The following is a 144,179-nucleotide window of genomic DNA, read 5'->3' as shown; positions in this document are numbered from 1 at the left end:
TGCATGGCGGTAATGCCTGGGCGCCTTCGGCCGTGCTTGAGGATGTTATTTATTTATTTGGCATGGGGCGGTGTACTTTGAATGTTTCTGTACTTGTCTTGAACTTGTTTTTCCAACTTCCTCAAATGATCTTAGAGACAATGTACAGTGTGTAGAAGGGTCCACTGGTTGATCTTTCCATCTTTGTTAACATAAGTAAGAGGAACCTCCACAGATTTATGACAATAAAGAAGTGGTCCTAGCCCCTGCACCGTCAGAAATAAATTTACATTGTTATTCAGTGATGGTAGTAAAACCTAGCCATCCCCTAGGCTACTGGTTCCCAAAGTGTGGGGAACTACCCCCACCCCACCCGTGGGTACACAAAATTGGGTATTTCTAGGGGGGAATTGGACTTCGACTGAACTATATTTTGAATAAAATAAATATACTAAATCCAATGGAACAGCCTTTTATACTGTTACGAAGATGACCTAAGGGCGAAATGGGAAATAGTTAATATAGTTATTTCTTAGTAAGTGTTGTGCATGTGTCATGTAAACCACGATTTAGGACAGACCAAGGTCGCATGTATGGAAACCACTCTTTATCTATCTTTCCTGTGTGAATCCCTATAGCTTATGCAAGCATACATCCATTATTCTCAATTAGAAAATCCCCAGATAGTTGAGCTGATTGAATTGTTCCGGTGCTTGGTTGGTTACATTCAGGTTTATCTCTCCAGTGCTATCGACATGTGAGATCTCATTGTAGTTATTGTTTTCTGCACATTGATTGGATTCCAAAAACCATCTCTGTTCAAGCTCTCCACCAATATCCACAAACCCTATTTTGTGATGGATGGATCGACAGTTGGATGGATTTCAAAAGCAACAAGATTTGTAACTAATTCAGTAGAAGAACATTGGTGGAACCATTGAACAAAGAGAAATAAAATTTGAATCAATTATATCATGTGACGGTAAAGGCTTTTCAAAGTGGTTCTGGAAAAAAGAATCGATGGAAAAAAGTTTGGTAGGAGTGGGAGGGGGGGGGGGGGGAGGAGGAAGGTGAAGAAGAGAAGGAGAAACCATAGGAAGGAAGGAGATGTATGGAGATGAAAAAAAGAGCAGAACATCAAACAGAATCGAAAACAAGGTTAAACCTGCCATTAGCCAAATCACGGAAAGAAGAAAACGCAGAGGAAAAAGAAGAAGAAGAAGACGAAAAGGAAGACGAAGAAGAAGACGAGGAAGAAGACGAAGAAGAAGAAGACGAAGAAGACGAAGAAGAAGGAAAGGGCAGAACGTGAAGAAGGATAAAGATACGGAAATCAACAGTGGTGATTACTAGTTTGAGGTCATCATTAACTTTTCAAAATATTTTTTCCAAACAATCAATCTGGTGACAGATCATCCATTGTTGATTGGGAGTTGCAACAAGTGGCCATTATCAACTACTGCTACCTCAGAGAAGGCCTGGTCTGTGGAGGTCATGGGTTTGTGCTTACTGTTGAGTAGTCACCATTTAATATCCTCCTGGAGAAAAGAGATGCTTTCTGATGCACATGCATGATGCAAAAGCAAGTCCTTTCCACAAGTCTTCCAAGAAGTTACAATCTCTTGGTTTAATCCTTTGGTTTGGGATGTTGAAAAACCTATGTTCAATCATACGAAGGTTATACTATGTGCTTACTCAAAAAACAGTGAAAAAATTAGGGAAATATGTACAGAGTGAAAAGTCAAAAACAGTACAAGAACTACTCACCAAGAATTGCAGTTTGCCAAGGAGCCCTTTCCAAGCCTCCAGCAAAAGAAAAGGTGCTACGTGTCGGAGATGCATCACAAGGATCCTCATGGACCAAGAAAGGAACGCCAATTCTTCTTTGGCGTTTCTTGCCAAACGGAGGTATTGGAATAGATCCTTTTCGTTCATCTCTACGGCTCTTAAACTTGGATAACAAGTGAAGATGGAGAGAGGTAACATAAGTAGAACAACAGGTAGGTCAAACAACACAATATTTGCAAAGAAACATTACAGAATATAGTTAAAAATGGTTACACCTATGCAATTCAATGACAACTTCATTCTGTTGAGGATTCTGCAATTACCCGTTTGAAGATATTTGCTCCCAACTCAATAGAAAGGTCAGGCACAGCTTGGCGTCGTAGGCTAGTAAGAGATATCCGTGGACATGCTTCGCAATTTAGAAGACTCCCTTCGCCCTGTGGCTGCTCCGTAAGGTCCTGTTGAAAATAAAAAAGTACATACCAACATGTTTGCAAATTATGCATAATAGCAACGGTACCACCCGCCCTACGGGTGGGGCTTCAATCAATATTTACCGATATGAACAGTGATGTGGTTTTTTATTGAAATTCTAAAAATACTGTAGATTTTGATGATTTGCATGTGATATTTAACGGATGTTTACATAAATTGTGTCTCCTAATTGAAGCCCCGCCCTTAGGGCAGGTACTGTTGCTTGTAATATATAATGGCGATACAACAATTTTTACCGCTTTGCTTTGAAGAACGGGAATGAAGGGGGAGGAGCATGTTAATATGTCTGGTTGAAGGCTTTGGGTGGTGAGGGGGCTTGAAGCCAGATTTTAATCTTACAGCCGCCATGTTGGTGCTCGCCGTCATTGCGATGCGAAGCAAAACACTCCTCAGAGCTGTCACATTCACAATCGCTATGTCGTATGTACACCTGATATGTGTTTCCTTCATTGTAAAAACTACCAAGTCAACAGTTAAAAGGATTTTGAGCCAATAGGTGTTACGGCCTTGGCAAGCTCGATGGAGACAGCGATCTGTTAGCTTATACACCGCCCAAATAGCTATGTGGAATTCTCTCATGTAGAGATTAAACTCACGTCGTTTGAACTTTGGCCGAGGTCATTATTTACTTTTAATGATGTTTATATACGAATCAAAAAGAAGATAATTGGTTTTGAGTCATCCTTTCCGCATATCTCGTGGGATTGTGAGTTGGAGAGACGACCGTGATGGCGGGGAGGGGGTTGGCATTCTCTCAAGCAGGAATTCAACCTATGTTCTTATAAAAGGTCTTTGTCCGCCTTTGTCCGGTCACCGAGTCCAATTGGTGCAGCCGATCGGTGCAGCCGTGCAGCGATCGGTGCAGCCGTTTGTGTGGCACCCGGGAAAATGTTATGATGGAGTCCAAACCTCAAAATGCTGGAGGTCAAAGCTGAAATTGGAAAAACAATATAGCCTATTTTACTCAAGGGGACCCCAGGATTACCCACCCAAAATATCGTTGCGATCGGTTCAGCCGTTTTTGCAGTACCTTCAAACGGATGGACAGACAGACGGACGGACATTTGGTGAATTATAGTAAGATACATTAGATCCTAATTATATTAAACATATTATAAAATCCCATCAGCACACACAGCTCTAAACTAGAAATAAAAAGCACAATACCATGGCAAAAGCATGTTACAATCATCAAATCACAAATTCCCAATGTAAATTCTTGCCTTTGATTTTCGTCCATCCGCACCCAAATAGGGCATTGCAGCTACAGAGTGACTACGGGGTCGAGGCCTGGGGGGCAGCAGCCCAGCCTCACCGCGCCCAGCCTTTGCATCTAGGGCTCGTCGAAGACGCTGCAGGCAGTAAGTGAGTGCCCAATATACTCCCTCTTCAGCCCATTGAGGCTGGAAGAGGCAGCGCAAAACTGCCACATCAAAGTATGATGCGGCATTTCCCTTAATGATGGACAGGGGGTTCACATCCTGCTTTCTGCAATAGAAGTAGAGATATGTGAGAAGCATGTTGCCAGAGGATAATAATTTTTGAACCAGGATGAGGCAGGTACAAGAGCTGAAGAACAGAATGTGAGAGTATAACCCACTAACAACGGACAAACAAGTTTGGTGGATGGCAGGTTCACATGTAGATTGAGGGACGAGTGGGCAGATTTAGTGATCATTATGAAATATTGTGATTGGAGGTAATTATGATGAATATGGAAAAGTACATGAGATTTCTTTATTTTTTTAAACTCTGGGTAATTCTGGAAGATTAAATGCAACTAGTAAAATGCCTGTCTAAAATGACGGGTTGGAACAGTTTATTCGATGATGCAACCTTGTGAGGTGTAAAAATTACCTTATGTACTGTCCTAAGAATGATAAGAATAAGTAACATGGATAAGAGGTGTCGAGTTAATCTTTTAATGGCGCATTAAATGTGTGTTTCCCAATAGAGCTGTTCATCTTTTAGGAGTGCTTTAAATGCCCGTTTCCCAATCGGCCCGTTACCAGATTTTGTTTCCGGTTGTGACCACAATGTGGTCATTCTTGTTGTAAGAACAAAATGAGTAATGAGCAGTTTATGATAAGGGTCTGCCTCCAAGTGTCGGCGGGCCCATAAAATACAAAATAAAAATTGGTACAGTATAGCCAAATGGAAAAAGTGCACGACCACCTGAAATAATACATGCCCTCCATAAGTATTGGAACAGTAAGGTCAAATTTGCTATTATTGATATATACTCAAAAAATTTGGATTTGAGATCAAAAGATGAATATGAGGCAAGAGTACAGATAGTCAACTTTTATTTCTTGGTATTTATATGCATATGTGATTTACCATTGTAGAGCAATAGCACTTTTTATGTTCAGTCCCACCTATCTTAGCTACTGTACGTATAAGTATTGGAAAATATTAACTGAAGTAAATCAAAGTAGTTTAATAGCATTTGGTTGCATATCCCTTGCATGAAATAACTATATCGAGCCAATGACCCATTGACATCAAACTCTTGGTATCTTCCTTTGAGATGTTTTGCCTAGCCTTTACTGCAGCCATTTTCAGTTGCTGTTGTTTGTTTTGGGGGGTTTCTGACTTTAGTCTCCTCTTCTGCAAGTGAAATCCATGTTCCATTGGATTTTAAATCATGAGATTGACTTGGCCAGTCTAAAACCTTCCATTTTTTTCTCCTGATGGCCTCCTTGGTTGCATTGGTAGTGTGTTTTGGGTCATCGTTTTGCTGTATGGTGAAGTGCCACCCAATGAGTTTGGAGGCATTTCCTTGCATATAAGCAGACAAAATGCTAAAGAAATTTTGAGAATAAATACGAAATTTCTGTGCACTTCCAAATTTACTCTGCTGCTGCCATCATTAGTTACATCATCAATAAAGGTGAATGAGCCAGTTCCAGAGGCAGCAATGCAAGCCCAAGCCATAACACTACCTCCAGCTTGAGGAGGAAAGTAGGCTTTGGATCATAAGCAGTTCCTTCCTTTCTCCACCACTTTGGTAAAGGATTATCTTGATCTCATCTGTCCATAAAACTTTGTTCCAGAACTCTAATGGCACACCTCTGTATATCTTGGCAAATTCTAACCTGCCCTTTCAATTTTTGGTGTTGATGAGAGGTTTTCATCTTGCGGTGTAGCCTTTGTAATTCTGCTGCCAAAGCCTTCTGCAAACAGTAGATTGTGATACTTGCATTTTATAGAAACCTACGCCATAGTAAACAAACAAAAATGACCGCTCTGTGGTCACAGCCTGCGACACAAAATACATTTTTTTCACCTCTTCTGTCCACTCAACTCCCTTATCATTGCTGTTGAAGGTATTATACAATTCATCTCGAAAGGTATTCACGGTTTGGATCAATATCAATTGCGAGCCTGACAGACAACTGTGTCTGGTTTCAGGCAACTAGTGCATCCACTCTGAACAGGAGCGACAGGAAGGGTTATGTTGTTATCCTCTGTGGAGTATATAGATTACAGTAGATCTAGGCTTGGGCCTTAAGGCTGTCAGAGGTGTATTCAGTTACCAAATTTCCGACCGGTTGCTATCTCCATTGTAATCAGCCTTTTGTTCATAAAAAACCTGTACATAGTCATTTGAGGTACGGGATTTTGTCATTAAGCGCAACTGAATTGGCTTTAAAAATCTGGCAATGGGCTGTTTGGGAAATGCATATTTAATGCGCAAATGGCACCGTTCAAAAATGGCATAATGCTCTATACCAACATGTTTGGAATGAGCAGGTTACGATACAGGACGTAACCTCTTTTCCTGTTCATTCATTCCATTGATGTTTGTCCCACTGTCGGTTATACTATGCTCTTCCATGAGCCTGGCTCCTGTGAAGAAGAAAAAGATCCAAACTTTACAGCAATGATAGCTGATCACATGAGTAACATATTCTCCACTACTATGTTCAGAAAACAGGCTTAAACCTTACTAATAATTTAACACTTGACCCAAAGACAGTGTATAAACAGCAGAGGCCTAAAGAGGCCTCGTGCGTTCGGTTATACCAGGAAACAAGATGACAGCCGTATCATTTTGTCTTGGCAGTATGGTAGGTGGAGTCAAGCGACAGTTGTGGGTGTGGTCCGGCAGCTGTCTGACTAACGGATGCACATTTCAAAAATCGGCCCTCAACAATAACCCCAACAACAGCAATACAATGCTCTTGTAGACCGATGATGTGTCGCAGGTAACAATATATTTGAGAATATGTACGAATACATTGACAAATGGTATGACAATCACACAAGTGATGTCTGCTACATATTTCATGAAAACAATTATCTCAAGATGAATATTCAACAAAGTACCCCAGAAACCCCAACAGCTCCCAGTTTCACTTTGTAATTGTGCCCACCACCTGGTTCTTATGGCGTTTTTGTTTTTTTTATGAAAAAGGCCAACCACACTTGCAAAAATGAAATTGATGTATTTGCTGTCTTTACATACAAATGGGCACAGTGATGGTAAAATAAAATAGGGGTGCCATAATCAAAATAAGATACCGTATCACTGGATCCACATGAGGTCGAGATAGCAGATCACAGCGGCAAAGTGCAGATGTGCTGCCACCTGTGTGATTGACTCCTGGGTTGCAGATCTCACAAGTGACTCGAAACTCTTTCTGTATCCACACAAAAAAAATTGTATTTTTTTTTCTTGCCATATTGAAATTGACGTTTGTGATACAAGTCAAATAAATAGTTAAAATTGACGGGGATGAAAAATGGGCAACTTAAGTCTGCAAACAGAAGTTCTGATGACTAATTTAATCTAGTATCCGAAATGATCAGTTGGAGGCATAAACATTGAGTGAAACTTTTTAATGGATGTTCAGTACCATAAATCACACCAAACGATTCAAATTAAAGGCAGCAGTTTTAGAGAATATATATATATATATATATATATATATATATATATATATATATATATATATATATATATATATATATATATACAGTGTATATATATATATATATATGTATATATATATATATATATATATATATATATACAGTATATATATATATATATATATACTGTATATATATATATATATATATATATATATATATATATATATATATATATATATATATATATATATATATATATATATATATATATACAGTATATATATATATATATATATATATATATATATATATATATATATATATATATATATATATATATATATATATATATATATATATATATATCCCATTGTCTCTTTCTCTCTGCTCTATGTACGGCCACATTTTTTAAATTACAAACTCCACATTTGGGGTACAAATACAACTTTGGGTGGGGTTAGCATAGGCTATGTGGCCACGGCCTCAGGGGGTTGGCGGTAATTCTCTATGTAAATGTGTACCGTATTGGTCGCTCTATTTTTTACGATCTATTTTCCGATATTGCTGTCTGATCTCTCAGTCTTCCGACCCTCTACTCCAAGATCCACATGTTAGACTTCCAAATTCCAGGTTGAATGAATACCTCAACTCCTTTATTGTGGTTGTTCTGTCTTGCTCTTCCCTCCAGGGCTTCAAAAAAACAGTGCTCCACCATATCTTGTCATCCCCAATTCTGACCCATGATCTTAATTACCCCCATTATCTTTACATAACTCATTACCTCACTTACCTTACCTTACATCACTCATTCCATTAATCCTGGTGTTGGCTTAGCGGTTAGGGTGCCGGCTTGGGATCCTAGGATCCTGGGTTCAAATCCCGGTCGATCGCTGAATTAACGCCAGGGGGGTTGACTCAGCCTGTCATCCTTCCGAGGTCGTGCAAATTGAGTACCAGCTTGCTGGGATGAATGATCCCGGTGTGTACCCCGATTTAGAATAGGTACACCGTATCCCTGCACATCGTAAGAGGCGACTATGGGTTGGCGTCAGGAAGGGCATCCGGCCATAAAAACATTGCCTCAAACAGGGAACCATGATTGTCATGGGGCCCGCAAGGCTAACCCCCGCTCTAGCGGGGAAAATGGCCTTAAAACGATCATTCATTCATTCATTCATCCTTACCTAACTCAAACATCTTAGTTGCTAGTTTCAGTGTTTTCTCCCCTCCTCCCTCCTCTTTTCCTGCTCATTTCCTGCTCATCCATTGCATTGATGTTTGACCCACTGTCGGATATACCATGCTCTTCCATGAGCCTGGCTCCTGTGAAGACCAAAAAAATCCAAATTGTGATTTTAAGGCCAAAACACACTTAAATTTACAGTAATGATAGCTGATCACATGAGTTTAGATGATGTATAAAACACAGTGGAGCAGTCAGATGGAAAATCATCACCCTACGTGTCCTCCTCACACTCCCATTAATCTCTCATTCTTCCTCTTGTCCATTTTCCCTTCAATAACTTTCCTCTGTGGTGTTCCATACTTTTATTTTGTTCTGTGTTCTAGTTCTAGTTTCCACAAACATCAACTCTGTATACACAAAAAAACAATCAAATTTCCATTATAACTCACTTCTTTTTCTTCATTGCGGATGTCTTTCCCTGCTCGGCTGGATCCCTGCAATCTTTGAGCTTTGAGGGACAGAGGCAATGTGAGGTCGGCACAATTCAAAACTCATGCAGAGGAAGTAAATTAATATCAAAGAAATAAAGGCTCAGGCAAAGGCCAGTAAAGACATAATTCTTAGTCATATTCAATTTAAAGTTTAAAATTGCACAATGGCTTTATAAAGACAATGTATGATGGTCATGACTATGGTCATGACTCCATTGAGTTCTTGCAATGTGTTATGCATAAATAGCATTACAACAGAACCACCACCCCCAGGTGTTGTACATTTGGCCTGGCCTTGTTTTCCAGGATTTATGCTGAGGAGGCATAAATAAAGATGATGAAAGTGGATGGACAAGTTGTATTCCATAAATAAAACAAATATGGAAGAAATGAATGAGGTGGAAGAAAAGGTCACATAAAACTTTACCTGCTGATTCAACCCAGCCATCTTGTATCCTTTTTATTCCTTTAGCCTCTACATCTTATATATACTGTATATATATATATATATATATTATATATATATATGTCATTGGCATTTAGATTGAAATTCCATTTTCCATGAAATGTTTCACTACTATCTTCCGAATCATGCCTTCTACAAACAGATTAGTCTGCATAGCAATACCTCTCTGCATGAAAGAGCCTGCCAAATATTTGTTATTGTGAGATTGTTTTATGAACAGTAAATATCAGCCAGTCTAAATGCAAATTTAGCAGACAGCAGACTGGGTCGATTTATTACAGTACCAGTAACAGTTGTCCGACTCGATCCAATTGGTGCAGTGAATGCAGGGACATCAGGTTGCAGGTGCTCCCACAGTGGCTGCCAGATGACCATCCCGCCAGCCAGGCGGAATGTGAGGTCAGATTCCTGCCAAAATATATTATTAAATCCACTGGGCCTACAGCCTGCATGACAAAATCATTGCACAACAAGATTTGCACAGCAATAAAAAATATATATAAATTAAAAAAGTAGAGCTACGTTCAAAGCACACTGCCCTTATGCCAAATAAATATATAACATATCCTTCAGTGTACGACATTGTCGGGGCGCCCTCGGCACCGGGCGATGCCGCAGTGCAGCACATGGAGACGGAGTTGGGAAGGAACAGTGTACAATAATTGATTGATTAATTGTGTAATTAAAAGAAGTAAATAGTAATCGTAAAATAATTAATTTCTTAATCAATTCGCTAATAGGATATGCTAAACTACCACTGCTTCATCCAAATCTGTAACTTTTGAGAAAATTAATTAATTACTGAAGTAATCCAAAAAATTTAATAAACAATGGATTAATTGATTTTTCAATGAATCAAAAATACCCTTTATAGCCAAATCACTTGGTCATCGTCGTGTCCAAATATCAGCTTCCTAACTCAAAAGGTGCCCGAGATATTGCCCAGTTGAGAAAGAAAATAAATAAGTGATTAATAAATCAACAGTAATTAAGTAATTAATCAATTAACTGATTAATCAAAAAATAAAATACTGTATTTTTCAAAGCACGTGCTCACTATTGTGCTCAAATTTCAGCTTCCTAGCTCAAAGGATGGCAGAGATATCACACGGAAAAACAAACAAGAAAACAAGAAAACAAACAAACAAACAAACAAGAAAGAAACCGGAGTGAAAACTGAGTACTCCCTTTCAGCGCGCATCATTGCCGGGCCCCATTCGGTGCCCGGCGATGAGGTCATGCAGCGCCTGGAGATGGAATAGGAAAGGAGTGATGTACAACAAGAAAACAAACGGAGTGAAAACTGAGTACTCCCTTTCAGCGCATGTCATCACCGGGCCCCCTTCGGTGCCCGGCGATGACATCATGCTGCGCCTGGGGAGGGAATAGGAAAGGAGCGGTGCACATTAAATAAAAAACAACTAAGACTTACTATATTTTATCATTAACAAATGTTTCACTTTATATCATTGGGTGCAAACAACACCATTAAGGAGAAAATGCAACTTCAGTTACATTCTCACTCTAATCTCTATTGAAGCAAACATGTTTTAACTTTGTATCTCCAAATTGTTTGTCAAATCCACATGACATCAGATAGTGATATTAATAGTGGACAGATTGTTTTAAAAGTCCTTGTACAAGTTTTAACTCTAATAGCTTTGCATGTACGAGATAGAAGCGATCATCGTACACATGATCGAATCAATCGTTAAACCGAAAATGAAAGCATAATCCATCAAGTTTTCACACAATACAGTTGAAATTTAATGGGTTCAACATATCCGCCATCTTTTGTAATACATCGTTCAATTCGATTTTCCAACTCATTGAAAACATTCTCCAGTTGCTGTTGAATGGTTTTCTGAATTGCATTTGTGATCCTAGTGCTAAATTCATCCAACGAATGTGCTTTTGATAAGTAAACAAGTTTTTACATAGCCCTATAAAAAGTAATACATTGAGGACCGTTCAGACGAACAAGGTTGCCAAGCAATTGGTCTGTCTACCGGTCCACTTCTCCAGGAAGACGTCATCAAGAACTGTCACACGTTGGACGCATAGTGACAGGGAGTCTTATAGGAAGAAGGTGCTATCTGAAAGACTCCATCATCGTTGTTCAGGGATAAAGAAAATCTGTAACATTGCAAAATATCTGCATCATTGACTTTTGCTTCTTCAAAAAGGAAATGATCAATAAGATGTGACTTCCTGAGAGCGTACCAGACTGATTTTGGCGAGTCTCTTTCATGTTGCTATACTTCCTGAGATCATACTGTTCCCCAAGTGAGACAATTGTGGCAGTTGAGTCTTTTTGTTACTTGGTCGAGGCTTGAATGACAGCTAACACAAAGAACATATAATAAAGGAAGAGAGAGACCAGTGGGGAAAGAGAGTGAAGCACAACAACAGTAGAGAACAGGGGCATTGGGACATCTGTGGAAGGGAGAGGGCTGGGGCGGAGTACACAGGATAAACAAGATGGACACGACACGGACTGTCAGGAAAGAAAACGGAATTTGAAGGTGGTGGGTTTGGGATGGATTAACGGGGGTAGAAAAGATCAAGGATTTGGATGGAGGAAGATAAGAGATGGTGGTGAACAGCTGATTTGAAGACCTGGAGGGAGGAGTGGGATTGAAGAGAGTGTGGGAGTTTGTTCCAGAGGCAGGAGAAAAGAGGAAGGAAAGAGTGATGGTGAATAGAGAGTCTTGATTTTGGCAGTTTCACCAGAAGAGAGTTACTGACAGATCTTGAGCATCCTGCAGGAATATGTGGGGGACAGAGCACAGAGAGAGCTGGGGGAGCAAGGCCGGAGAGGAGTCGGTAGAAGACAGAAAGACCACCAACCTGCCTGCGGTGAGTGAGTGAAAGGCCCTCAGAATCAGCTTCATCACAGGAGATTCCAATGATTCTGAAAGCTTTGGTTTTTACAGCATGAAGCCGAGCTAGGTGAGAGGCAGGAGCACCAGCCCAGAGGGGAGAGCAGTATTCCATTGAGCTGCGGATGAAAGCCTTGTACGTGGTGAGGAGCTCAGGTGTGCCAAGGAAGGACTTCGCACGACGGAGGATGCCCAGTTGGCGACTGGCTTTGGAGGCCAGCTTGGAAATGTGGTTTTCCCAGGAAAGATCATGGCTGATAGTGAGACCAAAAGATTGAGTGACAGAACTTCTTGGAGAGGATTGTTCAGAAAGTAGATGGGAGGGTTATCCAGACGGTCTTTTCGGAGAGACAAGGGAGATTGTGAGATTTGTCAGGATTGAAAGACATGTTCCACTTGTTTGGCCAGTTTGTGATTTTGTCCAGGTATGCAGAGAGTGAAGAGACTGCTGCCTGCCGATCTGAGGGTTGAGATATGCAATGGCAGAGAGTGGAGTCATCAGCAAAGAGGTAGAGAGGATTTTACAGAGAGTCAGATCATTGATGAAGATTAGAAAAAGCACAGGGCCAAGAACACTGCCTTGGGAAACTCCAGCCTGAACAGAAAGAAGAGATGAGAGGATTCCATTTGGAGCCATACGTTGACTATGACAGGAGACGAAGTCTGCGAGGCATATGTGGAGATTTCCATGGATACCATAAGAGGAGAGTTTGGTGAGCAGGTCAGGGTGCCAGACCGTATCGTAGGCACGAGATATGTCAAGGGAGACAGCTCCAATTTCCTGTTTTACATTGAGGACCTCCATCCATTGTTGAGACAACAGAAGCAGCATGCCCAGAGTAGAGTGGCCTGGTCTGAAACCAAATTGATGATCTGAGATCAAGCCATTAGAGAGAGGAAGGACTTTGCCATTCATGTGGAATGGTGCTTCATTTGTTTTAAATGTTAACTTGTCAGGAAACCCAAGGGAATTGTGGATTTAAAAACAACAATTACATAACATTAGGAAAATGTTTACAAATTATGCTTTCATGCACCATTTGTAGTTTGCTTCAATGATGTGCACAAAGTCATTAAGATTTAAAATTTAAGTACTACAGGCCGAGTTTATGAAAGGTGTTTAGCGAGCATCTTACTAACAGATGCCTAAACCGTAAATCCCTTTCCGCTCCCCCTTCCATCCACACCCAATCCCTTAACAGTACAGACTCGGAAGCAATGTTGGATATGTGACTTGATCATCATAGCAATATGATAGGAAATCAAATAATCAAAGCGTAGTTAACTTGCAAGGTTTGGGTCACCATGCATACAATGTTGGGCTGCCTTACCCTGATTCTGTTGATAAGAGGTGCTAAGAGGTACACGAAAAGCTCCACCGTACTCAACGGAAGTCGGTACTCTTCCCAGACCTTCTCGTCCCTCGTGTTATACTGTGCAGCATCAGGCTGTTCAGAATCAACCCACCCCCCTCCTGGCCCTTGAATCTGACCGGGATCTTGACCTTGCATCGCTCCATCTGTTGGCCGAGCTGTGGCTTCTCCATCAGACATGCTCAGGTGACTCGACAGCCAGTGGCGCGACCGTCCATCAACAATTACTCTGCCGTCAAGGTTGTGCAATGTTGCCCCCAAGCTCTGACTCACAGACCCCAAACTCACAATTCTCGAAGTATGTTCACAACAGTCTTGGGCTGAATCCAAGAGCATCCAGTGGAGTGTGTGAAGTAACTTCGTTTCTGCAACTCCCAGTTTATCCTGATGTCCTGCAATTGTTTGAGAAAAAAAAACAATCAATTGTTGCAATTCATTTTCTCAGTAGTAAAAAGGACAAAAAATGTTCAACTTGTATTTGAGAGGTAATTATATCTATTTGCACTACAATAACAACAACAACAACAACAACAACAGGCATTTTAAGGCCATTTTCCCTGCGAGAGCAGGGGTTAGCCTTGCGGTCCCCATGACAATCTTCTCCATTTTGCCCTATTTTCTACAACTCCCCTTGTTAACCCCCTTGCCCGCATTTCTTCTTCCACCACCTTTCGTCTTTCTCGGTCTTCCCCGTCCTCTACTTCCTTCTACATTCATTTCCATCACTCTTTTCAACCAGTCACTTTCATCCTTCCTCAACACATGACCAAACCAGCTCAACCTGTTTCTCTTCACAGCATCCATCACAGGCTCTATTCCCATCATCTTTCGCAATTCATCATTTGTCTTCCTCTCTCTCAACGATACTCCACACATCCACCGAACCATTCACATTTCCACCCTGTCCAGCCTTCGTTGCTGATCTTCGTTCATTACCCATGTCTCGCTCCCATAAATCATAACACTTCTCACACATGCAGCATACACCTTTCCCTTCAGCTTCAATGACACTCCCCTCCCCGTCAGCACGCCACTCAGTTCCCGAAACTTCTTCCATGCACATCTCACTCGAGCAACCGTTGCCGAGTCTGATCCACCTTCTCCATTCAGCATGTCTCCAAGGTAACAAAATGTTTTCACACCTTCCTGCTTCACACCATCTCCAAGATCCAACTCAACATTTCCTCCATCTGCAGCTCCCTCTGTGCACACCTTACACTTGAATGTAGCTGCCACACTGGTTAATGACCCTCTCAAACCACTACATTTTTGATGAACCCACTCAGCGCACATTGTACATTGAATGGAATTCACTCCGACACCCTTCCTGCACAGAGCACACGGCCACTTCACAGTTCTTTCCACCTCACCACATGCTTTACCACTTGCCATCACCTTCGTTTTTCCGATATTCACCTTCAGACCTTTTGTCTCCATACATTCCTTCCACTTGTTCATCTTCTCCTTCAATCCATCCATACTTTCTGCAATCAACACCAGATCATCTGCATACAACAACTCCCACGGTAAACCCTCCTTTACGTTCTGAGCCAGCACCTCCATCACAGCTACAAATAGTAGTGGACTTAGTACCGACCCTTGATGCACTCCCACCTTCACCTCAAACTCACCACTGTTCCCGTCCTTCGTCCTTACAGCTGTGCGCGCTCTTTTGTACATTGCCATCACTACTCTGATCAAGCATTCCTCCACTCCTAACTTCCTCAATGCCCATGTCACTACTTCATGTAGAACCCTATCGAATGCTTTCTCCAGATCAACAAACCCAAGAAACAACTTCTTCCTCTTCTCCATATACTTCTCCTGCAACTGCCTCACAATAAAAAGCGCATCTGTCGTTCCTCTTCCTGGCATAAATCCAAACTGCATTTCGTCAATCTTCACTTTCTTCCTTATCCTCCTCTCCAACACCCTTTCCAATACCTTCATTCCATGCTCCAAAAACTTTATCGCTCGGTACGAGCCACAGTCCAGAGGGTCACCTTTCCCCTTGTGTAGAGGGACAAGGGTACTCAGTTCCCAATCCACTGGAATGCGGCCTTCTTTCACCACCAGATTGCAGATCTCTGTAATTCTCTTCACACCCCAATTTCCCGCTGCCTTCAACATATCTCCCACAACTCCCGTCGGCCCTCCAGCTTTTCTATTCTTCATTGCTTTTATCGCTTCCTTAACTTCCTTCTCGGTTATCTTCTCTGCCGGTCCTAAAACTGGGTTACTCTCTATGTTGCCATCCCAGTCATTCTCTGCATTCAACAGTATTTCCATATATCTCTTCCATCTTCCTTTAATTCCATCTGGGTCCACAACGATTTGTCCCACTTCATCCTTCAAGCAACTCACCCCCATCACATCACACCTCTCTTTCGCTATCTGCTTTGCAATCCTGAATACCGCTCTCTGACCCTCTTCCGAATCAAAGCGTTCTCCGAACATTTTCCAACATGCCTCCTGTTCCTTTGCCACCTCTTTCTTTGCAGCCTTCTTGGCTGCCTTATAACTTTCATGCTCTGCCTTTTCTGCCCACATACCCTTCGCCTTCTACCACTCCTTGAACTTCTTCCTCTTCTCGTCATTCTTCTTTCCAACTTTATCATCCCACCACCATGTTTCCGAGTGCCTCTGTGATCCTTTTGTCCATCCACATACCTCACCAACGGCTCCCAACCGACTATCTTTCATTGACATCCAACCACTTTCAAGCTCAACCACATCATCCTCAACCATACTCAGCCTCTCTTTTAATGCCTCCCTCACTGTGACCTCTTTCAACCTCCACATCTTCATTCTCGGTTGGTACTTCACCCGCCGAGCTCGACTCGCACCTTTCACCCTCATGTCGCAGACAACCAAGTGGTGCTGTGAAACAGCCTCCTCCCCTGGGATCACCTTTGTGTACCGGAGGTGCCCCCTATCTCGCCTACCCACCAGCAGGTAGTCAACGGTTGTCGTCGACCCACCTGACGTGTATGTAACAAGCTTATTATCCTCTTTCTGGAACTGAGTATTACAAATCAACAAATCAGCTCCATCAGCAAACTCCAAAATCCTTTCACCTTCTCCATTTCTCACACCATATCCGTAACCCCTCCCATCCACTTTCTGAATAATCCTCTCCAAGAAGTTCTGTCACTCAAGCTTTTGGGTCTCACTATCTGCCATGATCTTTCCTGGGAAAACCACATTTCAAATCTGGCCTCCAAAGCCAGTCGCCGACTGGGCATCCTCCGTCGTGCGAAGTCCTTCCTTGGCACACCTGAGCTCCTCACCACATACAAGGCTTTCATCCGCAGCTCAATGGATTACTGCTCTCCCCTCTGGGCTGGTGCTCCTGCCTCACACCTAGCTCGTCTTCACGCTGTTGAAACCAAAGCATTCAGAATCATTGGAATCTCCCCCGATGAAGCTAACTCCAAGGGCCTCTCACTCACTCACCGCAGGCAGGTTGGTGGTCTTTCCGTCTTCTACCGACTCCTCTCTGGCCTTGCCCCCCCAGCTCTCTCTGGGCTCTGTCCCACAAATATTCCTACAGGTCGCACAAGATCTGCCTGCAACCCTCTTATGGTCAAACTGCCAAAATCAAGACTCTCTGCTCACCTTCACTCCTTCATACCTCTTTTCTCCCGCCTCTGGAACAAACTCCCTCACTCTCTTCAATCCCACTCCACCCTCCAGGTCTTTAAAACAGCTGTTCACCACCATCTCTTATCTTCCCCCATCCAAAACCTTGATCTTTTCTACCCCCGCTAATTTCACCCCAGTTCCACTTTTTTGAAATACCAACTTCTGTCCTGGAAGTCCTTGGTGTCCTTGTGTTTTATACTTCTCCCTCCCCTTCCCACGCCTCCTCCCCCCAAGCCCTCTCCCTTCCACACATCTCCCTGCTCTCAAATGTTGTGTTTGTGTGCTTCCCCTTCTCTCCCCATCTTGTTTTCCGCTCCCTCTTTTTATATATTTTGTTTGTCTGGTTGATTTGTTTGTGAAGTAAATGTTAGCTCTTTCACGAGCCTCGATTCAGTGTACAAAAAAAAAAAAAAACCCCCCATGAACTCCCTCGAAACCGTCCATACTCCTTCCCACATGTCCATTTAGGTCTCCTCCTACCACAACAACTTCCTCATCTTTCACGTTTTCCATCAGCTTCTCTATAGCACACCAGAACTTGTCCTTCTCTTCATCGCTCCGACCAACCTGCAGAGCATTTCCCGAGATGATGTTAACCAAGAGCTTTCCAATCATCATTTTCACCATCATCAACCTATCACTCACTCTAGTCACACTCACCACACTGTCTACAAACTCCTCAGAAAACAGGACACCAACACCATTCACGCCCTCCGGGCACCCTTGTCACACAAACTTGTATTTCTGTCCCTGCCTACCCTTCACCATTCTCACACCACTTCCCTTCCATCTCGTCTCCTGCACACAACATATGTCCACTCTTCTTCTGACCAATACTTCCACCACTTCTCCTGATCTCCCTGTCATTGTCCCTAGATTCCATGTCCCAAACCTCAGAAACCGATCTCCACGTCGGGCATCAGACGTTTTGTCGTCATAAATGGAGTGATTTCCACCCTTGCTTCGATCGGGTTCCCCACTTTGAGTGTTGACGAGAGGGAGTGGGGTCGCCCACGGGGTACTTCGGGCTGTACCCTGCCCATATGTAGTCGTAATTGTCATGGTTCTCCTTTTGAGGCAATGTTTTTATGGCCGGATGCCCTTCCTGACGCCAACCCTTTTAGTCGCCTCTTATGACACGCAGGGATACGGTGTACCTATTCTAAACCGGGGTACACACCGGGTACACCGGTGTTGGATGTGTGACGAGGACAAATATATTCAGTTTTGGTGAAGATCTTAAAACGGATGCAGATACAAGAATTTTTTATTTTCTAAGTGATTCTTCACCATTGAGTGATTTACGATATAAAAAAAAACAACAAATGTGGATGAGTGATTACAAAACTAGGGGGATGAGTTGGTTTACTGACAAACACAAGCAATTCGATTTTCGTTCAGGTCCGAATACAGATCCGGCCTATCGCACGATACAAAACGTAAACTGCTCAGCCTGGTGGATGTATGCGTACTACCAAATACCATTCTAGTTTTTAAAGGATCAATGGAAGTTTCTGATAATTAGCAACTAGAAAAAAAAAAATTCTTCCCTGCAATCCTTTAAAAATGGCATAAGAGGTGTACAAAAAAAACCTTGTTTTATTATGTTTAATATCTGTGTAGTCAGTGTGCTACTCTTTCAACAAGAGTACATCATGATGAGTTGGTATGGATAAGGATATTGTGTAGGTTGGATGGGGAGAATTGCAGTTTCCCGCATGTAGCTTCCCTTCTTATTTATTACCCTTTGCTCATGAAGCAAGAAGCAGGGTTAGGCAATCGGGTGCGTGCGTGTGGCGTCCGTGCGTGTCGGCATTTTTGGTTCACGAGTTATCAAACAGTGACCACTATATTCGTCATGGGTGTGTGTCTGTGTGTCTGTGTGTCTGTCTGTCTGTCTGTCCGCAGAATAACTACCCGATGATATCATCCGACCTTGATGAAACTTGGGTGGGAGGTTGATATCATGATCTAGTTGTGTCCTGCCTAGAGTGGGCGTATTGCGGCCATTGTGGGCGGAGCGACGCCCGGAAAAGATGTCTTTTTAGGGGTTAACGAGTTCAAGCTACATCTTCTCCGAGGGAGTTGGTGGAATCTGACAGGGGTTTCGGTATTTGGTTAGGCCAATGTCATGTGTCTAGCCCCACAGAGCTCGCTTTTTCATTTTCGCCCCAAGGTCAAGGTCACAAGGTCACGAAATTTGTAAAAGTCGATTTTGATGGTTTTATTACATTGTTTGCTTCCTGATAGGGTGAAATGTCGTACATTATCTTATATTATCACATACATCATGAAATACACGTTTTCCAACAAATTTCAGAATCTTCGACCTTTGACCTTTGAAGGTCACAAAGGTCAAAGTTTCAAAGTTGTCGGAATCGAACCGAATTTTCGGTATTGTGTAGCTAACTAACCTCATAACTGATTATACATTATTTTCTATCTCATTTCAAGGTCAGTAACCTTCGTTTTGACATTTCTGGGCCTGGCCTGTCCGGGCCTGTTTCAGTTGTAGTCCGTCCTTTGTCATTGAATACCGCTCGCTCGTGAACCATCGTCGTCTCCTGACTTGTTTTATTCATAACTAGCCGAAACCCATGGAACATCCACGGAAGGGAGGATGTGGTGTATGGATAGAGTGTACCATTATGGATGGCATAGGGGAGCGCTCATGGGATCTTCTTCTTCCGTTAAGCTCCAATTTTTTCTCTTTAAGTTAAGTCCAATCAGTCCTCTCTGCTCGAAGTGCTCAGGCCATGCCTTCCCGCTCTCATACTTTTATTGCCGTTCGGTGTAGAAAGGGATTGATATATCGTTCGTCTGTTTCAGCTCGTTATCTTTAAGCTTCCTTATGTCTCGCCACCTGCTGCACCTCTCTGAGTTACGAGGATTTATGCAACGCACCCCGAGTATCGCAACGTCACTCCATTTAACTTTATTAAAATGACGATAAAGACGTTTCCTTATATATCCTAATTTAAAATGTTCAAGGGAATAAAAAGACCATTTGGTTCACACCAACCATGTTCACACCACTCGACTGTCCAATCAGCGGACGGCTCGCTTCGCCTTCGCCCAGCAGACGCCAATACGATGGCGTCGTAAGATGGCGTCGTATCGGCAGTTAATCGGATGCTTTTGGGCCCCAACGTCGGCTAATTCAGATTTTTCGAGTATGGCTGTACGTGATAAACAAAGAGCGCGGTTCGTAGATCGTAAATCCATGAGTGCCATGGGCATCGGGTGACTGGGTGCGGCGTAAAAGGGATAACAAAGTCGAGTCCTTACGCTATTATTATATAGATATGACATTATAGGTCACGCGGTACGGACGCCATCTTGGAAAAACGTTACACCTCTATATCTCCGAAACCGGTTAATGGGAAAAAATTTAAACAAGGCTCTTTGTCAATTACTCCCCATGAAGAATAAGATATGTTAATGATGATGTCATTGGTGCCTTCATTATGACGTCTTAATTCGACAAGTACAACGCTTGATCTGATCAGCATGAAAAAAAAATTCTCTGCAACTGTTAGTCTGATGGACACAACATTTTGACCAGAGGAGCTGCTCCACCTGTAGAATCTTTAAATGATAATTATGACGTCATAGGTTATGTGGGACATGCACCATCTTTGAAAAATCGAAAAGCGTTGCACATCTATACCTCCGAAACCACTCCATAGAAAATGTTTTAACATGTTGGGTTGTCAAGTAATCCCCATGGGGAATGAGATACGTTAATAATGATGTCATCGGTTCCTTCATTATAACGTCATAATTTGACACGTATAACGCTTCATCCCATCAGTATGAATTTTTTTTTTCTCTGCAACTGTTGGTCTGATGGACACGAAATTTTCACCATCGGAACATCTCCTCCTGTAGAATATTTTAATGACAATTATGACATCATAGGTCACGTGGTGCAGGTGCCATCTTGGAAAAACGAAAAAAGTAGTACTTTTATATCTTCAAAACCGCTCCTTGGAAGAAAATTGAAACGTGGCTCATTGTAAAGAACTCCTCAGAGGGAATAAGTATGGTTAATGATGACGTCATTGGTTCCTTAATTATGACGTCATAATTTGACAGGGAAAACGCTTAGCCTGAGCAGTTTGAAATTTCTTCAGCGTGATCTACACAACAATTATATTAGATAATATAAATTTATGATCTCATCGCTCACGTGGTCTGGCAGCCATATTGGATTAACTTCCTCTCTAGTCGTAGTCAACGTGTGGCCCTGAATGGGTTTCTCTCATCTCCTCTTCCTGTTCAGGCTGGAGTTCCCCAAGGCAGTGTTCTGGGCCCTGTGCTTTTTTCTGGTCTTCATTTCTAGCCTGGCGTTGGCTTAGCGGTTAGGGTGCCGGCTTGGGATCCTAGGATCCTGGGTTCGAATCCCGGTCGATCGCTGAATTAACGCCAGGGGGGTTGACTCAGCCTGTCACCCTTCCGAGGTCGGCAAATTGAGTCCCAGCTTGCTGGGATGAATGATCACGGTGTGTACCCCGATTCAGAATAGGCACACTGTATCCCTGCGAATCGTAAGAGCGTGACCAAGGGTTGGCGTCAGGAAGGGCATCCGGCCATAAAAACATTGCCTCAAACAGGGAACCATGATTGTCATGGGGCCCGCAAGGCTAACCCCCGCTCTAGCGGGGAAAAATGGCCTTAAAACGATCATTCATAATTATTCATTCATTCATCAATGATCTCTCTGACTCTCTTGAAAATCCTCTCCATCTCTTTGCTGATGACTCTACTCTCTGTCGCTCCATTCCTCATCCCTCAGATCGGCAGTCTGCAGCCTCCTCACTCTCTGCAGTCCTGGACAAAATCACAGACTGGGCAAACAAGTGGAACATGTCTTTCAATCCTGACAAATCTCACACTCTTACGATGTCTCTCCGAAAAGACCGACTGGACAACCCTCTCATCCACTTTCTGAATAATCCTCTCCAAGAAGTTCTGTCACTCAAGCTTTTGGGTCTCACTATCTGCCATGATCTTTCCTGGGAAAACCACATTTCAAATCTGGCCTCCAAAGCCATTCGCCGACTGGGCATCCTCCGTCGTGCGAAGTCCTTCCTTGGCACACCTGAGCTCCTCATCACATACAAGGCTTTCATCCGCAGCTCAATGGAATACTGCTCTCCCCTCTGGGCTGGTGCTCCTGGCTCACACCTAGCTCGTCTTCACGCTGTTGAAACCAAAGCATTCAGAATCATTGGAATCTCCCACGATTAAGCTAACTCCAAGGGGCTTTCACTCACTCACTGCAGGCAGGTTGGTGGTCTTTCCGTCTTCTACCGACTACTCTCTGGCCTTGCCCCCCCAGCTCTCTCTGGGCTCTGTCCCCCAAATATTCCTACAGGTCGCACAAGATCTGCCTACAACCCTCTTATGGTTAAACTGCCAAAATCAAGACTCTCTGCTCACCTTCACTCCTTCATTCCTCTTTTCTCCCGCCTCTGGAACAAACTCCCTCACTCTCTTCAATCCCACTCCACCCTCCAGGTCTTTAAAACAGCTGTTCACCACCATCTCTTATCTTCCCCCATCCAAAACCTTGATCTTTTCTACCCCCGCTAATTTCACCCCAAATCCACTTTTTTGAAATACCAACTTCTGTCCTGGAAGTCCTTGGTGTCCTTGTGTTTTATACCTCCCCCCCCCCCCCCCCTTCCTACGCCTCCTCCCCCCAAGCCCTCTCCCTCCCACACATCTCCCTGCTCTCAAATGTTGTGTTTGTGTGCTTCCCCTTCTCTCCCCATCTTGTCTTCCGCTCCCTCTTTTTATATATTTTGTTTGTCTGTTTGATTTGTTTGTGAAATAAATGTTAGCTCTTTCACGAGCCTCGATTCCGTATACCAAAAAAAAAAAAAAAAAACCTTCAAAAACAGAAGAGTTGGCTCACAAGTTGACGGTGCAGGGTAAATATTATATGAATACCATCTCGTTGAATGTGAAGCAAAGATCTAAAAATGAAGTTTCAATTTGGTATTGTGGAACAATAATATTTGCATACCCACGAGTGAACTTTTCAACACTCCTTACCCCTTGAACTTTTCTCCATCCATGAGCCGTAAATTCTGTACTTGAACCAAAAGTGATGTGACGTATTGTTGAGTGCACTGTAATTCAGTTGGAATGAAGACCTTACCGAGCCTGTTGCGGTTGGAAAGCAGAGTTGCCGTGCAGTGCAGCACATGTGGAAGTGATGTCTGTATTAGTTGCCATCGCGTAACATTCTGAATGGCTTCACATAAAGCTGGAGACAATCCCTGCAGCTTGTTCTCCACGAGGACTCGCTCAAACGACTGTCAAAATGATAAACATCATCGTCAACATCAGTTTTCAACATCGCATCAGCATCGTCAACAAGTTCAAGGTTATCACATCCTATGTATAAAGTCATGATTTAAGGATATATTTAAATCTGCATCACCAATAACATTATCAAAATAATCCCATCCATCAACATTTAATGTCATAATTGTGATCACATCTTCCATTTTAAAATCAACCTGATATTTTTGAGGGCAACTCATGCACGCATTATTACTGCCATCTCTTTGATGGCCACAATTATTGTCACCTTCTTGTGGGGTCAGTCAGGTAAAGTTTTGGGTTTGGTCGAGTTGGGCAGGCCTGACATTTGACTGGAAGTGGCAGGAATCTGGATTTTGACCAGGATGCTGATCATAACTCGTCAACACGTTGTGCAAGACACCATGTGATGTAATGCTCAATCAATCAATGCTAGCAGACAGCACACCCAGCTTCATATAAGGGACAGCACATAATGCCTGCGAAGCACCAATCCAACAGTTATTTTTTGATCCAAGATGAATGCTCACTGAACAGCAAGCATTGTAAAGGAGGGAAGAAAGCGATAAGGAAGTGAAAACACAGAAGGCCTAAGACTCATGAGCACATGGCCTAGCCAAGAACTAGACTAACACAAGCTCTACATCAAATACAACAGAATCAAGTAAAATGTACAAGAAGATAGGACCGACAACAGTTAGACAAGGCAGTGCTGGTGCAGTAAACTTGGCTTCCGGAGAGGATCTCTTCGAGCTAAGAAAACTATCTGCACTTACGAATAAACAGGACCCAGAATTCCAAGTTTATAGTTGGGTTGGGAATCGACAACAGACTGGAAAGCAAAAAGGTAAGTGTGCTACCTCTGCTCCATCCTGTCAGACAAAAATTCATATTCATAGAGGTTTGTAATGAAACAACAGTGTGAATTAAGCAATGGCATAAACAAGTTGGAAAGTTTTATTGCTAGAAAGCATGTGAAAATGCAAAGCCCATCCGCGTCAGTTTGTATTCAGTCGTCTTCGTCTCCTTCTTTTTCTGTATGTTCAAAATAACGATATCAGTTTTCAAAAAATACAAAATGAAAATTCATGATTTTAGGTGATGCTGACATTTGACCTTTTGACCAGATTATTAATTTTCCTTCTTTGTATCTTACTATAATTCACCAAATGTCCGTCCGTCCGTCTGTCTGTCTGTCTGTCTGTCTGTCCATTCGAAGGTACCGCAAAAACGGCTGAACCGATCGCAATGATATTTTGGGTGGGTAATCCGAGGACCCCCTGGAGTAAAATAGGCCATATTGTTTTTCCAAGTTTTCCAATTTTTCCAAACACGATGGAATAATATTTACCGATATGAACAGTGATGTGGCTTTTGTTGAAATTCTACAAATACTGTTTATTCTACGTACCAGGAGAGAGTAGATCGACTCCTGATGAACTCTTCCGAAAGACCGATCCGATAAGGGCGATCGTGCCCCCTTCGCCGATAGGCGGCGTTCTTGCGTCCGCTATTACTGGGAGGCGTCCCGATCCAAACTTAACTCCAGCTGGCTGCGCCAGCACAACTATCATCGCGATCGTACATGAAAAGTGTCCGTGATAATCATTCTCAAGTGTTTCTCTATTCGTGTGGAGCGGTCGTGGACACCTGGCACCTGAAGGCACACGATACAAACCCCGTTTTCGGCGATATCGCCGGACGCCGAAGGCGCACGGCCATGCCATCCTGAAGGCACCTGGCACCTGGGGGTACCCGGTTTCCACTTCCACCTGCACCAAACCTATTTTGTTAGCAACTGCGTACCCTATGCTATGCCAGGCCGAGCCCCCTTCAGCCTTAGCCTCGAGTTTCTCGACCACTACGATAACGACTCCTCTGACCTACCCGACTAGGTGCCCGTCCCTTCATCGACTCCTCCATACGGCCAGGTCTTGGCGGCCGTACCACAGCCGCCCCGCATGGATTCTTCCCTCAGAGTCCACCTCCGCCCGGGCCGGCCACCTCTGGCAACTACGGTTGGGGCCCGTGTGGCCGCTGCCGAGCCCCAAGTTCCTAGATCACTAGGGTCGCGACTTGTCTGGCAGACCCGACTGGGCCTCCGTCCCTTCGCGCGGGCCGCCTCACCGGCTCCTTATCGCTTCATCGACTCTTCCATATGGCCAGGTCACGGCGGGTGTATCACTGCCGCCCCGCATGGATTCTTCTCTCAGAGTCCACCTCCGTGCAGGCCACCACACCGGCTCCTCACCGGTCGTTTACCTCGGTGGACCGGTCGTATCGTCCACGATTCCATCTTTTCCAATGAATCTAACAAACAAATATATTTTGTATCGATATTCTTTCGGCAAAGTGAACTGAGACCGGTAACTGCATGTAATCTGAACGCTGGAGAGCAAGCCGAATGAAGCGGACGCCTCCCAACTATGGCGGCGTCTATAGAAGGCGCCCGCCCATTGAACCCTCCGTCGGATCGATCTATATAAACGTGCGGCTCCCAAGTAACATGGAAGCGTGTGCAAAGCGACTGAGAAACTGGTTTAGCGGCCGCTTCCGTGTTACAGATTCGGCGCGCACCCTTCACACATAAACGTGCGACTGAGAAAGGCGTGTAGCGGCCACTTCCGTTTTGCAGAATTCAATCTTTTTTCAAAATTGGCGCCATGTACTGTCTACATTTTGATGATTTGCGTGTGATATGATTTAACGGATGTTAAAAATAAATTTAAAATAAAATTTAAAATAAAATATAATAAAAAGAGGACAGACTCAAAATAAAAAAGCCTTCAATTTCTGATATTTTGCCTTTTCATTTGGGCATCCCAATTGAAGCCCCGCCTACAGGGCGGGTACCATTGCTAGTAATCATAATAAAGGTTTGGTGTAAATTTGATGACAATAGCTCAAATGGCAAGAAAAGGTTATGACCTGGACACGTGTGCACACGTGCACACACACACACACACACACACACACACACACACACACACACACACACACACACACACACACACACACACACACACACACACACAGAAGTGATTACAATACCCTGTCTCCTGCTTTGCAGGGGACGAGCTAATAAAGGTTAAAGGTTGCCTAGATGTAATGGTTTGTTGCATTTCGCATCACTCTGCTGCTCCAGGAAGGTATTTAAGATCTCAGAACATTTGGCCCGCATAGTCATTGATTAAGGCCACTCTGCAGTTGAAAATTTGTCAGATTGGGTCTTTTTGAATAAATTTTTCAATGTTGGCTGCAGCTTTGCATTTTTTGTAACTTTTGGGCTGGCATCGGAGCCTAGGTATGCCAACTCACCTGTGAGTCATATAGCCTGGGTTAAAATCATGGCCCATCTATATACGATCACCCTGGTGGTTTGTATGCATGGTGATGCGTCAGTGTGTGTGTGTGTGTGTGTGTGTGTGTGTGTGTGTGTGTGTGACTGTGTGTGTGTGTGTGTGTGTGTGTGTGTGTGTGTGTGTGTGTGTGTGTGTGTGCCGTCAATCAGGACATGAAGCAGGAGGAACAGGAGGAACCATTGACCAATGTTTCCTCTTGCGCTCTCAACGTTGGGAATATCGAGGTTCTGCCAAAATGAAAGCTTGTAGGAAATATAGATTGTGCTCAGAAATGCAAAGCAAGAGTTTAAAGACCTTTCCCATGTCCTTTTCTCAAGTCTGCATAGGGTAATGTGCTCCATATGGACTCTTCACTTATTATTGAAAATTCTCAGTGTTGCAATTAATTAAAATAATCTTACCACACGTGAGAGCTTTCACTTTATGTGACTTTTTGGTATGCAACAGCTGACTAGTGCCCTTCATTTTGATCACGAGCAGCATGATCTATGTGTAATTCACATGCCGCCTTTTAATTCAATTTGAGGCCTCAATTTATTCTTCAATTTACAACTTGCTGTTTATCTCAAGATATTATTTTTTTAATGTAGAGCCAGCTCACCTGTGGGCCATCTGAATAGACTTGTTTCTCGCTGCTTGACTGGCATCAATATGGAGTGCCCCAACACCGCTTGCCCAACTCCTACCCCTCTACCATCCAGTTAGCTGGCTGCATTTCCTTGAAAGGTTAGAGGAACCAGAAACCCCTTCACTGTTCAGGCTCCAGGAACCATGTGCCACAATGGCTAACTGCCAAATAACCAGAAATAAATAATTAGGTGAAAACAGCCATTGCAGTTGCTTCCATGTGTTTGCGAAGCGTAAAAAATCCCATTCCTTTGAAAGAGTAGTCTGTGGTTGTCAGTATACAAACCTAGTATAAAAGCCCCGGTATCAATCAATTTTACTGCCTTGTCTCATTATACCACGTCCACAATGTAAATGCCTTTAAAAATGAAATCGATAACCGTTACAATAAGCATGTAGGACCAAATTAATGGAAGATTTCATTTCCCTTGATTACATAAGTCTCTTCCGTGATAAGCCGGGTGTGCAATCTGCCAGCATTCTATGGTGGATGTCAAATATGCTTCAGGTTTCGAGCTAGCTACGGTGACTGTGGCATTGACTGCATTATACCCCCTGGATGGGTTTCTTAGTCATTGTGTGGTAATGTGGTTTCAAATCAAGGTAAGGGGTGGGGCAACGTCTGCCACGTGTGAATGACAAACCACCTCAAAATCCCACAGTCTACAAGATCAGCAGCAACACAGACAAGCTGAACCGACTACATGCAGAATAAACATTACCCAAGAGACGATAAGGAGATGTCATGAGACAATGACACCTGGTCATGTTTTAAATTAGGACAAATGGGCTGACAAGGAGGATAGGGTTTCAGAAAAAAAAGAGACAATTCAGCATACCACACATGAGGCCTCGTACTGCTTCCCCAACTTCGGCCGGATAAAGGCACTGAAAAACAAAAGTGGAAGCAACAAATAAAATTTCTACTTTGTACTTTGAGTAAATCATTCTCTTTGGTGCAATGAACAGATTGAAAGTGCGTGGCGAATTGAGGGAATGTAGATAATTAAGCAGGAGGGAAGAAGAGAGAAGCCAGGGTAGTAGAATTTGAGAGACAGGTAAAATGACAATGTTGATTTAGGGAGGATATAGGAGTAAGGGGTAGGAAAGTAAGGGGAATTTTTTCATTAAATCGAGGAGAGGTTGAAGCAACAACAACAACAACAACAACAACAGGCGTTTTAAGGCCATTTTCCCTGCTAGAGCGGGGGTTAGCCTTGCGGTCCCCATGACAATCTTCTCCATTTTGCCCTATTTTCTGCATCTCTCCTTGTTAACCCCCTTGCCCGCATTTCTTCTTCCACCATCTTAAGCCAAGTCTTTCCCGGTCTTCCCCGTCTTCTACTTCCTTCTACATTCATTTCCATCACTCTTCTCAACCAGTCACTTTCATCCTTCCTCAACACATGACCAAACCATCTCAACCTGTTCCTCTTCACAGCATCAATCACAGGCTCTATTCCCATCATCTTTCGCAATTCATCATTTGTCTTCTTCTCTCTCAACGATACTCAGCACATCCACCAAACCATTTGCAATTTCCACCCTTTCCAGCCTTCGTTGCTGGTTCCGCCAAATAACACATTCATGACCCAAGTCTCGCTCCCATAAATCATAACACTTCTCACACATGCAGCATACACCTTTCCCTTCAGCTTCAACGACACTCCCCTCCTCATCAGCACGCCACTCAGTTCCCGAAACTTCTTCCATGCACATCTCACTCCAGCAACTGTTGCCGAGTCTGATCCACCTTCTCCATTCAGCATGTCTCCGAGGTAGCAAAATGTTTTCACACCTTCCAGCTTCACGCCGTCTCCAAGATCCAACTCAACATTTCCTCCATCTGCAGCTCCCTCTGTGCACACCTTACATTTGAATGTAGCTGCCACACTGGTTAATGACCCTCTCAGACTACTACATTTTTGATGAACCCACTCAGCGCACATTGTACATTGAATGGAGTTCACTCCGACACCCTTCCTGCACACAGCACGTGGCCACTTCCCAGTTCTTTCCACCTCACCACATGCTTTACCACTTGCCATCACCTTCGTCTTTCCTATATTCACCTTCAGACCTTTTGTCTCCATACATTCCTTCCACTTGTTCATCTTTTCCTTCAGTCCATCCATACTTTCCACAATCAACACCAGATCATCTGCACACAACAACTCCCACGGTAAACCCTCCTTTACGTTCTGAGCCAGCACCTCCATCACAGCTACAAATACTAGTGGACTTAGTACCGACCCTGATGCACTCCCACCTTCACCTCAAACTCACCACTGTTCCCGTCCTTCATCCTTACAGCTGTGCGCGCTCTTTTGTACATTGCCATCACTACTCTGATCAACCATTCCTCCACTTCTAACTTCCTCAATGCCCATGTCAATACTTCGCGTGGAACCCTATCGAATGCTTTCTCCAGATCAACAAACCCAAGAAACAACTTCTTCCTCTTCTCCATGTACTTCTCCTGCAACTGCCTCACAATAAAGAGCGCGTCTGTCGTTCCTCTTCCTGGCATAAATCCAAACTGCATTTCGTCGATCTTCACCTTCTTCCTTATCCTCCACTCCAACACCCTTTCCAATACCTTCATTCCATGCTCCAATAACTTTATCGCTCGGTACGAACCACAGTCCAGAGGGTCACCTTTCCCCTTGTATAGAGGGACGAGGGTACTCAGTTCCCAATCCACTGGAATGCGGCCTTCTTTCACCACCAGATTACAGATCTCTGTCATTCTCTTCACAACCCAACTTCCTGCTGCCTTCAACATATCTCCCACAACTCCCGTTGGCCCTCCCGCTTTTCTATTCTTCATTGCTTTTATCGCTTCCTCAACTTCCTTCTCAGTTATCTTCTCTGCCGGTCCTAAAACTGGGTTACTCTCTATGTTTCCATCCCATTCATTCTCTGTATTCAACAGCATTTCCATATATCTTTTCCATCTTCCTTTAATTCCATCTGGGTCCACAACGATTTGTCCCACTTCATCCTTCAAGCAACCCACCCCCATCACATCACACCTCTCTTTCGCTATCTGCTTTGCAATCCCGAATACCGCTCTCTGACCCTCTTCCGAATCCAAGCGTTCTCCGAACATTCTCCTACATGCCTCCTGCGCCTTTGCTACCTCTTTCTTTGCAGCCTTCTTGGCTGTGCCTTATAACTTTCATGCTCTGCTTTTTCTGCTCCCGTACCCTTCGCCTTCTGCCACTCCTTGAACTTCTTCCTCTTCTCATCAATCCTCTTTCCAACTTCATCATCCCACCACCGTGTTTCCGAGTGCCTCGGTGGTCCTTTTGTCCATCCACATACCTCACCAACGGCTCCCAATAGACAAACTTTCATTGACATCCAACCACGTTCAAGCTCAAACACATCATCCTCTACCCTACTCAGCCTCTCTTTTAATGCCTCCCTTACTGTCACCTCTTTCAACCTCCACACCTTCATTGTCGGTTGGTACTTCACCCGCCGAGCTCTCCTCGCACCTTCCACCCACCCTTATGTCGCAGACAACCAAGTGGTGCTGTGAAACAGCCTCCTCCCCCGGGATCACCTTTGTGTCCCGGAGGTGCCCCCTATTTCGCCTACGCACCATCAGGTAGTCAACAGTTGTCGTCGACCCACCTGACGTGTATGTAACAAGCTTATTATCCCCTTTCTGGAACTGAGTATTACAAATCAACAAATCAGCTCCATCAGCAAACTCCAAAATCCTTTCACCTTCTCCATTTCTTACACCATATCCGTAACCCCCATGAACTCCCTCAAAACCGTCCATACTCCTTCCCACATGTCCATTTAGGTCTCCTCCTACCACAACAACTTCCTCATCTTTCACGTTTTCCATCAGCTTCTCTGTTGCACACCAGAACTTGTCCTTCTCTTCATCGCTCCGACCAACCTGCGGAGCATATCCCGAGATGACGTTCACCAAGAGCTTTCCAATCATCATTTTCACCATCATCAACCTATCACTCACTCTAGTCACACTCACCACACTGTCTACAAACTCCTCAGAAAACAGTACACCAACACCATTTATGCCCTCCGGGCACCCTTGCCACACAAACTTGTATTTCTGTCCCTGCCTACCTTTCACCATTCTCACACCACTTCCCTTCCATCTCGTCTCTTGCACACAACATATGTCCACTCTTCTTATGACCAATACTTCCACCACTTCTCCTGATCTTCCTGTCATTGTCCCTACATTCCATGTCCCAAACCTCAGAAACCGATCTCCACTTCGGGCTGTACTCTGCCCATATGTAGTTGTAATTGTCATGGTTCTCTTTTTGAGGCAATGTTTTTATAGCAAAGGTTGAAGCAAGTTGTTCAATTTCACATACGTAATACAAACATGGCTCATTGCAGGAAGGAAGCTTGTGTAAATGCATTTGTCTTTAAGGGCCTGCAGAATATATTGGAGGTACACATACTCACATTTAAGCAGTCTAACCTGGGTTTGAATCCTCCCCCTTTTTATACTGCCATAATGCTGTTTCGCAAACTATAAACTGTCATCCTGCTGTTTCGCAAACAGGGCGATTCATCAATGTGGTTTGGGGATTTTCCCACATGTTGGTTGAATCTGCAGCTGCTGCTCCCCCCCCCTCTTTATCTCCGCCACCAAAGGTGGATGGAGGTTATGTTTTCACCCGTCTGTCTATCTGTCTGTTTGTTTGTGAACAGGATATCTAAAAAGGTTGTGGATGGATTCGGACGAAATTTGGTGGAGAGGTTGGGTATGTGACAAGAACGAAATGATTAGATTTTGGTGAAGATCCGGCTCCACATCTGGTTCTGAGAATTTTAAAGTGATTCTTCACCATTGAGTGATCGGGCAAAAACCGATACATAGCAGGATATCTCAAAACGTTGTGGATGGATTCGGAAGAAACATGGTGGACATGTTGGGTGTATGACAAGGATGAATCAATTCGATTTTCGTGAAGATTCGAATCCGGATTCGGATCAGAGAATTTTATTTTTTATTTTTTAAAGTGATTCTTCACCATTGAGCGATTGTGCCAAAAACGATATATAGCACGATATCACAAAAAGTTGTGGACGAATTATGAGAAAACTAGGTGGATGAGTTGGGTAGTTGGCAAAAACAAGCCGATTAGATTTTGGTTCAGGTCTGAATCCAGATCTGGCCTATCAGTGGGATACAAAACATAAACTGTTCAGCCTGGTGGAGGTGTGCGCTCTACCGAGTGCCGTTCTAGTTAAAGATAAGTTTTTTGAACCAGATCCTTCGTGTTTTTCTGTTATATTTCATCAGTCTGTTTTTGTTTGTGTTTTTGTCCAATTTTCCGTGTTAAATCGTACGTTGTTGTGCTGTATTTGTCGAATTTGTTTTGTGTTTTGGCCGACTCCTCGGATAACCACCATAAAAATTCATTTTAAAAAATGTAGGGATGTTACTGGAAAAAGTATTGGAAAAAAGAAGAAATTAAAACTGCGAGCAGTGATGCCCCGGGGACCAAAACAACCCATTCTGATTGGACAAGTGTGCAACAACATCGTTGACAGCGGCAGCCAGGGCCCAATTATGGAAAGTTTGAAATGAATCAATCCGAAAAATGGAGGTGCATTTTAGAGGTTTTTCAAGAAATCCAATATGGCCACAATGCCACGTGACCTATGACGTCATCCAGAGGATATACATCAAGTCAAGAGGCACACTATAAGTGGTCCATGTTTCAACTCAATCGATCGAAAAATTAAGGCGGAGATGCCTTCTAAAGGTTTTCATGAAATCCAATATATCCGCCTGGTCACATGACCGATGACATCATAAATTTTGATCAATTTTGTTTTCTTTTTCATTGCCAGACCATGTGACCCATCAAAAAAAAATGATATTCAAGTTCTTATTGATGAATACATGCCACAAAAAATGTTTTGTGTTAATCGGATATAATTTTTTTTTACCTCAACGTAGCTGCCAAACCGCTTCACCAATGATGTCATTTCATTCAACTTTTTTGCAACACGGGTAGCCAATCATAACATGACAAGAATCAAATCGATAGCATTTGCGGTTTCAGAGAAAGTGATTTTTTAAGTTTTCGCTTAATTATGAGCGAGCTGCCATGGTGATTGCAAAATCAGAATTTGGAAAAAAGATGGCATCAACACCCATTTGCCCCAACATTCCTGGAAAGTTTCAACTTGATCGTTGATCGGAGCAACAGTGCCGACGCTACAGCTTCCACAAAATTTGGCGGAAAGAATAATAAGTCCAAGAACAAAAGGAGACCTAGTCGTTTATAGATTTGGTCCCCTAACGATCGTTATACTTGGGAAAAAAAATCTGTCTGTTTAAACATTGCAAGCTGGCCTCCAAAGCGAGTCGCCAACTGGACATCCATCGTATCGTACAAAGTCCTTCCTTGGCACACCTGAGCTCCTCACCACGTACAAGGCTTTCATCTGCAGCTCAATGGAATACTGCTCTCCCCTATGGGCTGGTGCTCCTGTCTCTCACCCAGCTCGGCTTCACGCTGTTGAGGCCAAAGCTTTCAGAATCATTGGAATCTCCTGCGATGAAGCTAACTCCGAGGGCCTTTCACTCGCTCACCGCAGCCTGGTTGGTGGCCTTTCTGTCTTCCACGAACTCCTCTCCGGCCTTGCTCCCCCAAATATTTATACAGGTCGCACAAGATCTGCCAGCATCCCTCTTAGGCCGAGAAAAATATATTTCCGGTCTCTGGTCAGCGCGCGCATCGATTTTGACCCTGCGCGTCAGCAAATTTCTTTTTCAAATTTGGTATCGACGTTCGCGCACGGTTCTCCCCTACAAAACTGCGTTTAGTTTGTCCAAATCCAACCAGCCCTTCCAAAGATATGAGTAGTTTTGTGTGCCGTGACGTCATGAATCCAATAGGGAAGTTGCATGTGACGTCATCGTCTTAGTCACGTGACCGCTTGGGTGGCAAAACATTGCTTCTGCCACCATCCGTCATGGCGGCAACTTGAAACTTCTCACATATAAATTGCCCCCTACACGATGGTAAAGAGTTGTTGTGCTGTCGGATGTACAGCCCGATTTCATCCGGACGACAACGTTAAAACGGTTTCATAGCTGCCTTGACTGCAGCTCTCAGGTGAGAATATGGCTCATGAGGGTGTTACCTTCGCTCACGAAGCGAAAAGCAGGATTAGGCATTTGGTTACGTACATGTGGAGTGTGTATGGCGTACGTGTGGAGTGTGTGTGGCGTACGTGTGGCGTACGTGTGGCGTACTTGTGGCGTACTTGTGGAGTGTGTGTGGCATATGTGTGGCGTCCGTGTGGAGTGTGTGTGACGTACGTGTGGCGTCCGTGTGGAGTGTGTGTGACGTACGTGTGGCGTACTTGTGGAGTGTGTGTGGCGTACTTGTGGCATACGTGTAGAGTGTGTGTGGCGTACTTGTGGCGTACGTGTGGAGTGTGTGTGGCGTACGTGTGGCGTACGTGTGGAGTGTGTGTGACGTACGTGTGGCGTCCGTGTGGAGTGTGTGTGACGTACGTGTGGCGTACTTGTGGAGTGTGTGTGGCGTACTTGTGGCGTACGTGTGGAGTGTGTGTGGCGTACTTGTGGGTCCACACGGGTCCACAGGCAGATTACACAGCCTCGGTTTCTCGCAATACCGCGAAAACGCCTCAACGGGCAAGCTACGGGCGTCAACCGACAGGTCCGTCTGACGAAACGACAGCTTTCCCGCCATGTTGTTTATGCCACCCAAGATGGCGGCCGGAACCGGTTGCCATGGACGACGCCCACGCGATGCAAGGCCTCTATCGGCTGGATATTGTCATTGAAGTGTGAATTCATATGAATATGAATAGTGAAACGAAGACGTTCTTTGTCGGGTTCGTGTGAAGCAACCAGAAGGCCTAGAGAGCTGTGGGTGGTCTCGTTAGTTAGGCCTGGATCCTATCTCGTTTGTCATGAAGTAGTAAGTGTCTGTGATAATCTGGTGGACAGGGAGAAGAGATCGTGGGAGACCATCGGCCTGTTAGACCACTTGCGCATGCGCAGTGTTGACGCGATCGACGCATTGGAATGTTTAACGGTACGGCGAGGCGATCTCGAGATCGAAATGGCAGTCTATAATATGCTTGAAGAACTTAATAATTTTCAGAATAAATACATTTTAAAATAACAAGCTTGTGTTCATTATTTACAAAAAAAAAGGCCTACAAGTCCCATTGGCTGTCTTTAATTTCTCTCTGGACGGCGCCACAGCAGATGACGAGGACCGCAAGGCATGAGGACACAAAAAAACACCTCTATATGTGCAATCCATGCTTTTCAAAAAAAGAAAAAAAAGAAAGAAAAAAAAACCGCATCGCCGCATCAATTCTGGAACTTTGGTCTGACCAGAGACCAGCAATATATTTTTTTCGGCCTCATGGTTAAACTGCCAAAATCAAGACTCTCCATTCATCTTCACTCTTTCATTCCTCTTTTCTCCTGCTTCTGGAACAAACTCCCCCACTCTCTTCAATCCCACTCCTCCCTCCAGGTCTTCAAAACAGTTATTCACCACCATCTATTATCTTCCTCCATCCAAACCCTTGATATTTTCTACCCCCGTTAATCCATCCCAAACCCACCACTTTCAAATTCCGTTTTCTTTCCTGAAAGTCCGTGTCGTGTCCATCTTGTTTATCCGGTGTACCCCACCCCAGCCCTCTCCCTTCCATTGATGTCCCGATGTCCCTGTTCTCTACTGTTGTTGTGCTTCCCTCTCTCTCCCACACTGGTCTCCCTCTATTTTTTTTTTTTTTTTTTTTTTTTTTGTATACAAGATCGAGGCTCGTGAAAGAGCGAACATTAATCACACAGAAAGACAAACAGACACATAAAACAAATAACATCGGGAGCGGTAGACAAGATGGGGAGAGAGGGGGCAGGACACAAACACAACATTTGAGAGCAGGGACCGAGATACATGGAGACATCGAGAGATCTGTGGGAGGGAGAGGGCTTTGGGGGGGAGGCGTGTGAAGGGGGGGGGGGGGGTGGGAGAGGTATAAACATATGGACACTGCCAGGACTTCCAGGAAAGAAGTTGGAATTTCAAACAAGGTGGATCTGGGGTGAATTAGTGGGGGTAGAAAAGATCAAGGTTTTGGATGGGGGAAGATAAGAGATGGTGGTGAACAGCTGTTTTAAAGACCTGGAGGGAGGAGTGGGATTGAAGGGAGTGTGGGAGTTTGTTCCAGAGGCGGGAGAAAAGAGGAATGAAAGAGTGAAGGTGAGCAGAAAGCCGAGATTTCGGCAGTTTAACCATCAGAGGGTTGCTGGCAGATCTTGTGCGACCTGTAGGAATATTTGGGGGACAGAGCACAGAGAGAGCTGGGGGAGCAAGGCCGGAGAGGAGTCGGTAGAAGACAGAAAGACCACCTACCTGCCTGCGGTGAGTGAGTGAAAGGCCCTCAGAGGTAGCTTCATCGTGGGAGATTCCAATGATTTTGAAAGCTTTGGATTCAACAGCGTGAAGCCGGGCCAGGTGTGAGGCAGGAGCACCAGCCCATAGGGGAGAACAGTATTCCATTGAGCTGCGGATGAAAGCCTTGTATGTGGTGAGGAGCTCAGGTGTGCCGAGGAAGGACTTCGCACGACGGAGGATGCCCAGTCGGCGACTGGCTTTGGAGGCCAGCTTGGAAATGTGGTTTTCCCAAGAAAGATCATGGCAGATAGTGAGACCCAAAAGCTTGAGCGACAGAACTTCTTGGAGAGGATTGTTGAGAAAGTAGATGGGAGGGTTGTCCAGTCGATCTTTTCGGAGAGACATAGTAAGAGAGTGAGATTTGTCAGGATTGAAAGACATGTTCCACTTGTTTGACCAGTCTGTGATTTTGTCCAGGTCTTCAGAGAGTGAGGAGGCTGCAGACTGCCGATCTGAGGGAAGAGGAATGGAGCGGCAGAGAGTGGAGTCATCAGCAAAGAGATAGAGAGGATTTTCCAGAGAGTCGGAGAGATCATTGATAAAGACCAGAAAAAGCACAGGGCCCAGCACACTGCCTTGGGGAACTCCAGCCTGAACAGGAAGGGGAGATGAGAGAAATCCAATTAGGGCCACACGTTGACTACGACCAGAGAGGAAGTCCGCAAGCCATGCATGGAGATTTCCATGGATACCATAGGAGGAGAGTTTGGTGAGCAGAGCTGGGTGCCAGACCGTATCAAAGGCACATGATATGTCAAGGGAGACAGCTCTGATTTCCTGTTTGGCATTGAGGACCTCCATCCATTGTTGAGACAGCAGAAGCAGCATGTCCAGAGTAGAGTGACCTGGTCTGAAACCAAATTGATGATCAGAGATCAAGCCATTGGAGAAGAGGAAAGATTTCATATCCGAAGCAATGATGGATTCCATGACTTTGCTGATAATTGGGAGCAGGCTGATTGGTCTGTAGTTGCAAGGATCTGTTTTTGCACCTTTTTTGTGTAAAGCGGTAATGTTAGCTGATTTCCAGGATGCTGGCAGATGACCTTGAGCAAACGATAGGGTGAAAAGAACAGAGAGAGGGTGAGATAGAGCGGCAGAGCAGGATTTTAGGACCCATGGGCTGATGCCGTCTGGTCCAGTTGCAGAATCAGAGTCGAGGTTTGACAAAAACTCCTCCACCTTGTCAGGAGAGAAGGACACAGAGTTCAGGAGCAGTTGGGTTCGACTGGGAAAGGTGGGAACAGAGAGAGATGGGTTTGGGACTAAGGATTTTGAGGCAAACACAGAGTTGAGGCATTCGGCTTTGTCACGTGCGATGTCAACTGTGTGGCCATTTGAGGTAAGGGAGGGGATGGAGGGGGAACAAACACCCGAAACGGATTTGACCAGACGCCACCAGGATTTGGAGGAAGGAGACAGGTTTGAGAGTTCATTCTTGAGTGAGGAGAGATAGTACTTCCTGGCACTCCTGAGGGTAGACACACACTTGTTCCGAGCTTGGTGGAAGGAACTGAGATTGCCTTCAGTTGGATTAGCCTTCCAAGAGGCAAAGGCAAGTTGTTTCAGGGCAACTGCCTCCCCACAAGATTCAGTGTACCATGGACGGGAGGAAGGGAAAGACAACTGAAGGCGAGATGGGATAAATCTGTGCATGAGAGAGATCAGTTTGCTTTGGAAGAATTCCCAGGAAAAATTGATGTCAGAGGCAGTGGAGATGGGAGACCAATCCAGACGATTGATGGCTGCTTGAAGACCGTCCCAGTCGGCCTGAGTGAAATGCCAGACTCGTCGACGCTGAGGAGGCTCTCTGAGAATGGCCAGAGAGATGTCCACTTTGACAAGCACATGATCAGAAGAACCGATTGGAGCAGAAGAAGAGCAGCAGACATTAGCAGGGAAGTTTGTCATAACCAAGTCTAGAAGAGAAGATGCTCCATTGGCTGAGATCCGGGTCGGGAAATTGACAGATTGTGTCAATCCCAGTGAGTCACAGAAGTCCTTTGCTGAGGTGCCATGACTGGTGAGAGAGGAACCCACACCCAACCAGGTGGCATGATGACAGTTGAAGTCACCACATATGAGGAAGAGAGAGTTGGGATGAGTGGATAGAAGTTGGTCCATGTTGTCAGACAGTGAAATGTAGATGGAGTCATCACTGTTTGGGGGACGGTACAGAACACATATGAACAAAAGGTGGGAGCGGAGAGGGAGCCGTAGCCAGAGGTACTCCTGGGGGTGAGGAGGAAAGAGGGCAATGCAAGGAGAGTGAGGAAGAGAGTTTTTGATAAAGATAGCCACCCCACCACCAGGCCGAGGCTCAGGTCTATCATACCGGAGGAGGGAGTAACCAGGAAGAGATATTAAGGAATCAGAGACATCTTGAGGGAGGAAAGTCTCTGTTAAGCAGATCACGTATGGATTGTCAGAAGCAACCTGTATGGAGAGATCAGTCAGGTTTGAGCGAAGGCCCCGGATGTTTGAGGTCCATACCGTTAATGAAGAGAGAGGGGGAGCATCAGGTACAGGACAGGGGAGGGGAGGAGTAGGGTAAGATGAAGGATGAGAGGGGGAGGTAGGGAGAGCAGTTGATAGTGTGTCAGATATTGCAGAAGAGTTCCAAGAAAGGGAAGGATGAGGAGGATGAAAGGTTTGATGGTGAAGGGATGAGGCACAGTGAGGGGTTGTTTGAGGGGGAGCAGAGGAAAGTAGAAGGTTTGGGGGGGTGGAGGTATGAGATAGAAGGGAGACGAAGTGGGGAGGAGGCAGCTTGGAGGAGGAGGGGGGAGGAGGGAGAATTGGAGAGGAATGGTATGGGGGGAGAATTGAATGGGAGGGGTTAGGGGGGAGTTTTGAAGGGGAGGAGTGAGGGGGGAGTTTAGGAGGGGAGGCGCAAGGGGGGAGTTTTGGAGGGAAGTGGCAAGGGGGGAAGTTTAGAAGTGGAGGGACAAGGGGGGAGTTTAGGAGTGTAGGGGCAAGGGGGGGGATTTGGAGGGGAGGGGCAAGGGGGGAGTTTAGGAGGGGAAGGGCAAGGGGGAGTTCAGGAGTGGAGGGGCAAGGGGGGGGATTTGGAGGGGAGGGGCAAGGGGGGAGTTTTTGAGGGGAAGGGCAAGGGGGGAGGGAGTTCAGGAGTGGAGGGGCAAGGGGGGAGTTTAGGAGTGTCGGTGCAAGGGGGGGGGGATTTGGATGGGAGGTGCAAGGGGGGGGATTTGGATGGGAGGGGCAAGAGGGGAGTTTAGAAAGTGGATGATTAATGAAAGACGAACATTGATAACAAATTGGGTTTGTTGTGATTTTCAAGTTAGCAATCCGATTCAGAACGATGGAGGAGGGATGGAATGAATGTGAATTTAGACCATGTAGTGAGGGAGACGTATAAGATATTGAATTTCTTTTTTTTGAAGTGGAATGCGTTGGAGAGGAAATTGAGAAAAGCCTTTTAAATAGGAAGAAAAACAGCGTGTTGTAATATACCACTGAAATAAACACAGAAGGGGAAAGGTTAAACATATTTAAATAATATTTAAACAGAACTGTGAACAATCTTCTATGCACAAAATACCAACGGGGGGAGAGCCGAGAGGGACCACCACGAGTCACGTGAACAGGGCAAACGGTGGATGGCAAGGAGATAATGGGGGCGGGGCGAACAGCACACCTGGACAGAAAATACAGGATGAGACAACAGTACACGTGGAGAAAGGAAAATAAATGTTTTTTGTTTTTTTGTTTGTTTTTTTTTTTTGGGGGGGGGGGGGGTGGGGATTTAGAACGTTAGACAGAGTATTATGTTCGGGGTAGAAGGGAAAAAACTAAGAGCAAAACACGCTTAAGTTAACAAAACACCGACGGGGGTACAACTACAAGGCCACACACGAGGAGCAGAACACGATTAATTAATTACGAGTTACAGGAAATTCAAACCAAAACTAACTATAATCAAACAATAACGCATGGACGATAAAATAACGAGTTGAAATTTGACAATCTATCTGGGGAAATGGGGGAGAAACACGTGGTCGAAGAACGAACGAACGAATAAGAATGAATAAACGAATGAGCACAGAGTAGGTAATGTCTTATTTTTTTGTTTTTTTGAGTTGAGATTTACATAAGGAAGTAGGCTATGGGGTGAAAAGACTGCGAAAACAGAGAACGAAAGTTATTGGTTTCACAAACGACGGACCGCTGAGAGAAAAACAAAGCCTCAAGGTTGTACAGTGTTCACTGTACAAGGCCTCAAGACACGACACGAATTAACACGATTTTCAATACAGGTATGAAAGATTTGCACCGAAAATCTTCGTCGGGACAATATACGTACATACACCATAAAATAAATACAGTTATAACGAAAATACAAATGGGAACAATTACTTAACTTCGATTTCGATGAAGAGCGTGTAGAGCTGCGAAAAAACGAACCCTCGCCAGCAAGACCGGAAACGGAAGTCAACCTATATTATATGTTCTATGTGTTAGCCCTCATACAAGCCTCAACCAAGTATACAAAAAAGAGTCAACTACCACAATTGTCTCACTTGGGGAACAGTAAGATCTCAGGAAGTATAGCAACATGAAAGAGACTCTCAGGAAGTCACAACTTCGTGATCATTTCCTTTTTGAAGAAGCAAAGTCAATGATGACAGATATTTTGCAATGTTACAGATTTTCTTAATGCCTGAACAACGATGATTGAGTCTTTCAGATAGCCCCCCCCCCCCCCTTCCCATGCCTCTTCCCCCCAAGCCCTCTCCCTCCCACAGATCTCCGGATGTCCCTGTTCTCTACTGTTGTACTTGTGTGTTTCCCTCTCTCCCCATCTTGTCTCCCGCTCCCTTTATCATATGTTTTATGTGTCAGTTTGTTTTTCGTGATTAATGTTAGCTCTTACACGAGCCCCGATCTTGTATACAAAAAGAAAAAAGAAAAAAAAAGAAGAAGCACTGCCATTCCATCCTTTCGTGTAAGTCCGTTTGTTCTGTCCTGGGAGTGATAATATAAGAGTGTATAAGGTTGCCCTATGTCCTTTTATTTCCTTCTTTTGTATATTCTTGCTGCCTTTCATTTCCTCTTGAGTGTTGTACAATAAATTCTGTGTTCCTTCTTATTCTTTGGGTTTTCCTCTCATCCGCTCGCTTTAGTCTTTTCCCAATTGAATACCGGTGGCACGATATAGGAACCGCTATAATCGGGTCTAGTCTTTGTTAACGGCCTGGGTCGTGGCTCGCTTCGCTCGGCGTGTCCATTACAGCCGCGGCTCGGGTGGGGCTCATTTCCTCGCTTACCGGAAGGCGCTGGTAATTAGGTAATAGGAGCAATTGGCCCACCACCCTATTCAGCGCTGACCGGAAGTGACGTCACAGCTCCAGGACTCGGACGGCCAGCTTAATAGACGAGGGGATTGACCCCCCTCCCCCCCTCTGTAAGGGGAGCGCCGTAACCCGAGATCCGCAACAATATATATATATATATATATATATATATATATATATATATATATATATATACAGTGGAACCTTGACTTACGAGTGCCCCAACTTACGAGTTTTTCGAGATACGAGCCGTCGCTCGGGCGGTTTATTGCTTTGAGATGCGAGCCGAGATCTGAGTTACGAGCTTTCGCCACCCGGTCACGTGGTTATCTTGCCGTGCAAGTACAGTATCTCTGTCGTATAGCGCTGCATTTTTGTTTTCGCATGTTGGTTATTTTGAGTTTACGCCACCAGGTGGGTTCTGGTCACGTGGTTATCTTGCCGTGCAAGTACAGTATCTCTGTCATATAGCGCTGCATTTTTGTTTTCGCATGTTGGTTATTTTGAGTTTACGCCACTAGGTGGGTTCTGGTCACGTGGTTATCTTGCCGTGCAAGTACAGTATCTCTGTCGTATAGCGCTGCATTTTTGTTTTCGCATGTTGGTTATTTTGAGTTTACGCCGCCAGGTGGGTTCTGGTCACGTGGTTATCTTGCCGTGCAAGTACAGTATCTCTGTCGTATAGCGCTGCATTTTTGTTTTCGCATGTTGGTTATTTTGAGTTTACGCCACCAGGTGGGTTCTGGTCACGTGGTTATCTTGCCGTGCAAGTACAGTATCTCTGTCGTATAGCGCTGCATTTTTGTTTTCGCATGTTGGTTATTTTGAGTTTACGCCACCAGGTGGGTTCTGGTCACGTGGTTATCTTGCCGTGCAAGTACAGTATCTCTGTCGTATAGCGCTGCATTTTTGTTTTCGCATGTTGGTTATTTTGAGTTTACGCCACCAGGTGGGTTCTGGTCACATGGTTATCTTGCCGTGCAAGTACAGTATCTCTGTCGTATAGCGCTGCATTTTTGTTTTCACATGTTGGTTATTTTGAGTTTACGCCACCAGGTGGGTTCTGGTCACGTGGTTATCTTGCTGTGCAAGTACAGTATCTCTGTCGTATAGCGCTGCATTTTTGTTTTCGCATGTTGGTTATTTTGAGTTTACGCCACCAGGTGGGTTCTGGTCACGTGGTTATCTTGCCGTGCAAGTACAGTATCTCTGTCGTATAGCGCTGCATTTTTGTTTTCGCATGTTGGTTATTTTGAGTTTACGCCACCAGGTGGGTTCTGGTCACGTGGTTATCTTGCCGTGCAAGTACAGTATCTCTGTCGTATAGCGCTGCATTTTTGTTTTCGCATGTTGGTTATTTTGAGTTTACGCCACCAGGTGGGTTCTGGTCACGTGGTTATCTTGCCGTGCAAGTACAGTATCTCTGCCGTCAACTTGTTCAGAGTGCCGGCGATAGCTCGCCTTCTCTTTGTGGAAAACACGGTACTGAGAAGAAGAAGAGGATGATGTGCTTGGATATAAAACACGCAATCGTCGAAAAACATGAGCGAGGTGTGCGTGTTGTCGACTTGGTGAGGCGGATGTGAAGGCAGCTGAAGATTTTCTTATAACTTTTGCCGAACTGATAGAAGCCGAACGATACATCCCCCAGCAAATCTTCAACTGTGACGAGACAGGGCTCTTCTGGAAAAAGATGCCGAGGAGGACGTATATAACGGCAGAGGAGAAGAGCATGCCAGGCCACAACTTGTTCAGAGTGCCGGCGATAGCTCGCCTTCTCTTTGTGGAAAACACGGTGAGATCCTTAACATCCAACAACTAATGGGACGCAAACGGGGCGCCCAGTTTAGCGGTACACACATTGATGAATCACCCTGCCTGTGATTCACCCATGACAGGTTATAGCTGGGTCGGGATTCAAACCCAGGCTGGACAGTTTAGACTTTAGAGTCAAGTGTGCGTACCTCCAGTCCAGGCCATCCTGCCAACTTGTATGCTGCATACAGGTGAAATATAAAGCGCGAGATATTTTTATATATACTGTATATTTTAAAAAAAATTGGTGTGGTTTTTGGCGGGCTGGAACGGATTAATAGCATTTCAATGCATTTTAATGGGGAAATTTGATTTGAGAAACGAGCAATTTGAGTTACGAGCTCGGTCACAGAACGAATTAAACTCGTAAGTCAAGGTTCCACTGTATATATATATATATATTTATATATATATATATATATATATATATATATATATATATATATATATATATATATATATATATATTGTTGCAGATATGAGGATTGTGTTTTTTTTATTGTGTGCTTTATTATTATTATTGTTTATTCTGCGCCTCCTGCCTCCGGAGTTGTGTAAAGGTAAAAAGGGCGTCTCGGTAATTAGTCCATAAAGCATCCACGTCAGCCAATCATAGAATACCCCTGTTCGATAGCTTCTATCTTATTATGTGTCTTAGGGTAAGGCTGTGTCTCCCATTAACTTAAATACTCCATTGTACCAAGTGAAATAAGAATAGGTCCCCTTTCATTTCATTTCGATGGCCAACTGCATTTTGGGCGGTTTTCTCTTCAACCACCATTGGCCACGAGGCAGGGTTGGGGAAGAAAGGCGGGTCCCCACCTCGTCAGAGAGGGGAGGAGTGAGCCAGCCCCACTCGACCAACCATGAACAAGGGGTTTGGCTAGAGAGGGCGGAGAGAGAACGTTTGGGGGAGGTTCGCAAAGGTTGAGGGGCGGGGCCTATATAACCCGCGGCGGGACGTTCCCCAGGGAGAAGTCCAGAGTTGAGACAAGGAGGGAGGAGACAAGAGCTGGGTCGTCAGAGCTGAGCTGCAGCTCGAGCCACCGAAACTGCATTTACAGCAGCTCGAGCCACCGAAACTGCATTTACAGCAGCTCGAGCCACCGAAACTGCCTCTGCAGCAGCTCGAGCCACCGAAACTGCAGCCACAGCAGCGTGAGGCCTGGACGGCAGTTTGGAGCAGGGCCGCGAAGGAACGGCGGCTGCCAAACGAGCCGATCGTGCTGCAGGACCAGTTGGACCTCCCTATCCCGCCAGCCATCCACCTGCCATCCCTATCATCATTCCCCGTGTAAGTGTGTTCGTAGTCTGTCTTTTGTCTTGTCCCTGGGAATAAGTTAAGCCTGTTAGATAAGCTAGTATTTTCCCTGTGTCTCTAAAAAGCTTCTGTATATTATTTTATTATCTTTCCTTCTCCTTGGTTATTTTGAGCCTGTAAATAGTAAATAAATTTAGTAGTATTTTCAACCCTTTTCTCGTCTTATTCCTTTTCCTCTTTGCATTCGTCGTCTTAGTCTTTTCCCGATTGAATAGTGGTGGCGCGATACGGCCAACGTTTGGGTTGAATCGGGTTTTAGTCGGGGAATAACTGTTCGGTCGCGGAGCCTCCGCTCGGAAAATATAACATCTTTAACCGCGTCCGTAACAAATTGGTGTCAGGGAGTGAGATACGAGGCCCGAAGCGCGCTTAACGCGCTCAAAATTACGAGCTGCTGAAAATTTGTGTTTTAAAGCAAAACCCGAATTTTGAAATCGCGCCATGGCTGGTCAAGGCGACGGGATGCCGGTGGGAGAGATAGACGGGGTGGAATCGACCCAGGACCTCGGGGAAATGTATGTGGATGAAAGAGAGGAGGAGAACATTGGCAATGTGGTTGAGGGGGTATCAGACGCACAAAATGGTGCTATCGCGCACGTGGTTGTAGCGGCACCAAATTTTGCCGCGCCGTGACCGTAGCAGCACCAAGTTGCGCTGCGCACGTGGTCGCGGCAGCCGAGCCAGAAATGCCAGAGTACATGCGAGTCTTTATGATTCAAATGATGGCAAAAATGGATGCCCAAAATGATAAGTCCACCCGAGAGCGAAGAGAAATGGGTGAGCGGTTGGGAAACCAAATTGTGGGATTGAGGGCTAATAGTGAGCGACAGAGTGAGCAAATGGGGGCAATGAGGGACGAATTGGGGGGCAAAATGGCCGAAATGGGGGGCAAAATGGGAGAAATGGGGGAACGGCTAGAAGCTAAATTTGAGGGGTTAGACAATAATCTTTAGGGATTAGACAAGAAATTTGAGGGGTTAGACAATGGGATAGAAGGGGTGAAACATGGGTTAACGGGGGTGGAAAATAGAATGGCTGCCCAGGAGAATCAGATAGAGGGGGTGAAAAATGGGTTAATGGGGTTAGAAAATAGGATGGAAGACAAATTGCGGGAAATAGGGGAGCAATCCGCCCGGGAAATCGAACAGATAGGGAACCAGATAGAGGAGGTGAGAATCGGGGTAGAAACCAAACTGGATGCTCAGAGGGATGAATTGGGACAGATGAGGGTGGCATCTACAAAAGAGAGGGAGGAGATGAAAGAGGAGATACGACGAGGTGTAAGTGAGGAGGTCTCGGGGGTACGCGAGGAGGTAAAGCGAGGCGAAAAGCGTATCGAGAACGAGGTGAGGAATAATACGGATAGGTTACAGGGGGGCACAGAGGGTCTGACGAAGGGAGTAGAACAGCTGACAGTGGGACAAAAGGAACTAGTGGACCAAGTGGAAAAGAACACTGCAATAATCGGGGGGTTAAAAGCGACACAAAAAGACATTAAAAACGAATTAATAGCGACACAGAAGGAATGTCAGATGGTACATGAGGGGTTGACGAAGAAGTTGGAAGAGGTGACAGAAGTAATGGAGACGAAGGACCGAGAGGTGAGGACGCACATAGAAACGGTTAAAGTGGCGTTAGAGGAAGAGATAGAGGAGGCGCACAGGGAGATGAAGGAGGTAAAGGAAAAATTAGAGGAGGTGGAAGAAGGGGTGAGTGAAATTAAGAAGAGACGGAGGGAAACTAAAAAGGAGATAAGGGAGGAAGTGATGGAGTATGTGCAAGGTCTGTGTTCAAATCATGATGATGTGCTCACTAACCAAATAAAGAGTTTGCAGGTGGCAGAGGAGGTGCGACGACGAGGTACCGAGGTGAGTGACGATATACGCGGAAATGCATATGGTGTGAGGGGAGATTCAGTCGGCTTGGGGGGTGGTGTAGACCCGGGTGTTCGTGAGGGACCAATGGTGAGATGTATGACTGGTCTGGAGTACATGGAAAGAGGAGGTGTGCAAGGAGGTCTGGCTATGGGGAGTGAGGGGGGTGCTGGTGAGCAAGGGTGTGCGGGTATGGAGTGGGTAGCGGGTTGCGGCAGGGCGACCCAGGCATCGACACCACGGGGGGTAGTGTTTGGAGGGATGGGGGACGCGCGGGAGCCCCCCGGGAATAGCGTACTGTGGGAGCCCGAGCGGTTTGGTCCCGCGTTGATCCCGCAGGGAGTGACGCGCGGGGTCCGACCTTCGGGCGCCCACAAAGTCCCACTCGCGCCGTATGACGGCAAGAGTGATTTGAGGGCGTACCTGGCGCAGTTTGAGTACGTGTGTAAAGGCAACGGTTGGAATCCGGACGAAGGTGGAGTACACCTGGTAGGGGCACTGCGCGGTGCGGCGGCGGAGGTGCTGACAGCTTTACCACCGGGTGCTCTCACCCTGCCAGCTCTCCGTGCGGCTTTAATTAACCGTTTCGGTATCGAGCAGCAAAGCGAGCTTGTTAAAGCTCAACCTGCGCAGCGTAAACGCAAGCCCCAGGAGACCATCGGGGAACTTGCTCACGATATTCGCCGCGCGGTAGGGATTGCACACGCGGACATGGCAGCGAGTTCCCAGGAAAGCCTGGCGCTGGATCACTTTATTCAGGCCCTTCCGGATCTGGAGCTCCGACAACAGCTCGCCATGTGGCGCCCGCAGACCATGAGTCAGGCGGCCGACGCTGCAGCCCGTTGGGAAGCAGCGAGGCCCCTGGCCCGGGGAGGCGAGCGCCATGCAGTGGCGGTGCGTCAGGTGGGGCCCGAGATGGGGGGCGGCCCCCTAAGGGGGCCCGCCCCCGACGGGGGCCCTGACCTGGAGAGCATGGTTCGGAGGCTGGTGGATCGGCGTCTAGCGGGACCTGGACCATGGCAGGCGGCTCCAGTGGTGGCCCCCGGTAGTCCCCGACAGAGTACCCCAATTCGGACATACAGGGGGGGGGGGAATTTGGAATACCAGAGGCAAGCACCTTACCAGGTGAGGTGCTATAATTGTGCTCGGATGGGTCACCGTGCGTGGGAGTGTCGAGCTCCGCGCTGGGACGTTCCCCGCCAACCGATGCCCTCAACTCCGCCCCGTATCGATCGGCCTAGCCGACCTCAGACACCCCCCCGCCAAGGCCCGGGAAACTAGAACGTGCCGGGCATGCAGGGCGGTGTTCGGCAGTAGGGGATGGGGAGAAGCCCTCGTTGACGCGACAGGTCATTCATTGTGGCCAAATTGGAACAGGTAGTTTGACAATTCGGTGCAAAATTGCCGGCGTGGGGGTAGACGCCGTGGTGGACACGGGAGCCAGCGCCACGATCATCAGCCCCGTGGTCCTTAATTCGAGTGCAGACGGCTGGGGTAAAATCCAGCGTCTGGAAAATCATAGCTTGCAGCTGGCTACCGGGGCAACGGCTCCGATCATAGGGCGTGGTTTTGTGACCCTCAAGTTGGGATCGGTAAAGCAAGAGATAGAGGTTTGGGTGGCGGAGGTGTGCGACCCGTGCTTAATCGGGTTGGATTTGTTGACTGCCGGCGGTTGTAAAATCGACTTGGGCCGGGGGATCCTGCAATGGGGGGTGGAGGAGCTACCATTGGAGGGGGTGAGCACGGCCGAGAGGGTGGAGCTGGAGGCTCCTGAGGCCGTGACCATCCCTCCGGGGGCCGAGGCCATAGTGCCGGCCCGATGGTCAGCCCGCCCGACATGGCAGGAATCCTGCAGCCTGATCGAACTGGTGGCAGCGCGATCCATACCTGGTTTAATCGTGGGCCGCACCCTTGTAAAAACGGACGGGCCGGTAGTGGCCGTCCGAGTAATTAATATTAGCACAGAACCACGCACTATAGTAAAGGGCACGAAGGTAGCTGGCTGCACCCCAGTTAGAGAAGTCGCGTCAGTGAGGGGCGAGAACGTCCAGCCGAGCCGGCCCCAGGGGGAGCCTTCAATAAATACTAGGAATTGGCCCGATCCCATTTGCGAGATGGTAAATCGTAGTAGCGTAGAGTTGGGAGGTACCCAGAGGGAGGCCTTACACAAACTGGTTGGGTCCCATTTGGACCTCTTCTCCTTGTCCACCGAGGATATTGGACGTACGGGCCTGGTGAAACATCAGATCCACACCGGTGAGGCCCGGCCTATTCGTCAGGCCGCCCGACGGCTCCCTTGGAGTAAGAGGGCGGAAGCTGACGAGCAGGTTGAAAAGTTGCTCGACGCAGGCGTGATCGAGCCCTCGGGAAGTCCTTGGATGTCACCTGTTGTGCTGGTCAAAAAGAAGGATGGGACCACGCGGTTCTGCGTGGACTATCGCCAGCTAAACAACGTGACACTCAAGGACTCATATCCCCTGCCAAGGATTGATGACACCCTCGATGCCGTTGCGGGCTCAAATTGGTTCACAACTTTGGACCTCAAGAGTGGGTATTGGCAGGTGGAGATGGATCGGACAGGGAAGGAGAAAACGGCATTTTCCACAGGTAAGGGGCTGTATCAGTTCACTGTGATGCCGTTTGGTTTGTGTAACGCCCCCGCCACCTTTGAGAGATTAATGGAGCATGTGCTAGGCGGCATGCCATGGCAATCATGCCTGGTATACCTGGATGACGTCCTGGTACATGCCAAGACCTTCCCCCAGGCGTTAGCTAATTTGGACCGGGTGTTCGGGTGCCTCAGACAGGCAGGGTTAAAGCTGAACCCGAGTAAGTGCACTTTGTTTGCAAGAGAGGTGGCCTATCTAGGTCACGTGATCGGCTGCGAGGGGGTAAAAATGGACCCAGACAAAATTAAAGCGGTAGAGGAGTGGCCCGCACCACGTACCATCAAAGAGGTGCGGGGATTTTTAGGACTCTGCTCCTACTACCGGCGCTTTGTGGCAAAATTTGCGGAGTTGGCCCGTCCCCTCCACCGGCTTACGGAGAAGGGGACGCGATTTAATTGGACACGGGAGTGCCACGGGGCCTTCCAAAAATTGAAGGGGTGTCTAACATCCGCACCCCTTCTAGCTTACCCCACTAGTAACGGGGCATTTACCCTGGACACGGATGCGAGCCAGGAAGGATTGGGCGCAGTTTTGTCTCAGACACAGGAGGGCGTGGAGAGGGTCATTGGTTACTATAGTCGGGCCTTAAGTAGGCCCGAGCGAAATTATTGTGTCACTCGCAAAGAGTTATTGGCGATGCTGGCTGCCATGAACCATTTCCACCCGTACCTGTACGGGCGGAAATTTTCGGTTTGAACTGACCATTCCTCCCTGCAATGGCTCCTGCGGTTCAAGGAACCGGAGGGCCAAATTGCAAGGTGGTTGGAAAAGTTGCAGCAGTACGATTTCAATGTGACCCATAGGGCCGGGAAGGCCCATGGTAATGCGGACGCACTCTCTCGGCGTCCTTGTCTGGGGAAAAACTGCAAATTTTGTACGAGACACGAGGAGAGGGAACAATTGGGCGATTCTGCCCCGATCCTCGTCGTCCGGGCAACCCGGGTGAGAGGGCCAATTTTGCCACTAACCGCGGACGAGGAATTTGGAGAATTGGCTTGGAGCACGGCCCAGCAGGAGGATCCTGTCCTGGGGCCGGTGTTTAATTGGGTCCAATTGGGGCAAAGACCAAAGGGGGAAGAGGTCACCCCCCTCGGGGCGCAAACGAAGTCGTATTGGGCTCAGTGGCAGACCCTGGAGTTGAAAGGCAACATCTTATATCGCAAGTGGATGGAGGTTCCCTCTGATAGAACTTCCTGGCTGGTGATAGTCCCAGACAAATTCAAGAACGTCATCTTACAACAGGTGCATGGTACCCGCTCCGGCGGCCATTTGGGCAGGACAAAGACAATATCTCGGGTCCGCCGGAGGTTCTATTGGGTGAATATGGGGCGCGACATACAGGACTGGTGTCGGAGATGCGACGCCTGTTCTGCCAAAAAGGGACCAGCACGGAGGATGAGGGCCCCCCTTCAATTACATCAGGTGGGGGCCCCCCTTGAGCGGGTGGCTATGGATATTCTAGGACCGCTGCCCAGCACCCGCCAAGGTAATAAGTATATCCTCGTTGTAATGGACTATTTCACCAAGTGGCCGGAGGCCTACGCCCTCCCCAACCAAGAAGCCGGGGTTGTGGCGCAGGCCTTCGTAGAAGGATTTGTATGTCGGCACGGGATTCCACAGGAGCTGCACACCGATCAGGGACGAAATTTTGAGAGCCAATTATTAAAAGATGTGTGCAGACTCCTGTCAATTCGGAAAACCAGAACCACGCCCTTGCGGCCACAATCTGACGGGATGGTGGAAAGGTTCAATCGAACATTGATCCAACAACTGGCATTGTTCACCACCACCCGTCAGGATGACTGGGACGAACATCTCCCGTACCTGTTGATGGCCTACCGAACTAGCCAGCACGGGGCCACCGCATGCAGTCCAGCGTTGCTTATGTATGGGCGGGAGTTACGGGCTCCCGCCGACTTGCTATGCGGTCCCGTGCCAGACACCACGGATACACCGCCGAGGGAGGGTTACGCACGTCACTTGGAGGAAGGCATGGAGCGGGTCCATGCCTTCGCCCACCGCCAGCTCCATCTGGTGGGGGCCAAGATGAAGCGCAGGTACGACGACCGGAGCCAGGGGAGTCAATACGCTACGGGGATGAAGATTTGGTTCTTTAATCCCCGGAGGCGGAAGGGCAGGTGCCCAAAACTCACCTCCCCCTGGCAAAGCCCGGGAGTCGTCCTGTCGCAAATCTGTGACGTGGTCATTAAGATCAAAATGGGGCCACGGGCCCCCCCTCGGATCGTCCATGCCGACCGGATAAGACCTTATGCCGGCGAGCAGGCGCCCTCATGGATCGCCTCGGCTCTAGATGCCTAGGCAGGACCCAGTACCTCTTGCGATGGGGGCTCGTAGCGTCAGAGGACTGGGGGGATGGTAGTGAGAAATGCCCCGATGTGATGGGATGGCAACTCTGGCATCCCTCACAGCAGGGGGGGCAAAGGAGCACTAGATTATGGGGTTGATGGCAGTGAAAACTAGCCCGGGAGGGTTAGGATATATCGTGTGTAGGGATCTAGCGAAGATGACATTAGGTAACGTTAAGATTAGTTAGTGACAAGGATACCTGTAGTGGGGACGCAGGTAGATTAGTGTGGATGATAATGACGTGGTATGTGCTTAGTTTAAAAGGGAAGATGGGGAGCACTAAGTTAGCAGGGCAACAGGTAGTTCAGATGATGCCGTGTGAGTGTTGGAGGTGTATTCAAGTGTATTGAGCAGTGTGTGAGGATTGAACAGGTGTGATTGCACAGGTGTGCAACTGAACAGGTGGATGGAGCAGTGTTTGAGTGATGGTGATGGTGATGTGAGTTGTATTGACCAAATGGTTCAGGGAGAAGGAGGGTGCAGGTGGCACCAGGTGTGATTGCACAGGTGTGGAACAACAGGTGTATGTGGTTGTGTGGAATAAATGGTATGGAGTATATGGGGTATTGGAATGGATGGTCGTGGAGTGAGTAGGATGGAAACTGTGGAGTGGAGTGGATGGTGCGGAGGTGTGAATGGGGGAAGAGTGGACCCCCATCACGAATACCCGGGGCGGGTAGTGTAAGTGTTAGGTAGAGGGTATAGGTAAATTATGGTTGGATATTGGCATCTGTGGTGCGGGTGGAAGAATGATGTTTGGATGGGTGCATCCAAACTGGGCGTGTAGCCGTGTTGTGGAAATGGCTGGGCGTGTAGCCTGTTAGTGTGTGTTGTTGGTTTGGGCACTCCACCACTGTGAGGATGTCGGCCAGGTGAGGCCGCAGGTGGGCTCTGGGAGCCGGTAGTTGTTGTGGATGGGGCCTGAGGATCCGGAGGACGGACCCGGGTAGCCCAGTGCCAGAGGGCACCGAGTGGGGTGACAGAGCCAGGAGGGGCCTTCCCCAGTTAGTTAGGTTAGGGTGAGGAGCTAGGTAAGCTCGGGTGGCAACTGCAGTGGTGGAGGTGTGCAGGTGGGTAGACCTGCTGGGAGAGCTACACGTCACAGCCCAGAAATTGTGCAAGGGCACCGGGAGATGAATCGGGGGAGTGAGACCCCAAATTGAGAAGCACCACAGTTTGGTCAATGGGAATTGGTTTTTAGAACCCATAGTGTAAGTTGGCCAATGGATTGGCAGGGAAAGACCCCGGGTAGTGTAACGTGTGGTAAAGTCATTTAGAGGATAGTTAGGATGAAGAAGTCTCCTCGCACCATCTGCATCCACTCACCTGAGGTGACAGGTACTCCACACCATGCCATGTTTTGATTATTTTTTATGATGCAAATGTTTGGATTGTGAGACGCATCATGACGTGGGTGTGACATTGTGCTTGATGTTCCATCTCTTCCTCCTTATGAGGATTGATGACGAATTGGGTGATGGCAAATTTTGGCTAGAGGGATTGTGGAGACGAATTTGGTATAAGGGAAATATGGGAAGACGTGACAGTAGCGACGAATTTGTAAATGTGTAGATTTTGTAAATATGGGGTAAGGGCAAGGGTAGTGTAGGTGACAGGGGGGGTGACGTACGGTAGGGACGAGCTTTCTCATTTCGCTCTCCGTACGCCTTTCGCCTTGCATTGCCTTATTGATGTGTACCCTTGTGACCTTACCCCTCGCTCATTTGTCTTTCCCCTTTTGTCTCCCACATGACCTGTGCGCCATTGGGCGCCGAGGGGAGCGTGCGTGAGTCGGCCATTGTGCGCCCGAAATTCCCAGAACCAGCTGTCTGCATCGATGCACCACATTATGCACCACATGCCTGTGGCCGAGCACCACGTATGGACCCCATGGGTTGGGGCATGGCCCCTCTGCTGGAACCGGCCATGAGGGCCCGAAATCTTGCTGGCGGACCTTGGCCACAGGGCACCGATGCCCCACAGGTGAACCACACTAGTCGGCCCTGTGGGCCATAAATAAAATAAAAAAGGACACATTGGGTGCATTTTTCAGTTCAAATAGGCCGCCAGTAAGAAAAGCAAAGAAAATGACAACAACTGGAAGAGATAATAATAGCCAGCAGAGGGAGCCGAAGAGCAAGAGACCACCTGCAGGGTTAGGGGTTGTTGATGTTATTTTTATTGAACACTGATGAACTGTGGTGACTGCACCGATTGGTGCTTGAGGGTGTGTTGGTGCGTTATAGGTGCTTTCATGGTGCATTGATGCAGAGCAGACTGTCTCCCCCCCAGAAAGAACAATTACAGGTCCTGGGTTGAGTTTTGTAAATAAAATAGCGTCACTGTAAATAATGCTCCCCACCGTCAGTGTATAGTTTGAAGACCATTCCGCAATTCGGTTAACTGTGGGCGTAAGTCTGTTAGGCAGGGTGCAATGGAGCAGCGGGACACATTTATTTATGTTTTAAAACTGTCGCACTCAGGGTCAGGTTAAAAGTAGAGGGAACTACACCTACGTGTCACACTAAATTAAAGTTGTAGGCCCGGGCCATGCCTAAGAGGAGGAGGGTGCAGTGTTGCGGATATGAGGATTGTGTTTTTTTTATTGTGTGCTTTATTATTATTATTGTTTATTCTGCGCCTCCTGCCTCCGGAGTTGTGTAAAGGTAAAAAGGGCGTCTCGGTAATTAGTCCATAAAGCATCCACGTCAGCCAATCATAGAATACCCCTGTTCGATAGCTTATATCTTATTATGTGTCTTAGGGTAAGGCTGTGTCTCCCATTAACTTAAATACTCCATTGTACCAAGTGAAATAAGAATAGGTCCCCTTTCATTTCATTTCGATTGCCAACTGCATTTTGGGCGGTTTTCTCTTCAACCACCATTGGCCACGAGGCAGGTTTGGGGAAGAAAGGCATGTCCCCACCTCGTCAGAGAGGGGAGGAGTGAGCCAGCCCCACTCGACCAACCATGAACAAGGGGTTTGGCTTGAGAGGGCAGAGAGAGAACGTTTGGGGGAGGTTCGCAAAGGTTGAGGGGCGGGGCCTATATAACCCGCGGCGGGGCGTTCCCCAGGGAGAAGTCCAGAGTTGAGACAAGGAGGGAGGAGACAAGAGCTGGGTCCTCAGAGCTGAGCTGCAGCTCGAGCCACCGAAACTGCATTTACAGCAGCTCGAGCCACCGAAACTGCATTTACAGCAGCTCGAGCCACCGAAACTGCCTCTACAGCAGCTCGAGCCACCGAAACTGCAGCCACAGCAGCGTGAGGCCTGGACGGCAGTTTGGAGCAGGGCCGCGAAGGAACGGCGGCTGCCCAACGAGCCGATCGTGCTGCAGGACCAGTTGGACCTCCCTATCCCGCCAGCCATCCACCTGCCATCCCTATCATCATTCCCCGTGTAAGTGTGTTCGTAGTCTGTCTTTTGTCTTGTCCCTGGGAATAAGTTAAGCCTGTTAGATAAGCTAGTATTTTCCCTGTGTCTCTAAAAAGCTTCTGTATATTATTTTATTATCTTTCCTTCTCCTTGGTTATTTTGAGCCTGTAAATAGTAAATAAATTTAGTAGTATTTTCAACCCTTTTCTGGTCTTATTCCTTTTCCTCTTTGCATTCGTCGTCTTAGTCTTTTCCCGATTGAATAGTGGTGGCGCGATACGGCCAACGTTTGGGTTGAATCGGGTTTTAGTCGGGGAATAAGTGTTCGGTCGCGGAGCCTCCGCTCGGCAAATATAACATCTTTAACCGCGTCCGTAACAATATATATATATATATATATATATATATATATATATATATATATACATATATATATATATATACATATATATATATATATATATATATATACATATATATATATATATACATATATATATATACATATATATATATATATATATATATATATATATATATATATATATATATATATATATATATATATATATATACATATATATATATATATATATATATATATATATATATATATATATATATATATATATATATATATATATATATATATATATATATAGGAGGGGCAGTCAATAAGTAACCTTAAAATATTTTTCACAACTTGTTTATTGCATGTACGTGTGTAACAACCGTGTTATTTTTCAACATAATCTCCATTGCGTTCAATGCATTTTTTCCAGCGCTTTACTAAGGCCTGGATTCGTCTAGGAAAAAAATATTTTGGCTGCTTGTGTAGCCGTTCGTGCAACGCCTCTTGGAGCTCTTTTTCGGATCGGAAAGTGGTTCCACCAAGCGCCTCTTTAAGTGGCCTAAAGATGTGGTAATCCGAAGGGGCGAGGTCTGGCGAGTAGGGTGGATGAGGAAGACACTCAAAATGCAGGTCTTCGATTGTTGCAGCTGTAGCGCGGGCAGTATGGGGCCGAGCATTGTCATGCTGCAGCAAAACACCTGTAGAAAGTAGTCCACGACATTTTGATCTGATTGCTCATTTCAGATGGTTCTTAAGGTCACAGTATAATGCACTGGTGACTGTGGTCCCTCTGGGCATGTAATTCTCTACAAGTGGGCCTCGGCTATCCCAGAACAGCGTCAGCATCACTTTTCCAGTGGACGGCTGGGTGCGGAATTTTTTGGGCTTCGGTGAAGTTGAATGGCGCCACTCTTTGCTTGCCCTCTTCGTTTCTGGCTGAAAGTCGTAGACCCAGCTTTCATCCCCAGTCACTACGCGAATTATTGTAAGGAAGCGTCGCCTTCTGTTTCGTAACGTCGCAGAAGTTCTTCACATGCGTCCACTCGCCGTTCTTTCAGTTCGGATGTGAGTTGTCTTGGCACCCACCTTGCAGACAATTTGCGGAACCCCAGCACGTTGTGAATGATATGGTGTGCTGAACCATGGCCAATGTTCAATTCGGAGACTACTTCATCCAGCGTAATGCGACAGTTTTCCCTTAGCACGTGCTCAACTCCTGCAACCATTTCCGATGTGTCGGCTGTGTGAGGCCGGCCTGAGTGAGCAGCGTCTGCCACACTGGACACTCCACTTTTAAACTGCCTGTCCCAGTCGTTCACCTGCTGCAACGATAAAGATGCGTCACCATATTGCATCTTCATTCTGTGATGGATTTTACTGGGATTCACACCCTCACTTCCCAAGAAACAGATGACAGAACGTTGCTCCTCCCTGGTGCATGCTCCTAAGGGAGCCCCCATCTTAGTCCGTTTGCCACGTGTATATGTTATAGGTAGTGACCTTGTTGTTGTGAGAAGTGCTCACGCCATTCCAGTAACTCTCTTGGTGCCGACATACAAATGCATTTTATCCCAAATCACAAAATTGCCTCCAGATATCGATTCCTGAGGTCAAAAATGTATGGAAAACACATATCATATGTGATTGTAAGTTAGTTGATTAAAAAGTCATAATCCACCGCCATCTGAGGCGGACATTTTGGATTTATGCAAATTACTGGATTTCCCCAAGGTTGCCGATCTGGCAACAAAGCTAAATTTTCTCTACAGATCCATATTAATAAGAAACCATCAAAAAACAATGCACTTCTCACAACAACAAGGTCATCAATCTGGCAACGAGACTATCTTAGAACTGCTCTACGATGCCAGATGGAAAACAGGCAAAACATGACTCTTACCCATAGATATAACATATGTCGTCTATAACTACACACATTACATTCTCGAATTTATATGGCCAGTTTAAGGTTACTTCTTGACTGGTCCTCGTATATGGTATATGTATATATATATATGTGCACTTCAAGTGTGTTTTGTTGTAGGTGCATGCAATATATAATTAGTTGTCGAAACATGTGAACTATGGAATCAATTTTTTTTTCGAGCAGAAGCTGCTGCTCAGACAGCAACCACGTTGAGATCAGATGGAAGCCGTCAGTGTAAGGTGGTATGAATACCTCCAAGAAGCCCAAAGCACTTGCCAACTGTAGTCAAGGCAGAAATTTGTAATTTGTTGTAGTGTCGGCGGTAGCTTGCCTACTCTTCTCAAAGAGCACTGTGGGATATTTGGTGTCCAGCCTGGCTTAACATCAATCCAAGGGACAGCACACACATCCTGCTTGGAAACACCACTGTCATAATTTATAGCTGGGCTGAGATGTGAACCCAGGCTAAAAAAAAAACAACTCAGACGTGATTGTGTTTACCATGAGGTTATCCTGCCAGTCCATACGCAATGTATAACATGTGTGCCTAGTTCATACACAGTGTTCAACGAAGGAGAAGTCGAGAAGGCCATGTTGTTTGAGGATAAATGAATCAAACCTTGTTTGACGCCATAAGAACGTTTGGATGGGAAGAGGAATGCCAGAGTCAGCCTGGCCTTCATGTGCTGCAAGTCCTTGTGAGGTCTTTCTTTTCCCCATGCGTGCTGTCTTAAACACGCTGCAATCACTTGCACACCTCTCACTGCGCACACTGTGGAAAACACAGGAAGACAAATTACTCATTCTTGAACACGCATGATCCGTGGGCATAAAAGGAGTTCAGCGTTAAAATCGGGTGGGCAAAAGGAATCGAGCAGAGCCAACGAGAGCACTTAAATGAGATGTCTCGTCTTGGTTCAATTCCCGGACTATAAACTGTCTGGTTGGTGCTCCGCGGGCAGGACGTTGCAGATCACCAAACCAAGTGTGCCCTCCCTCAGATGGACGTTAGGTTGGGTGTTCGATCTACCGGCATCATTTTGCCTTTGGTTTCGTAATATGTGAATACGCTTTAGCTTTGGTTTACCGGAGTTTATCGGCAGGAGTTTTTAAGAAATTTTACCATGACAGTTTAAGAAATAATTGACTCAGAATGCGAACGTCTTTACATCTTTTCTTTCACGCTAAAGTGGTGACCCCGACACGACCAAATGGATGCACTATGAGTTACAATTGCACAACTCGCAGTGCCATTCCCAGAGGCTCAACCAGCTTCGATAAAGCTTCCGCCATTCTGGCCTAATGACCCGCTGCCAGCAACTGTGGTTTACACAAGCCAAAGCCCAATTCGACAACGGAAACATTACTCCCGAGTTGGGGCAATTCAAACACATTGTTGGCTCCTGGTCACCAGAGTATGTGATGGAGGTGAGAGATATTTAACGCGAACGCTTCGTACACTACTTTGAAGGACACACTCATAAAGCATATGACATCCTCTGAGCACTGCCCACTTTCAAGAACTTCTTACAGCTGAGAACTTAGGAGATCGAAGACCCACACAACTACTGCGTCATATGCAGCAGTTTCTTGGAGAACGCCCACGCCACCTTCGACCGACCAGCCGTTTCTTCGTGAGTTGTTCTTGCAACATTTACCACCACACGTCCGCATGATACGTGCAGCTAACACCAGAGCTGGCACTACCCGCCGCTGCAGATCTGGCTTATCATCCCATTGACACCATTACGCCAATGGTGGCTAATGTCACACATCCACCACAGCATGTCACACAGCAGCAATCTGAAATGGCAGACCTTAAGAAGCCCTTCCTGGAGCTCTACGCTACACAACACTGCTTAGGCCCATCTTCGTGTACCCCTTGTAGGGAGAGGGAGAAACAGCATACCTCGTGCTACCGTTTGCCCTCGCCTTCTGTGAATACTCCAGATTGGTGTTGGTACCATGTGACCTTCGGTGCTCATGCTCATCAGTGCAGAGTACTGCGCTCGTACTGGTCGAAGGGAAATGACGAGGCCCACAACTCATGGCAACGAGTTCACCTGGGCCATACGTCAGTCATCTTCTATTCCTCATGGGTAGTTGGCTTCGCTTTCTTGTGGATACAGGAGCAGAGGTGAGCATTGTGCCACCATCTGCCGCTGAACGGAAAACCGGCAGGAATATTCATTACATACTGCTAGCAACAATGCTATTGCTACTTTTGGAGAATGTCTCCTCCAGCTTGATTTGGGTTTATATCACTCATTTCCGTGGGTGTTAACTCTATCCTAGGTGTGGATTTTTTGCGTCATCTTAATCTCCTTATAGGTGTCAAACATCATTGTCTATTGGATGCTTCAACACAGCTTAGTGCCCTCAGTAAAGTATCCACCAGTTTCGTCGCTGAATATCGCGTGTCTTCCATCCACACCCACGTGCCCTTTTCAGAAAGTACTTTCTGACTTCCCGGCTATAACGGGCCCATCGGCAACCATCCAGCCCATCAAACATCACATCACATATCATATCGAGAACACGCGATGCCCTTTTTTGATGCCAGCTCACCACCAAGCACCCAATAAATTATGTATTGCCTGCCAAGTGGCAGGATCATCAACTGTCATAACATGGGATCATCAGACCATCGTCCAACAATTGGGCTTCACCGTTACACATGGTACCCAAAAAGACTTCTGAGCTCCTCACCACATACAAAGCTTTCATCTGCAGTTCAATGGAATACTGCCCTCCCCTCTGGGCCGGTGCTCCTGCCTCACACCTAGCTCGGCTTCACGCTGTTGACAAAGCATTCAGCATCATTGGAATCTCCCGCGATGAAGCTGATTGAGGGCCTTTCACTCTCTCACCGCAGGCAGGTTGGTGGGCTTTCTGTCTTCTACCGACTCCTCTTCGGCCTCGCTACCCCCGTCTGGGCTCTGTCCCCCAAATATTCCTACAGGTCGCACAAGATCGGCCAGCAACCCTCTTCTGATGAAACTGCCAAAATGAAAGCTCTGTGCTCACCTTCACTCTTTCATTCCTCTTTTCTCCTGCCTCTGGAACAAACTCCCTCACTCTCTTCAATCCCACTCCTCCCTCCAGGTCTTTAAAACAGCTGTTCACCACCATCTCTTATCTTCCCCCATCAAAAACCTTGATTTTTTCTACCCCCGTTAAAACACCCCAAATCCACCTCTTTCAATCTCCAACTTCTTTCCTGAAATTCCTAGTAGTGTTCATTTGCTTTATACCATGTGCTCCTTCCCTCCCCCCTCACCCACCGGCCCTCTCCCTTCCACAGATCTACCGACATCCCTGTTATTGACTGTTGTTGTGCTTGTATCCTTTCCTTTCTCTCTCTCCCCTCTTGTCTCCCACCCCCTTTATTTATTGTATGTTTTGTTGGGTTCATGCATGTTTTCGTGTAATGTGTTCGCCCTTACACGAGCCTCGACTCTGTATACAAAATAAAATTAATTTTTTTTTTTTTTTTTAACATTCAACATTTTGTCGATCAGGAGCTCCGGAGATTTCACTTCTGCTACGTGTATATACAGTATGTAGATGATATTCTAATCGCCAGCGCAACTGCAGAAAGACATCAATAACACCTCAATCTCCTCTTCACACATTTGCAGGACTTGGGCATCAACATCAATCCCACAAAGTGCATATTCAGCATTCTGGAGTTTAATTTCCTCGGCCACTGCGTTAACTGCTCAGGCGTCCGTCCGCTCGAGGAGAATGCGCAGATTATTAGTTGAGATTTCCAGTCACCATCATTTCAATGCAAACTGTGAGAGTTTTTGGGCCTCACCAACTTTTACCATTGATTTATTCCAAATGCAGCGACAACACTGCAGTCGTTCAACAGCTAATAAGTATTCTGAAGTGTTCCGATGGTCAGAGTCAACCTTGTCAGCCTGCCACACCATCAACGAAGAACTGGCGAATGCCTCACTCCTCACACCAACAAGCCTGATGGTTGTCGCGTATGGGATCACGGTGGTGCGGCCCGCCCACATCAGTTCATCGATGCCTTCTTCTAGCGTCCACTGCCCTTCTTCTCCAAACCACTGAAACCTCAAGTACAGCACATTCAATCGCGAATTACTTGCCCTGTACCTCGCCATCAAGCACTTCCGCCAATTTATTGAGGCCAGATAATTATTCCATGTCATGACTGGCCACAAACTCTTTACTTTTGCTTTATCCACCCATTCGGACACTCACACTGCTTACACACTTCGCCAACTCAGTTATCTCTCGCAATTCACCACCAACATTCAGCACATCAAAGGAATCACAAACTCGGCTGCAGATGCTGTCTCACACATCGAGGTTTTGGCATTGTCGTCTATAAAGACACGAGTCATCTATTTTAATGTACTTGCGGCAGCACAACAGGACACAAACTGTATGCAAGTCATGTCTCTAATGTGGTCAAGTCACGTCTCTAATTTGGTCAAGTCACGTCTCTAATGTGGTCAAGTCACGTCTCTAATGTGGTCAAGTCACGTCTCTAATGTGGTCAAGTCACGTCTCTAATGTGGTCAAGTCACGTCTCTAATGTGGTCAAGTCAAGTCTCTAATGTGGTCAAGTCACGTCTCTAATGTGGTCAAGTCACGTCTCTAATGTGGTCAAGTCACGTCTCTAATGTGGTCAAGTCACGTCTCTAATGTGGTCAAGTCACGTCTCTAATGTGGTCAAGTCACGTCTCTAATGTGGTCAAGTCACGTCTCTAATGTGGTCAAGTCACGTCTCCAATGTGGTCAAGTCACGTCTCTAATGTGGTCAAGTCACGTCTCTAATGTGGTCAAGTCACGTCTCTTATGTGGTCAAGTCACGTCTCTTATGTGGTCAAGTCACGTCCCAAATGTGGTCAAGTCACGTCTGTAATGTGGTCACGTCACGTCTCTAATGTGGTCAAGTCAGTCTCTAATGTGGTCAAGTCACGTCTCTAATGTGGTCAAGTCACGTCTCTAATGGGGTCAAGTCATGTCTCTAATGTGGTCAAGTCACATCTCTAATGTGGTCAAGTCACGTCTCTAATGTGGTCAGGTCACGTCTCTTATGTGGTCAAGTCACGTCTCTTATGTGGTCAAGTCACGTCCCAAATGTGGTCAAGTCACGTCTGTAATGTGGTCACGTCACGTCTCTAATGTGGTCAAGTCACGTCTGTAATGTGGTCACGTCACGTCTCTAATGTGGTCAAGTCAGTCTCTAATGTGGTCAAGTCACGTCTCTAATGTGGTCAAGTCACATCTCTAATGTGGTCAAGTCACGTCTCTAATGTGGTCAAGTCACGTCTCTAATGTGGTCAAGTCACGTCTAATGTGGTCAAGTCACATCTCTAATGTGGTCAAGTCACGTCTCTAATGTGGTCAAGTCACGTCTCTAATGTGGTCAAGTCACGTCTCTAATGTGGTCAAGTCACGTCTCTAATGTGGTCAAGTCACGTCTCTAATGTGGTCAAGTCACGTCTCTAATGTGGTCAAGTCACGTCTCTAATGTGGTCAAGTCACGTCTAATGTGGTCAAGTCACATCTCTAATGTGGTCAAGTCACGTCTCTAATGTGGTCAAGTCACGTCCCAAATGTGGTCAAGTCACGTCTGTAATGTGGTAACGTCACGTCTCTAATGTGGTCAAGTCACGTCTCTAATGTGGTCAAGTCACGTCTCTAATGTGGTCAAGTCACGTCTAATGTGGTCAAGTCACGTCTCTAATGTGGTCAAGTCACGTCTCTAATGTGGTCAAGTCACGTCTCTAATGTGGTCAAGTCACGTCTCTTATGTGGTCAAGTCACGTCTCTTATGTGGTCAAGTCACGTCCCAAATGTGGTCAAGTCACGTCTGTAATGTGGTCACGTCACGTCTCTAATGTGGTCAAGTCACGTCTCTAATGTGGTCAAGTCACGTCTCTAATGTGGTCAAGTCACGTCTCTAACGTGGTCAAGTCACGTCTCTAATGTGGTCAAGTCAGGTCTCTAATGTGGTCAAGTCACGTCTCTAATGTGGTCAAGTCACGTCTCTAATGTGGTCAAGTCACGTCTCTAATGTGGTCAAGTCACGTCTCTAATGTGGTCAAGTCACGTCTCTAATGTGGTCGAGTCACGTCTCTAATGTGGTCAAGTCACGTCTCTAATGTGGTCAAGTCACGTCACTAATGTGGTCAAGTCACGTCTCTAATGTGGTCAAGTCACGTCTCTTATGTGGTCAAGTCACGTCCCAAATGTGGTCAAGTCACGTCGCTAATGTGGTCAAATCACGTCTCTAATGTGGTCAAGTCAAGTCTCTAATTTGGTCAAGTCAGTCTCTAATGTGGTCAGGTCACGTCTCTAATGTGGCCAAGTCACATCTCTAATGTGGTCAAGTCACGTCTCTAATGTGGTCAAGTCACGTCTCTAATGTGGTCAAGTCACGTCTCTAATGTTGTCAAGTCACGTCTCTAATGTGGTCAAGTCACGTCTCTAATGTGGTCAAGTCATGTCTCTAATTTGGTCAAGTCACGGCTCTAATGTGGTCAAGTCACGTCTCTAATTTGGTCAAGTCAGTCTCTAATATGGTCACGTCACATCTCTAATGTGGTCAAGTCAGTCACTAATGTGGTCAAGTCACATCTCTAATGTGGTCAAGTCACGTCTCTAGCGTGGTCAAGTCAGCCTCTAACGTGGTCACGTCATGTCTCCAATTGTGGTCAAGTCACGTCTCTAATGTCATCAAGTCACGTCTCTAATGTGGTCAAGTCACGTCTCTAATGTGGTCAAGTCACGTCTCTAATGTGGTCAAGTCACGTCTCTAATGTGGTCAAGTCACGTCTCTAATGTGGTCAAGTCAAGTCTCTAATGTGGTCAAGTCATGTCTCTAATGTGGTCAAGTCAGTCTCTAATGTGGTCAAGTCACGTCTCTAATTTGGTCAAGTCACGTCTCTAATGTGGTCAAGTCACGTCTCTAATTTGGTCAAGTCAGTCTCTAATGTGGTCACGTCACGTCTCTAATGTGGTCAAGTCAGTCTCGAATGTGGTCAAGTAACGTCTCTAATGTGGTCAAGTCACGTCTCTAATGTGGTCAAGTCACGTCTCTAATGTGGTCAAGTCACGTCTCTAATGTGATCAAGTCACGTCTCTAATGTGGTCAAGTCACGTCTCTAATTTGGTCACGTCACGTCTCTAATGTGGTCAAGTCAGTCTCTAATGTGGTCAAGTCACGTCTCTAATGTGGTCAAGTCACGTCTCTAATGTGGTCAAGTCACGTCTCTAATGTGGTCAAGGCACGTCTCCAATTTGGTCAAGTCAGTCTCTAATGTGGTCACGTCATGTCTCTAATTTGGTCAAGTCACGTCTCTAATTTGGTCAAGGCACGTCTCTAATTTGGTCAAGGCACGTCTCCAATTTGGTCAAGTCACGTCTCTAATGTGGTCAAGTCACGTCTCTAATGTGGTCACGTCACGTCTCTAATGTGGTCAAGTCACGACTCTAATGTGGTCAAGTCACGTCTCTAATGTGGTCAAGTCACGTCTCTAATGTGGTCAAGTCAGTCTCTAATGTGGTCAAGTCAGTCTCTAATGTGGTCAAGTCAGTCTCTAATGTGGTCAAGTCAGTCTCTAATGTGGTCAAGTCAGCCTCTAATGTGGTCAAGTCAGTCTCTAATGTGGTCTCGTCACTTCTGTAATGTGGTCAAGTCAGTCATTGTGGTCAAGTCAGTCTTTGTGGTCAAGTCACGTCTCTAATGTGGTCTCGTCACTTCTCTAATGTGGTCAAGTCAGTCTTTGTGGTCAAGTCAGTCTTTGTGGTCAAGTCACGTCTCTAATGTGGTCACGTCACGTCTCTAATGTGGTCACATCACATCTCTAATGTGGTCACGTCACGTCTCTAATGTGGTCACGTCACGTCTCTAATGTGGTCACGTCACATCTCTAATGTGGTCACATCACGTCTCTTATGTGGTCAAGTCACGTCTCTAATGTGGTCACGTCACGTCTCTAATGGGGTCACGTCAGTCTCTAATGTGGTCACGTCAGTCTCTAATGTGGTCACGTCACGTCTCTAATGTGGTCACGTCACGTCTCTAATGTGGTCACGTCACGTCTCTTATGTGGTCAAGTCACATCTCTGTGGTCAAGTCACGTCTCTAATGTGGTCATGTCACGTCTCTAATGTGGTCACGTCAGTCTCTAATGTGGTCAAGTAACGTCTCCAATTTGGACACGTCAGTCTCTAATGTGCTCAAGTCACGTCTAATGTGGTCAAGTCGGTCTCTAATGTGGTCACGTCTCTAATGTGGTCAAGTCACGTCTCTAATGTGGTCAAGTCACGTCTTTAATGTGGTCACGTCACGTCTCTAATGTGGTCACGTCACGTCTCTAATGTGGTCACGTCACGTCTCTAATGTGGTCACGTCACGTCACGTCTCTAATGTGGTCACGTCACGTCTCTAATGTGGTCACGTCACGTCTCTAATGTGGTGACGTCACGTCTCTAATGTGGTGACGTCACGTCTCTAATGTGGTCACGTCACGTCTCTAATGTGGTCACATCACGTCTCTAATGTGGTCAAGTCAGTCTCTAATGTGGTCACGTCAGTCTCTAATGTGATCACGTCGGTCTCTGTGGTGAAGTCGGTCTTTGTGGTCAAGTCGGTCTCCAATGTGGTCAAGTCAGTCTCTAATTTTGTCAAGTCACGTCTCTACTGTGGTCAAGTCACGTCTCTAATGTGGTCAAGTCACGTCTCTAATGTGGTCAAGTCACGTCTCTGTGGTCAAGTGACGTCTGTAATGTGGTCACGTCACGTCTCTAATGTGATGACGTGACGTCTCCAATGACAGATCTGAAAAGGAACATTTTGCCTTTTATATGTATTGTAACGGCAACGTTGTCGTATCCAAGGTATTGAGTATTTCCTGAAACAAGTCCAGCTTCGGTGGTCAGGACACCTCACACACATGGAAGACCATAGAATCCAAAGAGCGCTTTCCTATGGACAACTAAAATTTGGTAAACGGTCACGTGGTGGACAAATAAAGCGCTACAAGGACGTCCTTAAAGTCTACACTCAAGTCTTGTGCCAGCCCAGTTGTCATCAGGCCAAAATTTGTAAAAATGCGATTTGAACTTGTCATTTTCACTGAACATGTACTCGGTCATGTGTGACAGCAATGATGCATGGAAGGCATCAATGGAAAGCTGAGGATCTCCTCATAATTGGTAAACCACATGTAAATTGTCAAAATAAATAACCTTTGCATATTAACACATTGAATTCGGATTACCTTTTTTTTGATACGCACTGTATATATATATATATATATATATATATAGGAATTTTTACGCATTCATTCTTTCGTTCATTCATTTGTTCATTCATTCATTATACATTCATTCATTCGAATGCCCTCTCGAAAGCATTCCCAGCGTGTGGTGCTGATGAGTCCTCGATTCTATTCTTGATTCAAACAGGAACAATGTGTACGTACATCAATTACGTACACGTTTTCAGTGCGAGACCAAATCAAGCGTCGGGTTTCCCGCGATAAAACAGATGGCCTGTTGGAGATTATGCTGCAAAGTCACTCACGACGAGAAATACAACTAATGTAATTTTCAACACGGAACGACACAATGTTTACTGTACCATCGATGATCAATAAAGCATTAAAGGTAGCTACGTGCAGGTACACGTCCACGAGTGGGACGCTAAATCGGTTATAGTGTAGACACCAATACGTCGTCCACCCAGCTGTGTTTAATTAAGAGGCCAAGACGCTAAGAAATGATACGGAACCAACACACTCACCTTCATTTCCCTTCTCCCCCATCGGAGAACATCGGTGACGTCATCACAACGGCAACGTCAAATGATGCGTGACGTCACCATCATTTCCGCTCCGGTTCTGGATCATGAACGCTCATTTAATAATCGCACGTACCATGGATGTTACATGGATGCCTGGCGTTTACTCCCATGATGATAATACATCGCATTTCAATGGGAATAGGATCCCGAGGTTGTACAGACGGTTCGTGCAGCGCGGTAAGTGCGTTTGTGGGACAGGGGTCGCTTACCGCTCCGATCATGAGTGGCACTGCTCGCGCTCGCGGTCAGCTTAGGTGATGCACACGGTCCGAACCCCAACGGGCAGGCACGGGGAGCGTGAGCTTGAGGTTTGGAGGCGGGGTTTGCGAATCACCTGGAACCGGATCCCACTGTTTAGGGGTCATCTGTATTTGGAGTGGGGTGATTTGGAGAAAAAGAGGGGAGGAGGAGTGCTGCGGGGGAGGGGTTGTGCTGCAGGGGGGGGGAGGGGTTGTGCTGCAGGGGGGGGGAGGGGTTGTGCTGCAGGGGGGGGGAGGGGTTGTGCTGCAGGGGGAGGGAGGGAGGGTTGTGCTGCAGGGGGGGGGGGGAGGGAGGGGTTGTGCTGCAGGGGGGGGGGGGGTGGGAGGGGTTGTGCTGCAGGGGGGGAGGGGTGCTGCGGGGGGGGGGGGGTTGTGCTGCAGGGGGGGAGGAGGTGTTGCAGGGGGGGAGGGGTGCTGCAGGGGGAGGGGCGGGGTGCCGCAGGGGGGGGGGTGCTGCAGTGGGAGGGGGAAGGGGTGCTACAGGGGAGGGGGCGGGGTGCTACAGGGGAGGGGGCGGGGTGCTGCAGGGGGGAGGGGTGTTGCAGGGAGGCTTGGGGGGTTCTGCAGGGGGGGAGGGGGAGGGGTGCTGTATGGGGAGGAGGAGGGGTGCTGGAGGAGGAGGGGTGCTGGAGGGGGGAGGGGTGCTGCAGGGGGAGGGGTAAGGGGTTGCTGCAGGGGGAGGGGGTTGGGGTGCTGCAGGGGGAGGGGGTTGGGGTGCTGCAGGGGGAGGGTGTAAGGGTGCTGCAGGGGGAGGGGGGAAGGGTGCTGCAGGGTGGGAAGGGGGTGCTGCAGGGGGGACGGGTGCTGCAGGGGGGGAGGAGGGAAGGATGCTGCAGGGGGGGAGGGGTGGGGTGCTGCAGGGAGGGGGGGGGGTGCTGCAGGGGGGAGGGGTGCTGCAGGGGGGGCTGCAGGGGGGAAGGGGTGCTGCAGGGGGGAGGGGTGCTGCAGGTGGGGGAGGGGGTGCTGCAGGTGGGGGAGGGGGTGCTACAGGTGGGGGAAGGGGTGCTACAGGTGGGGGAGATGTCGGGAGAGCAGGGAATGTCAGTATATGATATAAGAGGAAGAAAATAGAATGGGGGTCGGGGTGAAATAATGGGGGTGCTTGGAAATCATGGCTCCAGGATTGAAACTTGGAAGGTGTAGTGTGTTCCGCTATTTTTTTGCGCGCATCTGACCTCCAACTGCTGTCCGACCTGGTGCTGCATCGAGGGGCATCCTTGCGGAATCCGACTGTGGGTCCTCGTTCTTCATTTCCTTGCGAACGAAATTAGACATTTGGAGAAAGGCAGACATTTGTATCACTTGATAGTTTGATCAGAGATTAAATGCCAAACATAGAGCTTCAGAAAGTATTCACACCCCTTGACCTATTTCACCTTTTGTTGTTACAGTCTGAATTTTGTTTGAATTTAGTTTTTTTGTCTGATCTACACATAATACCCCATGATGTCAAAGTGGATTTTTTTTTTGAGAATTTTTTAAACAAAATAATTAAAAATGAAAAGCTGAAATGTCTTGAGTCAAGAAGCATCCAATGCCTTTGTTATGAAACTGCAAACTGAGCTCAGGTGCATCAAATTTCCTTTGATCATCCTTGAGACATCTCCACACCATGTTTGGAGTCCACCTGTGGCCAATTCAATTGATTGGACATGATTTAGCAAGAAACACACCTTTCTGTATAAGGACCCAAAGTTGACAGTGCATGTCAGAGCAGAAACTCTGCCATGAAGTCCAAGGATCTGGCCATAGAACTCCGAGATAGAATTGTGAGGAGGCATAGATCTGGGGAAGGGTACAAAACAATTTCTAGTGTTGAAAGTTCCCAATAGCACAGTGAGCTCCATCATGAGGAAATGAAAAGAATATGGAACTACGCAGATGCTACCTAGAGCTGGCCGTCCGGCCAAACTGAGCAACCGGACAAGAAGGACCTTGGCCTGGGAGATGACCAATAACCAAATGACGACTCTGACAATCCGAGTACATAGTTCACAGAGTTCCTTGATTGAGATGGGAGAGCCTATCAGAAGGACAACCGTCTCTGCAGCACTTCACAAATCGAGACTTTATGGGAGAGTGGCCAGACGGAAGCCACTCCTGAGAAAAAGGCATGTGATAGCACACCTGGGGTTTGCAAAAAGGTATGTGAAAGAAGCAGAGCACGAGGAAAAATATTCTGTTGTCTGATGAGACGACAATTGAACTTTGGCCTGAATGCAAAGTGCTATGTGAGGTGGAAACCAAGCATAGCTCATCACCCATCTACCACCATCTCAACCATGAAGCATGATGGTGGCAGCATCATGCTATGGGGATGCTTTTCAGCAGCAGGGAATGAGAGACTTGCAAGGATAGAGGGAACATGAATGGAGCCAAATACAGGCAAATTCTTTGGGAGAACCTGCTTCAGAGTACAAAAGACCTAAGACTGCGGCGAATATTTATGTTTCAACAGGAGAATGGCCCAACCACACAGCCAAAGCAACACTGGAATGGCTTCAGAACAAGAACGTGAAAGTCCTTGAGTGGCCCAGCCAAAGCCCAGACTTGAATCCCATTGAGAATCTGTGGAAAGACTTGAAGATTGCTGTTCACTGACGCTCACCAAACAATTTGGCAGAGCTTGAGCAAATGTCCAAGGAAGAATGGGGGAAACTCTCCAAATAATGATGTGCAAAGCTGATACCAATATATCCAAGAAGACTCGAAGCTGTAATTGCTGCCAAAGGCGCTTCTACAAAGTATTGACTAGGGGTTGAATACTTATGTAAATTTGATATTTCTGTATTTCATTCATTTTTTATTATTGAATAAAAATTTCTAAAAATATATTTCCACTTTGACATTATGGGGTATTTTGTGTAGATCAGTGACGAAAAAATCTCAATTCAAAATTCAGGTTATAACACAACAAAAGGTGAAATAAGTCAAGGGGTGTGAATACTTCCTGAAGGTACTGTAGATGTTGAAAATGCTTTTAGAAATAGTATGACATCAGTACTATTTTTTCATCTATTATCTGGTTCTACCTTCTTGGGGTAGTTTGTTTCGTCGAAAGACCCTAATTTGCAGAGGACCACTTTGCAGTTTTACTTTAGACCCCTTGGCCATTTCCTGCCGAGTAAATGGGATTGTGGCAATTGTATTGGCAGAAAATATTTCATATTTAAGACTGAAAAATGTCAGAGGTGTGTTTATTGTAAAATTACATTGATGAAGCCCTCTTCAATGCCAGCCCTGTGTAGACATCCTCAACTGGATCCCATTCCTGACCCGACTATTGTACACCACGATGTGCAACAATTCCCATTAGTATTGCAGGTCTATTGCAATTAAGACCAGGTTTACGTGTTGAGTGAGGATTGAATTTCAAAATCTGAAATTATGGAAACGGCAGCTCAAGAAGGAATCTGCGCGAGAAGTACCGCACCTGCGGTTGTCCACCATCAATGATGTGGCCTGCAGCCAACGACCGCGGGATTGCGGTGCAGCATCAAGCTATACATGCAGATTCGGTGAATCCAACCAGGCCAGCAGCATATCCTTTAGTCAAGTCGACGTTGGCTTAGCCTTCGAAAACTAGGCCATATTACAGGTTTAATACAATTGAATTACAGGTTTAATACACCTGGTCTATGAGCTAAAAAAAAAATAAAAAAATTTGAAGACAAGATCAAGGCTCGTGCAAGAGCTAACATTCATGACAAAGAAACAAACGGACACATAAGACGAAATAAAGGGAGTGGGAGACAAGATGGGGAGAGAGAAGGAAGCACACAAGTCAACATTTGAGAGCAGGGACATCGGGAGATCTATGGAAGGGAGAGGGCTTGGGGGAGGAGGCGTGGGAAGGGGTGGGAGAGGTAAAAAAAAAACAAGGACACTGCAAGGACTTCAAGGAAAGAAGTCGGTATTCCAGAAAAGTGGATCTGGGGTGAAATTAGCGGGGGTAGAAAAGATCAAGGTTTTGGATAGGGGAAGATAAGAGGTGGTGGTGAACAGCTGTTTTAAAGACCTGGAGGGAGGAGTGGGATTGAAAAGAGTGTGGGAGTTTGTTCCAGAGGTGGGAAAAAAGAGGAATGAAAGAGTGAAGGTGAGCGGAGAGTCTTGATTTTAGCAGTTTCACCAGAAGAGGGTTGCTGGCAAACAAACCAGATTGAAGATTATTCTCACCAGACCTTCTTCATACGACATGCCCACCACCAGCATAAGTGATGGGAGTAACCTAAAATAAAATGGCTATTTCTGACTTTAGTATGAACAATGTGCTACTTCTCCATTTGTCTTACACTCCTTGTCCATACTTTCAGTCATCCTTCTGACAGGTGGCGACATGGAAACTAATCCTGGACCAAGATCTCAAAAATTTCCATGTGGCACATCTAATATTGCCTGCACTAATTATGGAGGAGTTCAGGCGAGCATACCATGTGAATCATGTGACAAGTGGCACCACGCAGATTGTTGTAGCAAAGACAACATCCTCTTATCAAACTTGGGGAGAAGTGTATACCCCTGGGATTGCCTTAACTGTGGTTTACCAAATCGATCATCTCGCCGATTTGACACGTTCATCATGGGCAGCGGAAGTGATACCTTCAACGCTACAAATGTTTGAATACTACCAGCACTTCAAGCGGAGACTCCACAATAGTGGGGCAGATATGTGCTGCAATTGTTCACTTTCTGTTAAAAGCACCAAATTTGGCATGAGGACTGTTTTCAAGGGGTTAATAAAAATTGGATATAGTGCCATCACCGAAATTCACGTTAAATGCCATTAAGAGGATGTTTCCAAAATGGCAGCCATTTTGAACCGGAAGTGAAATTGACTGTCAGAAAACCTCTAAATATTTATAGATTGGCCGAAAAACATAATCAAATGCACAACACACTCAAATTTCACATAAAAATCATCTGCTTAATATTGTAAGTCGTACAAAGTAAAATCAGATTAGAAAAAAACTAAAAATTCAAAATGGCCGCCGATTAGACCCGAAGTAGAAAGGAAATGAGCTAAAATTCCTCTTTTGTTCACAAATATTCATTACTGTTATCTTTTATCTGAAAATATACAACCTTCGTATTGTTTCTATCGCATTTACAAGATTTTTCAGTTGCTAACTCCTGCTAAACACGAGTCCTAGCACATCCCTGCTCTTATATAGTGAATCATACGCTTAGCTTTTTTGAGCTCTTCTTGTACTTCGCTACTGAGTATTTGGGGTTATTTAAAAGTAATTTCAAACTGTTCTTATCACATGGCAAGATATCCAATCCATCGGGTGTCGCACTCTTCTGGACACTTGCAGAGAGCTGTGCAGCGCAGGCTGACCTTATGGCAAGCGCAGCCTCCGCGGCAGCCCTTTTTGGAGCCACACTTTACCAGCTCTTGGCGCGACTTGGTGATCTCTGGTAGCGTTGTCCAGAAGGGTCGCCACTCTCCGCCATCTGAGATCCAGCCCCAATCTTGCGGACTCGGAAGAGGCAGGTTCGGCACCAGCGCCTGTCCTCAGATGTGGCTAGCCTGGTAAGCCGTACGCTTGACATGCTGCACTAATGCCGCTCTCGTGGGAGGGAGGGCGTCGAACTGTCGCCCCTTACGGGTGAACAACTGTTTCCGGGCATCGTTCACAGTGGATGCAGTGCTCGTTCTGTCGTAAAATAAAACAACGAACCGCTCCAATGTTGACATCCACTCGTCACAGATTTCAGATGGTGCGCTGGACATGCCAAGAAAGACAGGAGTGACTTCTGGATAATTATTCCAGGTATCTAGCACGATCTTCTTGCCCTTCCCAAAGAAACAAGACACAGTGTCACATCCCGTGAATGCATGGAAAGCAGGAAGGGCACGTGCAACGTTGGTATTTAGCGCTTCGGCAATCTCATGGGCTGCGAGGTAGCGCAGATGTGTCCCAGTACAAAATGCCACCCAGAGTTCGATGCCTTGGCCTGCTCGCTCCTACAGCTTCTGTACCAGAGACCCTGCCAGTACCAGGACATCGGTGTCAACAGTGCGCACGATGATTCTGGTGAAGCCACACTGGACAGCATCTGCTGCATGCAGAAACATCCTTGTGTCGGCTTCTTCGTGCGTGCAGGGGGCTAGGCTGGAGGTGTTGTTGCGTGGAAGACTGCTAAGTATTTGTCTGCCATGTGATGAGATGACCTGTTTCTGATGACCTGAGTCAATCGATGTGACACATAGCACAAGAAACTTAAACAACTCCTGCTTGTGCTGATCTACATGAAGGAGCTCTTTCCAATTTATTGGAAGCTGGTTGTCTGGTGCGACACGTTGTCTTACTCCTGATCCGCGTTTACTTCGAGTTGTGGCTTTTAGGCTGTTGTCGATATATTCATCCCACACAATATCAATACGTTTGACATGGCGAAGCTGAGTGGTCACATAGGGGACAAACGTGGCTGAAGCATATCCAGAGAACGTTCTCTCAGTTCCTGTAGGTTTCACCATGTTGACCAATGCTGCTCCGTCCAGAATCATGACATCGCTATTGGCTGGGGTAGCATTCGGAGGGGTGGTAAGAGCCTGAAGACAATTGGCTAGCTCTGATTTATGTCGAGGTAGATGCATATTTCCTTCGTCAGATAACGATGGCGGACATCCTTGGTTTTCATGTCTGAAAAATTCATCCAAGTCGCCATTTCTTGTTTGACATGCTATGAAGAGCCGAGAGAACCGGGAACAATCACTTTTCATAGAGGAAAGCTGCTGATTAGCCTTGGAAATCTTCTTCCGGGAAGGAGTCGCAAAGAAGCTGAGCTTGTTTCTTGTAGTGGGGTCAGCTAGCGGTTTCTTCCGCTCTACTAAGCGCTCTGAGATGAATGCCTCACACTGCTTCTTACCAACATCCTCTATCTGTCGCATCCTCGATATTCCGGCCTCGTCTGCCACTACCTTGGTATCCATGATGACCAGGTCGGTGCTTTCCTCTTCAAAAGGGTTACCCAATTCTTCAAAAACTTGCACAAGAGATTTGACATCTTGGTGGAATGCTGCTTGGTTACTTTTCTGTGCTTCATGGTGGTAGTTTGCCTCGTGACTTGCCTCAGGAGCCATACCCGCTTCAAAGTCGTTGACGAGCCGTGCCATCTCAGGGCAGGATAGCATCCATCTGCGAAGAGTGCTGGGATTTTCAGTCAGGCCCACGGCCCCTCCATCACCCTTGACCATCGTGTTGTTCTGCTCGTGCGCCTGATCAATGGCAATTGCAGAAAATCTTCTGGGGGTTTTGTTGATGGTGAACAAGCCCTGCTTGAATGCCTCTGCTACTTCTGGTGCTTTCTTATCCAGTGCGCACATATCGCGTACATGTATAGGAAGCCAACGGGCATAGTTTGGGTGGTTCAAAGCAAAAAACCATGGCAGCATATTGTAAACCGCATCCACGTACATGTCGAAGTCAGCCTGGCGACGAGACTTCAGGAAAACAAGGAGAAGAAGCTCCAGTTGTAGCGCTGTGTGCCAGTACTGGAACTGTGGCACTGTCGACCTCTGCTGAGCGCACCACGCATCAAAGAGAAGGGCGCCATCAACCATTCCACCCACGTACCTCTGGTACACTCTCTGAAGCAGAATAAATAACGAGCACGCCGTTACTTGATGGGCCCTTCAGGTACGCGTCATGCTTGTGGCCTTGAGAAATTATTCTGCTGTTCCTGGCGTTGCAACGTTTGCATCTGCAAGGGACACTGTCCATCCACTACCTTCAAGCCACTGTCCTATCACCTTCAAAAACGCCATCTCGATATGGAGACCACCAAACACTATCACGAACTTTTCTTCGCCGTAATTGTCACGCCATGTCCACTGAATGTCTTTGGCTACAGCATATAAGGGCTGATCAAAGGCGATCACCGGAACTTGACCGGGATTCAAGTGATTAACAGAAAGCTTTATCACGTCCATGGCATGTCTTATCATAGCAACTGATTTGGCTTGATCAAGGAAGAGTGGTAACAGCGCTGAAATGGCGACTGAAGTGGGTGGCATACAGGATGGTTGAGATGAGTGGAAAGCGGCCCAAGAAAAGTTTGTCTTTTCTCCTACACTTTCATGGTTAAGCACGATGGTGCTGGACTGCTCGAGCCATTTAGACTCATCTTTCAGGCCGTGAGCAAAGGAGATTTCATCCGATTTGATTTCCGAGGCTGTAGCTGGAAGCTGGGCCTTACCTGCGGTCGCTGGCACTGGGATAACATCGGTGTACGCTGCTGGCAGTTCCTTCATAGATTTGCCGGTGTCATGTGATGAAATATTGATAGGTGCTCGCTTGGTACCAGGAGCATTTGCCGATGGATGTTGAAACAAAGATATCCCAGTGCCGTGAAAGGAATCTTTTGCCGTCGTCGAACTTGGGTTGTGGTCAATATTGTCCATGGCAGCCGTTGTGAAAAGACCCAAGCAGATATTTGACGGACACGCTGCACCCTCGTCCCAGTAACGGCGACACACTTCATTTCCAAGATCTGTCGAGATGCTCAAAACTCTATCGTATGAAATGGAGATTCCTAATTGATGTAAGGTCTCCACAAGATCACGGCTGTGAATCTTGGCGTGAACAGATATCCCTACTTAGATTGGGAGAGGAGACTCACGAGATTTGTTTCGCCATTCCCGCTTAACTTCTCCGTCACAGCGATGAAGATAAGTATTGTACTGCACCAGTTGTGCGATGGTAAGAGCAGCCTGTCCTTTTGATATGCCATCCGCTTGGGCTTTGATGTTTGGCCCATAAAGGATCATGTTAACAAGGGATAACAAGGATGCTGGGATAGAGCTCGGTTGACAGTTTTGTTCAAAGGATCCATTAAACGAGTACTTATTTGTAAGCATGTCTTTACGGACGATCGCTGCTGTCTTCACAAGATGTATGGCCTCGTCATCAAAATCTTCCTTGTGGACTTTATGCTGCGCATCGCCAATGTCCTCTCGAAAAGCTAAATAGACATCACGTCCCTTGCTGTAAGGGTGGAGTTCAGGTACCTGAAGAAGAAGACGTTCCTTGAGGCGCGAAGTGTTCACCCGTATAGTAGTTTCCGTACCGAGCTGCTCCAAGCAGTTTGTGTACATCCTTGCAAGGTCTGCAAGTTTAAATGTCGGCAGCTCTCCACCACTTGACAGCGACTCTTCAATAAAAGTAACAAGCTCCGCCAGTGCAATGCCATCCAGTCGATGAGGCATCTCGCTCTCAGTCAACTTATCCCTTTTGGCATACTCTGCGTTCCTGTACAGTATTGATAAACACTGAGCGTGATAACGTGCCTCGAGTGCGATCAGATCTCCACAGCCAAGCTTAGCTAACAGCTTTTCATAATTTAGCTCAGATGCGCATTCACGGACTCGAGCATCTAGCCCAAGTGTCGAGACTCTGTGTAGAGGCTGATTATCAGACTCGCATAAAAAACACGAAGGACTAGTGTCTTTTGTATAAGCACTGGCATTCGAACGAGTAAACTTTTTACCAGTTAGCGACATCTTGGGATTCAGTTTTTCTTTTTTCAGCTCTTTTCAGCTTGGTTGAGTTGAAAAGGGCGTAACAGCTTCTATGCCAACGGGCCTTATGCTTCGAGAACGTATCCACAATTCCTTCTCCTTCATCCAATCGCGATAGGCATATTTCTCTGGGCATGCATCTGAGATTAGCAAACTTCTCTATATTGCCTGCCAAAGTCTTATATCCGGCACCTACGTCTAGGCGTTTTGAGTCTGCAGGGCACTGTAGCAAATCCTCGTTGGATTCTTGGCAGATAGCACAAAACTTCCAGTCAGTCTTTGGGGCCGTCATGGTCATCCATGAGGCTGCAAATTCCTTTGAATGCAAATTATTATGGGTAAACGGTAACAGGGGAATTCTGGATGCGGTTTACTTCCGGTTTTCTAATAAAAAACGCTATTTAAGCACATTTTCGACATTTGACTATACTATGCAACATAAATGTCTCGACAAACATATAATAAATAATTTTTATCATGTTTTAAAGCTATATACGCTATTTCTAAAGCACTTCCGGTGATATCAAGTCTCACTTCCGGTCAAGTTGGCGGCCATTTTGAAAATCGCCCAAAAACTCGATTTAACAGGAAATTTTGAGATGGCACTATATCAGATATTTACCAAAACAACTGGTTCTAACATTCCTGAAAATTTGGTGCTTTTAACAGAAAGTGAACAATTTAGGCAAAAATCTGCACATATCTGCCCCACTGCAAGTACTAACCTCCCAGTTTCACCACTAGCCGATTCATCACCATCTAAACTACATCCACGAGTTAGTGCATCAAACTAGCGCACCCTGATCATCAACATTCAGAGAATTTATTCCAAATGGAAGGTGTTTTGGAGTTTAATTGAAACAACCAAACTCTGCATCATCATTGGATGTGAGGTGTGGTTGAAGCCAGGTATAGGAAGAGGGACAATCTTTCCTCCAGGATATAGTCTCTTGGAAACTTGGAGTGGATCTTGAAGACAGTGTGAAGTTGGAAGGTGTGAAAACATCTTGCTACCTAGGAGACATGCTGAATGGAGAAGGTGGATCAGAATCGGCAACGGTTGCTAGAGTGAGATGTGCATGGAAGAAGTTTCGGGAACTGAGTGGCGTGAAGCAAGGAGGGGAGTGTCGTTGAAGCTGAAGGGAAAGGTGTATGCTGCATGTGTGAGAAGTGTTATGATTTATGGGAGCGAGACATGGGTAATGAACGTAGAGCAGCAACGAAGGCTGGAAATTGTGGAAATGCGAATGGTTCGGTGGATGTGTGGAGTATCGTTGAGAGAGAGGAAGACAAATGATGAATTGCGAAAGATGAGGGGAATAGAGCCTGTGATGGATGCTGTGAAGAGAAACAGGTTGAGATGGTTTGGTCATGTGTTGAGGAAGGATGAAAGTGACTGGTTGAGAAGAGTGATGGAAATGAATGTAGAAGGAAGTAGAAGATGGGGAAGACCGAGAAAGACTTGGCTAAAGGTGGTGGAAGAAGAAATGCGGGCAAGGGGGTTAATAAGGGGAGATGCAGAAAATAGGGCAAAATGGAGAAGATTGTCATGGGGACTGCAAGGCTAACCCCTGCTCCAGCAGGGAAAATGGCCTTAAAATGCCTGTTGTTGTTGTATATAGTCTCGATAGAAAGGACAGGAAAGATGGCTACGGCGCTGTCTTACTGGGTATTAATACCAGTCTTACCAGTCAACAGATAGGAACTGATACTGAATCTTGAGTTCATAGCAGCTAAAGTGATGAATGGTAACCACAATATTATAATTGGTTACATGTATCGACCACCTAGTAGTGACCTAAACTATATGGACAACCTCAATCAAACCATTAGGGATCTGTGTCACTCAAACCAACGTGCAGCTTTATGGATTGAGGGAGACATGAATTTACCTGACATCAGCTGGTGGACAGAGCAGATCATCGCTCACCAATATAGACAGAACATCAGTGACTCCTGTCTGCACCATCAGGCCTGCACAGGACTTGAGCAGATTGTGACCTTTCCCATGAGGAGAGACACCATCTTGGACGTTATCACAACGAATCGCCCTTCCCTGATCAAACAATGTGTCGGCATGCCTGGCCTTAGTGACCATGATGTTGTATTTTGTCAGACGAGTGCCCAAGCGTATAGACTGATCCGATAAGTACGATCGGGCCCCCTCGCCGATAGGCGGCGCTCTTGCGTCCGCCATTACTGGGGGCGTCCTGATCCAAACTTAACTCCAGCTGTCTGTGCAAGCACAACTATCATCGCGATCGTACATGAAAAGTGTCCGTGATAATCGTTCTCAAGTGTTTCTCTTTCCGTGTGGAGCAGTCGTGGACACCTGGCACCTGAAGGCACACGATACAAACCCCGTTTTCGGCGATATCGCCGGGCACCAAAGGCGCACGGCCATGCCGCCCTGAGGACACCTGGCACCTGGTGGTACCCGGTTTCCACTTCCACCTGCACCAAACCTAATTTGTTTGCAACCGCGTACCCTATGCTACGCCATGCCGAGCCCCCTTCCGAGCTCCCTTCCAAAAATTAGCAGAAGAACATATCATGAATTCCATCGTGACGGAATCACCATGTGCACTCTAATTTTGAACATATAAGGTAATTATCTTGAATGCTAAGAAGAGCAGAGAGAATTCAATTATATGTATTGAACCAGAACTGTCACATGGCTACAGATGAGTACTACTTTCAGTGAGGCTTACCCCGGTTAACAAAATTTGTTACCCAGAATAGTCTTGTGACGGAATCACACTATGTGGACATGGTAAACAGACTAATGAGATTTGATATAAAAACTCTGCTCTGTTAGTGAACACAAGGTCTAGAAAAAAAAAATCGGACGTCAACAATAGTACTGCTTTCCTATCGCAGTCTTATTGGTAATGCAATGCAGAAACTGCAAACTATAGGTGGCAGACCAGGTAATGTGACGGAATCACAAGTGCGCTTACAGTGACATGTTAACACAGCTGAAATGACAAAGTATCCAAAATAGGATTGGAAATCTTAGTAGAGAAAGTTGTGGATATACAGAACTCGGATGGAGGAACAAATAATAAGCAATTAAACAAATTAACAAATTTATTTTAATTTCATCATTGAACATGTAACGGTTATTATTAAGCTACTCTGACCACTAGGCCAAGTTATCTCCTTGATACACAACAACACACAACATGCATTTTAAAGGCCATTTTCCCTACTAGAGCAGGGGTTAGCCAAATTAAATAGCCAAATATCCAAAAGCGGGGGTTAGCCAAGCCAAATATCCTTGATACGAAACGAAATTAAAAGTTAGCGTTTCTTTTTGTTTATAACCAAAACCTACGAGATATATGGCACAATAAAATCAGCACAAGGAGTATAAATTAATGGATTTAATTTTTTACACGTGGGTGACGATTTTCATGGAATTCATGATATGATCATGAAGGAGAAACTTGACATGTACTCAAAGCATGATCAGGATATTGAGGCATGGCTCTCTAAAGCAGCTTTACATTTGCGGAATGAAATAAAGGAAGCCAAAAATGAACAGCCTTGGCCACCTTGCTCAAATGAACTAGATGACAACTATGTGGACATCCCATCATCACTCAAAGGGTTTTGAACAAAATTGTTAACTGGTGAAACAAAGAGCTCAAGTAGCACAACTCGTGTTCAGAGATTGGTGTGGTCATTCGCTCAAGATCTCATATATGGAACAACTTCAGGCAAAGTAAAGACATCAAAGCACATATTATTGCCTTGGACAGATAATAACCTTTAATAAAAGTATATTTTTTATCTGGTACCTCTGGTTGGTACCTCTGGGGCTATAATCTGGGGTCCAGCCCATGGACTACAAGCCGAATGAAGCGGTCGCCCCCCAGCTATGGTGGCGTCTATAGAGGGCGCTCGTCCATTGAACCCTCCGTCGGATCGGTCTATCGGCAGAACCCACCTCACCGTAAAATCCTTCTTTGGAAACAAGCCAACCTAGTGAGCATTCGGTCTGAAGCCAAAGCATGGGCAGATCAATTTGTCGACGGTCACTTCACCACAACACCAGTGGTGGTTTTGGCTATTCAAATACAGACTGAACTGAAAAAATTCGTTGAACACAACATACCTTCCAAAGCCAACGCATCTAGATTCAGCCAATGTTGATTTGACAAATACCTCATACCTATAACAAATACCTCATACCCATAACAAATACCTGTCTGACATCACCAGTGGTGGCCCAGATGGCAATAAGAAGTTGGGTAGTGCTGGTGAAATCTAAACACTGATCAAATGGGAGTTGTGCTACTGAAGGAGGGAAATATTCTTCACTGCAATCCAAAGCATAAGGTGAACATTTTGAACAGGCAGTTCTCTCCTCAGTATTTACTGATGGCAGTGATTCATCGCAACCTGATCCAGGCCCCAGCCTCCGTTCAATCACGGATGACATCATTGTTGGCCGTGAAGAACAAACCAAGCTTTTCAAAACCATTAAACCACACAAAGCACAAAGCAAAACAGCAGAAGAAATCTCACCGACAGTCACCTGACTATTTATGGCCGGATGCTCTTCCTGCCGCCAACACTGTTGGTCGTCTCTTGCAACACAGGGAATTACCAGTGAACTGGTACTCAATTGTTCCAACCTCGGAAGGATGGCAGGCCGAGTCAACCCCCCTGGTGTTAATTCAGTGATTGACCGGGATTCAAACCCAGGATCCTAGGATCCCAAGCCAGCACCCTAACCGCTAAGCCAACACCAGGCTTATAATACTCGATCTAAAAAACAAACAAACAAAAAAAAAACTAAAATACTAAAATATGAAATCCCACATCATTCATATGTTGTCCAAATATTTTTGGACGACCAGAATCAACAAAATATTTTTCATGCCTCCGAAGTCGCCGGAGGCATTATGTTTTCAGGTTGTCCGTCCGGCTGTCCGTCCGTCCGTCCATGATAGTTTTTTGTTACCACGATAATTTGAGAACAGCTGAAGTAAAGGGATCTTAGTCAAACTTTGTACAGGTATGTATAATGAGGTATAGATGAACTTATTAGATTTTGGGGTCACGAGGTCAAAGGACAAAGGTCATGTTAGGTAAAAATCCTGTCACCGTGATACTTGTGAACCAGTGATGGGATTCTTACCAAAATTGGTACAAATATGTATTATGATGCAAAGATGAACTATTTGATTTAGGGGTCGAGGTCAAAGGTCAAAGTCTGTAATAGGTCTATAACTTAATGGCTGAAGGGATCAAATTCAAACTTGGTGCAGGTATGTATAATGATGTGAAGATTAACCGATTCGATTTTGGGGTTAAGAGGTCAAAGGTCAAATGTCTGACGTCCCGTCCCGTCAGGTAAAAATTATGTTACCGAGTTCATTTGTGAACCAGTCGTGGGATTTTCACCATATTTTGGTATAATTATATATTATGATCAAAGGATAAGCTGATTCAACTGTTCGGTCAAGAGCTCAAAGATCAGAGGTCATGTTAAGTTACAATTACTTCGTTACTGGGATAACTTAAGAACGGCTGAAGGGATCTTAGTCAAACTTGGTGCAGGTATGTATAATGAGGTAAAGATGAACTGATTCGATTTTGGGGTCACAAGGTCCAAGGCCATAGGTCAGATGTCGTGCTAAGTAAAAATTATGTTGCCACACCAACTTGCGAACAAGTGATGGGATTTTGAGCAAATTTGGAACAAGTATATATGATGTAAAGATGAACTGATTGGATTATGGCATCAAGAGGTGAAAGGTCAGAGGCCATGTCAGGTAAAAATGTGATAACTTTAAAATGTGATAAAAATGAGATAACATCTTGCTGAATGGATTTAAATCAAACTTGGTACAAGTCTTATAATGATGTAACAATGTGGGTGAAGGGCATATCAGTCGACGTTGTGACGTCGAAGAGTGTTGTTCTAGTTGAAACATGAAAACGTATAAGAAAAGGATTTGCATGAATATTTGGGGAAACATTTTGGTTTATTAGGCAAAATAACTGACAAAAAACATTTTGCAGATGATCAAACATGTAAAAACAGAACAAAGATTTCATTCTGAAGGGTACAATATTCTTACAGCTGCTGAGAATTGTACTTTTAAAACTGCAGAAGCACATTAAAGTACGTCAACTTAGCATCATTAGTGAAAAGCGGGGTTAAGCAATTATTGATTGATGTCCCTTTGTCTGTCCGTCTTATCAGTTTATGATCGTTTATGATCGACAAACAACTTACTTAAATTGAATGTTACATTTTGAACAGTAATCGGAAGACAAATATGCCGTTGAACAGTACACCGTCTCTGAATTCATTCCTATTTGCAGATCGCACATGCGCAGGGAGGAGTGAGATCATTATTTTACTCTGTCTGCCTGCCTGGAATTCAAACAAAATTGAAAATCCTTCCAAACAGGAATTTGAGTTTGAGTCCAAAATGGGGTGTCCAAAAAAGTCCAAAAGTCCAAAATGAGTCCAAAATCCAAAACAGAAATGCTGTTTTTAAGGACGTCATAAAGGACACATGCAACAGTCATGAATAACTAATGTAATGTGTGAGATAGGGTGGTGTCAGACACTGGGGAAACGGTGGTAAAACACGGAATTAATTTATTTGTACGACTTTTACAATCTTAATTTTATTACCATCACCAGAGGAGAGGGTATTGCATTTGAGTCCGTTTGTTTGTCTGTCTGTTTGTCCGCACATAATAAATATGATTTTCTCTGCAAATGTTGATCTGATTGACAGGAAATTTTCACCATAGGTGCACCTCCTCCTGTAGAATTTTTTAATGATAATTATGACGTCATAGGCCACTTGGTATGGGCGCCATCTTGAATAAAAAAAACTTTGCACCTCTATATCGCCGAAAGCACTGCACAGAAAAACATCGAGACATGGCTCATTGTAAAGAACTCTGGGGAATAACATGTTAATGATGATGTCATAGGTGCCTCCATTGTGATGTCATAATTCGACAAGTACAAAACTTAATCCAATCAAGATGAAATTTATTGAGCATCATCTTGGGATAAATTGGTGGAGAAAAAATAATAATGTCATCGGTCATGTGGTTCAGGCGCCATATTTGTTTTCACAAAAAAAAGCCTCAAAAACCACTAAATACACATCCTGGTGAGGGTCTGCAATCTATGATTGCTCTTTCTTGTTTGAATTTAATTATACACTTGAACACAGTAGACCACAAATCGCCTTATCACTTCCAAGAACCTCACGTTTTACAGTACTTGGACTGATTCTATAAGGGTAGTTGGTGTATAAGACTGCTTCAATAGAGCAAAACTTCCAGGTTTTTTTTTTTAATATAATCTTTATCTTCTCCTGGAGATAGAAGCATGTTGATGGCATTCGTGGAGGAAGTGGCTAAAGGGAGAAAGTTTGAGTATGAAAGCTGCCTTGTATACCACAGGCAGTGAGCGTGCCAGGCAGAGCAGGATACTAAACGGTGTTGAATGCCAAATATATGTCAAGGGAGATGGTCCTGCAGCTCTCTTAATTGAGATTTCAGGCCTTAATTGCTGAGAAAGAGGCAGAAGCTTGTCCATAGTTTCATGAGGAGGATGTGATCTCAACTACTGGTCAGAGAGATTTGGCTGTTTGTAAAAAGGAACTATGCCATTTGTTACGTGCTCCTCCCCGACCCCCTGGTCACGGTGTACCTCCGAGCCCCGAAAGGAGTCACGGCAGAAAAATGTGTTATACTGTATGTCAAAGATCAATGGTGAAGCCACACCAATTGTTACTCACAAACAAATATTGTATTACGATCACACAAGAATAACCATACAACAATAATATGAATCAAAAGTTAAAGTACAATCAATATTCTATGATGGTACCATCAGTGTTATAATATATAACTCACTGTGCTCCAAGTGAGTGAAACCAGAACATCCCCAATGTCTCTTATTCCCGGCTTCAAGCCACAGTTGATTCGCTCCAGCGATCGCTAGAACGAGGTCCAATCGAAACCAGAATCCCGTGCGGATGGCAAGAACAGTCACACAGCCGAAGCTGTACAAAGGCGCCCTCAAGGCGACTGGGAAATCCAAAGGCGCCCTACAGGCGATTGAGAGATCACACCCTCGGGTATGGACGATTTCGCCTTCAAAAAGCCACGTCACACACACGCCCCAGATCGACATCTGAATGCGGTGAAAATGTTCGAAAAGAAACGAAACCGCGAGGGAAGCACAAGTCCTGCGCGAGTCAAAATGGCCGACGACCCGCTCTTGAGACGTACCGGCCCGGCGCTAATTCTCCTCGGAATCCAACGCCCAAAACCTGACCCGCAGGTTGATCGATAACAGCGATGACAACTATGTCACAGGAATTTCCTATCCCGGAAACCCGAAAGTTCGCAAGTGACTCTAGCTCGCCAACGTTCGTTTCAGAACTCGGAGCAACTCGGCTTTCTTGTCCGACTCGACTTGCTCCGCCCTCTTCCTTTCCTCTTCCTCTTCTTCCTCGTCCGGTTCCCGATCCGGTTTCCTGTTTCCTTTTAACATTAACTTTTTTTTACCTTTTGACAACAGTTCATGAACAATAAACCTTTTGAACACAATAATAGTACATGGAATCAGAAATATTTACATTGGATGCAAGCCACCACAACGGAAGTGACGAATCCGTAACACATTGTTTGCCATGATGGATTCTATGCCTTTGCTTGTACAGTAATTGGAAGCATGCCTCCTTGCCTGTATTTGAGAGGATTTATTTTTGTACCCTTCTTGTGAATGTAAGTGATTTCGCTATGGTCCAGGCAGATGGGGGTGGTCAAATTTATGAAGAACAGAATGATGAGTGCAGACAAATCTGGTGCAAAGGCAGCAAAACAAGATACGAGCCTATATGGGCCTGACACAGATGGAAATTTGAGGACTTTCTCTACCTTCTTGGGTGAAGTAGAAACAGAGTCCAGTAGGCAGTGGGCATGATGGCATAAGGTAGGGACAGAACGAGATGGGTGGGGTACACTATATTTTGAGGCTAACACTCAGAGAAACATGTTACCTTGTCAAGTAGAATCTGTGGTGAAGCCATTTTAGGTGAAGGAATGGAGGGGAAGTATACACCAGTGATAGACTTGATATGGCACCGCCAGTATTTTGATGAATGAGACTGGTTGGGATAAGCAAGGTGATGTTTTCTGACTTCCTGAATTATAGACATACAGTACTATGGATTTTGTAATGTTGAGTTTTCACAGTATATGAATTGACAGCATTCCATGAACTCCACGGACTGTTAATAAAAGTACCATTGAATGGAGATAAGGAAGCAGTTTTTACAATTTTGAGAAAAGGGGAATGGATCAATTTCAACAAGTGGCTTCAAAAGTTTGTTGACGACATTGCACTTGCAGTTCATGAAAAACAAGTAACATAAGCTCACAAGGTCCAAGAATGGTTTGAGTGAAACAGCAGCAAGTGCTATGCCCTGTTCTTGTCAGAAAATGTCGATACGTTAACTCAACAGTTTTAAGCTCTGTGATATCAAATAATACAAAGCAGGTATTTATGAATCTACCATATAAAACACAATGTCAGTGTGTCAGTGTGTGTCAATGCAAATGTCAGTGTTGATGTCAGTCAGATGTCAATTGTCAGTGTGTCAATGTAAGGGTGTTTGTGTGTTTGTACAGATGTCTGTCCCCCTTCATATGGGTAGGTTTTAAAGGCCAATTTTTTAACACTAATACGTGTTCACTACCGTCTATTTTTGAGGATAAAACAAATTCGAAAAACATTTTCCATAAACGAGTAATTATGTTTCTTCTACTGGAATTGTAGACGGTGGCTTGCAAACCGAGCCTCAAGGGCGGTGTATAGAAGCGTTAAAAAAAAAATACAAGGCACGGGAAGGTGAAATTCACTGCACGTGATGTGCAACGCACGCAGAGTAAAACAAGTGTTTATTTACATCTCTGTATGATGTCAAATAAATAAAGAAGATATAAGCACACCTGACAGTAGGCCCAGGCTTCAGACTTTGGCATGCTCACAAGGCTGCACCATCGAATAAACGGTTTCAACCCGCCATTTTTGATTGGATTTTCACTAGTATTCATAGAATTAAGGTTTTGAGGAAACCTAATGATAAAGCAATGGCCAAGTGAACTGACACCCTTTGTTGTCAAGTCACCCAAATCATGAAGTTTTATGATTGGCATTGTGAATGGGAGCCTTACCCATCATAAATCACAGAATGTCCACTTCATCGGATTTCTTTGCAATTCCAATCAAACTTGGAAAACAATATCTATACAAAAATGAAACATTGCTTTGTTTAATTTCATTCCCGTACCGAGTCAATCATTATCACCCTACCAGGCACACCCGAGGGGAAATTACCATCGATGTAGCAGACAAAACAAACCAGGAAGGATGACAACACAAAAATGGCAGCCTTGCTTTAACCTCCTGAAGAAGAAAGGGACAAGTTTTCCTGCTAGATACCGGGAAATAGTCTCACGACTCCCTTGACCAACCATAATAGGTTCTTTAAATATCCTGTGGAGTACCAAACTACCAAGAAAAAAACGCAGCAGTTTGGCGTAGTCTCCAAGAGCTTGCCTGGTACACGTCTTCCCACATTTCATTCCTTCAGCTTCTTTGAAGCCCATCTCTTTCATAAACTCCCACAGGTTCTCCGAGGTGTAGAACATCTTCCCCTCTTGAAGCAAAACAATACAAAATGTTAAATAAAATGTAATGACCAAAAAAAAGCACCATATTGGAAACTTTTTTTCAACTATTCACAAACCACAATAAAAAACATCCAAAAATCCCAAAGAAAATGATAAGATCCATGAGTCGGTTCACACCCTCAATTATGTTTACCCTTGTTGGTCCCTTCGTGGACTCGCCGGTACATGAGCATGCAAGGACAAGGGAAAAGCCTGCAACAGAAAGGAAAGATTCTAAGTGACAAAATACATACATGTCTTCAGCATCGTTCATCCTCCAAAAATTAATGCACTTGCCTTGCAAAGCCACCCCAAAGTTCATCCTCCACGAATCCTTTATCGCCTCCGCAACACAACGACAACTCTTTGCGACTCACCTACATCTCAAAAAGAGGAATATATGCAACAAATATGATCTTTTTTTTTCAGTGAAATCAGACAATTGATAAGAAATCGTGTGTGTTCAAAACATGTTGAAATCTGGTGGAGCTCACGTACAGACTTAAGGTGACCATCGCCAAGTTCAAACCAGAAGTCGTCACCATCGACTTTGATATACAGCAAGTACTTGCCTTTATGTGCACTGCCTGAATGTGCAATTACAGCATAAAGCTCATAATCCCAAAGAGCCTGAGGATGAAAAGCTTGCAATGAATATTCTTGAAAATGTGGCATATTCTCATTGGCTCTGCAAAAGCCACTTCCCATATTAAAATGTAACACAAGTAAATACAACAGTATTTTGGCCTCTCTAACACAAGATTTGTCCAAATTTGTGTCCAACACCAACCAGAACACAGAAGACGAGCATAGTCCAACATGACTTAAGGTGCATAATATACTTGCACAGTCCAGGTATAGTATTTATTTATGATAAAAGAACCATTGTCACCTGATAGGGAGTTGGGGGCAGACCAAGTGTCATTCAGAAGGTCAAGCCACACCCTGTAGGAAGGAATGAAATAATTCCTCTAAGGTGGGCACCATGCCCCTCAATGATCATCGAACTGATTGGACGGCTTCGATAATCGACACAAACTCTTTTGAACTGAATAGCAAGCTAAATGCAAACATGGATATCAGATCACAGTACAATGCCTGAATACAATAATAGATGTCTATTTGTCTATATTATAACTATATGAACTCACTAATCAAATCAAAACAAAAATGGAATAGTATTGGAACAAAGAAAGCCAAGCAAATTTTCCTTAGCTTATCCATATTTTAACAGAGTACCTACAATTCTACAAGTGGGAGCGAGCTCGGAAATGTTATTTTTGGTATATATAACATAGTCATGGCCAAAAATATTGGCACCCTTGCACTTAAAAAAAAAAAAATGCACCATTTCTTCCAGAAAATTGCTGAAATTAAAATATATTTTGGTATCCACAAATGTATTTCTTTGGTTTGCAGTGGAACAAAACAAAAAAGAGCTGGAAAAAAATCACTAAATCTTAGCTTATTCCAGACAGAAATCCTAAAATGGCCTGGATAATATTATTGGCACCTTTTAGAAGTTGTGAGAAATAATTAGATTTCAAGCAGGTGATTCTCCTTTACTTTGGAATTGAACTCACCTGTGGTGAGTTCCAGGTGCCTGCAATATAAAATCCCTCATTCAACCAGTTTGAATAGAGAAAAGGAGTCATTCTGCTGTTTTGTGTCACTGTATGTACCGCAATGAGCATGGAGAAAAGAAAGAAAACCAGAGTATTGTCTGAGGAAGTCAGACACAAGATTGTAGCCAAGCATGGACAATCTCAAGGGTACAAGTCCATCTCCAGAGACCTTGATGTTCCTGTGTCCACCATACGCAATGTTATCAGGAAGTTTAAGGCCCATGGCACTGTAGCCAAGCTACCTGGATGTGGCCGCAAGAGAAAACGTGATCGAAGATTGCAGCGAAGGATTGTTCTGCCAAATCAACTGCCAAACAGATTCAAGCTGACCTTCAGACACAAGGTAAGACAGTTTCAACTCACACCATCCATCACCAACTCAATGAAAGGGGGTTCTATGGTAGGAGACCCAGGAGGACCGTACTGCTGAGAGAGACATCAGAAAGCCCGACTAGAGTTTGCCAAAACACAACTGAACAAGCCAAAATCCTTCTGGGAGAATGTCCTTGTGACAGATGAGACCAAATTAGAGCTTTTTGGTAAAGCACATCATCTCTATGTTTACAGAAAACAAAAGGAAGCCTTCAAAGAAAAGAACACCCTCCCTACAGTCAAACATGGATGAGGTTCAGTGATGTTTTGGGGTTGCTGTGCTGCCTCTGGCACTGGGTTCCTTGAATGTGTGCATGGCATCATGGAATCAGGAGATTACCATGGCATTTTGGAGCACAATGTTAAACCCAGTGTCAGAAAGCTGGGTCTCCGTCAAAGGTCATGGGTCTTGCAGCAGGACAATGACCCAAACACACTTCAAAAAGCACTCAGGAATGGTTCAAGACAAAATGCTGGACTGTTCTGAAGTGGCCAGCAATGAGTCCAGATCTAAATCACATTGAACACCTGTGGGAAGATCTGAAAACAGCAGGGAGAAGGCACCTTTCAAATCTGGGAGAACTGGAGCAGTTTGCACAAGAAGAGTGGACCAAACTGCTAGTAGAGAGGTGTAGGAAGCTCATTCATGGCTATAGGAAGTGCTTGATTGTAGTTATTTTGTCCAATTGTGCTACCGAATATTAAGTTGAGGGTGTCAATAATTTTGTTAATGCCATTTCTTTTTATATTCTGATATAAAAGGATATATTAAGTTCTGAATCAAAAACAAAGCTTGTGTAATATTAACAGTGAAATAAAAAATTGTGGAGGCCAAATATTTTTGGCAATTTCAACTTATTTAAGAGAAAATTGTGACTTATTTGAAAAAAGTGCAAGGGTGCCAATATTTTTGGCCACGGCGGCCCAGTACCAATATCTGGAGAATGACACTGAGATTGTAGAATGAAAAAGAAGAATGACCTTGAGTGCAATGATACTCCTTGGAGGTCTCTGTACTTTCTTGGAAGAAGAGGAAAACAGGAAGAATCAAACTGTAGGTGGCAAGGGCTTTAATTATGACATTTTCCAACCGCTGATAGAATGAGAGTGCTAGGCTAGGGTGTGGTTCAAAGCTAAACGATGCGGTGCAGTTGGGATTAATTTATTTGGTTTATGTTGGGATCTGCACATATGTGCTTAACTAAACACAAACAGTTTCCACACCTAAACCTTCAACTAAATGTATCGTACACAGACTCGTTCAGGAACACAAGACAGACAAAAGAATAAGACAAGATGGTTGAGGTATAGGTTTCTTTGGAGGTTTCCCTATCTGTTGAGGGGAGGAGGAGAGGTGTGGGTGGGCGCAGTGTGCTCATGTGGGTCAGGCTCTCCTGCATCTCTGCGGGATGCTTTGGGTACCGACTCGATCTGGGAACCGTGGGCGGCTGTGCACTGGCTCGCCCTTACTCCTCCCGAATCTCAAACTTTCCTCAATCTGTTGCGAGGCATAAAGCCACTAACAACTACAGCAGCTCCAACTCCTCTGTTACTTCACTGCTTTCTCCCTGTCGCTTCACTTGTGTTTCTGAGTGTGGCTAATTTATGTAGCAAAAGTCCCCCACCCCCCCCACCCCCCCCCCCCCGATCTCCTGGAGTGTGACTTACGGCTGCCTCGTGAGGGTCACACAGGCACTCCCACAGTGACAAAGTGGCTCATGTGTTGCCACCATCTCATCTGAACATGTGCGGTTAACACACGTGAAATATGTGGTGCGAAATGTTTGGTGCTCATCATGGAACAGCCATTTTCACATGGGTGTGGAGGAGGAGATGAGAACGGACAATGGAGAGCGATTAAGTTTGCTCATCATAGAAGGGAATGAGGAGCGATTAAGTTTGCTAATCATAGAAGGAAATGAGGAGCGATTAAGTTTGCTAATCATAGAAGGAAATGAGGAGCGATTAAGTTTGCTAATCATAGAAGGAAATGAGGAGCGATTAAGTTTGCTAATCATAGAAGGAAATGAGGAGCGATTAAGTTTGCTAATCATAGAAGGGAATGAGGAGCGATTAAGTTTGCTAATCATAGAAGGGAATGAGGAGCGATTAAGTTTGCTAATCATAGAAGGAAATGAGGAGCGATTAAGTTTGCTAATCATAGAAGGAAATGAGGAGCGATTAAGTTTGCTAATCATAGAAGGGAATGAGGAGCGATTAAGCTTGCTAATCATAGAAGGAAATGAGGAGGGATTAAGTTTGCTCATCATAGAAGGGAATGAGGAGCGATTAAGTTTGCTAATCATAGAAGGAAATGAGGAGCGATTAAGTTTGCTAATCATAGAAGGAAATGAGGAGCGATTAAGTTTGCTAATCATCGAAGGAAATGAGGAGCGATTAAGTTTGCTAATCATAGAAGGAAATGAGGAGCGATTAAGTTTGCTAATCATAGAAGGAAATGAGGAGCGATTAAGTTTGCTAATCATAGAAGGAAATGAGGAGCGATTAAGTTTGCTAATCATAGAAGGGAATGAGGAGCGATTAAGTTTGCTAATCATAGAAGGGAATGAGGAGCGATTACCTTTGCTAATGCTCGTCGTTGCTAACTGGGGTTACAAAACACATAATGCTAACATTTATAATGAGATCATTAATAATTAACCCCTAATTAACCCATAACTAATTTTCATAACCCTATATGTGTATATTACTCTTCCATGTGAGTTTTGCAAGTAAGAATCAAATGAATCTACTCAACCATGGAGAAGGAAGCATTTGCTATTATTATGTGGGGGCACCAAGTGATTTATGCTTCATCTGTCTGGGACAGAATCTGTTATGCAAACTGAACATCAACCATTGCTGTATGTGAATAAAGCAACGTTTCTCAACGATGTTATCAAGAGATGGTCCACGTTTCTGCAAAACGATCAGTCAACAATAGGTGGTCAAGGGGAGAGAGAAGGTTGTGCCAGATTACTTGAGCAAGGTTGTTTAAGATTTCAAATTGGAGATTAAATTTCTGATGTTGTGCTCCTTGTCCTCTTTGAATGGTGGATAATCCCACATGTCTTAACTCATTGTCTCTTTTCACCCCATCCACCTCCATTCCACACCCATTCCTCACCCTCAGACCTACATCAGCCAGTAGGAAGATCCACTTAGCCATACAGTTGTTCCTCTCAATTAGATCCTGCTAAAGGAGGTTTTACTATATGTGTCACTTAACCAAAGTAGATTTATTTCCTTCCTCATTTACTACAACTAACGTGGCTCGGCTCGCAACGCTCGCTTCACCACACGTCGTCACAGAGGCATGGGCTTGCTTTAACTGAGGATAATGACCTCACTGAATTTGAGTTTCTGTGTTGTCATGATTTCCTGTGCAGGATTTCCTTCACAGGGCAGCTCACCGGATGACAGGATTGGGGCAAAGCTTTCGGGACCCCCATTCTTTGATAATAGGAGGAAAAGCATGGGGTAACTTTCCTGGGTTGGGTTGTGCAGATGTGTATCAGGGTGGTGCTGAGGTGTCGTCCACCAGACGACGGTCTCCTTTAGTTAACCTGAGGCGGTCCCTTCGGGTGGGTGCCTGGAACGTTCTCACTCTTGGAGAGGATGAATCCTTGGCTATCCCAGGTCGGACTTTGTGCCCAACGAGCGGTTGCTGAGTGAGACTCAGATGAGATTTGTTACCTGTATGGTCCCTGTGAGCATCAGCTGCGGCTGTATGGAAATGTGGCTCGTTTTCCGGACGCTGATCCAGCTCGCCAGATACTCTCAGCAAGGAAGCCTCGTGAGTGGAGGAGGCCAACGGGCCGACCGCATACCTCGTGGCTGCACCAGGTTGATCGGTATCTCAAGGAGATAGGGATGGGCCAGGCATTGGCCTGGGGGATGGCCAGATGGAGGCCCCTGGAGTACCATCCGAAAGTGGATGCGGCGACGCGCTCCTCCGGCGCATGCTCCCATACCTGACCTGACCTGACCTGATGACTTCCACCAATCATGATACAAACATTTCTTTTGTACAAATTGATTTGTAAATTGGTGATATTATTTATTTGTAATTTATTTGTAATCTTAAAAGGTCTAAGTGATGTAAAGCTCTAAATGGTCAAGGGCCCAAGTTGGTCTAATGGGTCTAATGCGTCTTATGGGCCTTTGGGGTCATTAATAGTCTCTGGGGTCTTTGTGTCTTTTGGGTCCTCTGGGTCTTTTGGGTGGTCTTCTGGGTCTATAAGGGTATTTGTTTTTTTTGGGGTCTTCCCGGTCTTTTAGGGTCTTTTGGATCTTTTGTGATCTTTGTGGTCTTAAGTGTTTTGGGAAAACTTAAAGGGTCTTCAAAGGTCTAGGGGGATCTCAGCAGTCTAAAGGGTCAAAAGGTATATTCTAACAGTACGTAATTAACAGACGTACGTAATTAATAGACAAGATGCAACCAACGTTCAAACAGAACATAATAGATATATAGTCACGTGGTTTCACACCATCACCCCTCACAGCTTCACGGACCTTGTTTTTTGTGTTTATATATATATATTTGAAGAAGAACAAGACGTTTTGTTCATAAACATACATACATACAAACATACATACATACATACACATGCTCCATTACAATAAGATGGTGGAGAAATTACAGAGGAAATTTGATGATACAGCATTATCATGACTACTTAACAAAAGTTTTTCTTCTTCTTCATCAGCTTAATACATATCAGTTATTAGTCTCGCCAGGAAAGGAGATGCTAGACTATTGCAACACCGATGTCTGTCTGTCTGTCTGTCTGTCTGTCTGTAGCTGTGTCTATATATTTTCGCTTTAAAAATGGTTTTCTCTGCCACCGCTTGGCCAATCGATGCAAAACTTTAAACATGGGAGGGACTCCCCTTGGATAATAATTTATTAATAACACTGACATCATACGTCACATGGAATGGCAGCCATATTGAATTCAAGGAAGAAAATGGACATCATTTTCTCCAAAACCACTCAACGAAAAAAATAAAACTTCGTATATGTCATGGAGTATATCGGGTGAAAAATGACGATGCCATCGGTGATGTGGTATTCCAGCCATGATTGGTTGAATTGAAATTCTTATCCTAAAAATCTGAAACTTCATATATCTGATCTATAACCCTAAGTGAGTGAATAATTACATTTATGACATGCAAAGCAATTGCCAAGAAACTGTGTGACATAATAAGGTGCATGCATGATACAGGTATATGGGCCATAATAGTAGCGTGTTCAGTTAATGATGGTATTTCTGTTCAGAATGAACGTGTGAGGCGAGATTATGCACTCTACGAGCGTCATTGTAGTTTTTGTATAATTCGTGGATCATGCTTGCTTTGTGATAAACTAGGGCATGCCCGTACTATATCTATATCTAAAATTATATCCCCCCCTCTATTTACATGAAATGGTTTGGTCCATGAAATGTTTTGGTCCATTCGCAACGCCAAAGCGAACGGCGAACGCTTTACATGAAATGGTTTGGTGCATGAAATGTTTTGGTCCATTCGCAACGCCAAAGCGAACGGCGAACGGCTTGCGAGTACAGTGACAATCCCCCCGGGGTTTTTATTAGTTTTAAAACATAGTTTAACGCCAACATAGCGCCAACATAGTTTGCAAACGTGAAATAAATGAATACGCTCTCAAATGTGCCATCCGAGGCAGAGTGTGTCCGCCACGTTCGGCACACGCGATAGCTCGCTGCTCTCTGATTGGTTGAATCGTTTTTTGGACATAGCTCGGTAAGTAATTGTCCGATTAATATGAAACCTTGAAAAGGCACATCCTCGGGTCCCCAGCAATATACCTGGCAAGTTTAAAGTATATCGGACCCGTGGTTGTCGAGAAACAGCGGTCACAGACAAACGTACAAACGTACAAACAAACAAACACACAGAGATTACTGGAATTATAGATAGACTAGGGCATGCCCGTACTATATATATGCCCGTACTATATATCTATCTAAAATTATATCCCCCCCCTCTATTTACATGAAATGGTTTGGTCCATTCGCAACGCCAAAGCGAACGGCGAACGGCTTGCGAGTACAGTGACAATCCCCCCCCTCTATTTACATGAAATGGTTTCGTCCATTCGCAACGACCACAGAACCCCCCCCTCTATTTACATGGAATGGTTTGGTCCATTCGCAACGCCGGCACACGCGATCGTTCGCTGCTCTCTGATTGGTTGAATCGTTTTTTGGACATAGCTCGGTAAGTAATTGTCCGATTAATATGAAACCTTGAAAAGGCACATCCTCGGGTCCCCAGCAATATACCTGGCAAGTTAAAAGTATATCGGACCCGTGGTTGTCGAGAAACAGCGGTCACAGACAAATGTACAGACAGAGATTACTGGAATTATAGATAGATAACAGGTGAAGTAAAATGCTTAGTTTGCCAAAATTATGACGATTATTATTAAGAGTACGCAATACTATATGTGATGCGCTCTGGCAAAAGCAGAGACTTATCGGCATTTGTCTTAGCAAGAAAAAGCCGAAGAGAGTCAAAATATGACCACTGGGGCCAAATTGAGATTTCTATATGGATAGAAAGAGTAACTTCTCGAGATTATTATGCATCAAAACATTTTTCCAAGAAACAACAGAAAAGGTGTGAAATTCGACGAAGAATCTAAAATGTCATACTCAAAATGTGCTCAAAAAGACACGAAGATCGTGAAATTTCGATGTTTTACTACGAGCCATACATCGTAATTCGAAGGAGATCCCTGACATTCATGTTTGGTATGAATGAAAAGCTCTACGTGTGCACATTCTTTGTGCGTGTGAACTGTATTGTGAACTGTGAACCTAATTACTCCCGCCAGGGAGTAATGCATTCACTAGTGTCCGTGTGTGTGTGTTCGTGTGTTTGTGAACAAGATATCTGGAAAAGTTCTGAACGGATTTGGATGAAAGTTGGTGGGTGAAGTTGGTGGGTGGGTTGGTGGGTGGGTGGGTGGGTGGTCATTTGGATGAAAGTTGGTGGGATGATTGCCCTTGGGATAAGGAAGAATTGATTAGTTTTTGGTGAAGCTCAGGATATTATTCCGGATCCAGGAATTTTTTTGGGGATTTTTTTTGGGAAAGATTTTTTCTGTTTTACTGCATTAAAGCTTTTATTCTTATTCTTAAATGATGTTTTTCTCCTCTAATTCCGAGATATATCAAAATAAATTCTCTGACAGTTAGGGCTTACTTTCTTTTTCATTTATTGTTTTGGGGAGAGGGGATGTTAAACAAAACGTATTATTCCAACTAAACCCACGGCGGGAGTATGCGCTCTACTGAGTGGCGTTCTAGTTATCTCCATTGTTTAAACGAAAATATAATTGTCATTAAAATACCTTAACTTCGTTAATTTCCATCCAATTAACATAATGTATATATCAAATGAAAGATAAAAGCATGGGGAATCAGATGATATCAAAATCTCAATTTTGATTTTTGCCCCCAAGTGTCTGCTTTTGCCAGAGCCAGTCACATATTGTGTGGTGAAATCTTAATACATTAAAGGAGTAAACACACAAAGGAAATCTCACCAACCTGAGTTGTTTTCACATATGGCTCCATGTTCAAATGAAATGGGCAGTCCATGTGACCGCTGACCTTTTTCCACTGTAAAGTTTGTCTATCAAATGAGAATTGCTCCAGAACTATGACCAGAATCTCTGGCAGTTTTGAAAACCCCTGAAATTTCTGAAAATGAAGATAATTTTGATACATATTATTACATTGGTACAAATGTTTCTCCTTAATGTCACCGCTTAAATAAATTCAGACTTAGAAAGTCTAGAGTTTGTTATGTTCACTTCCGTGATAGCAAATTTATTGTGCCATCTTCGTATGGAATCTGCTACTTCTCTCCATATATATTTTGCCTACCTGACTCAGTGGTTTTAGTTGTCCTTTTTTTTCAGTCAACCCTTTGAGTGGAGAAGTATTGGATTCAGCAGATATATTTGGGGACGGATTGACCTGTGGTCTGAATTTAATATCAAATTTCAAACTTTCTGGCATGAACTTACTAAAATGAATTCCAGGGCATTCTGAAGTTCTGACCCTGTTTGGAGGTGATCCGGCTGTTATACAGTACATTTATTGATTCCATAACTTCATGCCGATCAAGCACTGCATGATGCAAAATTACATGCTATCATTTACTAATGGCTGACAGGATGGCCTCGATGTACGCATACTCGCCTCTAAGCTGTCTAGCTTGGGTTAGAATCCTCTGTCTGTCTTTCGTAACTCTGTCTCAAAGCGGCACATCCATTTTCTCTTTCAACAAAATATCTTGCAAGAAGGATGTGTCCATACCTTTAGTTCTGAATTCCCATTGTCACAATTGTCACAATTGTGAAAAATCTTCTTTAGATCTTCTGATATTTTTTGCTGATGGTAATAATCCAAGGCTTCATTCTGTTGGTATAATGGTAAGGCAAACTTTCATCCACAATCACATTCATTATCCAACTATAATTTCACATGGATAACTGGATGGTATTCATAGAATACTTACCCTGCGCAGTCAACTTGGTGCGAACAAACTCTTTTGCTTTTGAACGGTTTTTTTTCCTTTGATCCAATATGGCTGCCAGACCACGTCGGTGATTACAGCATAAATTTATATATTCTCCAATATAATTGTTGCATAGATCACACTCAATAAATTTCAAACTGATCAGACTAAGCGTTGTCCCTGTCAAATTATGACGTCATAATTATGACACCAATGACGTCGTCAAGAACAAAACCTATTCCCCATGTGGAGTTCTTTACAATTAGCCACATTTCAATTTTTTCCATGGAGCGGTTTTGGAAAAAGAGGTGTAACGGTTTTCAATTTTTCCAAGATGGCGTCCATACCACGTGACCTATAATGTCATAATTATTAATAAAAAAAATTCTCCACGCGGAGGCGCTCCTATGGTAAAATTTAGTGTCTATCAGATCAACGGTTGCCGAGAAAATGAATTTTAAAAATGCAGACACATACTTATGCACGCCACAAGTACGCACGTACGCAGCCGAATGCCTAACCCTGCTTTTCGCTTCGTGAGCGCAGGGTAATGATAAAATGCATTGAAAGGCACTGTAATACAATATAAAACTAAAAAGCATCTGGAAATGCAAAGCCTGTCCACGGCCGTTTGTATTTAGACGTCTTCTTCCATATGCTCAAAATAACGAAAACAGTTTAAAAACAAATGCAAAGTGAAAATTGGTGATTTTACACAACATTGACATTTGACCTTTTGATCTAAGAGAAAAAAAAGAATCGGCTTGTAGCTTTTGATTGTTGAACCAATTCAGTGACCTAATATGCAAATTATTCAAATTTCAGGTCAATCCGGTGGAAATTGGCAATTTTAAGTGACCTTAACCTTTTACCTTTTGATCTTAAAAAATAAATAATCGGCTTGTAGCTTTTGGTAAATTTAAATTTCAGGTCAATTGGATGAAAATCGATGATTTTAGGTAATGCTGACCTTTAACCTTTTGACCTTTTGACCAAATTATGAATATGCCTTCTCTGCATTGTCATAATAGAGTTTTCGTGAAAATTTGATGACAATAGTATGGTTAAATGGTAAAAAAAAAGTTACGGCCCGGACGGACACACACACACACACACACAAACACAAACACACACACACACACACACACACACACACACACACACACACACACAAGTGATTACAAAACTCGTCTCCGACTGTGCATGAACGGGCTAACTGAGTAAACCGCCATACATCGGTAAGAGTGCTTCTCCACTTACCAAACTTTCAAATGTTATGTTTGATGATCTCAAGTAAAGCGGTATAGAAATGCTGAGAACGTTTTCAGTTTCATTGTGCTCTTCAGAACAAATGTCACACTGTAAGTGCTTCTCAAAATGGATTTCAAAAAGCTCTTTGATTTTGGTCACCTGTATAACAACATGATTACCATTTCCTTTGGAAAAAGTGTAATGAATAAATTGCTATAAAATAGCCAAATATACAATATCATTTTAATGATTTCTACAATTATACTCCCATACTTACCTGACTTTTGTTTGTTGTTTTGCAACGACTCAGAATATGCAGAAATCGTCTGAAAAATACATCCGCGCTTTGTAGTTCATGATCTAAAAAAGAGTTACATGTGTAAGGCTGCCTGATAAATTATCAAATATGAACTTTGAAATATTAAAAATCCAATCTTCTTGCATGAGGTGACTGTGATTTTTTTTTTTCTCTTTCTCTTTCTCTCTCTCTCTGTCTCTCGCTCTGTCTGTTGTTATTGTTTCCACCTGTTGCCCCACTGTTCGTAGATTGCCTTTTCCCTCTATCACCTTGCTCTACCATGAGCCGAGATTTTTAATGTAAAATAGAGACTACCAAGACCAAAAAGACAAAATATCATAGCCCCCATGGTTTTAGTAATTTTGCTGCACGGAGCTAAAGTCAATCAGTTGGCCATCTTTGGTCAGATTTCAAAACAAAACCCTCTGCATATGGCTGCATATGTACACTCTCATGTATTGTCTTTATGCCAAGTTTTAAATAACAAAATGGCCGCCAGTCAGCCATCTTGGATCTGATCTCGAAACAAAATTATGTGCATACGTACACCATCATGTATTGTCTTTGTACCAAGTATGAACAAAATCGGTCCATCCATCTCCAAGATATGGTTGCAGATGCACGAACGGACGGACAGACGAGACCCTATCCAAAAGCTCCCGCTTTGGAACAAGTCCAACAGTGGCTAAAAAGCATTTCAAAAGCCCATCCGTGTCCACTTTGTACTCAAACTAAAGTTGCGAAAACAACAGCGAGAAAACTGCAAAACTTATCAGATAGTGTTTTCCAAATTCTCTTAATTAAGGTTTGTTGTAAAATTGATGACAAAAGCTCAAATAGTAAATTAGAAAGCATCTCATAATTGAAGCAGACAAAATATAGAACACGGAATGACAACAAAACTCTGCCTTCTCATGCTAATGCATCACGGATGCGCCAATAAAGCCAATTTGTACAAGCTGTGACTTTGCCCTTTGACAATTTGACCCAATTATTCATTTGGCTTCTCCATATTCTCATAATAAAGGTTTTGTGGGAATTTGATGACAAAAGCTCAAATTGTAAAAAAAACGTTATGGCCTGGCCAGATACAATGACACACAGAAGTGATTGCAAAACCTCACACACACCCCCACCCCCCTCCCCGTTTTGCAGCGGACAGGCTAATAAAATAAATCATGAAATTTACAAGGCACCTTGCTCTTTTTATAGAGTAAAGCCATGTTAAGATGAACAAATAGCAAGACCAACCTTGAAAAGACCTCCCATAAATATCTACATCTACCATCTCTCAATCGTCAGTTCTACATACCATGGCCAAAAGTATGCGGACACCCCATTCTAATTGGTGAATTCGGCTGTTTCAGCCACACCCATTGCTGACAGGTATACACAATCAAGCACACAGCTATGCAATCTCCATCGACAAACATTGGCAGTAGAATGGGCCATACTGAAGAGCTCAGTGACTTTCAATGTGGCACCGCCGTCATAGGATGCCACCTTTCCAACAAGTCAGTTCGTCAAAGTTCTGCCTTGCTAGAGCTGCCCCGGTCAACTGTAAGTGTTGTTATTGTGAAGTGGAAACGTCTGGGAGCAACAACAGCTCAGCCGCAAAGTGGTAGGCCACACAAGCTCACAGAACGGGACCGCTGAGTGCTGAAGCACATAGCGCATAAAAATCATCTGTACGTGGTTGCAACACACACGACCGAGTTTCAAACTGCCTCTGGAAGCAACATCAGCACAACTGTTCATCGGGAGCTTCATGAAATGGGTTTCCATGGCCGAGCAGCCGCACACAAGTCTAAGATCATCATGCGCAATGCCAAGCGTCGGCTGGAGCGGTGGAAAGCTCGTTGCCATTGGACTCTGGAGCAGTGGAAACGCGTTCTTTGGACGCTTCACCATCTGGCAGTCCGACGGATGAATCTGGGTTTGGAGGATGCCAGGAGAACGCGACCTGCCCGAATGCATAGTGTCAACTGTAAAGTTTGGTGATGGCGGAGGAATAATGGTCTGGGGCTGTTTTTCATGATTCGGGCTAGGCCTCTTAGTTCCGGTGAATGGAAATCATAACTCCACAGCATACAATGACATTCTAGACAATTGTGTGCTTCCAACTTTGTGGCAACAGTCTGGGGAAGGCCCTTTCCTGTTTCATCATGACAATGCCCCCATGCACAAAGCGAATTCCATACAGAAATGGTTTGTCGAGATCGGTGTGGAAGAACTTGACTGGCCTGCACAGACCCCTGACCTCAACCCCATAGAACACCTTTGGGATGAATTGGAACACAGACTGTGAGCCAGGCCTAATCGCGCAATATCAGTGCCCGACCAGACTAATGCTCTTTATTTCTCTTTATTATTATTTTATTTTTTTTGTATACAAGATCGAGGCTCGTGTAAGAGCTAACATTAATGACAAAAAAACAAAACGGACACATAAAACACAGAATAAAGGGAGCGGGAGACAAGATGGGGAGAGAGAGGGAAGCACACAAGTACAACAGTAGAGAACAGGGACATCGGGAGATCTGTGAGAGGGAGAGGGTTTGTGGGGAGGGGGAATGGGAAGGGCAGGGGGTGGGGATGGGGTGGAAGGGGTATAAAACAAATGGACAGTGGACACTGCTAGGACTTCCAGGAAAGAAGTTGGTATTTCAAAAAAGTGGATCTGGGGTGAATTAACGGGGGCAAAGAAGATCACGGTTTTAGATGGGGGATGACAAGAGATGGTGGTGAACAGCTGTTTTAAAGACCTGGATGGAGGAATGGGACTGAAGAGAGTGTTGGGAGTTTGTTCCAGAGGTGGGAGAAAAGAGGAATGAAAGAGTGAAGGTGAGCAGAGAGTCTTGATTTTGGCAATCTCTTGTGGCTGAATGGAAGCAAATCCCCACAGCAATGAATGTTCCAACAACTAGTGGAAAGCCTTCCCAGAAAAGTGGAGGCTGTTGTAGCAGCAAAGGGGGCACCAACTCCATATTAATGCCCATTAATTTGGAATGAGATGTTCGACGAGCACATATGGGTGTGACGTTCGGGTGTCCACATACTTTTGGCCATGTAGTCTTTCTCTTGCCTTGAAGAAGGGCTCACACCTGAAACATCACTTCAACTCCTTTCCCAGGACAGTTAGCATACTCCTCTCAACATTTTGTTGAGAAAATTAATTTTCCAAACTTGGATAAGCCAAACAGCAATATTAATCACTTAATTCCATAAAGTTGAAATCTATAACATGAACAGTGTTCTGCTGGATAGCGTTCATGCATTTGCTTTCACACACAACATTCAAAAATAGTGATCACAGCTACCTGCCTGAATGCAAGACATGTGTATTTCCAAAATACGGATGAGTTTGAGGGTAGAGGAGTAGCAGCTGAAACACAAATCTTAACCAGGTTCCTCCTGCTGACTCCATATTTGCTCTTTGCTTCTTCAGGTTCCTTCTGATGACTCCAAAATGCAGTATTTGGGCTTCCATTTGATAATATTTGTACCATACTATTTTTATTTTTGAGGTCAACTATTTTTTGAGGTCAACATAGGTCACAAGGTCAACATAGGCCAAAGGTCAACCACTTTTTGCACATTTCTAAAATCCTCAATTTTCATCCGATTGACTTGAAATTTGAAAAGGATTTTCATATCAGCTTACTGAAATCAACCACCAACTATTTTTGAGGTCAACATTGGCCAAAAGGTCAACATAGGCGGAATTTCTAATATTGTCAATTTTCATGCGATTAACTTAAACTTTGAAGATGATTTGCATGTCAGGTCACTGATTTCAACCACTAATTATTTTTGAGGTCAAAAGGATGCTCCACTGAGTGCCAGACTACTTTTATCTATTTTGCAAAGTGTCACTTTATGAGTGATTTTTCATTTGTCTGTCTGTCTGTCTGTCTGTGAACAAGATATCGCAAAAAGTTGTCTGGACGGATTTGCACGAAATTTTGCGGAGAGGTAGTGTATGTGACGAGGATGAAATTATTAGATTTTGGTGAAGATCAGGATTCGGATCCGGCTACTAGAAATTTTAATTGATTCTTCACCATTGGGAGATAGGGCCAAAAACGATATATAGTAGGATATCTCAAAAAGTTGTTGACGGATTCAGACGAAACTTCGTGGATAGATTGGGTGTGTGACAACCAGAAGCAAAATCAATTCGATTTTGGTGAAGATCTGAATATGGATTCGGCTGTGAGAATTATTTAATTATTGAAGTGTTTCTTCGCCATTGAGAGATCGGGTGAAAAGCGATAGACAACAAAGTTAACAAGCGTTACGCCTAGGTCCCCCGTCGGTAAAGTGATGTGAGTTGACAAAGTGAAAGACGCAAGGCGGCCATCTTGGATTTTGACGTGGCGACCCAATTTTCAATAGCGTTCTTCCTTATGCCTAGATACACCCACACACCAGATTAGAGGTTGGTACTTCGCTTATTTTTCATGATATTTCGCTCACAAGGTTCAGACATATACTGTATATGGTGGCGGCCATCTTGGATTTTGACGTGGTGACCCAATTTTCAATAGTGTTCTTCCTTATGCGTAGATACACCCACACACCAGATTAGAAGTTGCTACTTCGCTTATTTTTCAAGATATTCCGCTCAAGTTTCAGACATACATGGCGGCGGCTATCTTGGATTTTGACGTGGCGACCCAATTTTCAATAGCGTTCTTCCTTATGCCGAGGTACACCCACACACCAGATTAGAAGTTGGTACTTCGCTTATTTTTCAAGATATTCCGCTCACAAGGTTCAGACATACATGGCGTCAGACGTACATGGCGGCGGCCATCTTGGATTTTGACGTGGGTTGCACCCACACACCAAATTAGAATTCGGTCCTTCGCTTACGCACACACACACGTTCGCACGCACGCCCGCACGGACGCACGGGAAAACCATAGTCCCCCTTTCGCTCCGCGGTGTGACGGGGGACAAAAAAGTTGTGGACGAGTTATGACTAAACTTGGTGGATGAGTTGGTTATGTGACAAGAACTACTGATTATATTTTCGTTCAGGTCCGAATCCCGATTCGGCCTATCAGTGGGATAGAAACCATAAGCTGTTCAGCCTGGCGGAGGTATGCGCGCTACCGAGTGCTGTTCTAGTTTCTAATATGTTTGTGTGTTCTTCATACCAGCCTTGCCATGTGTTGTGTCCTCATCTTTCTGAGTCTTGAGCCAAAGGAGAAGGTCATGCAGATGTTCCCCCGGGGTTTTCTGTAACATTGAATGCTCTGGCATGTTCTGTTGCACCCAAAGACTGCGGGGAAAAAAAGGAATTTACACAAAGTTTAAGTTCTAGGATAATGCACAACTAGGAAGGACAATATTCTATCTTGTAATTTTATTAAAACATTACATGTAAATGTAAAAATTATTAAAACAAATACAAAGAGACTTTGGTGCAGAAGCCCATATGATATGTACCACATCTACACCCCATCATTTACATCTTCTCCAGGTCAACAACAACAACATGCATTTTAAAGGCCATTTTCCCTGTTAGAGCGGGGGTTAGCCTTGCGGTCCCCATGACAATCTTCTCCATTTTGCCCTATTTTCTGCATCTCTCCTTGTTAACCCCCTTGCCCGCATTTCTTCTTCCACCATCTTTAGCCAAGTCTTTCTCGGTCTTCCCCGTCTTCTACTTCCTTCTCCAGGTCATGCTAATGTATTCTTAATAATGGCCAATAATTTTTTGAATGGGGTACCAGCAGACAATGGCCGAATCATTTCAAGCGGTACTGCAGAATATTTAATATCAATCACTTAAATGCAGATGGGAGAATCTGAATCAGCTTTTCTGCGCCATCTGAAGGAAAGCATGGTCAATGCCCCTTGCTCGCACATCAGACCAGCAGTTTGCTAAGTCAAATCCCATGCGGAATCAAAACCAGATGAGTTGTTGCGAATGCGATATTGAATGCAGAAGTGAAGCAGAAGCCATATACAGTGCCCTCCATAAGTATTGGAACAGTGAAGTCAAATTTGTTATTATTGCTATATACTCAAGAAATTTGGATTTGAGATCAAAATATGAATATGAGGAAAGAGTACAGAAGGTCATCTTATATTTATTGATATTTGTATGTATATATGTTTTACCATTGTAGAATAATAGCACTTTTTATGTTCAGTCCCCCCATTTTAAATAAGCATAAGTATTGAAACAGATTTACTGAGGTAAATGAAAGTAGTATAATAGTATTTGGTTGCATATCCCTTGCACGTAATAACTACATCGAACCTGTGACCCATCGATATCACCAAACTCTTGGTATCTTCCTTTGAGATGTTTTACCAAGCCTTTACTGCAGCTATTTTCAGTTTTGATTGTTTTGAGGGGTTTCTGACTTTAATATCCTCTTCAGCAAGTGATGTTCATGCTCTTTTGGATTTAAATCAGGAGATTGACTTGGCCAGTCTAAAACTTTCCATTTTTCATCCTGATTATCTCCTTGGTTGTGTTGGCCGTGTGTTTTGGTTATTGTCTTTCTGCATGGTGAAGCGCTGCCCAATGAGTTTGGAGGTATTTTCTTGAACATAGGCAGACAAAATGTTTCTGTGCACTTCCGAATTCATTCTGCTGCTGCCATCATTAGTTACATCATCAATAAAGATGAGTGAGCCAGTTCCAGCAGCAGCCACGCAAGCCCAAGCAATGACATCTCCTCCACCATGCTACACAAAGGAGGTAGTAGGCTTTGGGTCACATGCAGTTCCCTTCCTTTCTCCATACTTTTGTATTTCCATCACTTTGGTAAAGGATTGTCTTGGACTCATTTGTCCATAAAATTTTGTTCCAGAACTCTACTGGATAACCTCTGTACATCTTGGCAAATTTTAATCTGGCCTTTCTATTTTTGGTGCTGATGAGAGATTTGCATCTTGCAGTGCAGCCTTTGTAATTCTGGTGTAAAAGTTCTCGGCAAATGGTAGATTGTGATACTTCCACCCCTGTACTCTACTCTGGAGGTTGTTGGTGATGTCACTGACAGTTGTTTTATGGTTTTCTTCACAGCTCTGGATGATCTTTCTGTCATCAACTGCAGTTGTTTTCTTTGGCCGACCTGGCTATTGTCGATTGCCAAGTACACTAGTGGTTTCTTTCTTTTTCAAGATATTCCAAATTGTTGTATTTGCTATGCCCAATTGTTGTGCTATGGTTATAAATGAATTATTCTCTTCTTTCAGCTTCCAAATTGCTTGCTTTTCTTTCATGGACAGTTCTCTGGTTTTCATGTTGGTTTATCTCTCCTGACTCCAAAGGCAAACTCCCAAGGCAAAAGCAAAGGCTAAAACCAAGACTATACATTCACAGCTGTTTTATGTGTGAACAATTAATGCAACAAGAAACACCTGAGTGTCATGTTCTGCTCTCTTCGTTTGTGTGATCTAGCTCTTCCATGAGCCTTCTAACTCTTGTATACAAAAAAATATTGTGCACATTATAAAATGTCACAAATAGTTGTTTGCTCATCTTCGAGTATGTCGCATGTGCTATACAGATTGTTTTGTCGTCTTTAAGTCTCATCATGGCTGAACAGACCAATATGGGAGTGCTAGGGGGTTCCCACAGATGTTTCAGCTGAAGTTGTTTGCATCGGGTGTTCGGGAGTAGCATTTGGAACACCAGTTATGTTCTTACCCATGGTATTTTCTTCCCACAATCCTGGCACAGTTGTCCCTCAAAGCACCTGGCTCCAGTACTCACAGCTTACCTAATTCCAGGTCTGTGAGCTGCAGTTTGCTCCCAAGAATGGTGATTTATTGCACAGTTGAACAATTGGATGAAACCAACAGACCGTCGATTGAGGAGTGCTAACCTCCATGTGAATCAAATCGCTGACATTTCTGGCATCGACCCTTCCTCAGAACCAAAAAAGGGGCAAATGACAGAAAGGAAATTGTTTCTTTTTTATCCAACGAAGGGTTACTGCCTGAAACATGAGCTTCAACTTGCTTCCCATGGAGGTTAGCGTAACTCAATCAATCTCCTGTTGATTTCATCCATTGATCTACCTGTCCAGCGATGCTAGCCTTCACCAGCAAGACAAGTTCTTCAGTCGGTGTCACAGTTGGTCAGACTCTTCTTTAGGTTACTGCCCTTGCATCACTTGTACTGAACACCCTGATGTCATCTATCTCTGTTCACCTCCCCATTAAAGATCTTCTTCAGATGTGGTGGTCATCATTGCAATAATTAACTGTTAGTAACTTTGTCCTGCCACAGGATTCCCATGATGGAGGTGAGGTGCTTCTGTTGAAAGTACTCAAGGACTTTTACATGGTGTCCATCTTCAAGTATTAGTTTATGGAGTAGTGAAGGATGAGCAGGCCCAGGATGTTCTATCATACAGTAAGGTTGTGAGGACAATGGCTGGATAGGTTTTTCATTTTAGTTTGGAGTTTGTTGCCATGCTATTTCCATACACAGCCAAATTTGTGATGAAAATCTAACTTAAATAATTACGTGAACTCTATGTACGGCATCCCACATCCTCGATGAGGCACACATTATATGTATTGAGTGGAGTATGAACTATAGACCTTCCCAAACTAAAATCATGAAAAGCTTTACATCATCCTACCTGCTTACTTTCTCTTGGAATTCTGGGACCATGAAAAGGCTGTGCAACACCGCATCCGAACAAGTGTCACCACTCGCATGATCCTCAGATTCTGAAGAAAGAACATCATTACAATGTTTCTCTTCTCTCCTAAAAAAGTAGGGTACTGCTTGATTTAATTAAATTGGTATGTACTGCACACACAAAAAAAAGATTATATAAATAAAACATATAAATTGAAAATGGGAAATGAGTGCTTCCCTCCCTACTCAATAAATAAAGATCTTCAAATCAGATAAGTTGTGCCCACCGGAATTATTTCTGATCATTAAATCAATGCAAAAGGGAAGTGTGTTGTAATTCCCAAACATCTTTTCATATTGCCCTGCCGGAATACAATGAACACCGCTGATCGTAAACAACGTTTATTTTCACAATCTGTGATAAGAACACAATGAAATGTACTACATATATATATATATATATATATATATACACACACTACCGGTCAAAAGTTTGAGAACACCTCAATCTTTCCAGTTTTTATTGAAATTTACGCAGTTTAATGTCTCAATGTACTCTGAAATTAACCATAGAACAAATAAACAATTGGAGATAAAAAAAAGAAATCATAGAATCATTTTGTTTAACAAAATTTAATTTAAATTTTTGACTCAGCAAAGTAGCCACGTTTTGCAGATATAACCGCCGAACACACTCGTGGCATTCTTTCTACAATGGAAATCAAATATTGTTCGGGAAGTTCTTCCCACCACTGTTGCAGAAGTTCCCACAAATGTGTTGCACTTGCAGGTTGCTTTGCTTTCACCCTTCTGACCGGGTCACCCCAAACCAGCTCGATGGGGTTTAAGTCTGGAGACTGTGCTGGCCATTCCATGATTTGAAGCCTACCGTCTTGTTCTTTTCCTCGAAGGTAGTTTTGACATAGCCTGGAGGTGAGTTTAGGGTCATTATCTTGCTGTCGGATGAACCCGTGACCAACTAGGTGTATACCAGAGGGTATTGCATGGCACTGCAAAATGCTGTGGCAGACCTTTTGATTCAGGGTGCAAGTCAATCTGTGCAAGTCGCCGACTCTAGAACCAGCAAAAGAGCCCCAGACCATCACGCTTCCTCCTCCATGTTTGACAGTTGGTGTCACACACTGAGGAACCATCCTTTCGTAGACTCGATGGTGTACAAAAACCCTGCACGATGAACAAAAGATTTCAAATTTTGATTCATCGGTCCATAAGACCTTCTTCCAGTCTTCAGTAGTCCACTGGCGGTGCTTCATGGCCCAGACAAGCCTCTTTTTCTTATTTTGCCATCTTAGCAATGGCTTTCTTACTGCCACTCGACCTGTCAAACCTGCAGCTCGAAGTCTTATCTTCACAGTTGAAACTGAGACTTGCTTACTTCGACCAGTGTTAAACTGTGCTTCAAGCTGTTGCCCTGTGCGCCGCCTATCACACAAACTGTTGACTCTCAGAAACTTGTCTTCTGATTCTGTTGTGGCTTTGGGTCTGCCAGACCTCTTTCTGTCAGAGTTTCCTCCAGTTTCCAATATACTACTTCCTGCAGTGCAATATTGTCCAACTAATGCTTCAGAGGGTGTAATAACAGTCTGTTCCAATACTGCTTTATACAGACAGGGGGTTTGTAATCAAGTAATCAGCAGAGGTTGGGACACCTGTAGAAATTGTTTGCATCAACTTTCAGGGCTTAATTTACTTACATTGCTGCAGAACAGCTGTAAGTTATTAACCCATTACTTGTTCCCTGAAGAAGGCCTTTTTTTTTTTACAATATAACTGGGCAATTTACATTATTTTCCCGTTTTTGCTAACCTAAACTTTTTTTTAACCTCGAGCAGTTCACTGCTTACGTTTGTGCCATTTCAGGTTATTCACTGGACTTTAATTGCTTAAATTTCAATAAAAACTGGAAAAATCGAGGTGTTCTAAAACTTTTGACCGGTAGTGTGTGTGTGTGTGTGTGTGTATATATATATATATATATATATATATATATATATATATATATATATATATATATATATATATATATATATATGGTCGTTTTATATGGTATATATATATGGTATATATATATGGTATACCAATATGGTCGTTTTCGGTTTTGTGCTTTAATGGTGGTTGATTTGACTTCCCTGAAAGGGGGACAATAAATATTTGGTGTTAGCTGTTGTCATTTCGGATGTTTGCAGTTGTAATGTGGAGCCAGTCTGTCTGTCCAACTGGGTGTGTCTGACTGCGTCTGCAGATATGGATCAAGGAGGAGCAGTTTCTGCGGCGTTTGTTATGGTGTTGAATGTCATTCACTGTGTCTGCTGACGTGTCGTGTGACTATGGTGACTATGATAGTGTGTCCTGGCGGGAAGAATCGTGGCAGCCTACAGATTTGAATGGAATGGCCTCTGTGAGACCATCCTGTTAGTACGTTGGGGGTTCGTCTGTCTGTCTGTCTGTGAATGGAAATTGAACTGGACTTCGACAGAAGGCAGGTGGGTGGTCACCTGCTGTAAATTGTGGTGGAACATTTGTGACGTTCCCTAATACGAGGGGACGAATTGGTTTGTAAATGTGTTGTGCAGGTACTTTTTCTGTAGGTAGCCAAATTCTATTGTTGTCAAGTCTCATGTAACCTTGGTTAACGTATATCTACGGACAAGAGCTGCACTTTATTTTAGTAAGTGACTGGGAAAGTTTGTTTTAAAAGGTGCCAGCGGAGTTGTTTAGAGTTATGGAGGTCACAACTCGCTGGAACCTCTTTGTTTATGTTTGGCTGACTTACATTGACTAGTATATGGGAAAAGGGGGACTGAAAATGCTTTGATTTTTTCGTGGATTGCCCATTGGGTATGCTTAGGATTTAATAGAGTGGTGGAGTTCTGTGGAATATGATGACGTTGTCTTATGGACACTTTGTGAGTGGCTAGACACGTGCCTGGAAGGGGAAATTGTTTTCATAACTCATGTGGGTTGTGTCTGAAGAAAAGGTTTAAAGTAAGTGTGAAGAAGGTCATGGAAAGTGCGAAGATGATATAGGAAAGTCGAATTAAATGGATCATTTGTCAATGACAAGTGACTTTGCAAGGTTTGCTAAGAAAGGGAGGGGAAAAGATTATAAAAGTTGATGGAGAAGACAGGAAATAAAGAAAAGTGGTTAGTTATGGACTGTTGTTTTGTGATAAGAAGGTGATTGGGGGCTGGTGAAGATTGGATCACGGCTCTGCAGACCAGGTGAACAGAACTCCACCAGGAGTGGGTATATGGGAATCACACCAATTAAAAAAGATTGTCATGTGGACCGCAAGGCTAACCCCGCTCTTGCAGGGAAATGCTTTTGGGAGGCTAGTTATTTTTCAGATAATTTTTCCAGTGGGTTTATACTGATGTGAAATTCGCGTATCTAGGAAGGAAAGGAAAAAATTGTCCAGGTATTGATAGGATAACAGTGAAATTTTGAAGTGAAGTGAAGGATAACAGTGAAGAGTTAGTGTGTTCGTTGCGATTTTTGGGAATGGCAGGGTACTGTCGTACATGGATGATGGACCGACTGCGGAAAACGCCAGTAAGGCGTCGATACAATGTTGAACACCGAACGGTCCATGTGTTGGACAACAATGAAGGGTTCATAATTAATTTGGCACCTCAAGACAGACGTTCCGACATCCGCACCTACAGAGTTCGATGTAATACAATTACAAGCCGCGGCCTCAAACGTAGAACAGCAAAAATTGGATTAAATTGGGAGCTCAACGCCCCGCAGAAGGACAAATGTGGACGATTAATGACAAACCCGTGGCACCGCGAGCTTTATTGCCATGGTTGGCACGCATGGCGCATCCAAATGGCCATGTGTGCCATAGGGGGGTGAGGTGATGAGGCAGGTCACTTCCACCTGGGCAGCACCAGGCCTTTCGACTGTGGTTACCATGGTCTGTCGCTCGTGCGCTATATGTCAACGGCATCAGCCAACAGTGGATATGGCAGCACTTGAATTACCATTCTTGACTTGAATTACCTATCATGGATGACAGACATGTTTTTAAAGTTTTGCATAGGTGCTGGTGAAGGTGAAGGTGAAGGAGATTACGTGCTGGTGAAGCATTTCACCCGTAAGACGGGGCCATACCAAGTTCTTCTGATCACACCAACAGCGGTGTTTTGTGAGGGCAAGTCGTCCTGGGTACATGCCACACATTGTAAGTTGGCCATACCCACAAACACAGACACCTCAAACGCACCACCACAGATCGAGGATGCTGCACCACCGCCTGTTAGGGGTGGCAATCACATTTAGTTTAATATACCGCTTCAGGCTAAAACAGGTGTCTGCAACAGGTGCATGGGATGCTAAAAGAGGACATTGGATTGACTTTAAATTGAAATGAAAATTGAAAGGGTGGATTAGGAAAATGAGTTTGTTCAAATAATCGTGGCATCTGTGGGATGCAACAATTTTGTGCCAGAATGGTGTATGGGAGCCGTCATCTGGGAAGCGTCGTTAAATGGCAGTAGGTTTAGACAGGTTTTGCTGCCCTCAGTCGTTTGAAGCAAGCGATTACTACAATGTGAATTCATGACGTCACAGAGCTCCCCCTACGATTATAGGCCACCATGCATTTCACACATATTAATTCCGCACCCACGGATCGAAAGCAAGAAAAAGCCAAAGGAAAATACGTATTGGACTGTGACCCGTGCAATGGCGAAAGTACAGAACCGATCACGGTGTTGGGTGTGCATGCATTTTCCCCACACCAGTACGACAGGGATAGAAATGGTAGTGCTACCCCTGTCCCTACGAGATATGTGCTCAGGACCCTTGCGTACCCCATGTCTGACCACAACCTTGGAACTGATAGGCCCAAAATCGCAGGCAGTGTGTTCCCGGGAGTTTCGATATACCCCACCCATTAAGCAGGCTTTGTTAGACAAACCACCTGATCCAGTCTGGGTGACAGAGCAAAAGGGACGGGTGTGTCTTATAGGAAAGGGACACGTTCAGATGGGAACCTCGGAATGTACCCATACCCTGCCATCCGACACCAGATGGAGAGAAAAAGGGAGGCCCCCTTGTAATAACCATAGATGACCAGGCCCAGCATAACGTAACCAAGCTAACCATATCTTGGGGAACACCAAGCGCCACCCGCGTTGAGATCAGTAAATGCATGGCCTCGGCCCTTATCCCACCCCATGGAGTAATGTTTATTTGCGGAAATAAAGCATATCCATACCTACCCGAACAGTGGGGAGGGACTTGTTATCTGGGATCCATTTTTCCCAAGGTAAATTTGGTAAATCATGTATTATTAAATGTAGGGAAGATGATTAAAAGGAAGGTATTTTCGGAAATTAGTGAAAGTAAATATGGCATTTGAATTTCCAGACACGACACAGGAAATGCGGCTATGAATAAGCCAACCATCTGAGAGATAAGGTAACTAAATGCCAATTAGTGGGACGGGGGGGGCTAGGAATTGATCATGGTGTGTGTAAGAAAGTATTTTTCAGGATGGACGATGAAGAAATCGCCGTTGGAAAACCATGATCTTGACCACAGAGGCCGTCGATCTGAATGGGTCCTTCAACAAGGCAGATGTGACCAGCGCTTCAGAATTTTGTATTGATTTTTGTGATGACTGTGAAAATCCCATGTGGGAACGGGCTACTGGCTAATGCCTGCATCGATGTTTGTGATGACTGTAATATTTGTGTTGAAATTCTCTTGCGTGGACTGGCTAACGCCTCTTATGTATTATGAATGATTGGCTAATAGATAGTTTCGCATTAGTAATGGAACGAATCGGCAGAAAAGGAAGGAGTATGTGGGGAAAACGATGAACCTATTTGATGCTTGGGATTCTGATAATGATTATGATTTTAGTTGGGATGATTTAACCTGTGATTTAGAAAGTGTAGGTTCTTTTAAAAATCATTGCTATTATACCAGCAGTAAGGAGCGGATGGCAAAACATGTATCTGGGATATCCGGAAGAACCACCCTCACCACCATTTACACCACCCAGCAAATCACATGTACAAGGCTTGATGGCATTTAACGTCGATTGTTTGCCCTAATTCGCGAGGACCTCACTTGCATAAAGAGGGCCCCTTAATCTGGCTGGCAACCGGGTCGCACCTACGCTGCAGCGAGGGTGGATTCGGAATCTGGCGGGCGGCAGCAATCTCTTAAACCAGGCGCCGTCGTCGCGAATTATGGCTAACAATTTATGCGTTGAATGTTAGACGACCAGTTAGGGCCGGTATCTCTCTCTTTGAGTATACGTGACGCTATGTCGTGCCTGGCATGTAACTAATTGATGAATTTGGTGTCTTTCCAAGGAGGTGTCTTGTAAAGACAAAGGAAGGAACTGTCAGCCATTAGGGTTTTAGCCCCATGACTCAATTGATCATAACATTTGAAATTATATATCGTACTTCTGAAAACTGATTTAAACTCAACTGCAGGCAGAGGTGAGTGGACAAAATGTGGTTTCGAGGCTCGACGTGCAGGGTGGATCCTTAGCCTAGTAAATTAGTCCTTGAATGAATGTGCCAAACAGTAGATAAAATGCTCTCGACCCACGTACAGGAAAAAAGATGTCATCCAAACGCCTCCTTCACAAAGGGAATAATTAATTATATATCTTCGTAGTGTTTAGTATGTCTCCTAAACCAAGGACGTATCCAATCTTCATCTACCATTTAGCCTAGTGTATAAGAATATTTACTTCGGCCTGCGCTCGGGTCTGATATGTTTAGATAGATAGCCAAAAAAAGCGTAGCCTATCATTATGCTTACATCTTGTTGTCTAAATTTGACCTTCTGTAGGACGGGACAATGGGAGATGTTGTCCTTATGGCCTTGTATTGCTATGTTTTTAGCGCAGATTCTTGTCTAATATTTTGCTATAAATGAAATGCCTTTCCACTTATTTTTCAGCGAGTGTCTTGAGGAATTGCCCGCTGCGTGTAGGCGGCGCATTCTTGAGCCTCGCTCCACACGTGTGTATATAATCGATTTTATTAAACATTGTTGTTCTTCTTCCTCTGATTCTTCTTCTTCTTCCTTCCCTTGAGGTCTTCGATCTCGACATATATATATATATATATATATATATATATATATATTGTTGCGGATATGGGATTTGGCCTCCATCCATATCCGCTTGTAAATATTCCCCTATTTCCCCAATACTCCCCAACTATCCCCAATCCCCCATTCCCTAGTCCCATTGTCTGTAAACAACACTCTGTAGCCCCGACCTTCCCCTTTTTCCCCCATTAAATGTCGTGCCCAGGTCCACCGCATCTCACGTAGACAACTATAGGACATCTTGCTAGTTATTCTTAGTCTATGTCAGTTAAGGACTCGTTTCCATTAATTCTGACTCTTCGTTGCACCAGAATGTGATTGTATGGCACCATTAGTAAGTTTAGGACCTCCCAATACCTCCCCGCATCTCTTCCTCATACAACCACAACAACAACTACAACAACAGCGGCGGCGGCGCGGGGAGTGCGCGTCCTCACTCCGGCTTGGTTAGCCGCCATTGACCATGTGCTCCGACGGGGTTACCACGCAGGGGCTCACTGTCAGCTCCTCGTCAAGGGCGGAGCCCGGTAACCCCCCGCACCCAATAAGAAGCGGCGGACCGATTCCATCTGGGGCGGAGCTAACGAGCCGAGGGCGTGTCACTCCCCGCGGGACATGCGCAGGAAGACGGAGGTGACGTCAGATGCGCCTCAGCTACGAAGAAGAAAGGACGCCACCTCCTAGCGCTGAGAAATACCTCCCGGCATCTCGGGACCGGACCGGGTCGATTCTGCCCCTGAGCCAAGGTGCACCTTGAGCCATCGAATGCCTGCCCTTCCTTGCCGTCAATCCCTGTGTAAGTCAGTCTTGTCCCGTTTGTCTGTTGTCTGTCGGGGATAAGATAAGACCGTGTCTAAGTGCCCATCTTGCTGTGCTTTACCTCTTGCCGTGTAATCTAACCGTTCTGCATAACCAATATTATATCCTCCTCCGGAGGTCTTGAGAACTGTACCCCTTGTGTCGTTGAATTTATCCCAGCCGTTGTGTCCTTTCCTTCATTGATTTAGCATAGCGCGACTTAGTCAACGTTCGAGTGTAATCGGGTAAACTGTGCGAACACGGCGGCCATTCCGCTCGGCCCATCATAACATCCTAATAAGTCGTGTCCGTAACAATTGGTGTCGGGAAGTGGGATCGGACCCGAAGCGCGTTTTTTACGCGCTCGAAATTATTAAAGGCGAAATTTGATTGTGTTTTACAAAAAAATAAAAACCCGAATTTTGAAAGTCGCGCTATGGCGGATCAAGACGGATGGGTTCCGGTAGAGGAGAGTGAGGCAGGGTCGATCCAGGACCAAATTGAGGGACATGAGGAGAGCGAAGCAGTGAGGGTGGCAGGTTCGCAAAATAGCGTCGTCGCGCACGAGGTTACGGGCGCGCAAAATGGCGCCTCGCACACGGCCACGGCGACCGCGCCCGCGACCGTAGTAGCGCCGCTGGTAGATTTGAACCTTTTTTTATGCAAATGAAGGCCCTTATGGACAAGAATAATGAAAACAGAATGATGGGGGCCCTTATGGGACAAATGGGGAATCGGATGGATGCTCAGAGTGAGCAAATGAGGGCTGATAGTGAGCAAATGAGGGCTGATAGTGAGCGATTGGGTGAGCGATTGGAGGGCCAAATGGGGGTAATGAGGGACGAAGCGAGGAGTACCGGTGAGGGGTTAGACAATGGGATAAAAGAGGTAAAGAATGGGTTAACGGGGGTAGAAAACAGAATGGCCGCTCAAGAGAATCAAATGGAAGGGATGCAAAAGGGGTTAGAGGGGTTAGAAAATAGTATGGAAGGCAAATTGAGGGACATGAGGGACCAAGCGGAAAGGGAAGTTAAACAAATGGGGCAGCAGATAGAGGGGGTCAGAATGGGGGTAGAAACTAAACTGGATGCTCACAGGGAGGAAATGGAGCAGATGAGGGTGGCATCTGGGCAGGAGATGCAAGTGATGGGAGAGGAGATCAGAAGAGGGGTGAGTGAGGAGGTCGGAGGAGTGCGCGAGGAGGTGAGGCACTGTAAGGGGCGCATGGAGAAGGAGGTGAGAAAGGGGACTGTAAAATTGCAAGGTGGTATAGAGGAGTTGACGCTGGGAGTAGAACAACTGACAGTGGGACAGAAGGAGTTGGGGGACCAGGTAAAAAAGAACACAGCGGTAATAGAGGGTTTTAAATCGACACAGAAGGAGATGAAAAAGGACGTAGGGGTAATTAAAAAAGAGTGTCAGACGGTACATGAGGACCTGACGAGGAAAATGGACAAGGTGGTAGAGGTGATGGAGGTTAAAGAGCGGGAGGTGAGGACGCACATGGAAATGGTCAAGGTAGCCTTAGAGGACGAACTTGAGGAGACGTACCGGGAAATAAAAGAGGTGAAGCAGAAATTAGAAGAAGTGGAAGAAGGGGTGAGCGAAATTAAGAAGCGACGGAGAGGGGATAAGAGAGAGATAAAAGAGGAAGTAAAAGAATTGGTCCAAAGTCTGTGTTGGGATCGTGATGATGTGCTCATTAACCGGATGAGGGATTCGCAGGTGATGGAGGAGAAGCGAAGAGGAAGAGGACCCGGTGTAAGTGGTGACCAATATGGTCGTGCGTATGATGCGCCAGGTGATTTAATGAGCTTGGGGGTCGAGATGGACCCGGGTGTTCGTGAGAGGCCGTTGGTGAAGTGTGCGACAGGTCTGGTGTGCGAAAAAGGAGGTGTGCGAGAATGTCCGACCATGGGGTGTGTGAGGAAAAAGTGCACGCCGAGGAGTGAGTGTGCCGTCAAGAGTGAGTTGGTCGAAGCGCGTGTGCGAGGGGGTACATGGAAGCGCGGTGTGGTGAATGTTACAGAGGAAGTAACGAAAGAGTGTGCGCGAGAAAGGTGTGTAACGGACAGGTGCATGGGGAAAGAGTGCACTGTCAAAAGTAAGGAAGAGTGTACACCTGTGGTGAGTGTTACAGAGGGTGTAACGGGAGAGTGTGCGCAAGAGTGTGCGCGAGAGAGGTGTGTAACGGACAGGTGCATGAGGAAAGAGTGCGCTGTCGGGAGTAAGGGTGAGTGCGTTGTCAAGAGTGGAGGTGAGAGTAGTGAGAGTGACAAGGAGCGTGAGTTGGTTGTGACCGGTGAGCGAGGATGTACACCTGGAATGGAAGGATGCACACCTGGAATGGTAGAGCGTGAGTGGGAATGCACGCTGGAATTGGTAGTGAGGCACGTGGTTGGGTGTGCGAGTGAAAGCACACCTGTGATTGTCACAGAGGAGGTGACCGAGGAAGGGGCGCGAAGAGGTGTGTTGGTGAGGTGTGCGACCAACGAATGTGTGCCAAAGTGTTCGGTGGTCAGGTGTGTGACCAAGGCTGGGAGTGGAATGAGTGTACCTGGGTGTGTTAGAGAAGGTACGACGAGGAGCATGGAAACGGCTGGATGTATGAGCACGAAAGGGGTAGCGTATGCTTGTAAGCATCCAGGTGAGGCATCGACGGTAACCGGGTTAGAGGTTAGGTCGACCTTTAGCCGAAGCGGGCCCTCGGTGCGTGCCGGGCTTCGCGTGCCGCAAGGACCAGCGGGGATCCGAGCCACGGCGGTTTCGAAAGAACCGCCGTACGCGATCCACGCTGTGCCTCGCTTGGAACGGCCGCGTCCGGGCTCCACTAGGCGGAGCTGGCAGCCCGATAGGAAGGGTCGTCATGGCGACCACTTTTTATTGAGACGTGCCGGCAGGTCGAGATCGGGACATTGGATGGCTCCACGCCGGGGTGGTGCGTGGGATCTCGGCCCGGGTAAGCCCCCGTCCCTGCACCGAGTGCCGGACGCGTCCAGCCGCTGGCACAACACAACCCGCATTCATGGCTTGGCTGTACGCAGCCGAGCTTTAGAAGTAAATTGGCGCACCGAGAGGCATTAGTAAGTAGACTGTAATGACGAGGATAGTGTTTTGGCCCCGAAATTAGAAAAACAAAATTTGATGATTGGCAAAGGATTGGCAGTAATGATTGGCAGATGATGGGTAGTGATTGGCAAATTTTTGATTTGTTGAAATTTGATGTGCAAAAATTGGTAGTGAGCGATGGGCCCGGTGGGTAAGGGTGGCATCCTTGCCACCCTTCCCAAGTGGGGCAAATGCGCACTAGTTTATGGGGTTGATGGCAGTGAAAACAAGCCTGGGTGGGTTAGGATATATCGTGTGTAGGGCCCTAGAAGATGACATTAGGTAACGTTAAGGTTAGTTAGTGACTGATACCTGTAGTGGGGACGCAGGTAGTTTAGTGTGGATGATAATGACGTGGGAGCGCAATAGTTTAAAGGGACGACTGGGAAGCGCAAGTTTCAGAGGGGAGTAGTTAGATGAGATGATGCTGTGTGAGAACTGGACAGGTGTGTGGAGCAGTGTATGAGTAGGGAGTGTTGTGGATCAGCGCGAATGCGCTTGGGGAGAGAAGGGTGCAGGTGGCACCAGGTGTGAGAGCACAGGTTGTCGGCCAGGTGAGGCCGCAGGTGGGCTCTGGGAGCCGGTAGAGTTGTGGATGGGGCCCGAGGATCCGGAGGACGGACCCGGGTAGCCCAGTGCCAGAGAGGGCACCGAGTGGGGAGAGCGCCAGAGGGCCTTCCCCAGGTAGATAGGTTAGGGTAAGGAGCAGGTAAGCTCGGAGGCAACTGCAGTGGTGGAGGTGTGCAGGTGGGTAGACCTGCTGGGAGAGCTACACGTCGCAGCCCAGAAATTGTGCGAGGGCACCGGGAGATGAATCGGGGGAGTGAGACCCCAAATTGAGAAGCACCACAGTTTGGTCAATGGGAATTGGTTTGTAGAACCCATAGTGTAAGTTGGCCAATGGATTGGCAGGGAAAGACCCCGGGTAATGTAAAGTTGTTAAAGTCATTTAGGAAATAGTTAGGATTGATGAACCTGTCGCACCATACGCAGCCACTTACCTGAGGTGATGATGATGACTCCACACCTGTGTTTTCTTTGTTCTGTGTGCAGGAAATGAGAATTGCTGTGTGGATTTGTGAGACGCATCACGACGTGGATAAGACATTGGGGTGATTCCATCTCTCCCTCCTTAGGAGGGACTGATGATGAATTGGTGATGGCAAATTTTGATGTTGAGTTGGAGATGGCAAATTTTGATGAGAGTTGGAAATGGCAAATTTGATTGGTTATGAGGGAGAGAAGACGAATTTGGTTTATGGGAGGAACGGGGAAGACAGTAGGGACGTTTGTTGATTTGTAAAGTAGATGTTTATGGGAAGTGTTGTGTTTTGTGGATACAGTAAGGGGTAAGGGAGGGGCAATGTAGGTTACCTGGTGGGGGGGGGGGGGGCGTACGGTAGGAATGTACCTGTCTCACCTGGTTCCCATGTGCCCCCAGTGTGCATCATCTTGTATTGCGTGCACTTTTGCGGCCTTACCACCTTACTCACTTGTCTTCTTCTTTTGTCTCCCACCTCCGAGGATCTGGCTTTGGGGCAGAGAGAGAGGAGAGAGAGGTGCTGGCTCCGCAGTTGTGGGCCTGTACTTTCGCTGCTTGCTGCCTGGATCGATACACCATATGGACCGCAATTTTTGTGGCCGCCCACCATGGACCGCAGTTCTTTTGCGGGCAAGCACCACCCGTGGATGCACCTCTGGGTCAACGTGGCACCTTTGCCATACAGGTGAACCACTTTTAGTTGGCCCCCTGACACCACAATACAGAAATGGACGCGGTTGGCGCCTTTCTTTATTTTCTAAGGAAGCTAGAAGGCCAAGCACTTCAGGAAGGCAAGACCAGCGGCAGAACATCGGCCGGCTGCGACACCACCGGTGACGTTGAACACTTTATTGGTGCACCGGATGGTGCTGACTGTACATGATGGGGTGGTGCTTTTGGTGCTTGGATGGGGTGCTCTGCACATTATTAAAGGCCGTAAGGCCACAGGGCACTTGTGGGTTGGTGTATCGATGCTGGCATGCGTGCTCTCTCTATGCATAACATCTGCATGTGTTCCTCCCAAAACAGGTCCTGGATCATAGTGTAAATATCAGTGTAGTCTTGTGTAAATAATGCTCCCTACCGGCTGTATGTTTAGTTTGAGGATTCTTTCCGCGATTCGGTTATCCTGTGGGTGTGTTTCTGTGAGGAGAAGGGTGCAACGTCGCAGGGGGACATATTTACTCATTTGTGAACATCTGTAAAACTGTCGCACTCAGGGTTGAGTTAATAGTAGAGGGAACTACATCTGAGTGCCACACTAACGTAGGTAAAAATTTATCGGGTCGGGACGCCCCGAGGTAGAGAAGGGTGCAATGTTGCGGATATGGGATTTGGCCTCCATCCATATCTGCTTGTAAATATTCCCCTATTTCCCCAATACTCCCCAACTATCCCCAATCCCCCATTCCCTAGTCCCATTGTCTGTAAACAACACTCTGTAGCCCCGACCTTCCCCTTTTTCCCCCATTAAATGTCGTGCCCAGGTCCACCGCATCTCACGTAGACAACTATAGGACATCTTGCTAGTTATTCTTAGTCTATGTCAGTTAAGGACTCGTTTCCATTAATTCTGACTCTTCGTTGCACCAGAATGTGATTGTATGGCACCATTAGTAAGTTTAGGACCTCCCAATACCTCCCCGCATCTCTTCCTCATACAACCACAACAACAACTACAACAACAGTGGCGGCGGCGCGGGGAGTGCGCGTCCTCACTCCGGCTTGGTTAGCCGCCATTGACCATGTGCTCCGACGGGGTTACCACGCAGGGGCTCACTGTCAGCTCCTCGTCAAGGGTGGAGCCCGGTAACCCCCCACACCCAATAAGAAGCGGCGGACCGATTCCATCTGGGGCGGAGCTAACGAGCCGAGGGCGTGTCACTCCCCGCGGGACATGCGCAGGAAGACGGAGGTGACGTCAGATGCGCCTCAGCTATGAAGAAGAAAGGACGCCACCTCCTAGCGCTGAGAAATACTTCCCGGCATCTCGGGACCGGACCGGGTCGATTCTGCCCCTGAGCCAAGGTGCACCTTGAGCCATCGAATGCCTGCCCTTCCTTGCCGTCAATCCCTGTGTAAGTCAGTCTTGTCCCGTTTGTCTGTTGTCTGTCGGGGATAAGATAAGACCGTGTCTAAGTGCCCATCTTGCTGTGCTTTACCTCTTGCCGTGTAATCTAACCGTTCTGCATAACCAATATTATATCCTCCTCCGGAGGTCTTGAGAACTGTACCCCTTGTGTCGTTGAATTTATCCCAGCCGTTGTGTCCTTTCCTTCATTGATTTAGCATAGCGCGACTTAGTCAACGTTCGAGTGTAATCGGGTAAACTGTGCGAACACGGCGGCCATTCCGCTCGGCCCATCATAACATCCTAATAAGTCGTGTCCGTAACAATATATATATATATATATATATATATATATATATATATATATATATATATATATATATATATATATATATATATATATATATATATATATATATATATATTGTTACGGTACGCGGTTAAGGATGTTATATTTGCCGAGCGGAGGCTCCGCGACCGAACAGTTGTTCCCCGACTAAACCCGATTCACCCAAACGTTGGCCGTATCGCGCCACAGATATTCAATGGGGAAAAGACTAAGACGACGAATGCAAAGAGGCAGAAGAAGAAGACGTACAGAAGAGTAACGGGGTTTATTATTTACACACACATAAGCAAAAAGAGCAGTCACGATTATTTACAGGTGACATGACAACGCAGGTGACACAGTGAAAATTACTAGCTTATACAGACTTAGTTTACTTCCCAGGACAGCACGAACAAAACAAACTCACGTACGCAAATGGATGGAAGGGTAGGAATCGTTTGGAGGGATGAGCAGGTGGGATCACAGGGCACAGCGAGCAGGTCCACTCCCGGCGGGAAGCGAGGAGCCGGCAGCTCCTTGTATTCGGCTTTACAGCGCACGCCGGCAGGGTCACTTGGCTGGTTGAAACGGGGCTGGTTGAAGCGGCTCTTTGTCAAAGGCTTTTCGTATCTCTCACGCAACTCCGGTGCTACTCTGAACTCTCTCCCGGTGGACTGCCAACCCTCTTACGCACCTGGACTCATCTGCCGTATCCCTCGTGTAGCTTGTCCCAGCGATCGTCGCACCCTTCTGTCCAAACCTTCAGCGCGGGTCTGACACGCCCTCCTCGGTTTTGGTACCGCCCCCCCCCCCGGTGCTCTGTTTCGTGACCTTGTATGGTAATCCCACGGGCTTGTCTCCTTATTTGGGCATGGCGCCGACGGCACGCCCCTCGTGGCGAGCCACGGGCTTGTTTCCTTATTTGGGCATGGGGCTGAACAGCCCCGCCCTTCGTGGCGCGCCCTGGGCTTGCCTCTCCCGGGCGACCCCGCCCCTCCTGTTTAAACAGAGCACGGAGCACATATTCACTATAGCAGCGAAATGAGAGGGCGTGCACCCCACGCTTGTGAACTGCTTTACCCGCAGATGGAGAGTTTGGCTGGGAAATGGAATTATTGAAGGGGAGCTATTCTTAATTGATTCGGTGCAATGGAGTATTATTTTAATGGAAGACAAGGCCTTACTCTAAAACACATAATAAGATATAAGCTACTGAACAAGGGTTTTATCGGGTCCTGCAATGTGGTGCTTCATGGAATAACTACCGGGACGCCCTTTTTACCTTTACACAACTCTGGAGGCAGGAGGGGCCATATCCAACCAATGTTACACAACAATTTACCACTACAATACACACAATCAAAAAAATGCAATCCTCATATCCGCAACAATATATATATATATATATATATATATATATATATATATATATATATATATATATATATATATATATATATATATATATATATGTATATATATATATATATGTATATATATATATATATGTATATATATATGTATATATATATATATATGTATATATATATATATATGTATATATATATATATATATATATATATATATATATATATATATATATATATATATATATATATATATATATATATATATATATATATACACTGTTGGCCATAAAGATGGAATATATTTTTTTGAACAAATTTTCATGGCATCATTATATTTCAATCTAAATTACCATTGGCATTTATGGTGCATATAACCACTTTTCTTTATTATTCTGTCTCTTACGCACATTTGACAGTGATTTTTATTAATTATCAGTCCTAATCGGTTGGTGTCTTGAGCGTAAAACGACAATGACGACAATAGACAGTAAATTAAGGATCATGACACATTTCTTTTTAATCTGTCAGTTTTCCAGAAAACATTTTTTGGGGTGATTTCATGGATCAATTTGCATCACAGTAGAGTCCTTGTTGTTACTCAGTCACTAATAGCGGGTATGTCCACCCCTGGCACGAATCAGGGCGTGCAGACGTCGTGGCATGCTGTCCACTAGCTTGTTGACGACGTCAACAGGCATAGCATCCCATTCTTCCCTCAGAGCGTCGGCCAACTCCTGCAAAGTTTGAGGAATAACATCTCTGTCGTTGATGGCTCGGCCTAGGGCATCCCATGCATGCTCTATGGGGTTCATATCCGGCGAGCAAGCTGGCCATGGCAACTGCTCCACGCCCCCTGCCTCAAGGAATTCCCTTACTGCAGCGGCCCTGTGCGGTCTAGCGTTGTCGTCCTGCAGTCGGAAATTGTGTCCATACACTCGTCTTGCATGTGGAAGGCAGTGGTACTCCAAGATATCCCGGTACACGACGGCGTTGACGTTTCCGTCCGGAACCACCAGTGGCATTTTCCCTCCATAATGGATGCCGGCCCATATCATCACTGAGCCGCCACCACCTTGAGTCGTCTCGTGGATGCAGTCATCACGAAGGTTCTTCCCGGGTAATCGATGAACTCGTTGTCTCCCATCTGTACGGTCAAGGATGTAGCGGCTCTCGTCCGTGAAGACAACATGTCGCCAGTGTCCAGGATGAAGCCTTCTGTGCTCCCTAGCCCAGCGAAGACGAGCAACTCTGTGGTGAACAGCCAGGCGTGGACATTTAGTCAACCGTCGTGCTCGGTAACCATGTTGGAGCAATCTCCTATTAACGGTTGACCGGGAAACGTGGATCCCATGATGTCTCCTCCACAAGCGACGAAGACGACTCGTCGGCATTTTCCGGTTTCTGCGGCAGAGATTCAACAGTTGGCGATCATCTCGTCTCGTGGTTAATCTTGGACGTCCTGGAGGTTTCCGCGGCCGCACATTCCCCGCCTCACGTTGACGTTTCAGGATCTTACAGACTGTACTCTGTGATATCCCGACGACATCTGCGATATCACTCTGTTTGTAGCCCTCCTGCCGCAGTGCTACCACACTCTCGTGTATTGCTGGTTCCGTTGGACCAGGCATAGCCCAGGGAACGTCTCTACCGATTTTTCTTGCAAACGGTACAAGGAACTCGAAAAAAAACCAGCCTCGTTTAACACAGTGTTGAATCAGGGAAAGGGACAGAATATCACATGCATGGGCTTTTATAGTCCCTAACAAAAAAAATTATTACGTAATACACATTTTTTCAATGTTATCATATCACCTGTGTAATGGGGAAACGTTATGTAATCACTCAATTACCCTTTTGTTTACACGTAGACTGTCAAATACCAAAGAAACTGTGGAATCATGTCAAAAATATTTTATTCCATCTTTATGGCCAACAGTGTATATATATATATATATATATATATATATATATATATATATATATATATATATATATATATATATATATATATATATATATATATATATATATACATGACACTACCGGTCAAATATATATATTATATATATATATATATATATATATATATATATATATATATACTGACACATATATATATATACTGACACACTTTGAAAACGCAACCTGACACTGAAAACGCAACTTTGTATAACCCGAACAACTAACCCTAACCCTAACCCTAACAATTGGCCAGCTTTGTCCCCAGACTTCAACCCTATCGAGCACCTTTGGGATGAGTTAGGGCGACGTGTACGCCGACGTCAGCCGCCACCACAGAACGTTGCTGCGTTGGGTCAGGCATTACAGAATGAGTGGAGGAACATCCCTGATGCCACTATCAGACTTGTGCACGTGCAAATGGTGGACACAACAGATACTGACTTTGAGGTGGAGGGTGGGACTGTTTGATGACGTGTGACATCTTATGGGATTGCTGTCAGGACAATATTCTTTTGTGGTTTTTCGACTGATTAACCTGTTTTCCTTCCATAGTAAACACCTTTCAGTTCCACTGGTTGTTTGTCATATTATTACATCCAAAGTCCGTTTTGCGTTTTCAAAGTGTGTCAGTATACATATACATATACATACAGAGTGAGCCAGAAATATGGTCATTTTTTAAATTCGTGTGAAGGAAATAAAAAATTGTATTTCAAAATAAATTCATTCATTTATATTGAAGTACATAACATGCATTTTTTTTTTTTTTTTTTTACTGATTTAGCTTTATTTTTTGCAGGCAGAACACTTGAGTGACCATGTGGAACTGGTCGAGTGAAGAACGCGCTTTCGCTATCAAAGCTTTTCACAAGAATAATGATAGTGCAACTGCTGCACAACGTCAATTCAAACTCCATTTCAATGTTCAACGTCATGGAAATGTGCCATCTGTCCGTGCTATCAAGTTATGGGTTCAGAAGTTTGAGAGGACCGGTTCAACTTTAAAGAGAAACCGCCGGGAGCACCCAAATCAGTAAGAATGGCACAAAACATTGAGCGTGTAAGGGAGTCAGTTTTGAGAAGTCCGCATCGCTCAAGCCGAAGGCATGCATCAGCCTTAAGAATTTCTCACATGTCACTACGCCACATATTGCCCAAGGATTTAAACTTTTATCCCTGTAAAATTCAAACTGTCTAAGAATCAAGCCAAGATGATGAGATTGCCCGCAATAATTTTTGTGAGGGAATGCTTTCATTTTTGGATGGAAATGAAAACCAAAACATTGCTAACAATTTGTTCATGTCTGATGAAACACATTTTCATCTGTGTGGTCATGTCAACAAGCAAAATACTCATTTTTGGGCAGCCTAAAACCCAAGAGAAATGCACACAAAACCGTTACACAGTCCCAAAGTCACAGTGTGGTGTGAATTTTCGTCATTCGGCATCATAGGGCTTTACTTCTTTGAGAACGATAACGGAAATCCCGTCACTGTTACTGCAGCTCGATATACCGATATGGTTTCTCACTTCCTCTCCAGAGAATTAAACAGATTTGCAGAAGTGAGCCCAATGACGTGGTTTCAGCAAGATGGTGCAACCTCCCACACCGCCAGAGTGTCCATGACTACATTAAGGGCACTCTTTCCAAAGCATGTCATTTCCAGAAACAGGAAAGAGCCTTCCCCAAACTGTGGCCACAAAGTTGGAAGCACACAATCGTCTAGAATGTCATTGTATGCTGTACCATTAATATTTCCCTTCACTGGAACTAAGGGGCCAAGCCCAAACCATGAAAAACAACCCCAGACCATTATTCCTCCTCCACCAAACTTTGCAGTTGGCACAATGCATTCGGGCAGGTAGCCTTCTCCTGGCATCCGCCAAACCCAGATTCATCCGTTGGACTGCCAGATAGTGAAGCGCGATTAATCACTCCAGAGAACGCGTTTCCACTGCTCCAGAGTCTAATGGCGGCAAGCTTTACACCAATCCAGCCGATGCTTGGCATTACGCATGGTGATCGTAGGCTTGTGTGCGGCTGCTCGGTCCTGGAAACCCATTTCATGAAGCTCCCGATGAACAGTTGTTGTGCTGACGTTGCTTCCAGAGGCAGTTTGGAACTCGGTAGTGAGCGTTGCAACCGAGGTGAGTGTTGCGTACCGTGTAACAATTTTTACACACTACGCACTTCAGCACTGTAGTCCCGTTCTGTGAGCTTGTGTGGCCGACCACTTCGCGGCTGAGCTGTTGTTGCTCCGAGACAATTCTATTTCACAATAACAGCACTTACAGTTGACTGGGGCAGCTCTAGAAGGGTGGAAATTTGACGAACTGACTTGTTGGAAAGGTGACATCCTGTGACGGTGCCATGTTGAAAGTCACTGAGCTCTTCAGTATGGCTCATTCTACTGCCAATGTTTGTCTATGTAGATTGCATGGCTGTGTGCATGATTATATATACCTGTCAGCAATGGATGTGGCCGAATCCACTAATTAGAAGGGGTGTCCACATACTTTTGGCCAAGTAGTCTGTATACATACATATATACTTATTTCCACAAGAAGATGGTCTCATTTTGCCGACCTCGGAAGGATCACAGGTCGAGTCAACCCACCTGGTGTTAATTCAACGGCACGGCAGGAGCTCAATCTCAAGGCCATAAGGAGGAGGTATGCGCTCTTCATAGTGCTGTTCTAGTTTCCATTACAAACCTGGCGGGGGTATGCACTCCACCTCGTGCTTTTCTAGTTCCCACTACAAATCTGGAGGAGGTATGCGCTCCACCTCGTGCTGTTCTAGTTCCCACTACAAACCTGGCGGTGGTATGTGCTCTACATAGTGCTGTTCTAGTTCCCACTGCAAACCTGGTGGAGGTATGCACTCCACCTATTGCTGTTATAGTTCCCACTACAAATCTGGAGGAGGTATGTGCTCTACATAGTGCTGTTCTAGTTCCCAATACAAACCTGGTGGAGGTATGCACTCTACCTCGTGCTGTTCTAGTTCCCACTACAAACCTGGCGGTGGTATGTGCTCTACATAGTGCTGTTCTAGTTCCCACTGCAAACCTGGTGGAGGTATGCACTCCACCTCGTGCTTTTCTAGTTCCCACTACAAATCTGGAGGAGGTATGCGCTCTACATAGTGCTGTTCTCGTTCCCACTACAAACCTGGCGGTGGTATGTGCTCTACATAGTGCTGTTCTAGTTCCCACTGCAAACCTGGTGGAGGTATGCACTCCACCTATTGCTGTTATAGTTCCCACTACAAATCTGGAGGAGGTATGTGCTCTACATAGTGCTGTTCTAGTTCCCAATACAAACCTGGTGGAGGTATGCACTCTACCTCGTGCTGTTCTAGTTCCCACTACAAACCTGGCGGTGGTATGTGCTCTACATAGTGCTGTTCTAGTTCCCACTGCAAACCTGGTGGAGGTATGCACTCCACCTCGTGCTTTTCTAGTTCCCACTACAAATCTGGAGGAGGTATGCGCTCTACATAGTGCTGTTCTCGTTCCCACTACAAACCTGGCGGTGGTATGTGCTCTACATAGTGCTGTTCTAGTTCCCACTGCAAGCCTGGTGGAGGTATGCACTCCACCTTGTGCTGTTCTAGTTCCCACTACAAACCTGGCGGTGGTATGCACTCTACCTAGTGCTGTTCTAGTTCCCACTGCAAATCTGGAGGAGGTATGCACTCTACCTATTTCTGTTATAGTTCCCACTACAAATCTGGAGGAGGTATGCACTCTACCTCGTGCTTTTCTAGTTCCCACGAACAAACCTGGTGGTGGCAAACCAGTGGTGGTGGTATGTGCTCTGCCTAGTGCTCTGCCCAATACTCACCCCATCCTCCCTACAGCCTATACTCATATACTCACCCCATCCTCTCTTCCCGCCTGCACTCATCCCATACTCACGACCGCCGATACTCACCCCATCCTCCGTACAGCCTATACTCATGTACTCCCCCCGTACTCCCCCCATGCTCCCTACCGCCCATATTCACCCCATATTCCCTACCACCTATACTCACCCAATCCTCCCTACCCCCTATACTCACCCAATCCTCCCTACCACCCCCTATACTCACCCCATCCTCCCCACCGCTCATACTCACCCCATCCTCCCGACCACCCAAACACACCCCATGCTCCCTACCGCCCATACACACCCCATACTCCCTACCACCCATACACACCCCATACTCACTACCGCCCATACACACCCCATGCTCCCTACCACCTATACTCACCCCATACTCCCTACCGCACAGACACACCCCATACTCCCTACCGCCCATACACACCCTATACTCACCCCATACTCCCTACCCCCCTATACCCACCCCATCCTCCCTACCACCTGTGCTCACCCCATCCTCCCTACCGCCTATACTCACACCATACTCACTACCACCTATACTCACCCCACCCCATCCTCCCTACCGCCCATACTCACCCCATACTCTCCACCACGTATACTCAACCCATACTCATATACTCACCCCATCCTCCCTTCCCTGTTTGTCGTTAAAGGCGGCAAAAAGGGTTGGCGTCAGGAATGGCATCCGGCCGTAAAACATTGCTTCAAAAAGGGGACCGAAAAACAACAACAACCACGGTTCCCGAAAAAGGCCAACCCCTGCTTGCGGGGAAAAATGGCCTCTAAAGGTGGTTATTATCCTCTCTTCCACCTATACTCATATACTCACCCCATCCTCGCTTCCGCCGATACTCACCCCATAATCACGACTGCCTATACTGACCCCATCCTCCCTACACTCATCCCATACTCACTACCGCCTATACTCACCCCATCCTCAGTACAGCCGAAACTCATGTACTCACCCCATGCTCCCTACCGCCCATATTCACCCCATACTCCCTACCACCTATGCTCACCCCATCCTCCCTACCCCCTATACTCACCCCATCCTCCCTACCGCCTATACTGACTCCATCCTCCCTACCCCCTATACTGACCCCATCCTCCCTACCGCCTATACTGACCCCATCCTCAGTACAGCCGAAACTCATGTACTCACCCCATGCTCCCTACCGCCCATATTCACCCCATACTCCCTACCGCCTATACTCACCCCATCCTCCCTACCGCCTATACTCACCCCATCCTCAGTACAGCCGAAACTCATGTACTCACCCCATGCTCCCTACCGCCCATATTCACCCCATACTCCCTACCACCTATGATCACCCCATCCTCCCTACCCCCTATACTCACCCCATCCTCCCTACCGCCTATACTGACCCCATACTCCCTACCCCCTATACTGACCCCATACTCCCTACCCCCTATACTGACCCTATCCTCCCTACCCCCCTATACTCACCCCATCCTCCCTACCCCGAATACTGACCCCATCCTCCCTACCCCCTATACTCACCCCATCCTCCCTACCACCTATACTCACCACATCCTCCCTACCCCCTATACTCACCCCATCCTCCCTACCCTCTATACTCACCCCATCCTCCCTACCCCCTATACTCACCCCATCCTCCCTACCGCCTATACTCACCCCATCCTCCCTACCCCCTATACTCACCCCATCCTCCCTACCGCCTATACTCACCCCATCCTCCCTACCCCCTATACTCACCGCATCCTCCCTACCCCCTATACTCACCCCATCCTCCCTCCCGCCTATACTCACCCCATCCTCAGTACAGCCGAAACTCATGTACTCACCCCATGCTCCCTACTGCCCATATTCACCCCATACTCCCTACCGCCTATACTCACTACCACCTATACTCACCCAACCCCCATCCTCCCTACCGCCCATACACACCCCATCCTCCCTACCACCGATACTCACCCCATACTCCCTGCAGCTTATACTCATATACTCACCCCATACTCCCTGCAGCTTATACTCATATACTCATCCCATACTCCCTGCAGCTTATACTCATATACTCACCCCATACTCCCTGCAGCTTATACTCATATACTCACCCCATACTCCCTACCACCTATACTCACCCCATACTCCCTACCACCTATACTCATCCCATACTCCCTACCACCTATACTCACCCCATACTCCCTACCACCTGTACTCAACACCCTCCCCCGCCCCCATCCCACCCATAATCAAACTTTCAACACCACTACAACTTTCAGGAATAAAAAATATACAATACCTTACAATACCACAAAAGCAAGCACTAAAAACAACAAAAATTACCACTTATCCTATTATTCTGCCAAAAGGAGTGCTGAATACGTGGACTGATCTCATCAAAATCTTGCAACATCAACATCCTTCTGGCTGGACAATGTGATCACAACCGAAATAGTTCAAGAACAGAGGAATCTGATTATGGATTTTAGTTATTCAGGAAAGTGCAAGTTTGTACTCATCTACAGAATTGTGTCAATTAAGTTCAGGGCCATCCATTTAGAAAATGGCAATTCTTTGAAAACCTCCCCCACCCTCTCACTCAGACACATACCTAATATGTAGACGGACCTTCTATGGACATAAACATCAAGCATATATTGGAGGGCAATATTTTTAAAATTTACAAATCAAAGTTCATCTTTAGCATATCAAAAATGCTTTCGTGATAAAATGATTCTGCATGATGATAAATGCAATGTGGTTTTCTTACCCATTTGACTCTTTTTTTTCTCACCAGACACGAAAAATTCTTTGGAAACAACAAGCATATTCATTAGTTTTATTTATTTTTGCAAACCTTTTTGACAAACAATACTTTTAACCACCAAAAACCCTTCGCTTTCACCATCATTCTCACACACACACACACACACACACACACACACACACACACACACACACACACACACACACACACACACACACACACACAGGCACACACACCAACAACAAACACACAAACACACACAAAAACAAACACACAAAAGCACACACAAACAACAAACACAAACAACAAACACAAACAACAAACACGCAAATGCAAACACCCACAGGCACACACACACAAACAACAAACACACAGACACACACAAACAACAAACACACAGACATACACAAACAACAACACACACACACACACACACACACACACACACACACACACAAACAACAAACATGCAAATGCAAACACCCACAGGCACACACACAAACAACAAACACACAAACACACACAAAAACAAACACCCAAAAGCACACACAAACAACAAACACAAACAACAACACACAAACAACAAACACACACAAACACAAAAACAACGAACACAAACAAGAAACACAAACAACAAACACAAACAACAAACACGCAAATGCAAACACCCACAGGCACACACACAAACAACAAACACAAAGACACACACACAAACAAACACACAAAAACACACAAACAACAAACACAAAGACACACACACAAAAACAAACACACAAAAACACACAAAAACAAACACACAAACAACACACACAAACAACAAACACAAACAACAAACACACAAAGGCAAACACAAAAACACAAAAACACTAAAACGCAATCACAAACACAGTTACCTCTCCACCAGTCTTCTATGCTCTCCCTCTGCAAAGCTTGACACTTTAGTATTACTTCGCTATATAAATATAACATTTCACAGACATGGCATAAAGAGGGGTCAAGTACACGGACAGTCAGATTGATATTTGATATAAATTTACATTACACTTTCACTTGCGGCAGTGAGGAACAGACTACATGGGACAAACAAACAAACAAACTGGTTGCAACATGAATGAAACCCTGCAGGTAGGATTGGGGTAAGTAAAGGGTGGAGTTAATGGAAGGAGGGCTGGGTTAATGGAAACAGATCGATCTTGGGTTGGAAGAAAAACAATGGGAAAGTGGTAGGCTGTCACTTTCAAACACTTGAAGGAAGAGTGGGGATGGAAAGACAAAGTGAGGCAATTTCACAGGTGTGAAAATATTTGGTACAAAGGAATAGAGGGAAGAAGAAAGCCTGGAACATTGGAGATGAACAATGAAGGGGATTTACTAGATGTTGCCAAGTCTGGCGGGGGGGGGGGGAAGGGCGGAAAGGGGGAAGGGGGGGAGGTGGGGGAATGGGGGGAGGTGGGGGAAGGGGGGGAGGGAAGAAAGGGGGGAAGGGGAGAAAGGGGAGAAAGGGGGGAAGAGGAGAAGGGGGGAAGGGGAGAGGGGGGAGGGGGGAGGGAGAAAGGGGAGAGGGGGGAGGAGGGAAGGGGCGAAGGGGGGAAGACTGCAACTACCAGGTGAAAAAGATGGAATAGGAGAGAGGGAGAGAGAGATATAGCAACAGACCCCACAACTTGGTCTCTTTGTGTGCAATGACATACGAGCAGCAAAACTTTGTAGTGTTTTCCTGGTAAACTTTAAGCATAATTACCCTTGGTTGTAATTATGCCATATGGGCGTAATTACACAAAATTAAAGGCTCATGCTTATTTTTGTGGGGACCACCTAAATGGCATTCATTGGTTAAAATGGCATCAAAAGAGAGGCTACCAAGCATGCTGCACGTGACATTGATAAATGTACATACCAGACACAAGAAATCAGGTAAGCATACGGTTTAATTCAAAATGCAAACACAGAAAACACGTTAATTGTAATTACTAGGGCATGCCCGTACTATATATAAGCTAGGACGTGCCCGTACGTGGGTGCCCGTTCCTTGCCAAAAAAAAAAAAAAAAAAAAATTTGTGTAGGGGTGTGTGTGTGTAAACATCCTAGGGCGTGCCCGTACGTGGGTGCAAAAAATCATGCGTGCAAACAACAACAACAAAAAAAAACTTTGAAACCACGTGGCAGTAACGACCACAGAACCCCCCCCCCCTCTATTTACATGAATGGTTTGGTCCATTCGCAACGACCATAGAACCCCCCCCTCTATTTACATGCAATGGTTTGGTCCATTCGCAACGCCAAAGCGAACGGCGAACGGCTAAATCGCCATAGCTCGGTAAGTACTTGTCCGATTAATTTCAAACCTTGAAAAGGCACATCCTCGGGTCCCCAGCAATATACCTGGCAAGTTTCAAGTATATCGGACCGGTAGTTGTCGAGAAATCGTTGTCGCATACATACACACACACATACACACAGAGATTACTGGAATTATAGATAGATAAGGATTCTCATTTTATCAGACAAATATCTCACACTAAACTTGAAACATTACACTACCATTCAAATACTCCTCCCGATGGTGAACAGGTTCAATGTAGGCGTGCACCTGCGATCCAAGTGATGAGCAATATATATATATATATATATATATATATATATATATATCAGTCACTATGCGACCTTCATATCATCAGTGGAGAACCGCCAGCAAGGTGTCCCATACAGCTGCTGCTGCACCTTGCTGGGAGCGATACGCACCACCTGCCACGCGGTGACGTTATCTCTGGTATCCACTCATCATATGGAGTCGACCTGGTTGCGGTTGGGAGTTACTAATAATGGTATCTGTAATCTGGTTCTCCAACCTAATGAGCGGACAACATGACGTCATCGCCATGCACGTCCGCCTTGCCTGCAAAGTTCCAGAGGAACCATCTAGCAGTGCGTCATTACGGATTATAAATACAGATACTGTCACAAGTGCATGCAAAACTCACAGTTACCGACCTGGTTTCGCCCTTGTTGGGGCTTCATCAGGGCAACGCAGTGAGGCTTTCCATACACTTGTAACTCTGTGACCCTTTCGGTTTTTATATCAGTCACTATGCGACCTTCATATCATCAGTGGAGAACCGCCAGCAAGGTGTCCCATACAGCTGCTGCTGCACCTTGCTGGGAGCGATACGCACCGCCTGCCACGCGGTGACGTTATCTCTGATATCTGTGAGTTTTGCATGCACTTGTGACAGTATCTGTATTTATAATCCGTAATGACGCACTGCTAGATGATTCCTCTGGAACTTTGCAGGCAAGGCGGGCGTGCATGGCGATGACGTCATGTTGTCCGCTCATTAGGTTGGAGAACCAGATTACAGATACTAAAGCGCGGCGTTACACGCGCTGCTTGCGAGCAAGGAGGAAGCGGACAAGCGGTAACTTATAAGCGTCTTTATTTCAGGGGCTCACTGTAACACTGGCGCGCTCCCCCGGTGTATATCATGAGGCCACGCCTACCCCTCGGGCGTGGCCACCGCCCACTTGGTGCGCGGAATGATGTCACCACGCCAGTGGGCTTTTGTGTCCGCCACACGCGCCCCCCCAGAATTCCCGCGCACCTGGAGGGCCAGTTTGCGGGGCAGACGAATGACCCGGCCGAAGCGCCCCCTGGCGATCGGCGGGGTCCGGGGTGCAGGGATGCCAGGTGGGATGCCCCTGGCTGCCCCTGGGATGGGTGCAGGACTGGGGGGCGGCGTGGCGGCGGGGCTGGGCGGTGCCGGGGGTCCGCCCGCAGGGGGGCGGCCCCGACGTGGGGGTCGGGCCACTGGCGGTGGATGGTCCACGTCGAGGTGGGCCGGCTTGAGGCGGTCTACCGAAACGCGGTCAGGAGTACCGCCGATGTCCAGGGTGAAGTGCTTCGCCCCGGTCTCCAGCACGCGGAAAGGCCCGTCGTACGGGGGCCGCAGTGGTGTCCGGTGGGCATCGTGGCGGACGAAGACGTACTCCGCCGTGCGAACCTCTGGGGCGACGTGCGTCGGTGGGTGCCCGTGGCATGCCGTTGGCACCGGGGCGAACCTCTGGGCGGTCTCTTGCAGAGCGGAGCGCTGCTGTGCCGCGGACCATGGTGCCGTGGAGTCGGGGAGGAACTCGCCCGGCACCCGCAGCGGTTGCCCGAAGACCAACTCCGCCGCGGATGCGCGCAGGTCCTCCTTGGGCGCCGTCCAGAGGCCCAGCAGGACCCAGGGGAGCCTGTCGACCCAGCCGCCGTCGCGGAGGGTGGCCCGGAGCGCGGCCTTCAATGAGCGGTGAAATCGCTCACACAGGCCGTTAGCCTGGGGGTGGTAGGCCGTGGTTCGGTGCAGCCGGACCCCGAGCCCCTCCGCGACCGCCCCCCAGAGCTCCGAGGTGAACTGGGGGCCGCGGTCGGACGAGATGTCTGAGGGGGCGCCGAACCGGGCGACCCAGGTGGCGATGAAAGCCTGCGCGACATCGGCCGCCGTTGTCGACGCCAAGGGCACGGCCTCCGACCACCGGGTGGTGCGGTCCACCATGGTGAGGACGTAGGTGAAACCCCGCGAGGGGGGCAGAGGTCCCACCAGGTCCACGTGGACGTGGTCAAACCGGCGTTCCGGCACCGTGTACGGGGCCAACGGGGCCTGGGCGTGACGGTGCACCTTGGCGCGCTGGCACGCGAGGCACGTCCTGGCCCAGCCGCGGACGGCCTTCCGGAGGCCATGCCAGACGAACTTGTCAGCGATCAGCCTTTGGGAGGCCCTCGCGCCCGGGTGGGACAGGCCGTGGATGGCGTCAAACACCTGGCGCTGCCAGCCCGCGGGCACGATGGGGCGAGGACGCCCGAGGGAGACGTCGCACAAGAGCGCCGCGCCCGCGCCGTCGAACGGCACCTCGGTGACGCGGAGGCCCGTGACGGCGGTCCGCAAGGCCTGGACGTCGGGGTCAGCGGCCTGGTCCGCTGCCATCCGGGCATAGTCGATGCCGAGGTGGACTGCGTGGGCGACGGCCCGGGAAAGGCAATCCGCCACCTTGTTGTCCTTCCCCGCGACGTGCTGGATGTCCATCGTGTACTCGGACACGGCCGAGAGGTGACGCTGCTGCCGGGCCGACCACGGCTCGGTGACCTTGCCCATCGCGAAGATCAGCGGCTTGTGGTCGACGAAGGCAGTGAACGCACGGCCCTCGAGCAGATGGCGGAAGTGCCTGACCGCCAAGTGAAGCCCGAGCAACTCGCGGTCGAAGGTACTGTAACGGCGTTCGGGCGGGCGAAGCTGCCGGCTAAAGAACGCCAGCGGTTGCCAAGCTCCACGCACCCATTGCTCGTGCACCGCGCCCACCGCGTAGTCCGAGGCATCGGTGGTGAGGGCGATCGGTGCATCGGGCGCCGGGTGCGCGAGCATGGTGGCGTTAGCCAAGGCGAGCTTCGCGCCCGTGAACGCCGTGTCCATCTGCTCGGTCCAGGTAACGTCGCCTTTGCCCGGCTTACCTCGGAGAGCTTCGTGCAGGGGGTGCAGGAGCTGGGCGATACGGGGCAGGAACCGATGGTAAAAGTTCACCATGCCCAGGAACTCCTGCAGCCCTCTGATCGTGCGGGGGCGCGGAAACCCCTTCACCGCCTCCACCTTGGCCGGCAGGGGGACGGCTCCGTGCCTGGTGACACGGTGCCCCAGAAAATCGATTATGGCGGCGCCGAACCGGCACTTTGCGGGGTTCACAATCAGGCCATGCTGGCCCAGGCGTTCGAAGAGCGTGCGGAGGTGGCGTAGGTGCTCTTCGCGGGACGCGCTGGCGACGAGGATATCGTCCAGGTAGACTTAGACAAAATCCAAGTCGCGCAGGACGCTGTCCATCAGTCGCTGGAACGCCTGAGCCGCATTCTTCAGACCGAAGGACATGCGCAGGAACTCGAAGAGTCCGAATGGCGTGATGACCGCCGTCTTCGGGACGTCCTCCGGCCTGACGGGGACCTGATGGTAGCCGTGTATGAGGTCCACCTTCGAGAAGAAGGACCTGCCCGCCAAACGGGCGGAAAAGTCCTGAATGTGGGGGACGGGGTAGCGGTCGGGAGTCGTGGCGTCATTGAGACGGCGATAGTCCCCGCACGGTCGCCATCCCCCGCCGGGCTTCGGCACGATGTGCAGCGGCGACGCCCAAGCGCTCTCTGAGCGCCGAACGATGCCGAGTCGCTCCAGGGTAGCGAATGCCGCTTTTGCCACCGCCAGCTTCGTCGGCTCGAGGCGGCGTGCCCGGGCGTAGACCGGTGGCCCGACGGTGGGGATGTGATGGGCCACCCCATGCTTGACGGCCCCCACCGAGAAGGTGGGCCGCGTGAGGGCCGGGAAGCCGGCGAGGAGGCGGGTGAATGCGTCCGCTGCCGGAAGCGTACAGACCAACGTGGCCGGAACCGAACCGTTCGGCAAGCCGCTTGGCAAGCCGCTCGTTGAGCTGGGCAACGCACAAGCGAGCGAGCTGAACGTCTCGGCCTGGACAAGACGTCTGCGCTTGACGTCGACCAGGAGCCCATTAGCGCACAGGAAGTCCGCGCCAAGCAGTGCCATGGGCACGTCGGCGGTGACGAACGTCCATCGGAAAACCTGCCCTCCGAACCGCAGAGAGAGGCAGCGTTTTCCGTACGTACGGATGGGCGTCCCGTTCGCGGCAAGCAGTGCGGGGCCCCCACCCGCGGCGTGCTTGTCTGACGTGCCGGCGGCAACGACACTCACCTGCGCTCCCGTGTCGCACAGGTAACGGCGCCCGGAGAAGGTGTCCGTTATGAACAGCAGGCTGCTCGAACGGCCGGCGCTCATCGCCACTATTGAGCGCCGGCCCGGGCGTTTCCCGACCTGTTGGAGGAGCATGGCGGATGACACTGCCGAGCTTCGTGGCCGAACTTGGCGTGGAACCAGCACCAGGTGGTGGAGCTGGAGGAGCGTGGCTGGCTCCGCCAGGCCGGTGGAGTTGGCGGGTTTCCCCGCGGTGGCGGTTTTCGCCGCGGCGGTGGGCGGGGCGTGGCGGCGGTCACGAGGTGCGTATCAGCATGCTGCGTATGCTGTATAAGCTGATGCTGTGGATCAGCAGCATCAGCAGCATCAGCCACGAGGGCCACGACGGCCACGCCGACTCTCGCCCGCGTGTCCGAAGCGGCAAAGTACTTGTCCGGCTCGGCTGCCAATGCTCAGGGTTCAGTTAGCCCGGTCCCGGCCAACGCGAGGCGAACCTGCGCTGGAAGTTGGCGACGGAAAAGCGCCCGGAATAGAGAACCGGGGGCTTCGTCGCCCAACAGTGACAGCATATGGTCCATTCGGACCGACGGGCGCGTGTCACCGAGCTCGGGGAGATCCAGGAGGCGGTCGGCCCGTGCGTCGTCCGTGAGGCCGAACGTGGCTAGGAGTAGCCGCTTGAGTGCCTCGTACTTGTGGCCGTCCGGTGGGTGGCGAAGGACGGACACAACTCGAGCGGCCGTGCCGGGCCCGAGGGAGGCGACGACGTGGCAATAGCGCGTGTCATCGCCGGTGAGGCGCCGAAGCTGAAATTGGGCTTCGGCCTGAGCCTCCCAAAATTCGGGAAGTTTGATGAAGTTGGCCATGGCAATGGCGTCGCGTGTGGAAGGATCGCTCCGGCAGATCCAACGTCGAGGGGGTCACCAGTAAAGCGCGGCGTTACGCGCGCTGCTTGCGAGCAAGGAGGAAGCGGACAAGCGGTAACTTATAAGCGTCTTTATTTCAGGAGCTCACTGTAACACTGGCGCGCTCCGGGCTGCGCGCCCGGTGTATATCATGAGGCCACGCCTACCCCTCGGGCGTGGCCACCGCCCACTTGGTGCGCGGAATGATGTCACCACGCCAGTGGGCTTTTGTGTCCGCCACAATACCATATATGTATATATATATATATATATATATATATATATATATATATATATATATATATATTGTTGCGGATCCCGAGTTTGTCGACATACTAAGAGGAGTTTATGACCCCGCTCCTCCTCAAACTCCGGGTCCACAGGCCACCAACTCGTGATCGACGGGTTGCTAAGCAACTTCAACCGCCAACCTCCCAGCCACGCGCCGAAGAGTTCGTTGGTCAAGGAATCCCAAATACCTTCAAGACATGCAGCCGAAGAAATTGGGGGTTAAACCCTCACTTTCCACACACATTATTATGTGCCGAGCAGATTTACACTGTATGGAAAGCGGCGTTACCTTGCATGATTGTCGGGCCTGATTCAAGCCAAATTCGGTCTCGGATGATGCTAGGCCAATGGAGAAAAAAACGATCCGACCAGGTTTGAAAGAAACATGTACAACCTTTTATTTATAAGACAAAGAGAAAGAGACAGAGAGAGGCAGCCTTATCAATTCTTACCTAATTAAACCCAAAACAGGCACCTTCACACACAGGGAATGACACACACACCGGTTATTCTTGTAACGATGTACATGCAGGGACTGACTCGAGGGTGGCCGCAGCTGTGCGCAGTGCGCAGTTCGATCCTCGATCCGGACGTGCAGCTGTTGAAGTAAGGTCCGAAGGACGAACCGCCGCCTCGAAGTCAGCACGAACGACGAACTTCAGCGCAGGAAAGGCGAACCAGCATGTCGGACAGCCAAGTTCAAGATCAATCAATAGGTTCAGCAACCAGGATTCATCAGCGAGCCAGCGAGGAACATCAACCAAACAGCCAAGCAGAAATGCGATTGGCATCGGCTTATATTGGGTGGCAAAAGCTCCCTCGAATGTTCAGTCCAGACCTGATTGGTTGTTCTACCCGTCCTCGAATTCTCATTGGTCAAAGTTTGCCCTCGCAAGTTGCTGAGGCAAAGTCCAGAGTTGATTGGTTGTTCTGCCCATCCTCGATCTCTCATTGGTCAAAGTTTGCCATCGCAAGTTGCTTAGGCAAAGTCCAGAGTTGATTGGTTGTTCTGCCCGTCCTCGATCTCTCATTGGTCAAAGATTGTCGTCGCAAGTTGCTTCGGCAAAGTCCAGAGTTGATTGGTTGTTCTGCCCGTCCTTGATCTCTCATTGGTCCTGCATGCCCACGACCTGTCACTGGCTGCTTGCTGATGACGTGTGTGGTTTCTTTAGCCACGCCTACCTGCACATCGTTTGAATTCCTGCCTACTCAACGCATATTGGTATGGATGACTAAACATTGGGAGGGGAGTTAATCTTTACATTTAATAAGAAATAACTAACCACTGCAGGCGACATGTTGTCATGCAATTAACTATAGGGGGTTTGCCTTTATGGCAAAACCGCAACAATATACAGACTTGGCATTTAAAATGGAATTTTTTTTTTTTCTTGACTTGGGTTTCCTTTCTGAACTCAGTATATCAATCTGGTGAGTTTCTTTTACGCTTCGGTGATTTATTTGTTAAAAGAACCATGTCACTGATTGTCTGTCGCAGCAAGAAGTCAATAACAGGATTATATAACAGGTGGCGTGACAAAATGTACGGACAGGTACATTTCACGATTGGCTTCACAATCGGGTATAGAAGGGTTGTTGCGTTCTGCATTGGTGGAAAACAACTGCTGCACGTCTACAAAAGTTATTGCCGCTTCCTGTGGAGATGGTCCATCAACTCGACAATGCTGTTTGTCATGGAGTGGTGGCTTTACGAAATTCCGGCATGAAACAGCGTGCTATTGCTCGGCAGTATGGCATCACTCAAGGTCAGGTGTCAAAGATCCCGAAACGAAATGCTCAGAGGGGTGTCCCTACTCCAATATCGAGGCCAGGACGTCCCCGCAGAACCACAAGGAGGGATGATCGCCAGCTGCACCGGTTAGTCCGCAATGGCCGTACCAAGTCAGCTAATCGACTTAGGGCTGAGTGGCAGCAACTGACAAATGTGCCTGTATCCAGAAGGCTAGTCAACCAACGACTGGTTCAAACAGGCTATCGTGCCAGGCGTCTCCTGAGAAAGCCACGCCTGACAAGACAACACCGCCAGCTTCTCGTCTATCGTCAAGATGGCCATGTCCGAGTGCGCAGACAAGTGCATGAAGCCTACAACGAAGATTGTTTAGTGCCAAGAGTCCAAGCTGGAGGTGGTGGGATGACCGTTTGGGCTGCTTTTCATGCAGGGGGCAAAACTGACCTGGTTGTTCTGAATGGAAACCTGAACCATTTCAAGTACAGGGCCATTCTGGAAGAAACATTGCTTCCATTTGCTTGTGCAGCCTTTCGAGGAAACTTTGTCTTCCAAGATGACAATGCATGGCCTCATCGTTCTCGCATGATCCAACACTTTCTTGCTGACCATGGTGTAGATCATATGGAGTGGCCTGCCATGTCCCCGGATATGAATCCGATAGAGACCTTGTGGGCAGAATTAACGCGTCAAATCGACCACTTGGACCAGCAGCCGACCTCTGTGCGTGAATTGCAGCAGGCTATTGTCACTGCATGGCAAGCGATTCCTGTCCAAACCTTGGCAAATCTCGTGAACAGCATGCCTCAACGTGTTCGTGCTCTCCTGAATGCTCGTGGGGGTTGCACGACGTACTGAACTGTAATTTTACTGTCCGTAATCCCAGTCGTAATTAAACTTTTGTTTTTATTTAAAAAAATTTTGGCTAATGTGCAAAATAAAGAGATACTTCTGGAAAACGTACAGAAGTTTAACACAGTACTGTCCGTGAATTGAG

General features: G+C 45.9%; 2 protein-coding genes across 2 annotated transcripts in view; both read right to left on the bottom strand.

Annotated features, from left to right (window-relative positions):
- UNC80 (unc-80 subunit of NALCN channel complex) overlaps positions 1 to 67,855 on the bottom strand; it is a 502,852-nt gene extending 434,997 nt beyond the window's left edge. Inside the window, exons 1-11 of the mRNA XM_078779534.1 lie at positions 67,791 to 67,855; positions 58,614 to 58,766; positions 28,351 to 28,399; positions 23,356 to 23,512; positions 13,500 to 13,933; positions 9,571 to 9,694; positions 8,779 to 8,837; positions 6,790 to 6,908; positions 3,486 to 3,750; positions 2,091 to 2,225; positions 1,747 to 1,930 (exon numbers count right to left, since the gene is read on the bottom strand). Of these exons, the coding sequence (XP_078635660.1) occupies positions 1,747 to 1,930; positions 2,091 to 2,225; positions 3,486 to 3,750; positions 6,790 to 6,908; positions 8,779 to 8,837; positions 9,571 to 9,694; positions 13,500 to 13,933; positions 23,356 to 23,512; positions 28,351 to 28,399; positions 58,614 to 58,714 (1,627 nt within the window). The 5' untranslated portion in view covers positions 58,715 to 58,766; positions 67,791 to 67,855. The remainder of the gene's footprint in view (positions 1 to 1,746; positions 1,931 to 2,090; positions 2,226 to 3,485; positions 3,751 to 6,789; positions 6,909 to 8,778; positions 8,838 to 9,570; positions 9,695 to 13,499; positions 13,934 to 23,355; positions 23,513 to 28,350; positions 28,400 to 58,613; positions 58,767 to 67,790) is intronic.
- Positions 67,856 to 87,573: 19,718 nt separating this feature from the next.
- LOC137412108 (ubiquitin carboxyl-terminal hydrolase 47-like) lies at positions 87,574 to 142,387 on the bottom strand. Its single transcript, XM_078779532.1, has 13 exons — positions 142,197 to 142,387; positions 141,976 to 142,091; positions 133,526 to 133,564; positions 109,091 to 109,181; positions 105,635 to 105,759; positions 100,449 to 100,531; positions 100,181 to 100,330; positions 98,719 to 98,820; positions 97,945 to 98,097; positions 88,863 to 88,994; positions 88,662 to 88,741; positions 88,519 to 88,577; positions 87,574 to 88,351 (listed from the first exon to the last, which is right to left on the bottom strand). The coding sequence occupies exons 1-13, from the start codon at positions 142,385 to 142,387 to the stop codon at positions 88,026 to 88,028; spliced, it is 1,647 nt and encodes a 548-aa protein (XP_078635658.1). The 3' UTR covers positions 87,574 to 88,025.
- Between the last annotated feature and the right edge of the window lie 1,792 nt (positions 142,388 to 144,179).

Source organism: Myxine glutinosa, chromosome 1 (assembly GCF_964187855.1).
Source record: "Myxine glutinosa chromosome 1, kmMyxGlut1.1, whole genome shotgun sequence".
NCBI lineage: Eukaryota > Metazoa > Chordata > Myxini > Myxiniformes > Myxinidae > Myxine > Myxine glutinosa.
The sequence above is the reverse complement of the archived record's forward strand: the minus strand, read 5'-3'. Positions and strand labels throughout refer to the sequence as shown.

Excerpts from the sequence above, each read along its gene's own strand:
- LOC137412108 (XM_078779532.1), bottom strand. The coding sequence starts at position 142,387 with ATGAGAGATCGAGGATGGGCAGAACAACCAATCAACTCTGGACTTTGC. Across the intron at positions 98,098-98,718 it reads ATGGGAATTCAGAACTAAAG|AAATTTCAGGGGTTTTCAAA; the intron begins GTATGGACACAT and ends CTTCATTTTCAG. Across the intron at positions 88,352-88,518 it reads CCACGAAGGGACCAACAAGG|AGGGGAAGATGTTCTACACC; the intron begins GTAAACATAATT and ends TTTTGCTTCAAG.